Source organism: Xiphophorus couchianus, chromosome 11 (assembly GCF_001444195.1).
Source record: "Xiphophorus couchianus chromosome 11, X_couchianus-1.0, whole genome shotgun sequence".
Lineage (NCBI taxonomy): Eukaryota > Metazoa > Chordata > Actinopteri > Cyprinodontiformes > Poeciliidae > Xiphophorus > Xiphophorus couchianus.
The window spans coordinates 27544026-27686328 of record NC_040238.1 but is presented as its reverse complement, the minus strand read 5'-3'; the positions used below and the strand labels follow the sequence as shown (position 1 = coordinate 27686328).

The 142303-nt window shown below is 40.4% G+C and overlaps 9 protein-coding genes across 19 annotated transcripts in view; 7 read left to right on the top strand and 2 right to left on the bottom strand.

Moving 5' to 3' along the window:
• LOC114152890 (nuclear apoptosis-inducing factor 1) overlaps positions 1-346 on the top strand; it is a 5334-nt gene extending 4988 nt beyond the window's left edge. For all 4 annotated transcript variants that reach the window (XM_028031020.1, XM_028031017.1, XM_028031018.1 and 1 more), the window contains one exon: positions 1-346. This exon is cut by the window's left edge and continues 695 nt beyond it. The gene's annotated coding sequence lies outside the window, so the exon portion shown is untranslated.
• Positions 347-8318: 7972 nt separating this feature from the next.
• dlb (deltaB) lies at positions 8319-16079 on the top strand. The gene is made up of 7 exons (XM_028031016.1): positions 8319-11088; positions 11180-11419; positions 12081-12138; positions 12228-12485; positions 13620-13981; positions 14295-14511; positions 14650-16079. The coding sequence occupies exons 1-7, from the start codon at positions 11038-11040 to the stop codon at positions 15369-15371; spliced, it is 1908 nt and encodes a 635-aa protein (XP_027886817.1). The 5' UTR covers positions 8319-11037; the 3' UTR covers positions 15372-16079.
• Positions 16080-16988: 909 nt separating this feature from the next.
• Positions 16989-26676, top strand: ppp1r14aa (protein phosphatase 1, regulatory (inhibitor) subunit 14Aa). The gene is made up of 4 exons (XM_028032153.1): positions 16989-17290; positions 19106-19186; positions 19407-19439; positions 23334-26676. Exons 1-4 carry the CDS (start codon positions 17099-17101, stop codon positions 23508-23510), a joined length of 483 nt encoding a protein of 160 aa, XP_027887954.1. The 5' UTR covers positions 16989-17098; the 3' UTR covers positions 23511-26676.
• Positions 26677-29365: 2689 nt separating this feature from the next.
• exoc3l2a (exocyst complex component 3-like 2a) lies at positions 29366-41680 on the top strand. The gene is made up of 13 exons (XM_028032307.1): positions 29366-29544; positions 31530-32099; positions 32599-32813; positions 33212-33962; positions 34059-34173; positions 34263-34373; positions 34467-34567; positions 35339-35449; positions 35537-35672; positions 36774-36896; positions 37018-37173; positions 38100-38221; positions 40577-41680. Exons 2-13 carry the CDS (start codon positions 31555-31557, stop codon positions 40890-40892), a joined length of 2802 nt encoding a protein of 933 aa, XP_027888108.1. The 5' UTR covers positions 29366-29544; positions 31530-31554; the 3' UTR covers positions 40893-41680.
• Positions 41681-58032: 16352 nt separating this feature from the next.
• On the top strand, positions 58033-85629 carry mark4a (MAP/microtubule affinity-regulating kinase 4a). 4 transcript variants are annotated; one of them, XM_028031391.1, is made up of 18 exons: positions 58034-58934; positions 61547-61744; positions 63518-63571; positions 69948-69996; positions 70118-70183; positions 70702-70772; positions 71507-71563; positions 72046-72282; positions 73397-73516; positions 73601-73700; positions 73795-73904; positions 75594-75780; positions 76043-76269; positions 77004-77107; positions 78438-78722; positions 79907-79989; positions 80567-80611; positions 80884-81063. In XM_028031391.1, the coding sequence occupies exons 1-18, from the start codon at positions 58881-58883 to the stop codon at positions 80946-80948; spliced, it is 2112 nt and encodes a 703-aa protein (XP_027887192.1). In that variant the 5' UTR covers positions 58034-58880; the 3' UTR covers positions 80949-81063. The 4 variants fall into 4 exon arrangements, with proteins under 4 accessions (XP_027887191.1, XP_027887190.1, XP_027887192.1 ...); XM_028031392.1 differs by having other exon boundaries at positions 58881-58934; positions 76058-76269; XM_028031390.1 differs by lacking the exon at positions 79907-79989 and having other exon boundaries at positions 58033-58934; positions 76058-76269; positions 80884-85629.
• A 1834-nt stretch (positions 85630-87463) lies between these two features.
• Positions 87464-91137, bottom strand: ckma (creatine kinase, muscle a). Its single transcript, XM_028031226.1, has 8 exons — positions 91012-91137; positions 89730-89937; positions 89463-89617; positions 89248-89380; positions 88861-89032; positions 88334-88457; positions 88072-88261; positions 87464-87959 (listed from the first exon to the last, which is right to left on the bottom strand). The coding sequence occupies exons 2-8, from the start codon at positions 89920-89922 to the stop codon at positions 87781-87783; spliced, it is 1146 nt and encodes a 381-aa protein (XP_027887027.1). The 5' UTR covers positions 89923-89937; positions 91012-91137; the 3' UTR covers positions 87464-87780.
• An 8016-nt stretch (positions 91138-99153) lies between these two features.
• nccrp1 (P1, F-box associated domain containing) lies at positions 99154-101763 on the top strand. Its single transcript, XM_028031227.1, has 6 exons — positions 99154-99366; positions 100131-100211; positions 100305-100401; positions 100548-100643; positions 100816-100954; positions 101057-101763. Exons 1-6 carry the CDS (start codon positions 99225-99227, stop codon positions 101201-101203), a joined length of 702 nt encoding a protein of 233 aa, XP_027887028.1. The 5' UTR covers positions 99154-99224; the 3' UTR covers positions 101204-101763.
• Positions 101764-102916: 1153 nt separating this feature from the next.
• slc8a2a (solute carrier family 8 member 2a) lies at positions 102917-127661 on the top strand. Of its 4 annotated transcripts, none has more exons than XM_028031222.1 (13): positions 102918-103337; positions 117570-117982; positions 118142-118279; positions 118540-118767; positions 120158-120436; positions 120879-121313; positions 121997-122358; positions 123282-123385; positions 123909-123926; positions 124709-124821; positions 125526-125625; positions 126252-126521; positions 126903-127661. In XM_028031222.1, the coding sequence occupies exons 2-13, from the start codon at positions 117635-117637 to the stop codon at positions 127277-127279; spliced, it is 2772 nt and encodes a 923-aa protein (XP_027887023.1). In that variant the 5' UTR covers positions 102918-103337; positions 117570-117634; the 3' UTR covers positions 127280-127661. The 4 variants fall into 4 exon arrangements, with proteins under 4 accessions (XP_027887026.1, XP_027887023.1, XP_027887024.1 ...); XM_028031223.1 differs by lacking the exon at positions 102918-103337 and adding an exon at positions 105089-105248; XM_028031224.1 differs by lacking the exon at positions 102918-103337 and adding an exon at positions 114821-114893.
• A 10063-nt stretch (positions 127662-137724) lies between these two features.
• Positions 137725-142303, bottom strand: part of hnrnpl (heterogeneous nuclear ribonucleoprotein L) — a 12614-nt gene continuing 8035 nt past the window's right edge. Inside the window, exons 7-14 of one of the 2 annotated variants that reach the window (XM_028031756.1) lie at positions 141070-141105; positions 140719-140787; positions 140372-140622; positions 139347-139468; positions 139028-139229; positions 138864-138921; positions 138139-138234; positions 137725-138048 (exon numbers count right to left, since the gene is read on the bottom strand). In XM_028031756.1, the coding sequence (XP_027887557.1) occupies positions 137990-138048; positions 138139-138234; positions 138864-138921; positions 139028-139229; positions 139347-139468; positions 140372-140622; positions 140719-140787; positions 141070-141105 (893 nt within the window). In that variant the 3' untranslated portion in view covers positions 137725-137989. The remainder of the gene's footprint in view (positions 138049-138138; positions 138235-138863; positions 138922-139027; positions 139230-139346; positions 139469-140371; positions 140623-140718; positions 140788-141069; positions 141106-142303) is intronic. The other variant, XM_028031757.1, reaches the window with a different exon arrangement.

The window sequence follows — 142303 nt, the reverse complement described above, 5'->3', positions numbered from 1 at the left end:
TTTGAAACTTCTACTTTAACATGATAATGGTAAAAAAAAGAGAAAAGCTTGATTTCTTTTAAGAAAAATCTTCTCGTCATTTTGTGTGCTGTTTTGCTGTAACCTTCCTTTGCCTCGGTGTCTAGAGATTACCACATGTACTGTAATGGTTGAGTGGCCGTCTGCACCTGACCATCATATGGTCCTTATGTCTTGGAGCCGAATAAGCTGGTATTAGATGCATTGAAAAGAACTATATGTTAAGAGTTTGTGGCTGTCTGTTTTTTATATTACACAAACACTTGAATTGAAAGGTTCCGATGAGTTCTTTTGAATATGAAATAAACCCAACATGTAGAAAACTGAACCAGCGCTTGTTTTTTTTCTTCTTCTTGTTCGTTTCAGGTGTGTTGACACACAGGGACATCTAAAACATTCACAGAACTGGCGTTATTTTCTGGTCAAAGCTAACAAGAAAGCTCTCAACACGTTGAGAGAGTTTGCTGTAAACTCTCTTTTCGCAGACATTTTGCCTGCGGAGAGTTTCATCCCTAGAACCCAAACCACACAGCTGGGCTTCCGAGACATGCTGCTTCATGACAAGGAGCGGGGAAGCTGCAGCTCAAGTTTGGATTTATCGCCACCTAATCCTGTTTTATCTCTTTCTGTTGCTGCACTCAGGTAAAACCGTCCACAACACAGAACTTTCACAACCGTTTCTATCAAAATGCAACATGAAATACAGAGTAAGGATGAGCAAGAAGAAGTACTCAATAGATTTGGAGACGTGTAAATCACGCGCATACCTTCAGACAGATTTATAATGTCACATATATGCCAGTAGGGGGAGCTGCAGCTCAGCTTTGCTGAGATGAAACCCGAAGCACAGCTTCTGTTTAACACACACAACTTTATTTACACTAAAAGTCCTCATGTAGTTTGATAAGTCAGGCCATAAATCTGTTGCTTGTAGCAGATTTAACTTCTCTTTCACCAGATATGCTGAAGTTGGAAAGATTCACGGAGGAATAACGATCCTGTTTTAACTTGTGCTGTCAGACTCGGTCATGTTGAGCTTCTGGAATGTGTTATGATTAAGCACGACTGACGAGTCAGCTCAACACTGATGTTAAAGACCGCAAGACTACATACAAAGATGTGATATGTAATGATTTAAAGTAGAAGACTACTATGTATTCACACTGCAGACAATATGAGTTCTGTTCTACTTTTACTGCTCTAATTTTAAGCCTGCAACACAATTTTTTGAATAATAAAATAACTTTTTTAGGGAAACCTATTCTGACCGTGTGAGTAGCGCTGGCCATCATATTGTAACTATGGTAACACAATAATCAAACAATGACGCTAAGTAAGCTTGCCAATTCTTTTAAATCTTATATTTAACCTTCAAATCAGGTTTGATTGTGTTATCATTGTGAATAATCAAATATATCTATCAATTGTTTAAGTTAAAATTTCAGCATTCATAGGAGGCTCCTGATTGGTCAGGGGCAACTTTGTTCACATTTGCCTTGAGCAAGCTTCTCCAAGCTTCTCCTTTTGTTGCCGTTTCATTTAGTGTAAACCCAGAACGATTGGTCCTAAAGGGTAAAGTTAATAGATATTCCAAGAGGCACCAAGACCAAAGTAGAGTCGTATCCAATTAAAACACATCCGGTCTTAAAATATCAGAGGGGTTCATATGAATACCATGAGATTTGTTGTGAATTCCATGAGCAGTTCTTCTCAGTGCATATGAAGCACAACTGGGTGATGACGTGGCTCCAAACAGGTGCACGCACATTCTGTATTCTGCCGCTTCTTTAGTTTCGTCACCATCTGGCCACCAAAGAAAACGCAGCAAGTCTGCATCTTCGTCTGGAACTCTGACTTGATAGAACATAGATTCAATATCTGCCATCATGGCGACGGGCTCCTGTCTAAATCTGAGTAAAACTCCAATAAGAGTGTTCATGAGATCAGGTCCTTGCAGTAATTGATCGTTCAATGAAACTCCCTGGTAAGAAGCGGTACAGTCAAACACAACTCGCAGTTTTTTCTTTTTTGGATGGTACACTCCATGGTGTGGAATGAACCATACTCGACCATCACTGCGACTCAGCTGTTCTTCAGGGACTCTTACAGCATAACCTTTTTTCAATATGTTGTCCATGAAAGCTTTGTAGTCTTGACAAAAGTCTGAATTTCTACTCAGCTTCTTCTTCAAAGAGTTAAGCCTTTGTTCAGCAATACCACGATTGCGTGGCAATATCACATTGTCATTTTTCAAAGGCAACTTGATGCAATAATGACCATTGATGAATTGCGCTGATGTAGATACAGCATGCATGAACTGCTTATCCTGCTGAGACAGTTCTTGTTTGTCCTCATACTGTCGCTCTCCAGAAGTCTGGCACCTGGAGAGTAACACAGTCTTTTGACTTGATGTAAGTGCGGCAAGCTCTCACTAGTCTAGCCCCTTAAAGCTCTTTCATACGCGACACGTTTCTTCTAGAAAAAAGAGGTCTTGAATCCGACGGTCATCTTTAAGTCTTTACTTAACTTAAAAGGACATAAAAATAACAAACAGATTCAAAACAAATAGAAAGTGACGGTCAAAAGACTGTGTTACTCTCCAGGTGCCAGACTTCTGCAAAGAGCGAGTACTTTCGTCTTGGATACACTAATTAGTCACTAACCAATCAAAAGGCACCATGTCATAAGCTCAAACACAATACAATTAAGACGCTTATCTTTTTCAAATAACAGAGGAAATACACAAACACAAATAACATTTTGTATTAGGTTCCAAAAATGTATATATGGCTCCTACAATATACATTGCCTATATGGATGGTTGATTGCTGATTGGTTGCTTATGGTATGGTGAATTGACTTTTTAGAAAAGACCATACAAGATTTATTTTTTCTTCCAGCTGCTCCATTTCATTCAAAACTTTTGTTCATGTCAACATGATCATTTTAAACTGTAAATGAATTAAATAAACAAACAAACAAGTAAATCAGCTCTTACTCTCGTGTTAAGAGAGTTAGAGAGTAAGAGCTGGCAGCTGGCACTCACTGAGAGCATTTGTAATCAGAACTGTAACTATAATAATAATAATAATAATAATAATAATAATAATAATAATGGAGGAAGTGGGTTGCATTTTAAGAGAGAAATTCAAATGATGGACTTTTTGGTCAATCATTTGGTCAACCACGCCATGGTTTCCATGGCTTTACCATGTAAACCAGAATGCTGGTTTCCATGGTAACGCCATAAGCGACAACATCTCCAAGCTTTTTGCTGAAACGTTGAGCGATAACATGCAGCAGAAGCAAGCTGAGTGTGTCTTTGTTTACTGAGCAGCTCAACAAAGAAGCTTATCTTGAGCTGCACTCATATTCTTCTCTCAGAGGATGAGACGCATAATAATGTCTGAATAAATAACAGAAAACATGAAAAACAAATCCTGGGTTCACACTCTCTGCAAAGATGTAAAACTCAGCAAAATAAATCGTTGTATTACAGTTCAGTTTGTAGTTGATTATTTTATTTTAGTTTAGTTTTTTTGGACACTTTGAATCTTTCTGCTTGTAAAACTGATAGGAAATGCTCCACCTTTGGTTGGAGTGATCAAAACAGAGCAGAAACCAGAAAACAAAGTGAAAACACACACACACACACACCCACCCCCCCACACACACACACACACACACACACACACACACACACACACACACACACACACACACACACACACACACACACACACACACACACACACACATACCCAGACACATGTTTGCATGGCTATCTTTGTGGGGACTTTCCATTGACTTCCATTCATTTCTACAGCCTAAACCCAACCCTATCCATTACATACCTAACCCTAACCAAAACTCAATTCACACCTCAGTCCTAAATCTAACCCCTGACCCAAAAACAACGTTTCACCTGTGAGGACCAGGCTTTGGTCCCCACAAGGAGCAGCGGGTCCCCACAACGTAGTACATGCCAGGAAAATGGTCCCCACAAGGTATTACAAACAAACTCACACACACAGGAAAGAAAGAGTCACAGTTAAATCGAATTGCTTTGTCCATCTGCAGCCCCTTCTGCCTCTGTTAGTTAAACAGCTGTCAGGGTTGGGTCGGCGTGCCGCAGCAGGGGAGGGAGTGGGGGTCTCTAGCAGAAGTTCAACAATCTGCTGGGGTTTCCTCTGAGGCTCGGAGGCAGGAGGCTGCATTATAGTGTCTGGGCAGTGGGGGGTGTGAACAGGGGCCCTGAAACAGCAGCTGTATTCACATTGTGAGCAGGTCTTTTACCTTCAATTCTTTCCACAGCCCTTAAACCTGAGCCTAAAGCCTTTCTGAAAGGGCCTTCCTCTCTGGGACTGCCTGTAAAACTGTATTTCACTTCATTCAACCTCTCATACTCTGTTCAGATTAAAATGAACTGTGCTTTGAAAATAAAACCCGAACCGCTCACACTGAAATGCCTTTATATGCTGAAGTTCTGTGGCCTGTTTTATGTTATCATAACACACAATCTGTTGCTGACAGAAAAAATATTAAAGACTCTCTTTAGTCCCACCCAGATAAAGTTAGATGGCTCAGCGGAGATACTGTTTCTTCCCCATCTTGCTCACATTTTATTACGTTCCTTTAGGACTAAAGCGCATATGGTGAAAAGTGGAAGGCTTTAGACACACAATGAAAGGGGGAAAAATTGATCCATCGATCTTTTCCTCAACAAGTCCTCATGGCCGTTTCGTCCCCTTTCCTACTGACCTCCTGACCCCTGTGGCCTTTCATTTCTTCAGTTTTCACCCCCACCTGTTCCCATTCCCTCGTTCCTCCAGCTCCCTCTTTCATATCCCATCTGCCACTGGGGCTGCAGGAGGATAGAGCCCGGAAAGGTGGACCTAAAGCGAGGCAATCAACTTGGAAGGGATTAAATTATTGTTACGGTTCCTTTAGTGCCCCAGCAGCAGCAGAGTAAATATGTGTCTGCTGTCCAGGCAGTGAGTTCAGATTTACTTACCTCATTGTTTTAGGATCAAAACAATGGAAAAGAAACGTATTTGCTAAAATGTTAATCATTTTGGACCTCACAGAAAACTACCAAGAAACCAGCATATATGTTCTCTTAAAGAGACAGGAAGTAAGAAACAACATGGCTATTGTCCAGGGCTTTATTGTGGTTGCTAAAAGAACATGCTTCACAGTAGGATGATGTTCACTTGTGCTGCTCTGTGAGTCATGAGACAAACAAAACCATCTGGAGACTCAAAAATGTGCAGTTTGTGAGTGTAACCATACTTCACACAAAGCACAGGGTCTTGAAGCCTGGTCGATTATTTTATCCTTGTAATAAAGCTTCTTATATACTGTTGTAAAGACGATTATTTGTCCTTAAAGGGGCAGTAGTATGTATTTTCTGGACACATAGTGCCATTTTATAGCACAATCAAGTAATTGTGTGTTCTTCAGTTGTTATAAAAATGCAGTATATATCAAATAGGATTTAACACACACACAATTTCAAGGCATAATTTAGCACCTTGAAATTGGGCCTCTGTTTCTTTAAGAACCTCCTGCTCTTTCTAGAACTTCAGGAAGAAGAACAACATTGTTCTTCTACTGACCCTTTAAAGCTTTGGGCTGAGAAGTAGTTTGATTAATAAGTAGTTTGTATTATAATAATATAATAGTTTGTATAATAAGCTCAGCAGATGCGCAGGTCCACCAGGTGTTTGCTAATTGATGCTGGCTAGTCTGAAGGAGCAGAGAGGATGGTGGGCTTCTCTGTGAGGTGGAAGCACAGATGCTTGGAAACTGCAGCTCTTCTGGAAAATCGGTTACGACGATTTCCCCGGAATGCTGCATAAGTAGCCGCTACCAAGCGTAAGAGGCTTGTCGGTAAACTGGCTGAATTATGAATATTCATATACGTCGTCGCCGTGATTTTTAATGACCTGTTGCGTGAACAAACTTATTGACGTGTGATTTTAATTTCATTTTTTTATTTAATGGAAATGCTGCGATTGCAAAATGTATTTTTTTTTTTTGTTGAATATCGACAAAAATTTGCTCACATTTGTAGTGAAAACGCAACCGCAGTCTTGTTTGTGCTGTTTTTACTGTTAGCTTTTATAGGAAGAATAAAAAAAAATATTCAGGTGATTGTGTAATTAAGACAACCTGGAAGGAAAAGAAATACATGTTACTGGTCTAAAAGGGTTTAGAACAGATTTATTTATGTGCTAAAGGCAGAAAAGAGGTAAAAGTTCCAGTGCCCACGCTGGTATTGTTTGAGAATAATTTAGATGCTGGCCTTCTCACCCACACCACTTTGACCTAAACCAAACATTTCCTCTGTGTCAGTGGAAGCATCCAGAATCTTAATGAGATAAACCAATCAACCAAATTGCCTGCATAAATTATTTGAGTCTTTACATCCGCACCCACCACCCGCACCAGACACCCACTCCTCTCCTCCTTTTGTCCCACAGTCAGACGGCCGGCCCAGCCTGCAGAAGCGGTCACAACAGCCCGACTTCTGTCGGGGCCCGCGGGGGTCAGATCTGCAGGAGATACCCCTCTCATTCTGCCCCGGGGTCCTTGGGGAGAAGGATCTCCAAGCTGCTGTGCGGCTGTGGAGGAGGCAGATGCCGGCCATTCAAAGTGATGGGAGGTCCGGAGAGTGGGGGGATGACATGGCTCCTCTTAGGTTCCCATGCCCCGTGGCACACGCGTGTCACACTCCGGCAAGTAACGCAGACAACAGCAGCAGTGTCCATCTGCTCCCCTCGCACAAAGCCACGGCCGTGCAGAAGATACACTGTAGACCGGCTCACCATGAGCAGCACACGTTTAAAGTTAGTGTTTTTATGCGCTGCTCATGGTGAGTGTGATACATATCGGGATGAAGAATTATGACTTGTGGAAATATGCACCACCCAGGTGGTGCATATTTGGTGGTGCAGAGTAACACTTGTAGCTCTGCCTTGGTCCAGAGCTACAAGTGTTACAAGTGTCAGAATGACACTGCATATGGCACCAATTCACAACAAATCTCAAGTCATTTCAATCCAGTCACAAATACATTCCAGCTGATCTTATCAAACAATCCATGAATATCAGTTTATTATTTAATTGAGTTCAAAAAGTTTTCAGGAAACCCAGTATGTTGCACTGAGTCAAAAACTGAGTAAAAAAAAACCAACTAGCAATAGCGGACAACAACCTGCATTGTGCCGTTGACTTTACAGCAATCCTTCATACTGAGCAGGCGTGTGGCAACAGTGGAGAGGAAAAATTCCCTGTTAGCAGGAAGAAACCTCCAGCAGAATTATCTGGAGAAAACAGGGCAGATACACACTCAAAAAAAAAACACCCAGAAGGGTTGATATTGGAATGAAATATCACTATGCTAATGAAAAGTAAGAAAACAAAAAGCGGCAGAAAAACAGTGTTTAGTTGTGGATACCAGGCAGGCGTCGCAGTCAAACAGAAGACCAGACCAGATGTAGCTTCAATGGAGAGAAAACATAAAGTTAACAGGTGAAATGACAGCAAATAATGCAAATTGGAGAGCAGCAGTAGAATAAAGTGAGTAGAAAGTGGTCAGTTTGTCCTCAGCAGGGTGAGCCTATCGCAGCGTAGCTACATCGATGACCTTTCTCCTCTGAGCAACTTACTGTGAATAAAGACATGCGTGTTATATATGATCAATATTTACAGTAGAAGTCAGACGTTTGTATTTGCTCATCTTATTCATTTAGAGCTTTTTGTGGTGGATTTTGCTATTTTTTTCATGGTGGGATAATTATACTATCTTATTATGTTATCTTAGCTTTTGAAGTAGACAGGGTGTCTGCCTCACAGAGAAAACCACGGGTCCGGTTTCACAAGAGAGGAGTCTGTTAACTCAAAGACCTGCCTCCCATTCTTGTACCAGGCACCGCTGGAAACCTGCTGTCTGAGAGCAAAGTGTTCATTAAATTCTGATCTGAGTTTAACAATGAAGGAAAAGTTAAACCTGGACAGATCTTTTCACTCAGATCCCATCAGGGACCCTCTCTGCTGAAGTTGTACTGAAATCTTTAGACATCCTGACAATGGAGAACAACAAAGTTCAGAATAAATGCATTGATTAGATTTTCTGCATCACTCTTCAAGAAGATTCTTCCTTTCCCATTTGTGAATAAGCAAGTCAAGTCTGACAGGTGTCTGCGTAATAGAAAAAAAGAGAGTTAATCCCTTCACTCATTCATACCGACTTCATTCCACTGTCTGCTCTGATAGATACCTGTAAACAAATCACACACAAAAACCACTTGTATCATTTTTATCTTGTTAGTTATTATATGTGGTTTTATATTTTCATAAAGAGAAAAAAAAATCACATGTAATTGAATTCAATTGTAGCTGGAATATTTTCTGAAGATTTTACATAATGCCAAAGTTACATTTATTTTTAGTTCTTAGTTTTGACCTCTAATGACATCTTGACATGATGTAGAGTTTCCTTTGAATTGACCCAAAATCAGTGCACCATCTCTTAAACAGTTGGTCATGGAATGGTTTATACGGAGAGAGAAGCGTGCCAAATTACAGTAAATGTTTTCAATGCAGGTATTGACCTGAAAGTCGCAGCAAACTTGAAAGAAGTTGTCTTGGCTTGCAACAGAGTCAGGGTCTCCGTAGAAGCTGCCCTAATCCTGCCCTCTGAGTCTGATGGGTGAAGTTGATTAAATTAATCCACGATGCACTTCAGCACATGAACATAAAACCATTTAAATCATGAAATGTTATTTAATTTTTAAAATTAAATCTATACATTTAGTCGAGGTGCATAAAATTAATTCTACTAAATAAATTCATTCTATTTAATTAATTATTTCTGCATTTGTTTCCAGTTTTAATAAATTAATGACACAATTAAATAATGACTTCATAAGTTATTTATTGTGATTTGGCACTCTTTGCTCTCCATACAGTCAAAGACATAACGAGGTTTTGAAAAACTGAAACTAAGGAAATGTGACATTTTCGTGATGCTGACATTGAAGAAATAAACAAATGGAGGAAGAAAAATGTTTAAGGTGTATTAGAATGGGGTTTAAAGAACATGTATACGTCAAAGATAACAGCATTATTCCAGCGTTATTACTCCAACAAAATAAGTGATTGCAGTTTAATGTCGATAGTGAGACAATTCAGTGAAACTCTTCACATTCTAACAGTGGGTCGCCATTTAAGGACTGTTTTGCGTCTTACTGCTTAGATATCACACAGCCAACCTGGGTGCAGAGGACTTCCTGGCATTCCTGAATGACCTTTAGTCCCGCATCCATCCCAGAATTTTGCTCCATACGGAGCCCGAAAGTTTGGCGTGTTTGAGGTGTCACTTCTCTCACATCCCCAGCAATTATTGTAACTTTCTTCACAAGTGTGCGTGATGGAGGTTTTATTGTTCTGCAGAGAAGCGTGCCAGGCTGTGAGTGGGGGGTGGGAGGAGAGGTGGGGCCACTTCAGGCACGCGTCTCCTTTGACTCATTGTAATATTAATGGGTCCCCACCCCCCACCCACGCTCACCCAGGCGCCACACAAAGCAAAACATACATACACTGTAAAGAAGGTAGAAAACACAACTTATGTCAGAAATCTGATTGCACTCTAATAAACATGTTAAAAAAATTATTTATAATTGGGATCAGATTTCTTTGTGTCTTTTATTTATTTATTTACCACAGCTAACATTTCAAACTGCTCTTGTGAAACATTAACTTTTTGATTCTTATCAGCTGCCATCTTGGCGGCGCAGGTGGCGCGTCAGGTCAGTGTTTGCAGAACAGTTCAGGTGTGTTTACTCTACCGCATCCCTGCGACAGGTGCAGCCCACCGCAACTCCTCCTTAGCCAATGAGAGCGCAGCCTGCTGCTGCTGCTGCTGGTGGTCTGTAGGCTCCGGTACGTGCGCGCGCGCGCGTGTAAGTCAATAGCCAAGAGGATGGAGCCTCTCGAGCGCGAGCATGTGCCGTTTATTACCATACAGCTGTTCGCTCGCGCTCCAAACAAAGGCCCGCACCCTCCCTGTCGCGCCCCTTCACCAAGCCGAGGAGGCCCGAATAACTGCTAGAAGCTTTAATAAAGTCTGATCCTGGACCTGCCCAGCCTTTGTCACCGCACACGCGTCGGAGCAATTACAGAAGGGGGCAAAGAGAGAAGAGAATAAAGAAAAGGAAGGCCCCCTCTTTCTGTTGATTGGGGCCGACTGTATCCATGGTTTCCTTCTCTCATAATCCATAGCTTTCATATCTTAAGTTCAGAAAACTTCTTGATCTGTCAGTTTAGTGAAAGTTGTGGTTGTTTGATAAAACCAGGGAACTGAAAGCTGAGATCGTCCTGTAAGTCTGAGCAGGATTGTCAACATTCGATTGGTTGAAAGAGAAAATTAAGCTTGACTGCTTCATTCGAACATTTTTCCATTTTAAAGTCACTTTTTAAAAAAAAAAATTATTTTCTACTGACTCGCGACTGATTTGCTGTTGAAACGTCAGAACGGTGACAGATCACCTCCATCACTTTGATTTTGCGTGGCTAATTAACGTGATGAGAAAACAGTAGAGGGAGCGTATCTGCTCCGCGCCAGCTTCTTATGAATATTCCTCAGATTTCCACTCCAGATGTAATGTGGGTTGCCTAATTCCCCGAGCAGCCCCCAGTGTGTCAGGATGATCCCCTGAGGTCTGCGCGCGCTCCACCTCCTTGCCGCGACGCGCGGGACGCGCGGCTATAAAAGCCCTTTGCGTCTTTACGCACCAGAACCGAACCAAGAGAGCGCCAGCTTCCTCACGGGACCCAAGGGGAGATCACCAGAGGGGAACTGGAAGCACTGGAAGGATATCCCACTCCACGGGGATGAAACTTTAAGAGATCTGACGTTTTATAAACTGAACGCTTTCGAAGTCTACTGTTATTTTTGGGATATTATTGCGAACATCTATTTAGAACCCAAGGAACCGGACTTCACCGAATACAATGGCGCATTCACACCTGATATATCTCTTGGCTTTGACCTTGGTGCACGTGGTGAGTTGACTCATATTACCTTAACTTAAATAACCTCCTTACAATGTATTTTACCGTATACCTCACGATGATCACCGTCGCCCTGTCGCAGGTTTGGTCCTCCGGTGTCTTCGAGTTGAAGATCCACTCCTTCCACACGGCGCAGCGCATCTGCAGAAGACACAGAGACTGTCACATCTTCTTCAGGATTTGCCTAAAACACCCGGAGGATGTGATCTCAGCCGAGCCGCCCTGCACCTTTGGCACCGGCCACACGAACGTAATCCGGGCGGATCACACGTCGATCTCCAGCAGCGCTCCAATCCGAGTCCCCTTCCACTTTAAATGGCCGGTAAGTACAAAAATCACAAAAAAACATAATAATAATAATAATAATAATAATAATAATAATAATAATAATAATAATAATAATAAAATATTACTCGCCATTTCATTCATTCCAATTTTCTTTCACTCCAAATGAAATTATTGTTCATTCCAATTTTGTTCATTCCAATAAATAAAGATTTATTGCAACCTATATTGTTTATTGTTTATTGGCTATTGACAGTTTCATATCCGTTATTTTCTCCCTGTGTGAAATTGTTCATGAATCATTAAGCAATCACAAATACTCAAACATGAGATATAATTTAATTTAGCTTTATACCGATTTCTGAAGAATGTGTTTTACAACCCACGCCCTACTTGCACCACGTGATTGTAGTTGGCCACAGTTAAAGGTACTTGACCAAGCCAAAATAGCGCAACACTTTGTTGATTGTCATATTTCATGGACGCCTCAGCTTATTTTTATTTCAGTTGTCCGAGCAGATAGCCGGATTACTTTAATTAATCGATTGTCAGCTTGGTTTCGTAGTCAAAAGTTCTGCGATCAAATCTAAAGAAAAGGGGCGAAATGATATCATGGCTCATAGTTCAATAATAGCGTGCAAGCTCCAACACCATCATCTTTAAAATATGAATTATTAAACACTTTATTTGCTTTTCAGGGGACTTTTTCATTGATCATCGAAGCCTGGAACGCAGAATCTCCAACAGAGTACACAGGTAGACTTTTTTTCTTCCTCCCCCTTTTTTTTTTACTCCATGACTTTATTTATCACCAGAAAAAAACGAATCGCATCTCTTGTTCTCAGACAACCAAAATAACCTGGTGAGCCGCCTGGCGACCAGGAGGAGGCTGGCTATCGGCGAGGACTGGTCCCAGGACGTGCACTTCGGCGAGCAGAGCGAGCTGCGCTACTCCTACCACGTCTACTGCGACGAGTACTACTTCGGGGACGGCTGCGCGGACTACTGCAGGCCGAGGGACGACACGCTGGGCCACTACACCTGCGACGAGGAGGGCAACCGCATCTGCCTGGAGGGCTGGAAAGGAAACTACTGCTCTGAGCGTGAGTGGAGATTACTGATGAAGTTCCCAGGCAGAGGCGGCCAAAAATTAATCGGAGCCATAAGGGGCCCACATTTCAGTTCATATTATTATACAGTAATCAGTGATTGTCCTTTCCAATTAATATAATATTATAAATATTAATTATTCAAATTGATAATTAAAATAATAATTACAGTGAATTAATAATTCACTTTCTAGATGAATTGATTTGAATTCCTGAGGAAGTAAAACTTTTACTTTTGATGGTAAGCAACTTTTGAAGCACATTTAAAAGTTCTTAGCTCACCTAGTTGCTACTGTAAAACTATGTGCTTCACATGAGTGTAGTTGGCCACCGTTAATGGTGCTGTGTGATTAAGTGAAGTGCTCCTGTGGGCCCCTACTGGCCTGGGGATCCTGAGCAGCAGCTTTATTTGCTTATGTCTCATGCTGGCTCTGATCCCAGCATTGAGATGTTCACTTGTTTTTTAACTTCCATATGATTTAACCGTTTTGAATCTGACACAAAACGCAGTTAAAGTTCTAAAGTTATGCAAAATACCTAGAAGCTGTGCCCTGTTTTCAAACACAGACCAAACTGTCTGTCTCAAAATTGATTGAATATTGCAGGGGAAAAATTTTATATTTTTAGTTTTAATGCTTAAAGATAAACTCCAGAGTTTTCAGAGCCAATGGGTCTTTTGTGCTCGTACAGTCTGATGATGATGTTGGTGGTGATGATGATGATGATGGTGATTATGTCCCATCTGCCGTTTGTTCTCTTACAATAAGAGAAAGAGTTGTGGCCCCCTTTAGACACATTTTTCAAGGTGATTTGAGAGGCAGTGTGTTTGTGTGTGAGACAGTGACAGTTTGGCTGTGTGTGTGTGTGTGGGCGGGGGGGGGGGGGGGGGGTGCGGGCATGTGTGTGTGTGTGTGATGGAAAGGACATAAAAGAAAGCATCTTTCTTCGGCTGTGTGCCTGCCAGCTGCTTGGATTAATACTTAACCAACAGTGAAGTTTGAGACAAAGGTGGGTTCAGACTCGGCAGAGTGGGGCCGGGGGGAGGATCTGTATATGTGTGTGTGTGTGTGTGTTTGAGAAGGCGTGCCCATTGTAATCACACCTCCTCCCCTCCCTTTCTTTCTCCAGCCATCTGCTCGGCGGATTGCAGCGAGAAGCATGGCTACTGCGAGGCCCCAGGGGGCTGTACATGCCGCATGGGCTGGCAGGGCCCCTCCTGTAATGAATGCGTGCGTTACCCAGGCTGTCTCCATGGGACGTGCAGCCAGCCGTGGCAGTGTAACTGTCAGGAGGGCTGGGGGGGCCTTTTCTGCGACCAGGACCTCAACTACTGCACCAACCACAAGCCATGCGCCAACGGGGCCACCTGCACCAACACGGGTCAGGGCAGCTACACCTGTACGTGTCGGCCCGGCTTTGGAGGCACCAATTGTGAGCTGGAAACCAACGAGTGTGACAGCAACCCCTGCAAAAATGGAGGCAGCTGCAATGTAAGTGTCCACAACCATTGGCCCTACCTGTGTGCTTTGCAGGGATGCGGTGTCTCATTTGGCTTGCGGATCAAGGGGATTAAGATATCACATAGTGGTCCCCAACATTGTTGCTTGAGGTATAGATTACTTTTAGTTAATTCATAAAAGAAAATGGGCACCTCTTCAAAACGACAACGGTTATTCTTCTCCAGAGGCGCCACCTTAGGCTGTGGAGTCACAAAGGCTTATTGTCCAGGCGAACTCTGCTAATCTTCTACCGGACTGAACTCAAAGCAAGTGCAGAATATTAATATCTATAATCTGTCTCCAGGACCTGGAGAACGACTACTCCTGCACCTGTCCACAGGGGTTCTACGGAAAGAACTGTGAGATCATTGCCATGACCTGCGCAGACGGTCCCTGCTTTAATGGCGGAACCTGCGTGGAGACGATGACAGGAGGCTACACATGCCGCTGCCCTCCCAGCTACACCGGCTCCAACTGTGAGAAGAAGTTGGACCGCTGCAGCAACAGGCCTTGTCTGAACGGTGAGTTCCGCCGTTAGAGTCTTCTCTGGCGACATCTTGTGGCTGACGAGTGAACGAGCACGCTTCTTTTTATTAAGCATGATCATCTTGTTCATCCTTACTCCTGCATGCTGAGCTGAGTGTTTCACTCTTCTTCAGGTGGTGACTGTTTGGACCTCGGCCAGAGTATCTTGTGCCGCTGTCAGCCAGGTTTCACCGGTGCCAACTGCCAGGTCAACATCGACGACTGCACCTCAAATCCCTGCCAAAATGCTGGAACCTGCCAGGATGGTGTGAATGACTACACTTGCTCCTGTACCTTAGGGTACACTGGCAAGAACTGCAGCATCCGCTCTGATGCCTGCGGGGCTCGTCCGTGCCAAAACGGAGGCACTTGCTTCACCCACTTCACTGGGCCTGTATGCCAGTGTCCGAAGGGCTTCATGGGTCCAAGTTGCGAGTTCACACTTCAACCCAGTTTCAAGCCCGCTTTGCGCCAAGCCTCCCAGCCCTCCTCCACCACCACCGTCACCATCTCCTGCCTCCTGGCAGTCCTGGTGCTGGTTCTGGTCGCAGGCATCTTTTTCCTGAGGCGGAGAAGAAGGAGGATGGAGGGAAGGAAGCAGCTGAGCGACATTGCGGTCTACAATGACTTGGAGGCGGTCAACAACCTGGGAGGCAGCGAGAGAGATGCTTTCCTCAGCCCTAACAGCCTCTTCAAGATCAGCAACAGTACAGCTCGCCTCAGCCTCACGCTGTGTCCCGATGGCAGACCCGGGTACAGACACAACCCGGTGGAGAGCAGCCTGGCCAGAGCGGAGCGTCAGGACTTCATGTGGAGGGACGACGCCATGCTGGGCTCTGCACCCGGGCTGAGATGAAACCAGGACAAAAACACACACGTTGAAACAGGGGCAAAGAACATTTTAGCACTTGTTGCTTTTCTCTCTTTTTGAAGAGAGGAGCAGACACATAAACAGATAGAAATGTCAATATAAAAAGTTACGTTCTGACACATGAACTAATGATGATTTACAAGACTTTTGGAGACTTGTAAAGGATTGTGCTCTTTAGTGTTCAAGACCCAAAGAGACAAATAATGTAACCCGCCACTGATAGGACCTACAACACAAACCAAATGCAGGATGAAGCAATATATTTTCAACACATTCACTTTGTTTTCCTTTTTTAAAACACTTTTCTTTTGCTTTTCAATCTTCCTTTGATCATTTTTTCCTTATTGTGAGCACCATCATTTTTTCCCTCTTATTTTTTATATTATTTATTTATTTGAAAACTTGTGTTTATGGCTTCACTTTGATTGTCGCAGATGTAGAAATATATTTATATGATGCTGAGTGTAGACTGACGTTTGTTGCATCTGGATATGTGAAATATCCCAAAGATAAATGTGTGAGGCTAACTGGAGCCATTTCTTCAAAAGACTTACCGAATACAAATATTGGTCACGTTATGCTCATGTGCCATTTTAAGTTCATGCCAAAGTTTGTGTTCTGTTGCATATTTTCACTCATGTTATTTAAGTTCATGTTGTGTGTGATGTGGAATAAAAGATTTGATATAAAACAGTTCAATTTGTAGCTCCTTGGATTGCACCATGGGATTATAGTAAGCATAGTCTGCTTGGTAGGGGACAAAAGTAACATTTTGCACAGACAGAGTATTTAGAAAAGTGCATTTTAGGGCGTTAGTGTCCATTCTAATTAATAATTCATCCATCAGTCATTTCTCCATAGTCTTTTCATTGAAAAGGTTTATTTTCCAAACTAAATTTGTGACCAATTTTGAGGAAAAAAGTATTTGTTGTAGTTATTTGGGGGCCATATGCTCAGCTGGTGGAGCGCGAGCACCATTTACAGAGACGGAAGTCGGTTCCGGTTGCCCAGGTGACCATTCGCTGCATCATCGCCTTCTCCCCCCTCTCCCTATGTCTATGTACGATTTAATAAAGGCCATTAGAACCTGAAGCTCTTTTGAAAATACAATACTATTAATTTTTTTTATCTGAAAAAAAAAAAGAACAGGTGCTTGTCATTTCCTGTTTGCAGATCAAAATCTACCACAGGACGCATGTTTTGTTTCCAGAACGCTTAAATTATTACTCTCAGCGGGGCATTTCTTACCTCATCGACTTTTCTGAAATATATTTGCTCAAAGTCTGTCACAGTCACATTCAGGTTTTTAGTTCTTATTTATATTTTTGACATTTTTATCAGTATTTATCTTCGTAGTTTTTGTTAAAACAAAAAGAAAAGGCATAATAATAGTTTCGTTTCTCATGAATTCTACATGTAAACCATTTGTTATCTACCTGCTGCTAGGAAATGGATAGGGAGGGACGGAATGGCAGTGCGTACTAACTACTAGTAGAGTTAGTAGAGTTAGTAGCCCTAACTCTGCTACTAACTGGCAGAGTTAGGAGCCCCAAACCGAGACAAAATCAAATACCTAAACAATTATCCCACCCCCACATAAACATCCGGACAGCCCGCAGAGCCGCTGCTGTCGCCTCCCAGCGCCTCCCAGCGCTCCGCTCTCCAGCCAAGCAGAAAGGCGAGGAGCGAGTGAGAGCAAGCTCACAGCAGCGATGGCAACTGACGGCAGCGGGACACCGCCCGAAGAAAACGACGAGCCGGTTTCATCAGATCTGGAGCTCAGCGGACACATCCCGAAGAGGCACGCCCGGGTCACAGTGAAGTACAACAGGAAGGAGCTGCAGAGGCGGCTGGACTTGGAGAAGTGGATCGACGAGAGCCTGGACCAGCTGTACAGGGGCCAGGTGGGTCCCGCGGCTGCTTTGGCTCCACTGCATGCTGCTGCCTCTTTATCACTTCGCTATTTGATTAGAACTGGTGCAGAAATGCAATAAATCCAATATGCAGTCCCTTAAAATAAGTTTTAAGGAATTAAGTTGCTATAAAAGGGTTTAAGGCGCCTTGGGGAGTCCCCAAGGCTCTAGTGGTCTCTGAGGTGTTGAAAGGGCAGAGGGGATAAGGGGGGCTGCATCTCCTTACATGGCCAGACTCTGTGTATAAGGGCTGGGTCCCTCTCATAGATCTGTATCTGACATGGGGCTTTCTGTCCTTACATGGACATCATGGGACAACAAACTGAGGGTTTACTGAGGACAGGAAGGGAATCTGAGGAGAGGAGTGTCCCAGGAGGTAAACTGTGTGTACTAGATGCTGACAGGGGGATGGAGCACATCACTAGATGCAGAGAAAAGGGTGTTTTTGGATGCAACTCGATGGGTTTGTGTTGCAAAAGCAGATTTACTAGATTTTCAAGCAACAGAATTTAGATTAGTGATAAAGCAAAGAACAAAACAGGTTTTGCACCTGCATTCCTTAATCGTTGCAGCGTGAGCATTGATTTCCTGGTGTGCTAAAAGTGCAAAAGTAGTTTCTGTTTGCAAAAAGAGATTTGAGATTGTCGCTGATTGCAGAAATAAAAAATAATCTTGTCCACAAAGAACAGACTGGGTGTACCGTAGAACTGCAGTCCTGCTTGTGCCAAGATCCCAATCAAACGGAGAAGCTCAGTCCAGTGGTGTGGATGGATGGCTTCTCTGCTTGTACAATGGCTGCTTGTTTCAGCAGAACAGGCCTTTGTTACAGGATTATGCAAACTTCACTATTCCGCCTCCTGGGTCTACAGATGTTTGCAGTACAAGGACTTTAGCCGATTCTCAGAAAATGACAGCCGACTCAAGCAAGAGAGATGTGTTCAAAGGTAAAAGTTCCTGCTGCTCTGACAGAAAGATCTATACAACAAATGCATTGATTGGCCAAACTGTTTTGGATTTTGCGCTTCATCGGCGTCATCGCAAAGGATACACTGTAAAATCGAATCAGTTGTCTTTATTTAAAATATATGCAAACTTGTTGCCTCAAAATGTTTTTAGTTTTTCATCAAATCTATCTTCAGCTCCGTCTTACCGTCTTCACTCGTGAACACGTCACTTAGATACTTAAACTCACCTGATTGAGGCAGAGACTGTACGCCCCGAACCAAGAAGGGGACAAAAGTTAAAATAAATTTGTACAGTGCAATAGATGGGAGGGGAAACCCAGATGAAAGTCCTCATTCACATGAACATGAAAATATTGTCAAAGAATAGAAAATAGTTAATCATGAATTAATTTTCTTTAAGTAATTTAACTACCAGGTTTTGTTTAATGAATTAAATGCCTGAATGATGTCAGAACATATTACAATAATCACAACCTCACTTTGTTAACCTGGACATCACATTTGTCTTCCACCATGTGTGAAGGCCTTTGTTTCCTTCATGCACAAACATGACAACAGCACGGTCTTATTTTGCTACATTAGCAACATTTAGGCAAAATAGGTCTTATCTGAGAAAGGTCCAGAAACATAGAAGTGATTAAAAAGTTTCATTTGCAGTTTGAATGATTCAAAAGTTGGTTATGTTATATTTAATAGCATAAAAGCTTTTTGATGTGTGTTGCAGTTGGCAGGAAGAGCAACGAGTAGAATTTTATGTTTGCATTCTTTCCGTCTATGTTTCTTTCACTTTGACGTACATCTTTTCCTCCTTGTCCTGTTTGCAAACATTTGACGACGTCAGGAGGCCGACATGCCGGAGGAGGTGAACATTGACGACTTGATTGACCTTCGTACTGATGAGGAGCGAATCGTGAAGTTAAAGGTGACGTGACGTGTCACATATTTTAGTGATTTGCTGTGTTTGGTGGCTTTGTTTATTCAGAAACAGTTTGCATTATTTAACAGTTCCTCCAATAGTCACATTAGTAGATTTAACAACACATTACTGTAACATCATAGTGCCACAAATCTGAGGATAAATGTGTAATTTTTATTGTAAATCTTTGATGTTATTTGTTTTGTTTTGTTTTGTTTTTTAACAGGAACTCCTCCAAAGCTGCAGCAACAACACTGAGGTGAGATTCAATAAGAATCGTTACTAATTTTATACACTTTTCAGCACGTTTGGCACAGTGCATAGGTTTGAACTCACTAACTTGAATTGGAGCATTTAATTTCTGATCTTTCTCCTCAACAATTTCTTTCTGTATCTTGCCTCAGTTTTAACGCAGAAACAACTGACCTTTCCTGAGTCAAACATTGTTCTTGTACAGGCCTGGTTTAAACGTCAGTCACTGGAAAATGCCTCCAGATACACCGCGGCTTCTGCTGTTTGTACTGAGGGCAGGTTTATTATTGAGGCATGCCTAAAAACAAATAAAATGACTATAAATCTTTCTTTCCCATGTGATGATAAAATGTATTTATTTTTTTTTGTTCAGAAAATTTTTTAATTATATTATTCTTCTGAGAAGAAGTCCCTGTTTGGTCTCAAAATCAGTTTGGAAGTAGAGTGATATTCATCTGTGCATTCAGTTGAATTTACTTTTACTGCGCTTACAGTAAACGAGGAAAGAATTCTAAATATTTGTGGTGTTTATGTACCATCAAATAAAATGAACATGCAGGATACAGGACCATGTATTTATACGGTCATAAAACAGCTTGTTATATTTTCTTTTTCTACATTTTATGTAAATGTATAAATCTGCACACCGGCTGAGGGAGGATCCACAAGAAACTCAAAGTTTGAGTAATGTACAAGGCAGCCGAGTGTCGGATTTTATTAATAACTTGGCTGCTTGTCTCCTGTGTCCGTTGCCACAACACAACGCATGTTGTTTCTCAGCAGGCTGTAATCTTCCATTTTACCCTAACAGATTGAAGATCAAAGGAATAGTTTGACTGATTGTCTTATTTAACAGACAAATGCAGAAAAAAAGCAGCTATGTTGACAACGTCCCAAGTTGCCTTTTTGTTCATTAAATTCTGATAACCGTCGTATTCGGTCTCTGGACCTTCCTGTGTTCTTGAACGAATCAGTGTTGATTTACGTCAGTAAACGGAACCGATTTGTTTTCTTTTAACCTGCATACATAAATAGATGTAGCAAAGCTTAATCCTCACATGAGTTTTATAATCCCTGAGAATATTAGATGGAGTCACAATCGAGTGACTCCATCTTTGGAGTTTTACAAGGCAACAGCAAGGGAAGTGTCAGGATCTGTTCTGTATCTGTGTTTATTTTGAGTTTCTGTCTCTCTGAGTCTCTGTGTTGTCCTGTCGCCCCTTGATTGTTCCCAGGTGTTTCTTGTCTCCTTGATTACCCTCTGTGTATTTAACCCCACCTGTGTTCTTTGTTCCTCGTCGTGTTTGTCCAGTACCTGCGAGCTTCTGCATTCGCTCCTTTGTGCTGCCTGGACTTTGTATGTTTTTTGGATTTCTGGACTTCTTTCATTATTAAACCATCTTATTCATCGTACCCTGGGTCTGCTGCCTCTGCTTCACCACTCAAATCATGACAGGAAGTGGAGAAAAAAATGCTGTTGCCCATCGATATGGGGAGGTTTAAGAGGCTATCTATAGATCAACAGATAGAACAACAGTTGTTTCCTTTAGTGGTTCTTGGTGGAGCGCCACCAGAGGCGAGAGGGGGGAACACGTTTTTCTAAGGCTTTGATTTGTTTGACACAATGCAGCGTGAAAGCGAACCACACCAACAGAAAATGTCACAAATGTTGCAAATTTTGGTCCCTAATCGAACCGAGTGTACCAGGTTTGAGAACGCTGCTGGAGAATTGAGTGGGAGTGCAATTTGATGTTCCCACCTCCACTATCATGAGCGGTCGGTAATGACTGAAACAAGAAGGTCACAAACCAAGCAGCTGAAATGAGCAGCTGAACCGGACCCTCCCTTGGGGGAATGGTGATGAGTTTGTAGACTTTTGGGGACAGTCTCAGAGGAGAGGCTGGAGCAAACACAGCCGGCAGGCGGGGTTTGGACATCTGGTTAGGACGGGCCTGAATACCAGGACTTTCTATTTAAATTAAATGTTACAATTGTTTGGGGATTGACCCAGAGTTATGGTATTAGAAGTCTTGATCAAATCTGATTGGTTCAGAAGACAGAAAGTCTGACATTGGGTCACCCTAAGGTTCTAGAGAGTAAGATAAGCAGCAGACATCATTACCAAGCCATCTTCCTGCTTTTTCTGTCAGTGTGATTTATGACTGTTAAACAGTATAAACACAGGGACACAAAACACATTCATAGCTCCAGAATGACATAATGTTGAATGTTAACAGCGTCCTGCTGTGTATGGATATCAGATGTCCATGAAAGCATTTCATGGACATCTGATATGCTGATTTCAACATTCTCTCTATGAGCACTGTTGTTTCTTTTAAAAACATAATTTAAAAAAAAAAACAAAACATTATGAGTGTTATCTGAGTCTGCAGCATTCCTCATGTCATGTGTGATGCATATCCTGCAAGTTTCAAATGGACACAATTTGATTCAGGATTTGCCAAATTACAGGAAAGATACACAAAGATATCTTGTATTTACAAGATACTTGTAAATACACAAACATGTGTATTTACAAGGAACCCACATGTATCACGATGCCAAACATGTGGGGTTCCTTCAGTATTGTTCAGATTAAAGAAGAAATGTATGGCTTTATAGGAAATATATTCAATTATAAAGAGTAATACCAGATGGATTGTAATTTTAAACTAGTTGCTCCAAAATGAAAAAGAGAAAACCAGATCTCATTTTATTAAAGGAACGTACATTTTCATATGGTAGTTGTGAAGACAAGAACGTTAGGGAGAAATATGAATGTTATTAATATAATTCTATGACAGCTCTGGTGGTATGGTTAGGGTCACTTTTCTGCTGCAAATGTCTCAAATCTTATAGAAAACTTCCCCGCAGAATGATGCTGCCAACACCATGTTTTACCATGCAGATGATGTGTTTCTGCAACATAGGAGTTTCAGTGTGGGGCAAAGAAATTCTGTTTTGGTTTGTGCTGGTCCAGTTCCAGTTGTTCTTTTTTAGCTGATGGATTGAACAGATGTGAGATGTTTAGTTTTGGATGATATTTTAAAACTCAACCCTGTCCATTAATTTTTTTTCCTTCTACAAAAGTCTGAGGCAGATTATATTACACACCGATGAACATTTTATACAAGTTATGAAACATAGAAGGGCACTGGATTTTTTTAAGGTTAGTGGAGCAGAAGGTGATGAATAACATAAAATATTCTAGAATGGCAGCACATTGGACTGTTATGTTTGCTCTGATGTTTTCTTTTGGTAAAGTTTTGGTCATACACATATATTTTTTAGGTTGAAGCATTGCTTTTTTGGACAGTTCTTCCCTCTGGTTTTGGATGTTGTGATTTTTTTTTCTTTCACACTTTTGCTTCCGAACACCTGTTATGATGTGTAACCATGGCAGCAAGGTTTTGTTTTTACAACTGGGAGCAGCTGATTAGCATCCAGAAAGCTGAAATAATACCTGAACTACGACGGCAGAGCAGAAAGAGAAGGAGGAAGTTCAAACCAACTCTTCCATCGATGACACGGCCAGGATCATATCCCCAACTCAAACATCTTTCCGCACAGCTTTCTAAGCTGATACTTGGATGATATGAGTTACAACAACATTCAGAAGTATTTTCATAGTACAAATCCACATCACACTTCTCAGTTGTTTATGAAGACCACATACCCTTAACTTCTACTTTATGTTTGTTGTTTACATAAAATCTCAATAAAATACATCAATGGTGTTTAAATAATGTAAATACTGAAGACACTGTCTAAGGAGTGAAATTCGGTAACTGGTAAACGTCAATGTATACGTTGCAAAGCAAAACTTGAATGACGTGCCCGATTGCAAAATTTCAGCGGATCTGTGTGTGAGAACGGCTCTGGGTTCTGTGTTCTTCCTCAGACCTTCATCAAGGAGCTGGTGGCAAAGCTGGTGGGGGTCCACAAGCAGGAGGATCTGCAGAGCGAAGGCATCGAGCATCCCGTCATCTGCCACAGCCTCCACCGCCACGAGCCCTACCAGTTCAACAACCCGCAGCACCACTTCCATCAGACGCGAGGCCACAACCAGAGTCTCTGATAAGGACCGGATCAGCGCGTAGACAAACTGACACACAAGGTTGGCTGTGTTGGACTAAAAAATTCAGGGATCGATAGAGCAACAAATATACTGATGCATTTCAAATGTAAGGCTCTCCTGCTGAGAGTTAAAGGTAGTGACTCTTTTCACAAACGGCTCTCAGTTAAAGCATGAAGGAATGCAAAGAGAAACCTTCATTCTGCCAGAGTTAGGAGGCAAACAAAATCTAATCTACTACCAGTTAATGTTTTACCTGCTGCTAAGCCAGTCGATCTGGTGTCCTGAGTCCGGTAGAGATGCTCCAGCAGGTTCCTACTTTGGTTCACAACTTAGTCCATGATTTTAACTGTGATTTGCAGGGGATTTATGCCAGATGTGTTATCTGTTATCAAAAAGACGCTTATAGTTTCTGTTTCATCCTTTATTTTTGCAAAGGGTTTCTTCAAAAGATTTGTTTTAAATGGTAAAACTAGCTCCATTTTCATCACAGATGTGCTCAAAACTTTGTTATTCTGATCATTAAAAAAACCACACAATTTGGCAACCAAGGGATTTCCATTAAATAAGAAATGAAATTAAAAATCACACATGAATACGCATCGCCATTAAAAAAAACAGGCCGTCATCCTCCTCATCCTAACGCAGAAACGTTTCACCAAAAAACAATTTTTTCCGAAGCTGCCACTTTTCTATTAGGCAAATCTATTTTTGCAATTCCAATTTGCACAATTAATTGGTTAATGGAAACGCAGCTACTGATGATGTCACTCAGTGGCACAAAGAAGTCGGGTCTGAACTTGACCATTTTGAGCTAATTCCAGTCAGACTGTATTTTTTAATTCTGCTGCTAATGAGTTCATTTTGATCCATTGATCCATTTGAAGAACTTTACCATGTACGCATTTAGAAATCGGCTGGAGGTTTAAAAATGTGCAGATCCAGTTTTTAAGAACATGGCAGTGATATAATCTAGTTGTCTTCTTATTTTTAATGATCTGATTGTTTCATTCTCAGTGGCCTGATTGTAGAGCTGAAACAATTCATCAGAGTAATGGTGATAAATCGATTGTTGAAATAATCATCAATTTAGTTGTCTATTAATTGCTAACTGGACTACACAGACTCAAAAAAAAGGCCATTTGCTGAAAGAACAAAATACTCAGAACAGATATTAAGCCACAATTGTACAAAAAATATGTAAATTTTGCATTTAAGAGGCAAAAAAACCCCACTTTTGTCTGTATCCAAAACACTTCAAGTGGCATCCTTAGCTTCACTTGGTTCAAATCTAAAAAAAAAAAAATTAAAATAATTCTATTAAGCACATTTTATAGTCCAATTATGGACTAGTTAATATAAAAATACACTGTATTAATGCTAACCTGAGCAGGAAGGGCTGAGCTTTTCACATATACACATTAGAACAATTTTTAGATGCATCCCTTGCTACAAATGACCAACCGTTCACTAAAGGAATGCTGCGCTGTTGCATTTTAAGCAAGAAAATGTTTATTTTCTTATTCAGAAACGGAACTCAATTGTTTGCTCATATGAATCTGGTAATGTATTTCTAATAGTGTGTGAAAAATGCTTAAGTGGTTAAATGGAAAATCTGCAGAATGTTCCAATTTTTAAAACCTGATTAATCAATTAGTCATCAGAATAATTTATAAGAATTATTATAGAAAATAAACTTAAGTTGCATCCCTGCCTTATTGTTCTATGTGCTGTTTGTTACTGAATCATTACACAGTAAGTCACTTGTGGAAAAATATTGTTGAATGAGTGAAAATGGTAGGAAGTCTGGGATCATTCCTGACTGGTTTGGTCCTGCTGTAATTCTACAGACTTTAATGCCTCTTCCTCTCAGAAGTCGCCTTTTACTCACCAGTTTACTCTTACATTTCCACGCGGGTCAACTTTTACTCATCATATGCTTCAGTGTTTCTCAGCTACTGTCTCTGGTTCTGCACTGTTCCTTCCTTGGACCAGAAATACCCAACGAAAACTGTCGTTCTGGAGATTTTCTGACCCAGTTATCCAACCTTTACAGGTCAAACTCACCTAAATCCTAAGGACAAAATGTTCACCGTGCTGCCTAACATAATTCACCCATAATGATGAGATAATCAGTATTACAATGTTATACTTAATTGGTGTTTAAATATCACATTAAGCACATTCTAGATATCTGATTTGTGCATAATTATGATTTGAAACAGCCTTTAAAAGTTTGAATTTGATCAATGTGGATTTGAATATGAAAAATGAGCTATTTTACTTAAGAGTAGTTAAAAAGTGACCTTGAACTCCTAATAGGAACAGATTTCAGAGTAATGGGGTAAACAACTCCCCACCGCCATCCTTTATTTATTTTGATTAGATGGAAAGTTGTGATTTAAACTATTTTGCAGCTATCTAACTGATGTGAAAAACATTCCATATTCAGAGCTTTGGCAAAGTATTTCCTCCCCTACAGATTCTTCTGGGTTTTTTTTTCTTTGTTGTTGTTTTTTTCACTTTGACTTCTTTGATATTTCCGAACATCAAGAAAAATCTTAATATCAGACAAAGATAACCAGATTACAAAATGTAGCCACAAAATGCAGTTTACATTTTTATGGGACAAAACAAAATCTATCCAAAGAAATCTGGTATTAGAAGTAATCACCCTTAATCCTAACCATGTTTGTACAGCAGTGGTTTTTAACTCTCCCATTCTGGCCATTTTTGGCTGGTTAAGTTGTTATTGTTGGATCATGAACTGTAGGTCTAACAGCAGGTGAGTGCTGCACCACTTTCAATGTGGTTCTTTCATGTTCTCTTGGAAGAGTTGTTGATACGCTCTGGGAGTAATTTTGGATGTTCTATGGATTATTGCTCTAACTGTAGCCTTAGAGATGCCTTACTTATTGACATAAAAATTTGGGAAGCTTTCTGCAGATTCGGTCTTGGTTTGATATTAAAACTTGTTTTTGGTGATCTGAAATGTTTAAGTATGACAAAAACAAGAAATCCATTAGGAGGCATTTCACTGAACTGTATCTACATGATGTGATGCTGGGAATGAAGCCTTTGTGATCACTGAAACGTTGTAGCTTTTCAATGATGCATCTCTGCAGAGAACTGTTAAAAAGTCAACTTAATAAAATAATTTATGCCACTATTTGCTATTTGTTTTGCTTCATGTTTGCAAGGCCTCTGAAGAGCAGTCAAAGAAGGGAGCGCATGTTTCTGGAAGTGGTATTTCAGTTTAAGTAAAATGAGTTTTATTTGTATCACTACAGTAGATAGTGCATTTATATATTTTTATTTCACAATATCTCTCCAAGTGTTGACATAACAGCGTTCGCTGCCATGCAACAAATAAGATTAGAGACAACTCCACAATAATCCCTGTAGCTTTCACTCACCACAAAATGCATTTGCTTGATAAAATCATTTCTGTATTTGATTTAATTTAAACCAAATCACTGGTTTCCTTCTGTGTAATTTCTTTAAATAAAACATTATGAAGTTAGGAAACGAGCTGGAGAAACAGTCCATCCAGAGTATCACACTTCCTGCCTGAAAAAGACAAACACTCATTATTGGCTTGGATGGTTACATTGCTCAGGAACCACCAGTGTTGATCAGATGATAAACTGGGAGGATGTTGGAACACCAGTTTTTATATCAGCATGGACTAAGAGGGTGCAGACCAGGCCGAGCTCAACAAACGATACCTTCAATACCGACTGATAGTTAAAGTGTGTTGTAATCAAAAACATTAAAGAGATTAAGTAGCAGCTTTTACGCATGGAGTATTATCACAGCATGGGGTTGTTTTGCTGCTAGAGTTATGGGTGCGTTGCATAAATTAAATGGCAAAATGAAAAAGAACTGGAAAGGTATTTAACTATACCTTTTAGAAACAGCTAGAAGGTTAAGACCTGAGAACAACTGAATGATCTAACAGGACAATAAACCTAAACAAACGTAAAATTGGTTTTGGAATGTAGTAGGAAAAAAACATAACTTAATTTTCTGCATTTTAATTGGCCGAGGGACAGCTGAAGAAGGAGGGAAGTACAAGCTTACATTAATAAACTTTACTACAATAATGTCTAACAATTAGAGCAAATAAATAAACAGATAAATAATAACATGAGATTAGTTGCTTGCTAAAGATTTATCAAAGCCATCAGACTGGATAGAAGTTAATTGGGAACATTACTTAATCTGTCCAGCAGAGAGCAGTGAGAACTAGATTTTTTTTAATACTGTGAGTAATCACATTCAGAAGATATTTATTGTGAAGCTATATGTATGTAGCTTAAATATTTATATGCATATAGCTATATATCCAGTTCACAAAATGTACTCTTCTGTATAAACAAATTTTTTTATTTTGATTCAATGTTACAATAATTATACATATCAGTTAATAATTTTGTATCACAAATCTGTCACATTTAGTCGATCACGAAATGCCAAATAGAAATGAGTCGTTTAAAGAAAACAATCCCTCCGTTCTGTGTGAAAACTTGGGGACTGTGGATGAGTGAGAGAAGGAACCTCCAGGTAAACGCAGATGGACTGAGCAAACTTTCATTAGAAAAGGTAAATAAATGACACAGCTTAAAGTTAAAGGCCCTGTTAACTCAAAATGATGCAAACATGTTAAGAGTAAACACAACAAAGCAGAAAAAACGATTCAGCCTGATTTATGTCAGAAACTCCAGACAAAGATGGAGGCCAGTTCCCTGGGCCTATCTCTACCTAACATTCAGACCACATTTTGTGAGAATGAAGGTTGTGAGTCTAATCAGGCTGAAACTGTGATTCAGTTTATTGGTTATAAGAGACTAGAAAGAGCCTCTAAGTTCTTTACAGGCCGCCATCTTGAAACACGCAACAACCTATGACCTTATTGAACCTCTGACACATTTAAATAACAAGAGGGTAAAAGGGTAAAGTTATGCTATGTTGTAGGTTCGATTCCAGCCACATGTCGATGTGCCTCTGGGCAAAGCACCCAAATTGCCTACCGATCTTCGTATCGGTGTATAAATGTGTGAGCATTTGTGATTGCGAATGGGTGAATGTGACTCTAGTGTAAAGTGCTTTGAGTGGTCAAGATGACTGGAAAAGTGCTATATAAGTTAAGTCCATTTGCCATTTAATAATGTTAGTGTCAATAGTTTGTGTTAATGGCTTATTTCACCCTAGCTAAGCAGTAGCATCCTACATAAGTAGTTAGCACAAGCTACTGCTAACTACTATATTCATAATTCACAGTTTGACCAAACAGTTAATCATAAACTCAATAGACAGGCAACATTTTAGCTAGCATGGTATTTATAATAACGATGTTTCGGCTTTACATTGGCTGCCCTGGCGTTATAAGCTCTTGTCATAACTCAGTGTGAACATTGGGTGGCAGTGAAGAGCCATACTGCTGCTGCTCAAAGCTGTTCAGTAAAGCCAGGGCATCACAACAGCAGCAGCAGCAGCAGCAGCAGAGTTGACTGTCATGAAAGTTCAAATCTTCCACCTAAATCTTCCACTGGGGATTAATGAGCGGCTGATGAGGAAGGAATGGAATTTCTTCTCAAGGCTGTTGTTTTCTTTCTTTGTTTTCTGCCCTCTAGAAGACCGCTGTCACAAAAAACACAAAACCCCATTTTAGAGAGACGAGCAAGGGGTATGTCCTGTCCCCCTCCACTGGACAGCTCCTGCAATTAGTGTAATTAGAAGTGTCCCTCGGGTGCGGGTGTGTGTATCTGCGTGTGCGTGGGGGGCGCAGGATGGGCTCAGTGGTGTGGGTGAGGGTGAGGTGGGGGTCTTTCCTCAGGAAAACATATCACCTTCCACCACAATAGAGAGCATCAGGAAGCCACAGGCAGCCCCATTGCTCTCTTGAGTCACCCAGCACTTTCAGACACGCTCTTGCACTCATCAGTGTCTCTCACACACACTCAGCCTGGCAGCTCACAAGACCAGTACTCTCAAAGATGACACTGAACTGAAACTCAGCACAGGCAGTGTTCAGGTAAGTCCCAGATGCTTTTCTCCTGACTCCACCAACACAACTGACTTTTCAATTAAGGTGTTACTCTGATGATGATCCGAATCGTTTATAATGCTGTTATAAGTCTTTCACTTACCTCGTTTATATATTTTTAACACATCTCTAAATTGACATTCGCATTGTTTTTTTGTTTTACAAAGATAAGAATAATGAAAATAGGTAAACAAAACAACAACTATAATCACTGCCCTGGTTTGTGTTTTGTGTCTCTGTTAATGCTGTTTTTTTACTCTTCATGGACGATTTCTCTCCATAAAGAGTAATCCCAACAAATGATTTTTCTCTCAATAATGATCCTGATTCAGGTTTCTGTATTTCGAATCCTAAATCATACACCTATTTGATCTTTATTGTACTGCCTTAAAATGTTTTTCAACCTTACTTGAGAAACATTTTAAATGTTTCCAGATCTGGACCTGGAAACCAGTCTTCAGATGTGTATGTAAAATTATGCACACTGCATATGGGAGGTAGCTTGTTGGGCAGAATAAAATAAAAATTTAAAACCAATCTGATGATCGAAAATATATCAGTAGATTTACATTTGTTTTTGGTAAAAAGTTAATATTTTTGTATGTGTAATCCTTTAGCTACCATTTATTTTACAAAAAATTTATAAAACTAAAGTTATTTAGTCTGAATAATTCTTATGGGAGCTCCAGACTGAGTTAACAAAAAAATGTAAACAACAGCTCTGAGTTCATTCATAACACAGCTCTGTGCATTTAGTAACATGTCTGTGTCAGCCTGTTAGTATTAGAGCTATGAATGCTTTGTTTATTGCTAGTAAAGACAAAAACAAGAAACAATAGGATTCAGTATATGCGCATAGCAGTATGTTTGTTTAAGTGGAGCCTTGCAAACAATCAGATGACTCCTTTTGAAAAATAGCATTAATTACTAGAAAACATTAGATGCATTGAAACTGAACCCCATTTATAAGGAACAGTTGAAGGAATAATATTTGGTAGTAATAATTTGTATTTTATGTTTTGTATTTCTAAAGATTTGGGATGGTGTGCGCACGTGTGTGAGACCAAAGTCACAAACTTACAGAAAATATTGAATTATTTGTCCTCAACCTGTGACTGCAATTGCATTGGTGGTCATGTGGAAGCACTGAGTCTAGTAGTTTATGATTAGCAATATTCCAATGGGTTGCTAAAGCTTTTCCCCTTTGAGTTCGCATGTTTTCCCTGAGTCTTTGTGGATTTCCCGCCGCTGCTCTGGCTTCCTCATGCATTCCAAAGACATGCGTGTTTATAGGTAATCCTAAAATGGCAGAGGGTATGAGGAAGAGTGTGCATTGTTGTTTGTGTCCATGTTGGACCTGCGCAATTCACACCCAGTCTGACACTGGATAAGCAGCTAGTAAGCATAATGTAGGCACAGGAAATGTACTTTACTGAAAAACTCTTTACATTTTTTTGCCTTTAAAAATCAAGCTCTCTTTGAGGATCACAGGATAACACATTATTGAGTTTTTGCAGAGAATGATTATTTTACTTTTCACAAAAACATTCACATTTTATTAATCGTCCAAAAGAAAATGCAGTAACAGGCCCGTCACTTTGGGTAAGTCGCCTTCTAGAACATTCTTGTTGGTTGTTCTCCAAAAGCTGCAGGTGGTCCAACACAAATTTTTTCAAAACGTTTGTCAGATAAGATGGCAATAATTTATAGCTGTGTTTCCTATTTTCTACATTGAGGAGCATTACATAAGCACTCTATAATAGAAAGTTTTTGATTTCAATTATATAAACTGTTGTATTGCGAAAGAATGTCCAAAAGCATCAAAAATGTGTTTGGATTTTACATCATAGTCAAAATAATAATAGTTAACAGAAACAAATGAACTGATTGAACTTTTTTTTAACCTTTACCCTGGATGTAGTTGTCGTGCCACTGAACAATGTGACTTTATCTAAAATGTTCTTGTTTTGCAGTTGTTTTTAAGGATCACCTGCAATCATGCCTATTCTAAAAAAGCTCCCAGGAAGATCCAAGAGCTGTCACGAGTTCCCTAGAGTAAACGGTGAACTGATCCTGCCTCGGCTGGACTTGGACCTGAGGGACCTGAATGATCTCAATGAGCTGAAGGAGCTAAAGGACCTGAAGGACCTGAACAAGAACCTCAACCCCTTTGAGGATGTGGAGTTGGACGAGGACGAGAAGAATGGGGGCGACACGGGCCTCTTCATGGGGGAGGTCAGGGGGAACCTCCAGCTGAGGTCCTGCCGGGATGGAGAAGAGGAAGAGAACGAAGTGAACGCAGAGAAGCACGGGGCAGGGAACCCCAAAGCGAAGCCACTCCGGGGGACTCTGGAGCGGATCTGTGGAGTGTCACCCCTCAAAACTCTTGGAAAACTGGGGAAGGGTCTTCGCATATCAGGACGACATGTGTGGGGGAACAGCTTTCCCCACTATAACCTTGGAGACTCAAATACACTCCCAGCAGAGAAGGAGAAGAAGAAAGGGCTGCGAAGAGGCTCGGAGGGGATTATGACCCTACTTCGGTGAGGAAGGGGTGCTGAGGGGAGTCGGATGGGGAACAAACTGCAAAAAAATATATTGTTTGAGTCGTGATTGTGTGACTTTACAACAATATGGCTTACTTTATTGGTACACATACGTTTGTCGGTCTGTTCAAAAAATGTTGGATAAGCTTGAAATAGGGGCAAGTACTTTAGTTTAAAATAAAAGTAATGGAAGAAACGAAAAATTGAGAAACTGTTCCAATAATGTCTCAGCATCATCTAGATGAAGCTTAGTTCAAAGGTGTGATGTAATGTTGTTGTGGTGGCTCTATGGTACCTCTTTTGTTTTCTTCTGACATGTTGTCTACTTGCTTGGCTCATTGAATTAGTCTATCCTCTGCAGCACCACACTTTAGCAGATGTGTGTAAATAAGTGCCATTCCAACCATAACAGCAAATACTGTTTTGCAATGCACTAAGCAGTCCTTAAGGAGGTTTTAATTCATGTTCTGGTGTCGCTGCTGTGAATGCTCTCCAGCTTCACAGGTCGCCGAAAGGAGGAGCGCAGGGAAAGCCTGCCCTGTGGGGACCTGTGCACAGAGTGCGAGGCAGAGGGATCCAGGCGACCCTCGTTTCTTAGGATCAGCTTGGGCAAGCTCAAGAGGGAATCCATGTCGGACAAGGCTTCCCAAGAGGCCGACGAGGAGGAGGTAGAGGAGGAACCGGTGATCAAAACCAGAGAGCCCCTGTCAGGTAAGAATCAAGGAAACAGCATCAGTTCAGAACTTCCCGTTCAAGGTTTATGTGTGCTTCCTGTGAGTCTAAGACAACGCTCTGATTAGGTTGAGAGGTCCCCAGATTCCCGAGTCTCTCATCAGTTGACTGTCAGATCAGGAAATGATTGCACTTCCTCCCACCATACTTTCTTGTAAAAGCTAAACCACAAGCTTAACCTGTGGAACTTATTCCACAGGGAGCATTGCTTGAACAGAAGAATGTAGAGAATGAGCAGAGATAACCCAGTCTGTAGCTCAGACACTTGCACAGATACTCAATAATCATGACTACAGAAAAGCATGTTCCTCGTTTTATCTGAATCCTTTTGAGTCTTGTCACTTAAACTTAGCTTTCTATTTGTTGCATTCCAACAGTTCTGGAGATTCTACAATTAGTCAACCACAGAGACCTTCTCTTGGCTGACACACACATTCTGGAGTTGGAACGAGAGTGTGAGCTCCTGTCTTTGCTGCCAGCCACAACTGCATCCACCCCTACTTCTACCTTAGGTCCCAGCACCCCACCTATTAGCCACCTTTTGTCATCTTCATCATTTGACGAGGCCCTCAGCTCTAATGCAACGCTAGACTCTAGCAGGAGGAAGGCTAAGGATGTGGAGCTCTTGTACGAAGCATTGCAGAAGGAGATGTGGGACGTGGTGAGAGAGTCGCTCCGCCAACCCAGTGCTGGCCCTAACCTTGGCCTAGTGGTGCTAGTGATCCAACAGGAGGAGCATGCCGATGCTGCCTGGGCTCTGAGAGAGGAGTCCAAGACAGAGCGAGTGAGTCCCAACATCCAACCCAGCCAGCGCCCTCGGCGGCTGAAGACCAAGTGGAGGCAGGCGGTGGCAGAAGCTGCGGACTGGAGCCTGCCTCACCAGGTGGACACTCAGGCAGGCCAGCTAGCCTCGTATCTGGAGCGTCTGAGGAGCCGGATGGTGGACGACCTGGACGCGGCCAGGAGAAACGCTGTGTCCATTTACCCAGAGGAATTTGCAGCCTTCCAGGTGTATGTGGAAAGTTACCATCAGGCCATCGCCAAACGTCTCCGGACCATCACCAGTGGGCCGCTGCAGATCACAGATGTCTACTCACTGTTAGACTGGTTTTACAACATCTACAACAGGTTGGTGACAACAGTCTTTACAGGATGCATCAGTCTGATGAAGATATACCTAAGTTTCCGTGATACATCTTTTTGTTAATGTCTGTTTTCCCATAGGGATGTCTTAGGAACCATTGGCACCAGTACAGCCATACACTACTCTACACTGGAGCCTATTCTTCCTCAACAGACAGTGGACAGGCTGGAGGAAGACTGCATCAGTATAGTCAGGGTAAGAGGAAGATTTATTTATTTTTTTATAGATATTCTTATAAAAAGCTGGATGGAAGATTTATTTTCATGGAACTTTTTTCTTTTCAGGATAAAGTGACAACAGAGCTGATCCAGGTTCTGGATGATGAGGAGAGACGATGGGCCCAGACTCTACATATAGAGGAGTATCAGTCAAACCTGGCGCGCTCAGTGATCCAGGTACAGCGTAGCGTCTTGGTATCTTTACCCAAACCTTCTTGCAAATTTCTGATTGAGAATGTAAATTCTAACCCTTATTTGTGACATTTCCAGAGGCTGAAGGTGGATTTGGATAGATCCACATCTGTGAGCCAGTTTTTAGGTGCAAGAGTTGCCCGCTGTTGTCTTATTGGGCTTGCTGACTTCCTCTACAAGTGAGTTCATATCAAACATGAAATTAGATTAGATCATTTATACAGGATGACAAGTTTTATCATGAGAATAAATATAATTTGGGAACCAGGATTAACAGTAAGATCACTTTAAAGCTATAAACAAAGCACAAACAGAACAACACTTCTAATTTTAGTTCACACTCAACATTAATGGGTTTGTTTCCATGATTTTAAGGAAACTACATTTTTAGTCTGATGTTAGGAATAGAACTAAGGCATTTGCACCAATCAGGCATAACATAATGACCACTGTCAAGTGAATAACACATTTTTATCTAATCATCATGGTGCCTCATCATGGTGGTTGGAATATACCAGGCAGCAAGTGAACATTGTGTCTTTGAAGATGAGGTGTTAGAAGCAGGAAAAACGAGCAAACGGTTCTTGTGGGCTGTTCATTGTCTGCAGTGGTCACTTTCTATAAGAAGTGGTCTAAGGAAGTAACAGTGGTGACCCAGTAACAGGGTCACGAGGACAGTTCTCAACTGAGATTCGATTACAGGATCATTTGGTTAACCAAAACTCCCAAAACAACATGTAGCCACGACACAGATGTAAAACATCTGCACATTACTATTGGGTTTATTATTTCATGGCGAGTCCCATTGTGTTTAGAGCTCAGACAATTTCCACAATTTGTAAAATTGTTTACATATGTCTATTATAAGGTTCTTGGCTGATCGTTGCTGTTCATAGCTTCTCTAGTCGACATTCATTCAGAAATTTCTCACAAACCTTCCATGTTTCCAGCTTCCAGAGGAAGGTGGAGATGTTTCACGACACACAGGCAGAGTTTGGAGACAGAGGGGACGGATACGTGTCCAAGACCATAGCGCTGGTCAACTGCTGCCCTCCTCTGAGGTACAACTGTAACCATAGTGACATGATTTACTTGACTGCTGATGGGAAGGTTTGCGGTAAATAACTTTAATGTGCTACTTGCTGCAGGAACTTCGTGGAGCGTTGCAGGCAGTGCGACCCACAGGGCAGCGAAGAGTCAGCCCAGAGAGCCAGCTCTTCCCTGGACAGAGTCGTCAACCTGTCAGTGCGGGTTCTGACGGGAAGACTGTTTGAGAACATCAGGGTCAGCAGGACAATTTATTCTCATTACTAAACATTTTAATATTCCAGCAGGATGTTCAGTTTCAATAGCTAGCTTTGTGAATTTCATTATAAACCCTAAGAGATTACATTTTTTAAGATCACCAGTTCTAAGATAATACTTTTTTATTTTACAAAATACTTTGTAAAAAAAGTATTTTTACAATACTTAAAAAAAAAAAAGTATTGTAAGAAGAAAGTGCTTCCTTTTTCAGTTCTGGATATAGAAAATGAACTGATCTACAGTGGGTTTCATTTGAAAAAAAAAATCTCACATGTAGAAACAGACACATCAGATTCCACACTGTCATTAATAAAGATCAAACCAAAAGGTCTTTATACAGGCCTGAAGTTGCAAGTGAAAATCTAAGTACACCCTAAGTACCCTGCAGGCCATTTAGTAATTGTTTTATCAACAATTACTAAATGTAATCATGTTCTGTATGATTTCTGAGTCTCTCACATTGCTATATTTCAATCATAGCTCTGTTATTATTTTTTTGTCATTTTGTTTTATGCGGTTCTCCTAAGGTCCCTCACTATACCCTGGCAACACCTTAATTCTTTTCTTCTTCAGCTTTTCTGTTGTAGAGTTGTTGGTGTGTTTAGGATTAGGTCGTGTTGATGAGCCACTCTGGGCCAAGCTTTAGCTTCCAGACAGAAATCTGTCGGGAAGAATAAAATGCTCAGTGCCTTTTATTCTCTGAGTATATTTTAGTCTGATCTTGTTGTGAATGTAGCGAGAAGTCCACTTCTAGGAAGATTTGGAATTATATTAAATGTCTTCCACTGGTAAATAATGATTTCACAACAGTTAACACCAATCCAGGCAAGTGGGCCACAGAAGCTTGTAGTTTTTGATTTTTGCATGCTTGGTGGAAATCAGATCATTTTCACGTTGTCCTGCCACACGCAGCCCTAAAACTGGAAGAGGGCGTACTTTCTTTTTTTTTCTTGACTGTACATGTATGAGGTAGCTATAAAAAGCATTCAGAGAGCTGTGGGGGTGGGTGTGTGTGTGTGTGTGTTGCAGAAATGTATCACGCTGCACTTTGTTAATGTGTTTCTGATCTGTTGTTTACAGCCTTTCTTCGACAAACTGATGAAGAGGAAATGGCTGAACAACACCGAAGCCTTTGAAGCAATTGAAGCCAGCACTAAACAGCACTTCAAAAAGTTCAAAAGGATGGATCCTCCTCCGTATCAGGTACAAAACCTTCACCGACCTTGTTGTGAAGTGGGAACAAATATTTTAAAGGCTTTTTTTTTAAAGAATTGAATGAATGGTGTATGTAGCAGATCATTGCTTACTTTTTCTAAACCGGCAGACACTGGTGGGTGAGGTGCATAGACGGATCCTGGTGGAGTACGTCCGGGCCATTATGCGAGGACGGATCATTTGCACCTCCTCCAAGATGAGAAAGAGGATGGCTTTTCGACTACAAGACGAGGCCAAGCAGTTGAAAGGCCTCTTTAGAGATCTGGTAAGTTTGATGTGCACGCACAAAACGACACGTGTTAGATTTGGAAGAAACGCTTTAGCATGGGGAAGCATCCATGACCAGCGTAAAGTTTATGTCTTTGGAGACGAGAAATGTTAAGGTATTCCAGGGGGGAGGATTCTTAAAAACAAAACAACAAGCTGGCGAGGGAGAAGGGTGATGGTGAGTGGAGATTGACCTCTGAACTTCCCGGGTCAGGAAAAAGTCAGACAGTGTTTACACAAGAAAAGAACATGTCTCGGTGATGGCAGCCCTGAAAAATGGCTGCCTTCACAAAGATGGAGATGGATGAACCGGGCTTACGTTAGCACATGTCAAAGGAGGGAAGAGAGAGTACAACAACTGGGCTTGACGCAGTGGCATTTGCCCCCGTTTTGGGTGCGAGTTCAAACAAGTGTCCGTCACCTCGGCTGACAACAGGAAGTTGCTGTGTTTGGAAGGAACTTCCTGTTCCTGTCAGCTGGCCAGCTTTGATGTGCCTCTGGCTTGGCCTTGATGGCTTTTCTGGGGACGGAGCCTCTGTGGAAACTGGGAACATTTGGGCAGGGGGGGAAGAGGATGACTTTTTAATGGCTGTCTAAAAGGGATGCTGTTATTTTCTACCGAATGCCGAAGTAAGGAATTAATCCCTCTTTTCCTGAGCGTTTGAGGGGAAAACAAAAACTCGGAAGACGGAGGTGGAGATCTGTTATTCACCAGTGAATTAAGTGTTTGACCTCTGGCCTTAGGAGGCGTTAATCTGTTTTTCCTCTGAAGTTGCTCTCTCTGGACTGCTTTCCATGCTTCCTCTGAAAGGGAAATGTTTAAGCTGAAGAAGCGTGGCGAAAACACTATTCAAATTTAGTCCAAAAAAAAAACAAGCTGATCACTTTAATGAGTTTGTAAAGATGCACTTTTCTGTGCTCCAGGAGTCAAATGCATCTTGGTTGGACAGCATCATCTCCCACCTAGCTGACATCATCCTCCTTGAAGACACTCCCTCCATCCAGATGGAGGTGGCTGTCCTGGTGAAGGAGTTCCCCGATATAAGGTGAGATCACAACCCGGATTTGAACTCCCTTTATTATTTCGTGCTTAAAAAACACACTCTCACCATGGCTTTGCTGACACTAAAATTACAAAAGCAAAACAAAACATGTATGATTATTTTGTTGTTCTTCTTTGGATCAAAACAATGGGTCAAAACAAGGAAAAGGGCTGTGGAAACTTTTCTATATTAACACAAACTATTTTCGGAGCTCAGCAAGGGCCTGGTTTAAAAATGGATGAGACAGAGAGGCCCCTGGGGGTTCGCGAGGAGAAGTTCCAGCTTGTTTGCACAGATTATGACTCAGGTGACCGTTGGCAACCTTTATCAGCATGTGACGTATAAGTCTCCGAGGAATAGACAGGAAGCTGCTGCCGAGTACTTCCTGTTCCTGCCACCCAGCAGGAGACAGACTGGTGCCACAATTAGAATTTAAAAAAGAAGGAGGTGTGGAAGTGGATAAGACATGGCACTTCAGACATAAACTCCTCATTCAGCCGTCACTTCCTTCTGGTAGTTTATTATAAACTACCACATAACAGAAATCTAATACATCAAAGAGGCCAGGCGTTCCTTAAGTATTGTGTGCTTCATCCTACTTGGACCACTGTCCATTCAGCTGGCGTAACCCTGGTTGGATATTTTTGCAGTTCATTCAGACTGGTTGCTTCCCTGGCAGTGACCCAGCTGTTAAGCATAGTCTGCATGTTTTTTATTGGAGTAGTGTTCAAAGCCATTCCAAAAGCTTAATGTTTAGATTGGTTTGCTACATTACAACCAACTGTTGATTTCAGGTGAAGATGACCTTAGAGGTAGTCATCCGTCTTCATCCACTCTTTGAGTTTATTATCTAGCTATGGTGGATCTATTTCTCTAGTACTTAGTAGTTGCCACAGAATACCTGAACTTGCTGTGCTCACATTTTGACACTTACGAATATTGTTCTTGACCTTGTGGATAAAAAAACCCAATCATTGCCTTGTTTGATCGTCAGACTTTTCACCAACAACTATGTGATTTGTGTTTTTGTGGAAGCAAGACATTTCCATCAAACTTGAAGGTGTTGATTTTGGAGCATCAGCTTCTTACTATGTCCATGGCATTGTAAAACCTGGGTCTCCTGGGTAAGGTCACTCCAGTTAACTTGATCCATGGTGGTTCCTGGGTTGCTCTAGGACAGGGGTGTCAAACTCCAGTCCTCAAGCGCTGCTGTCCTGCAGTTTTTAGATATGCCACAGGTACAAAACACTGGAATGAAAAGGCTTAATTACCTCCTTCTTGTGTAGAGGCCTGCTAATGGCCTAATTATTCTATTCAGGTGTGGTACAGCAGAGGCACATCTAAAGGTTGCAGGGCAGTGGCCCTCCAGGACTGGAGTAGGACACCTGTGCCCTAGGACATCCTACTAAATTACATATCACCTGAGGGTGATAAGTAGGGCCAGATTTTTGAAATTAGGAGTTGCACCAACTAGTCACCTTGTCGACTCTTTACTCTGCAATGACTTTTTACGTAGCAAGTCGTCTAGTCACAATCATGTGACAAGACTGAAGAATTAGGTGAGTTTGTCAGGCAGTTTGAATTGTAAAAAAAAAGAAAGAAGAAATTTACCAAAGAGGCACTGCAAACTCTGGCAAAAGGACATTGCATGGCAATGTGGTTCGAGTGGGCGTATAGAAGCTGTAAACTGCGGCAGTCCTGATTTTGACTCCTATTTTGATTCCCTTGTTGCAAGTCTTTCCCCGCCTTCTTTCTGGACCTGTCCTGTCAGATTACTGTCAAATGAATAGGAATAGTGCCAAAAAATTCTGTAAAAAAACACTACCGGAATAATGTGCGGCATAATATCAGGCTCTTTTTCATCCAACTGATCAGCGTCTCCTTCTTGACAGTGTTGTCAACTTGAAGTTTGACAACACTGGCGTTCCAACAGCAAAAAGTTTGTAAGCTTGCTTCCGAGCAGGAAAAGCATAATGATAAGCTTCTGAAATGACTGAGCTCAATTTGGAGAAAACTGACAGGTGACAATGCTAAAAAGCACAGGAGACACAACCATTGTTGGTTTACTGGAATGGACCATCCTTTTTCCATCCCAATACATTACAATACATTATCAAAGTCCAAAATAAACAGGACATTAACGGTAATAATGAAAGTTCCTGACCGTAACTGAACGAGTCCAAATCAAATATGGCGTGGCGTTTCCTGGTGCTCCTTCCCAGAAACAGATGCTTTGAGTCAGGGTGTTTTGACTGTTACTCACACTTATGACAGACATTGACGACACCGAACAGTGATGGTTTCACACTAACGCCATCCTACCGACTAACTTCCTCAATGCCTCTTTCCGCCTCACAGGAAGAAGCACGTCTCCACCCTGCTGAATGTGAGGGGGATGACACGACAGGCGGAGCGGCAGGAGATCCTTAACGTTGTCAAAGACTTCGAATGCAGCAGCGCCCTCATCTCACGGGAGCGCGCTCTCTTTGCCGACATCCCCATCACGTCGGAGGTGCACTGCATCAGCCTGGGTCTCCTGCGCCTCGCCATGACCGTGTCCAACTGGTTCTCGGAGCACCGGCCGCGGCGCAGGCACAGGACGAGCGCCCGGCATGCCACACCTCAAGCAGCTGAGACAGCAGGAGACGCAAACAAGCTTCATAGAGAAGAGTAGGAGCTTGATGACATGTACATGAACCTTTGATACCAAACAGTGTTACCAGTCTCCTAAAAAAAACTTGACCTCAGGTACTGCTGGTATTGTACATGCTCGCTGACATATCTCCATCTTTACCTTAGAAAATCTGAAAGAGATTTTGAGGTTTGTGAAATCAGTTTTTTGTTCTTGGTGTTGATCTTTACATGTAGAGAAGAAGACAAAGAAAAACAATCTGTGTTGTACTTTGTTGCTTTTTATTCTTGTGTAACTCTACAAAATTCATTAGACTATATATACAGTATAAAGTACATATTGCAGTGTATTAACCTCGTCATATTCAGATATCTACAAATCAGCATCATCTGCTTTATAATGGGACCTAAATTCACTCTGCATAATGCAGCTGAACTGTTTTTCTGTGACTTAAAGTACTAAGATTCCTGGACAGATGGGCTGGCCCCCACAGAGCCCTGATCTCTGCATCACAGAGACACTCTGAGCTTTCTCAAGATGAAGCTTGCAAGTATAGTGGTGGGTGTGTGTAAGTGGACCAAGAAGACTGTGCTGTTTCAAAGGCAAGGTTGTTGTTGTTTTTTACCCCCCTTTATGGCACTTTTCTGGAAGGTAATAGAACTAAAAATGGTTTTTGCTTTAATTTGGAGAGAGTGTTCTCTTTAACTTGGAGGATTGATTTTGTTGTTGTAAAGCAAGATGGTGTGAAAATGTATTGAACTCTGACTGTGAATGAAATGGATTAATTGCCGGAAACATAATAAAAGCTCATTGACTGGGCAGAATAAACACGTCTGGGTTGTTTTTGGTTCAGATGCTCTGACCTGCGCCACATGATAAACGATGATAAACGGTACCATCGTAAAGTATTCACACTCCTCCACTTTTTCCACAATTTGCCAGACTTATTCAGATCTCGACTTAAGGATAGTTTTAAATAATTTACACAAAACAACTCATAATGACATGAATAAAACCAGTTTTCAGGCATTTTTTAAATGTTAGAAAATGCAAGCATTTACAAATAATGGGTACAGTGGGGCTAAAATCTGTAAATACTTGAAATCCCTTCTAAAAATGCCTATTTTTAAAATTAAAACACTGAAATACCTTAATAATGCCTTGGTAAACACAGTGAAAACTGTCTCGACACTTCCACAGAAGCTAACATCAATTCTCTGTTATCTCTGCTCTTGTGGATACAGCCAATCAGCACCAAGGTAAAAAAAAAATGGCGGTCCCGGATTGATTGCTTTGTAAATGCCAAGAGCATGTCACTTTCATTTGAATGTTTTAGACATGGTCAATGAAAGAATCTGTGATTAGGCAGATTTCTATGGATAATTATAGAGATATGACCCACAGAAATTTAGGACAATTTGCAAACATTGACTCACAAAACAGCAGGGGTCCACTGTACAAACATAAATATACCAATTGTTTAAGGTTTTATTGAGATAGCTTTGACCCTGTTTAAAGTCTCAAATCTTGGGTCTCTCTATAGGCTTTGTACACCTGCGTCTTGGTTCTTTCTTGAAGAGTCCCTCTCTCCCTTTCATGCAGCCATGTCAATCGGTTCCTACTGCATAGAAGCATCTCCTGAGCACGAGGCTGCCATTACAATGCTTGACAATATGGACAGTGTCAACCAAGTAAAGAGTCGTGGCTGATTTTCTCAAGATATGCCACTCAGATTTTAAGCCATCACATAAGAAAATTTTGTTTCTCTTGGTTTGGCCAGCAAAATTTCAAACCCAACACATTTTCCCATTAAGCTACTCTATCATAAAGGCTGGATTGTGGGAGTGAGTTAACTATGGCTGTTTTTTTGAAAGGTTCTCCTGTTTCCAGAAGATAACAGTGCAGCTGTCCCTCAATGACTGCTGGGTTCTTGTTCGCCAAGGCTCTTGAACTGGGATTGGTCAATTTGGTTGAACAAGATGATAAAGGCAGGGTCAACATTTATCCATCTCTTTCAGTCCATCTCGGAATGTTTGTTGGATGCTGGCAGATGTATTTATATTTGGTAACTTTCCATAGCATTGTTATTTGCCATAGTCCGGTGATGGAGGTGGAGCTCACACAGTCACACAGTGCATGCTAGGTTAATTAGTCACAAAATTGTCGCTAGGATTCATACGTAGCTACTTTTGTTTGTCTCCACACTGCACTTTGATGACTGGTGGTCAGTCCAGGATGTAAGTGCTCCCCCTGCCCCCAATTCTGAGTTTTTTATAAGTTTAAGAAATGTTTAAAAATTAGTTTTCAGTTTGTGATTATGGACTGTTTGGGCCCATATTTATTTTATTTTTATGGGGTTTTTTCAAGAAAATCAATGAAATGGATTTTGGAATAAGAATACAAAGCAGCAAAAACGTGTAAAGAAAAAAAAGAAACGCAAAAGAGTGTGAATACTGTCTAATGGAACTCTATGTATTCTGTTTTCCTGAACAATAAAGAGACATGTTATACTTCAATTACTGCTTCAATCTTTATTTGAGAGTTTGCAGTCTGGAACCCCTCATATGTGAAACAATACATATCAAGAGGCACTTTGACAGAAAGATAAATGCCGGACGGACTGACGCACAATCTGTGCAGTGCCTATATATACACACATACTTTATGTCTTTGTTGTTTATCTTAAGGGCCTGGCTTTTTTTTTCAGTAAACAGATCCTAAATTAAGGGGTTCTGCCACAACAAAAGGGGTCATAGACCCCGAGGCCAACAACGGGATAGTTTTTGATAAACAAAGATTTCCTGTTGTCCACTGAGGTGCCAGCGGATGCTTTTATTGGAGCCAAGTTTACATTTGGCACCAGGAGGAAACTTCCCCTCTGGTTCAGCCGGGGAGCTTTTTCATGTCTGCGCTGCTAGTGGCCTGTTCAGAACAAAGCTGGCCTGCCTCACTAGGGCTCATTCTGCACACTGACCTCTCCAAGTCAGCACTTCGAATCTGAATTCAAATGACAAACTGGAAGGTAAAGGGGCCAAACACAAGGATTCATCCTCTTTGAAATCCTTCAACAGTTTTCATATCATGACCACAAAGTTGATTCTTTTTTATTGGGTTTCTATATGATAATCCAACTTTTAGTGAAAGAACAAAAAGGTCCAAATCTGAAGAGTTTCATGCATACATTATGTATTGACCACCATTTCCCTTGATACACCTTAAAAAATCTAAGAGTCCACCTGTATGTAATTTAATCTAAGTTAAGTCTGTTATCTGAAGGCCTAAGTGGTCTGTTAGAGAATGTTAGTGAACAGACAACATAATAAAGACACTGCATTGCACATATCAATGAAAGATGATGTAGCCAACCCTACCTTCCATTGGTCAGCCTTTGGATTGATCCTACAGACTGAGAGGTACTGAAACACATTGTAGGGTGACATAGGGTGGTTGTAAAGAGTTGAAAACTTGTGTGGCAGGACCAGATAGGTTAGGGTTATACAATGTTTGGATAACAATACCCCAGTCCCACCTTGGTTTCGTCTGTCTAAGGTAGAATATTCATGGTCTAACACATCCACTGGTTCTGACATCAGTCCACAATGACATTTGTGCAACCCATACAGTATATCAGGCAACTGCATGATAAAATCACCACAGCCGAATCAATTCCCATCAACTGGTGCCAATGCTGTCTTCAGTGTTTACAAGGCATCCTCTGTGTCTAGTCCCCTAGACAGAGAGGAGACTAAACTACAAAAACTATTTATGTTTAAGCATTGAAAATATGGCTTAAGAAGCAGTAGGTGAAAAGACATCTTGGCAAAGTTGTTTATAGTTGTCTGGATATGGTTAAAAACTGATTAGGTTTGATCAAACGGATCAGAAAAATCTGTCTTTCAATGGTTTTGTATAACTGCCTGGGGGCTTAAAGAGTCAAACCTACTTTTGTAGGCCAAACTGAAACAAGTAATAGCCCACCTGCCACACCCTTCAGAATATCTTCATTAACCCTTACAGTAGATAGATGTCAACAGCTTAGAAGTGTAAGTGTAACCAGTATTTAACTGGTTGCTCTGAAAACCGTCTATAATGCTGTTGCGCCACTTGTGATGTGACCTCTTATGTCATTTGTTGGTTGCTGTAGAAGGAACAGTTCCTAGCAAACGGAACCATTTCGTATAGATCTCAGTTCTACATGAGTGATACATTACATGAGAAGTAATCCATTCTTGCTCACTATGCTTGTTTAACAGCACTGTTGTCATACAGCAGGAATGTGTCTGGTGACTACAAGCTGTGTAGGCTCTATTCATGTGAAATTAGAATGTTCTCTATGTTTATGTTGCTGTTTTGTTGCAGTTACCTCTCAATTTCAATCTGTGCCCAATGAAGCCTGGTTCTGCTGGTAAACTTTTTCCCTACTGTCACCTCATCCTTGGAATAAACTGAATAGAATTCGATGAATTTCTATTGATGTGTTTGTACTTCAAAGTACCTTGAAGATTATTGTTGATATGAATTTGCATGATGTAAATAAAACTGAACTGGTTCCATCAGGTTCCATAGCAGCCAGGTAGAGGAAGGTGCACCACCGTCTAGATAACAATGGGTTTCATTTGACATATCAAGTCTTGTCCCTTAGGCTTTTTCCTGTAATCACCAGCAGATCTTACATCTCGCTGACCTCTCACTGCTCTCTGCACTTGTTTTTATTTTGATGTGTTCCAAGAATTTGTGGACTAGAACAGGAAGCACATTAAGTAAAGTTGGCATAGGTTAAATGTTAAGTTTGGCAGGCTGGTTTTTCAGTCAGAACTATATCTAAAGGCATTATCAAACATCCTTTCTTATAGCAGGCAGTTGGCGGATGCTATATGGCAGTTTTCCAAATGTCCCAAGCGGGGATTTACCATCCCTGACTGAGAAGGACAGATTAGCCCAACTCTTGGAGGTTTCCCTCGATCAAACTGCTGAAGGTGAAACGGTGCACGATATCACAATGCAATCCCTGGGAAGCACTCCCCTGCTTCCTCTCATTAACACTGCTCTGCAATGGAAAATCCATCAGGCTGTATTCAGTGTTTGTTTTCGGAAGCAAGCCGTGCCCTGCTTTGTTCACACTGTCATGCACTTTTAATGCTTCCACTCTTTTCTGCTTGTTTTTCATACAGCTTTTAGTGCATTATTAAGTACTCAAAAGGTTGCGCAGTTCTAAGCAAGAGGGCTTGTTTAGTCTAGACTGGTGATCAAAACTACTTTGACTTACGTAGCTTCTACAGATCACTTGCTTATCCAGTTTGTAGAAAATGTACAGTACTAAAGTGCTGTACAGTGTGATGGACAACCATTAGCTGGTCATTACTGTTCTGTTAGCTTGTATGTGGAAGTCCCACAGGATCTTAGTTTGGTTGTTTTCCACCAACTTGGGAAGTGATTTTCACTTTGACCTAGGGGTCTCCACTTCGTACTTCCACTTAATTTCTGTGCACTACTGTATACCAGCTACTTGGTCATGGCTTTCTGTGTATTTCTTTCCTTCTAGTCTGGATCCTCTTTTCCTGCACCTGGGATCTTGCCAGGTGTGCTAGATCTGCTGTCCTGTCATGATCAGTGCTTCTGGGATGTTTTTCATGTATGCTCTTTCAATTCTTTGGTAGGATTTGGTCATATCCTACCAAAATTGATAAGTTATGGTACATCCCCTTTGATGTACAAAACGAAGGGGATGTACCCAGCCCCTTTGTTTGGTACATCAAACGAAGGGGTTTTTATTCCCAGGTTGATTCCTCCATCTCCTTTTCTTCCGGTTTCCATCATCTGAGACATTCTCTGTGTAGGTGAGTTTGCTCTAGAGTTGAAGGATTGTAAGTCACCGTTTGTTGGTATCACTGCTCTCAACCTGGAGTGTCGGCCAGCACACCACTTAGGCCAAGATTCAGCTCAGGACCAGATGTAAGGATGAGGTGCAACAGATGGAATAATGAAGACACGAGGCAGGATCCTTTAACTGTTCTGTATTCCAAACTGTGTTACAGATCTTGACCCAATTGAACATGGATGGGCATAAATGTGTGTTTCGGTGTGTCTGGGTGAGGGTATGTGTGGTTTCCTAGAATAAACAAAAATACAGAAAATAAGTTCAAAGTGTCCTATCATTACACATTACACCAAGTTATTATACCTTAGATGACCAAAGAAGGAAATATATAAAACCTAAATAATCTTAACCTCTAAATCACTATTAATAAGCAAGCTAAGACAAGTTAACTAATAACCATGCCTCTGCGCCCGCTAAGTAGTTCAACACAACGCTCTACAATACACACATATAGCAGCTAGCTCGGACTTAGCAACAGGTGAAATAATAGCAAATGAACAAACTTCATAATCACTCAATTAGCTGCAGTAAATACTCAAATATCACAACTTACTTATCATTGACGTCTAAGGAAAACACACATCTCTTGCAAATCTCTCCCACGTGTTAGCACAGCAGCTCAGCTACCAAACTTGCAAACCAGATATCAGCAACGTTGGTTACAGCAGTGTGCTGACGTCATCACTGCTCTAACTTCGGAATGCCTTAAGGGACAAAAGTACCGCTGAGCAGAAATCAAGTAATACAAACAGTAGTACTCAACCAACATCAAACTTAAACCATTTACGGGTCTTTTGAACACTCTGAGTGGTTCATTCTTGTGGAGATCTTCCTGATCTGTTCTTGGACTTGTCCTTGAATGTTTCGTCTTGGATAGTGGCCCTGATTCTCACTAGTCCTCTTCCTCTTTCTGTGCACATGGGTTTTGGATGGAATCCACCATATACACTCAACAAAAATATAAATGCAACACTTTTGTTTTTGCTCCCATTTTTCATGAGATGGACTAAAAGATCTAAAATTCATTCCAGATAAACAATATTACCATTTCTTTCAATTGTTGTCCACAAATCTGTCTAAAAATGTTTAATAGTGAGCACTTCTGCTTTGCTGAGATAATCCATCCGACCTCACAGGTGTACCACATCAAGATGCTGATCTGACGTCATGATTAGTGCACAGGTGTACCTTATACTGCCCACAATAAAAGGCCACTCTGAAGAACAGATAACGTAAAGCACTGAGGTGATGTACAAGAAAAAACTGAAAATAACCACAAGTAACAACTAAAATGATGAAAGCAAACTAAAGTCCAAAAGACATTAACACTACCAGCTTCTAACATCTACTGATGGAAAATGTTTTGCAAGATCAAAAAATTGGGAGAACCTGCAGACAGCAAACAGCAGAACACAAATTTAAAATACTACAAGTTCCACTGGCAGATTTTTTGTGTATTTTTTTGTGTATTAAGAAAATATTGAATTAAAACAAGTTTCTATATCTTGTTGAAATACCATTTTAAGTTAGTTTTACCTTATTTCAAGTGTATACGGATATCTACACTAGAAGCTCAGCAAAAATACTTGGTAAGATTTTATGTTTTTGCAGTGCTGTTGTATCCCTAGAATGAATAAGTGCAATTAAAAAAATAGATTAAGCTTGAATATCTGCCTCTTGCAAATGTCTAAATATTAAACATACAAATGGAACTGCAAAAAAACAATTAAACAAAACTTGCAAACGAAAATATCACAATCTGGCAGCAAATCAATCCTGATATCGGAAGCAGAGAATCACATTGCATGTGAAACTTCCTCGTGGAAAGGCCAAAGCGCCGTCTTGTTAGCTAACAACAATTGCGTAACAATCCGAAAACAACCAGCTCTGACATGACCCATCAGGGAAAGCTTCCACAAGGAGAACCTCCTGTCCTCTCCCTGCGCTCAGAATGTGCTGTCTATCAGGATGGCTGCCCACTTGAACCAAAACAATAGTGCACTTCGTCACTCCTGATGGGATATCCTGATTTATGTTATCCGAGCATATCCATCAAGTGGATCTTTATTTAGCAGCGTGGAGCAGCAGGGCCCTGCCTCCCGTGTGCCCGCTACGCTCCGGACACGTCAACATGTTTGTTTCGTTATCAGCAGTCACATTAAATGATCGTTTCTCAGGATCCTGGCCTCAGGCGGGCAGACTGGAGGAAGCTCAACTTTGTTAAAAGCCAACGCTTTATCTTAAGTAAACTTTCTCCAAATCAGAAGGCCTTTGTACTAAAACACATCAGTGAAACTCTGGCATGCATCAGATTTTTTGTTTTGTTTTACCATATATGTCCCTCCATGAGAGTTGATTTATTTGATTTGTATTTGGGTGGAGGGACCTAAATATTTTTCTCAAGTTTTATCTGGCCTAATGCCATGTATGCTATAAACATCCCAACCTGTGGAGTTATTTCTTTTCCTTTGTTTAAACTATTTTGACGTCTCTATAATAGTGAGAAAAAAACAGGAGGAGGCTTTTTTGGTTCTGACTGTCTGTATTTATGTGAGCACATCCCTTGGCCTCGCAGACCTGGCCTCGTGGCAGCAAGACAGCAGACCGTCAACGCCCATGAGCTGTGATACAGCAGGACGGCGGAGAACAGGAGACCTCTGACCTTCAGGTGTGATCAGCAAAACAGAAGCAATGCAATACCCTGATAAACAACCTGAACCCATGTTGGCGAAACCTTTACCTTGGCTCTGTCGATCATGCCTGTCGGTCCAGCTCATTCAAATCGATTCAATTCAGAAATACTTTATCTCAAAGGGAAACTGAATGACATAAATCTTATCGTCTATCTCAAAGAGTCGTTGTGGATGGTCATGCTGTGTGACATTTTGATGAAGACATGCTAATGAGATGCTAACACCTCAGTGTTCTGGGAGCACAGACGATATTCCTGGATGGCACTATATATTATTAGCAACCTGCTTTGCTTTTGCTGCTCCTGTTTAAAGGGGCAGTGTTGTGTATTATGTGTTTTGCAGGTACATATTGCCATTTTATAGCACAATCAAATAACTATGCTATCTTCAGTTGCTATACAAATGCTGCATAATATCAAATTTGACTTCACAATTCAACACCTTCAAATTGCATTGAGAAGTAGCCCTTATAATGAGCTCACCAGATGTGCGGTTCCACCAGGTGTTTGCAAATGGATGCTGGCTAGTCTGAAGGAGCTGAGTGGGGGAGGCTGCTCTGTGAGGCGGAAGTTCAAAAGCTTGGAAACTGCAGGTCAGAGGAGGAGCTGTGCCTTGAAGGCGGCGCTCGGTCCACCCAGACGCTTTGCACAGCTGAATGGTTGCCACGGGAGACTAAAGGATTTCTCAAATATGTATGGAAGAATCAAGGCAACGCTCCAGATATGTTTTTGATGAGGGAATATAAACCTCATAAAAGTTGATTATACATAATACTGCCCCTTTAAAATCTCATTTTGCCTGTAAGGTTAGCAAGCTAGGCAGAGGGATGTTGGAGTCAGGAATATGATCCTTGCTCTTTAGGATTCTACCTTCTTGCTCTGGTTTTTGGTCCTGCTCTGCGTCCAAGGCACTTCCTTTTCAACTCCTTTTGGATGTAGGACCATAGCTCAGGTATGACCTTGAAACTAGAGACGTTTGGTCTGATTTAATTTCATGCAGTGAGTGAAAAAAGGCATGTCTTTTTAAATTTGGTGTACGCAAACATCTGGTTTCACCTGTACATTCATATCTGCAACCAAAAAAAAGCAGTTCATTAAGGGTTCTTCTAACAGGACACATGTAGTAACACTCCACACACTATATGTGTGGGGTCTGTGTGTGGACTCACACTGAAAATATCCTCACAATCTGGTAGATTTAGAAAATGTTTGCTAGACAGAGTCTGTAACCATTACCAAGTCAAAATGTGGGATGCTGATTGTTATCTAAAAAATCCTGAATACTGAAATTCAATCAAAATGTGCTTCAACAAATGTTATGCACAATTATGCGACCAGAGTACTGCAGCTTTTTATTATTATTATTAATTATACAGAATACAAGTTACCTCAAAGGGTGAAAACATTTTAAAATTATTTTTTTTCTGTAAAGTTTTTTTTACATCTAGTGTTTTAAGAGGGTTGTGTGGACCATATTACTTTTTAATCCATTTTTTCCATGACAGCGGCCTCTCATGTTTACTCATCATGCAACCATTTTATATCAAGAGCACAATTTCAAGTGCACAGACATAAAAAACAAAAGACAACAACAACCAAAAAAACCACATCCCTGACATTCTCTGCTTTAGAGAGTGAAAGAGTGCTTTGTCTCTTGTTGGGGCAGCAGCTCCTTCTAAAACCTGCACAAACATGAGTTTAAAAATAGATAAGAGGCAGGAGAAAGAGGAGAGAGTGGGGATGACAGTCGGAGACCAGACTGTCAGATCTTTTATTACAGAAAAAGAAGTCTGCTCAAACGGACATCCTTAAAGGCTGTATATTTGTGAGGGAAGTCCATGACCTGTCTGAGAGGCCTCACCTTCATTCTCTGGGAGGAACGGCTGTTGTTGTAAGACCCCAAAAACAAACATGCTTGTTCAAGCTTCTTTTAAAAAATACGACGGCATATTAGGACCATTGTAGATAGAAAAAAAAAAGGAGGAGAGCAAATTTCCGCCATAAAACCCGAACGTTTTTGAGATTGATCTCAGAGATTTTCTGGCAAAAAAAAAAAAAAAGAAAGGACAATTCTGAGTTTGGAAAGTTGAAAATGTGCTAGAAGAAACTCAGTAATTTTGGTGTTATTCTCAGAAATTCTCTAGAAGAAACAAGGAAATTTCAAAAGTTGAAAATTTCAGAGGTTTTTGGTGGAAATTCACTCTTTTTCTCTGTCTACAATAGTACAAATAATAATAATAATAATCTGATGTCTGCAATCCTCGGCTGGTCAGATTAAGCAATGAAACGAGAATCTGTGCAACATTCTATTTTTTCTTTGCTGTCAAATTTAGGAAACATTTGAATTTCAAAATGTCTAAAAATGCTTCAGTGAAGTTCACACATTTCTGTCCATTAAAGTTTCTCTGCGTGAACAATATAAAATGAGAAACTCTAACCGAGAGCCGCTTTCTGAAGAAGCCTCCCCCGGCTTTGTTTTGTCGCAGTCCTCTCTGTACCTGCCAGCAAGTTGTCTGTTCCTGCCGCTAACAACAAATTTATTGGCTTGGGCCATTTGCAAGAACGGAAACTACTTTGCATTGCAAGAAATAAGTCTGGAACAAAACAATGGTTCTTCTTATGAAATATGGCAGCAGGGTCTCACCTTTGGCTCGCTGTGCCTGCTCCCCCCGTTTATATACGTAAGCACGACGCGTCCTGTACCCCATCAGGAAGAGGTGTTTCAGGAAAACCAATTCTGAGGTGAGATACAGAGTTAGCTCTCAGCACTGACTGGACCCCAAAAGGCACTTTGTGTGATTTCAAAACGGAGGTGAAGGAAAGGGTAAACACCAGTGTGACCCTGCACACCGGACTCCACAGGGAGCCTGGAATCTACTTCGTGGAATTTGATTGCAGGCTGGCTTGTTTCCACATTGCTGGCAGGTTATGCTGACCAGCTACATAATCTGTTCATTGTATTTATTTCCAGCATTACCAAATATCATCCAGCTGCCTTTGGTCCATATTAAACTCTAACCTGCAAAAGGTAAACAGAACAATAGGGTACACTTGCACTCTACAAATAGTTTGAGACAAAACAAGTCTGGTTATCTTGCAAGCCCAGTTTTGGGACGATGTAGCACAACACTGCTGGGATAAAGGTTCACCCGAGAGAACTGGGTTGGATTCTCACCCAAATTCTGGGTTGAAGTGACTACGGTGATTTATTGCCTATTTGTTGGGAGGTATTCTCTGATTCTCTCATTCGCTAACGTTTTTTGTGGGACGAGACTCCAATTTATTCAGTGTTGAAATTTGTACAAGGTCCAATATTGTACTGAGAGTTCCATAGTGCTTCTCAGAACCTATTAGTGGTAACATTTTGAACCTTTCGCTGGTCTAAATTGTAATATTGATCTCAAAAATCATTCCATTCTAAGTAAATACTTACACATCACCGTGAAACAGATTGAGCTGCTGTACTTGGACTATTGCAGTCGTATGCATGTATTCACATTTATGATCTGCTGGTCTGGGGCAGAGAATAAAAATCTTTAATGTGTGAGTGTTTCTTGGTTGAATCAAGATGGAATATCATCAACCATAATGTGACAGCTAGCAAAACTCTTAAAAGTTTTCAGTTTTCTTCTTCTGTGGTATTCGTGTCATGAATGCTTCATACTTTGGAAGCAGAACAACAACCACTCACTCCCTGTACGCCGTCTTTTTGTTCTCCTGGAAAACAACCCATAACATCCACACACCAAACCAGCTCCTACATAAGTAGATGGGTTTTTTAAAATAATTTTTGCAGAACTATTTGACCACATCTATCTTTCTCAGACTACCAGATTTTTTCTTAAAAAATATTTTAAATATGCTTACTTCTACAAACCATGTGATGGATCTTAGGATCCCCAATGTGAATTATTTTGTCTCTCATACCAATCCAAATTATTTTTGAACAGCACTTGTTGAGTTGATGTGCAATACCATGTATATGCAGTTGAATAACAATATTTCATATATATTGCAAGTTCTATGTTAGTTGTTGACTCAGTGCAAACTCTGGGTTTCCTTAGATGGAAACTTTTTAAACTACTTTGAACAATTAATGGAGCATTCTGTACTGTTTGATAACGAGGATCAGTTGGAAAGTAAGTATGATGGAATTAAAATTATTTTTTTGTAAAGTGTCTTGAGATGACTTTTGTTGTGAATTGGCATTATATAAATAAACTGAATTGAATTGATTGTGAAGTTTACTTATACACATTGATGTAAATAAATTGTAAATAAACTGGAAGTGAACTGGAAGTGAACTTGCGTTGTGACTACGTTTGTGTTAGATTCTGATAATAAGTGGTAAAACCTCCATCCATCCAGCAGTGGTTGGGCGAGAGGTGAGGTACAGCCTGGACAGGCCGCCATTCCACCACAGGACAACACAGACATACAATCATGCACGCTCACACCTAAGGAAAGGAGAGAGAGAGAAGCACAGTTAATCTAACAGTCATGTTTTTCGGCTGTAGAAAGAAGTTGTATTTAAAGATATATCTTAAGCATTCATGCATATTGTAAATAAACTCCAACATAAAGTTAATATCGATACACAATAAAAGTAACATTTAAAAAGTGAGGTTTAAGTTCAGTTTATACAAAAGCTCTAAACATCACAAAGTTGCTCCTGTTGCCTCTCTGACCTACTCCTGGGCCCCTAATCTGTCCACCCCCAGCATCGTCCTTCATCAGCAGAGAGATAACTGTTTGAAGCTAATATGGCTCCACGTCCGCTCCTGCCACTTCTGCAAATTTGCCCTTTCATGTTTCATAGTTGGTCCATGTAGCCTCTGACACATGAACCGACTGATTTCTGTATGTTTATCCAAGACGCTGAGGGAATGTTTTGCTTTGGTCTCCCTGCGGTCAGATATACTGACTTTGTGCATGATGATAAACTGTAGCTGAATGAAAGTTAAAAAAAACTTTAAAAGAGATCGGTTTGTCTTTTGAATAAGAGTGATTGTGTGAAGGGTAGTAAGCCCTGACAGCATTACGTTTTAGTAGAAGATGCAGCACTAAACTTCGGTGATGTTCCGTTGAAATTTTTACTTTAAATGAGTGAATGTGTGTTTCAACACCTAGGAGTTTCTCTTTACACAGATCCAAATTGTCTGACAAGGCGCAGCAGTAGCTAGGATCTGTCTCCCTCTAGTGGCTTTCTGGAAGAATTACATAAAGCAGCCAACCTTCACGTCGAAAGAGATTTATAATGCTCCTCTCTCTTGGATGTGCTCCTTGACATTTAAAGCAGCAAGATGGAAGGATTCATGTTTTATTTATCCTAGAACACATGATAAAGTATATTTAAAAGAAGACACTGAGTCTATTCTAAATATGAGAAATGCTTCACGCCATCGTCACGCCACCACTGACGGTGTCACATACGTAACTTAATCTGAAACTTCATCCATTATTGAACCTTTGAGACACCATCACTGCTCTGTTCTGTTTCACACCATTACCAATTAATTAGTAATGACTAGCAAAAATTTTACATGCTTAAAGGGTGGCAAAGAATCACAATGTGATCATTGTCGTTACATTATTGCACAAATGAAGCTTTGAGCACCAGCATACTCCACAGAAATTCAAGACAAGACTATCTTGATGTCAAAATAATTAAATCAGCGACGTACAATGTCTAAAATTCTTCACTGACATTAAAAAAGAAGAAACATTGTTCTTTTTGCCGATAAACCATCCATCTATTGTCTTTGCAGCAGGTCAGGAATGGAAACCCAGACTTCCCTCTACCCAGTGACACTCCAGTTCTTCTTGGGGTTTTTCAAGAAGTTTCACTAAAGAAGGGATAAGAAGTCTCTAGTCTGGCAAATTCTGCTTTTGTCTTGGGGTCTCCTCTGAGTGGGATCTTAATGGATAACCTCCAAAAAAAAAAAAAAAGAGACATTGAGGAGGCGTCCTGACCAGATGCAGCTTCAGCTGAAAACATTTGAAAAGCATTGGTCTAAGTCTGACCTCCGACCAAATGATGGAGCTATTTGACATGTCACGAAGGCTGTCGCCAGGCACCCTACTGAGGAAGTTAATGTCACTCACATTATTCCAGAATCTTGTTCTTTCAGTCATTATCCACATCTCAAGGCTATAGATAATGCCTAGAGTATAAATAGCTGTAAAATGAGGTCTTTGTCTTTTGGCTCAGGGCCTTCTTGACCAGAACACACAAGGGCGACACCACCACTAATACAGCTAAATATCTAATCTGGTTAAATCTGAGACTTCTAACTAATTTCACCACATTTTTGTGCAAAAAATACATACTTCTGGCTTTATTGATACCAAACACTCTGTAAAAACAGTTCCAGGACTCCATGTCCCCACAATGCTCCCACAACAGGAAGGGACACAGTCTTGACCCTTCTTATGGTCCTCAAAACACATGTGAACCAGACAATTAAACTCCCATATGTTAAGAACTCTGCAGTATCAACTCTCTGGTTTGTTGTTCCATGACCCATAAAACATCTACACTACCTGTTCAACAATTTTCCAATCACTTTAAGCCTCCTCTCCCTAAACCTAGAACAAATGTTCCCAGAGAGGCTGGGATGTTTTTCCCTTGATGGAACACATTTAGTTAGATGTGCTTTCTAATATGTGCATTGGCATAGATGGGCAGATATGATACATGCCATCTTTTTTTCATCCAGTAGTATTTCTATTAAAAGTTCACCTGTAGGAAAACAGTCTTAAAGACGCAACGTAACATCCACAAAGGGATTGTGTATTTGAAGCAGAGCCTAGCGCCACCAACAGCTTCAAAGATCTAAAAGCAGCTAGATGCCAATAAACGTGAGGATAGAGATAATTTTCTGTCTTTGCACTGATTTGGTGAAGAAATGTAAATACATAAGTGTTAATGGTTGTGTCTCTGGAAGAGTCCATGATGAATCTTGCTCACTGGGTACGACAAAGAGACTACTAATACCATAGTTCCTTTTTAATTCTTAATACAAATACTCTTCCAGTCTTCACAGAACAGATTTTAGATGCAGAGATTTGGACTGAACCAAAGGAAGCATTTGGTTTTAGGGAATCTTTCTGTGTTCCTACCACAACTACACTCGGACTGCTAGTCTTAGACAGGTCCTGGTTGAACCCTCAGACACTGGCCAGGTAAAAACAGTATAGTGGTGATCATACTTTATGTGGGACACATACACAAACTTCAACCAGAACATTTATTTACAATGCAGATAGAAACGTTTCCACACCTGTAATGTATAATCTGACCTCGACCTGTCATGTCAGCTGCTCTGTTTGTAGCAGTAAACTCAAGAGTCTGACATGGCTCAGTGGAAGAGCAGGCAATCCATATACTCTTCAATGCAGTTGTCCCTAGTTCGATTCCCAGCCTTGGGCCATTTGCTACATGTCTTCCCTTTCTCTCCCTGTCCAGTTCCTGTTAAATGAAGGCTACGACTGTCAAAAAAGAAAGAAAAACAACTTTACTGCACAAGAGGAGGAATTTACATATTGCTATTAACATTTTCTCTTAAATGCTTATTTGCAAACATTTTTCTAGGGAAATAGTACAAAAATTAAATGTTCTGGTTCATCTCCAGGTTTCTGTTTTATGTGTGTCGTTTTAAACGAGTTGCTCTAACAGTGGGAAGAGCCTTGGCGCGCGCACAGAAACCAGCCTTCCTCACGCAGGCCAATGCCACGCCACCTGTCATCAACAGCAGGTCTTAGAAAAACAGAGGATCCTGCAGGAACCACGGGGCCGGGCAGAGAAAACTCTCCACACGGGAAATTTTTTCAGAGACGTTGGATTCATTAAAATGAACAAATACACGCTGGGAAAACTCGCAGTGGGTGTTGTTGTCCTGGCCCTGTCAGCCTCTGATGTGGCGCATCTCAGCTGCATCAAGTAATGTATGAGTAGCAGGTCGGAACAGGAAGTCAACGGATCTTAGTTTCAAAATAAAACGCTTCATTTCTGTAATTGTATTTATTTATTTATTTAATTTATTTATTTATTCAGTAGAACCACTATGTCCCCACTATGTGAAAAAAAAATTTGAAAATTGATAGTTGGCATAAAATATAAAATGAGCTTGTGAATATGTTTGAATCATAATATAGCAGATTTATTTTTCAATGAAAAGAAAAGGAGAATGTTCGCCATCACCAGAGCAATAGATTAAGAATTTAGATTTCTTTAAAAATGCAAAAGTAAAACGTAAATCTCCCTAGCTCTGTTGAACGTTGATAAATAACCAGTGATGGCGTAGTTACTTTAAAAAAAATAACTTTAATAGGATTACTGATTACTCCTTGGAAAAGTAACTTAGTTAGATTACCGATTACTTGATTTGAAAAGTATCTAAGTTACATTAAAAGTAACTTTTTTAGTGAATCATTTAAATATCAAATCAGATCTTACAATCAGTTACTCAGAACCCAAGCAGACTTTTCGTGGAATACCTTTTATTTTAACTTGAGCAAAAATATATTGATGTAGTACTGCTCTCACTTGAATACTTTATTTATTTATTTATTTATTTATTTATTTATTTATTTTTTGGCCAATCTGCCCACCTCTGACACCATCACTGTCGGCACTGTGGACTAGTAAACAACAAATGTAATTGTATTCCTGTACCGTGGGTTGGTCTTTTACTGTCAAACCTCGGACCGGAAGTCGTGTGTGTCGCTTATTGCTGCCGCCTCGACGGATCTGTGCGCATCTGATCGAGCTGGAATAGCGAATTGGGAACATTTGGGCCCTCTCTCCGCCGCTGCACCGTAAGCCTCCGTGTTTCCGTCTCTGCAGCGGTCGCGCTGGCGTCGCGGCGACCGGGCGAAGCGTTCCGTCGGCGGCTGTTATGACAGCGACGGGATGACAGCGGTCCAGTCGGAGCCGTGTTTGTTTTGTGTGGCGAAATGAGGCAGGGAGTGGAGAGTCGCCACAGAGACGCTGGGCTCCGGCCAAACATCGCCGCATTTTAGCACCACTTCTTCCTCTCCTCCCTTGCATGCAAGGGCTTCTGCACTGAGCTGCGTCGCTGATCGACCCGCTCGTTTTTTTCTTTCTTTCTTTCTTTTTAAAGACGTCTATCTTTGCAAGGTGCATGGTGGAAAATGCAGCTTGTTTGAGGACACCCCCCTCCACCACCACCACCTCTCTCTCTCCCTCTCCTCCACATATCCATCGCTGCCATGACAGGCAGAGGTCTCCTCCGGAGCTCGGCTCGGTCGCTGGGAGAGCAGGCAGATTGACTCGGGTCGGTGGGGCCTCGCATCCGCGGATGTCATTCTGTCTGTGGATCCTGTAAACACCGTCCGCGCAAATACACGGCGAACGTCGCTCGGGAGCTGGGGGGGTGGGGAGAGGAAAATTAAGCGGAGGTGTGGGGGGGGGGAGAGAGAGAAAGAGAAGGAAAACATGTCGTCTCGATCTGCATTACAGTCTGGAAACGACAGGAGCACTGGAGAACATGTAAGTGCAGCCGCTGTTTGTGCTTGTGTGCATGCAGAGGGATAGGATAGGTGGTGCATCCCCGAGCTATGTGTGGCCTTTGGCATTCTGGGCTTTTTTTTTTTTTTTTTTCTTTTCCATGCGCATGGGGGGAGGGTGGGATGAAGAGGAGGAGGAGGAGGAGGGGAGCATGCACGGTGCTGTTTCTTCTCGTTCTGTACAGATCAAGGGGCCCAGGATGTGAGGCCACCGTGCTGCTCTTTGGGAAAGTGCTAACCTTGAGTGTGTGTGTGCGTGTGTATGTGGTGTGTGTGCGTGTGTGCAGGGAGACGAGTTGATGGCAACCTGAGTCGATATCGCTGAGCGAATATGCGCAGAAAGCATGAAAACCAGCCGTCACATCTCTGTATATATACCTCTGTGGAGAGATACTGATGTCACATTATAACTCCTCTCCTCTCCTCTGCGTGTGTGTGTGTTCTCTCAAAATCGAATGGGTGGGACGAGTGCAGGAGGCCCAGATATAAACGCGTAGAGGATATGTGGGCTTGTTGGTACGAAGCGGAGGGGATTACTGCGTAAAATGATGTGCAGTCCGTCGCTGCGCAGCCTACAAAGCGCCCAGCCCTACAGCCAGTGGGTGTCAGACAGGCCATACATTCTACAGGGGAACAGAGGAGAGAGGCCTGCGGGAAAGACACAACACATCTATCTATCTATCTATCTATCTATCTATCTATCTATCTATCTATCTATCTATTGAGCATTGATCTGTCTCTGATGAGTGCAGATCTTCTGTATAATTAGGTCTTTGTGTCAGATGAGTGAATTGAGCAGATAACACTGGTGCCATGATGGCTCAGGTGAAAAGCCTGACAGGAACTCTGCTGCTCTCCATGTGTGCCCCACACTCCACCCCCCAGCTTCCCAAGCTGTGCTGTAGGTAGGGAGGTGGGAGCAGGACTAGAAGCACCATGTCCTGAAGGTGGGGCATGGGGCTGTGGGCTTGTTATTGTTGTGTAACTGCAGCCTCTGGAATCGCATTGTTGGCCTGTTCGGCTACCGACCTCTAAGCTTCAATAAACCACTCTTTCCTCCTGTTGGCCACTTTGCACCTGTTCCAGGGGTTATGTTATCTTCTTGCCCCTTTAGGTTCATAAATATATATCATTAATAATTTGAAGGAAATTCGAAGGAAGGAAACTTGCGCAGGTTTGCTTTTGCACAACTGTTAACTGGAAAGTAAATCCTCCATGAATCAGGATTGGTTTTGAACGGAGATGCCTCAGAGAGGTGGCGAATCTGCAGCTATGTATTATTTACCCTGACATCAGAACCAATATGGCTGCCGTGCAAATGGACTTAAACTGTGGTTATAAACTTTTGGTTCTTCTGACTGTATATCATTAAATCAATGACACACATCAGTAAATATGGTAAAAGGATGAAATTGTGGAGAAATTTATTATTAGCTTTTCCTAACGGTAATAATTAGCCTAGCCACAGATGAGTTTCAAAATCCAGTATGGCTGCCACGGGAGTAGACTTAGTGCAAGCTATAGTTATAAACTGTTGGTTATTTTGCAGCACAGGCCAGTAAGCATAGTAAAATGGCGAAATTGGGAAGAAAATCATTGTTAGCTTGTGCTAATGGTAATAGTTAGCCTAGCCACAGAGCAGTACAACAAGTGAATCTTACATGTTTTTTGTGTTGCAACCAACAGATTAGCCTTTGCCAATGCAGAGCTAGTGATAAGTACTTCACACGTCCGGTATCCTTTGAACGCCCAGCCGTCCCACATGCATCTTCGTATTAAAAACAACGTGACTCATTCTTTTTATCATCAGCGTTGCACAACTATTATTTTAGTCAACAATCAAGAGACAAAAGAACCGTGGAGACCTCTGCAAACACCAGCAACAGCCGCACCTCGCTCCACAGAAACGGTGTGAACAAGTAGCAGGATCCCAGAAGAAAACCATTCTGAGCCCACAGAAAGACACAACAAGCTCATGTGCTGGACAGCAGCTGTTTACCCAGAAACAAGGGGCATGTAGTCACATGAAGCTCAGTTCAGCTTCACTTGTTTTTGAACATCTGGAGGAATGTACCCACCAACGCTTACCTCTCCCAGCTATCCCCTATAGCCCTATACAGGCATCTGCTTAGCAAAAACAACAATTTCACATGCTCTTATGTTTTTTCTTTTTCAGGGTGTTCAAACATCTGTAAATCAGTGCAGCTGTCTGGAAAACAGTTTCGTCTTCTTTTCTTGAACCTTGTAATTCTGCCAGCCTGCCCAGTGGGCCCTCAGCTGTTAGCTTGGCTGTGTGCACAAATGGTGTGTGTACGCACATATGCTTTGATAAGTGACTTTTCTCTAAACCAAAATATGCACAGCGTTTTATGATTTGGTAATCAGCCCGATATGCTGGTCAGAAACGTAGAAATCTATTTTCTTTACTCTTTTGTTAATTCAGTTCAGTGTACATTTAAGGGTACATTTCCCCCACAAAATGATTTTTGGGGAAAAATTTGAAAGTGCCTGACTCCAAATGATGCTGCTGCTGCAGCGTGTCATGCTGGTGCTGACCCTGTCTCCTCTCCCCGACGCTCCCCTCTTGTCTTGCAGCATGTGCCGCTCGGTGCCAGCCGCGCAGACAAGGCCACGAGCCAGTCCAGCCGCTCTCTGGGTGCCCGGTGCAGGAACTCCATCGCCTCCTGCTCAGACGAGCAGCCGCACATCGGCAACTACCGTCTGCTCAAGACCATCGGCAAGGGAAACTTTGCCAAAGTCAAGCTGGCGCGCCACATCCTGACAGGCAGGGAGGTGAGCCATGGGGCAGCAGAGACCCCCGGGGGCAGCAGGAAGAGTATCCTCTGAATATGTTGATGATGGAAATGTTTCCTGGGCGAGGGAAGGTGGTAACTTCACAGTGCTGCTGGGGCTTTTCCTGTTTTCCTATGGACAATCATTTCAGAGCACTCCTTTTTCTTTTTTTCTTTGACAGTATTGATTAATTACAACCATTCTGGTCAATATGGAATAAACGCTTTCAAAAATAACTGATACATTGTTTTTACGTTGCTATATGTCAGGTAGTTATCTTAAAGAGTATTAAATAAAATCAACATTTTTGAGCTTCACATCATGTTATAATGTTATTCCGTCATCGTAAACATACCCGGAGTGTTGCTTTGATTCTTTTATGCATGTTTGAGAAATCCTGTAATCTCCCAAAGCAACCATTCAGCTGTGCAAAACCCCTGGGTGGACTAAGTGCCGCCTTCAAAACGTAGCTCTTCCTTAGAGCTGAAGTTTCCAAGTTTCTTCCTCACACAGCAGCCCTCTCCCCCACTCAGCTCCTTCAGACTAGCCAGCAGCAATTATCAGACACCTGTTGGAACTGCACATCTGCTGAGCTCCTTATACAAGCTACATCTCAGTGAAATGCCAGTAAAATTGTTGTTAAAGGGTTAATAGAGGATTAATGTTGTGATGACTTTTTGAAGGCTCAGTTTCAGAAAGAGCAGGAATTTTTAAAGAGACATTTTCAAGGTGTTAAATTATGAAGTAAAATTTTCTTTAAGTCATATTTCATATATTTTCATAACAATGAAAGTTAACATAGTTACTATATTGTGCTATAAAACAGTGCTATGTGCCCAGAACTACATAATACTGCCCCTTTAATCCAAAATACATGTAAAAAAAATGAAAATCTAAGTAATAAAATAAATACAGTGAACCAAATGTTAAAATGCACAAATAATAAAAGCTTTAATGTAACAGACCAGAGAAAAATATTTTTAGTTTCACTTTAGATTTCTCTATATTCAACATTATCAATGTTTTGTAGACTGCTTATTTTTCTAGTCTCATATTTTCAGTTCTGTCTTTCAAAGGCATCTGCTTTTTCTCCATGAATGTTAAAGGAGCTGTCTTGGACTGTTTCAGTCGATCCCAGGTCAGCCTCTATGTTCAGAAATTAATGATCCACCAGACCAGGCTTTGCGTTCGCATGACTTAGCAAATCTTTTTTGGAGGGCCAGATTTTCCTGGCCCTCCAAATGGTGTTTTCAGGTCAAATTAGAGTACATCCCTTTGCATTGGGAAAGATTTGTCACGAAGTGGAAAACATTCAAGACAGTTGCCAATCTTCTTAGGAGTGAATGTTCCAGCAAATTTACCCAGAAGTCACTCCACTTGACGCTCCAGAGAAGCTGTAAACCCCAAGAGCTTTAATTCCCACTTTTTCATTTCTCAGTTAGCATGTTGTATGTTAAGCAGGAGCAAGAGGAGCATTAGAAAAAGAGTGTGAAAAAGTTGTTTAGAGGGTAGGAGGTGATTGAATTTTCACTGTAAAAATAATATGGAGACATGAGTTGGTGAACTGTCAGGCATGGTGGTGGGAGGATGATGATTTTTTTATTTATATTTTTACTGAGACATAAACATTCAGATTAAGTGAACATACACAGAAACAAAATGACATGTGCGAAAAAATATTTTGCCTTTATGTTTACTGTTCAGGATAATTCTGTTGTACAAGAATTTGCTCATATTTCCTCATCAAAATTTCTTCTTCCTCGTCTCTTACAGGTTGCAATAAAAATCATTGACAAAACCCAGTTGAACCCAACCAGTCTGCAAAAGGTCAGTTTCCTTCTCTGTATTTCTGAGTTGCTACTGCAGCGATGTGTGCCATGTTTTCAGGAGCAAGGAAAGAAAACACCGGCTGCCCTGTCTGATGTTGTGCCTCTACGGTGTTTTATGCTCGGCATTCTAGCTGCGTTTCCATTACAAATGTGCGCAAAACTTTGCCAATAACTGCATTTCCATTTACCTGAAAATTGTGCCAGTTGGAATTACAAACATAGATCTCTTAATGGAAACACGACAATAAAAAAAACCAACACACACACTTTTTTTTTGTAAAAAAGTTTTGCGCAAGGAGGAGGTGGTTTTTCGGCTGCATCGAAATTAGTGTGTTCAGCAAAACTGCAGTGGAAATGTTTTTTTTTGCCATCACACGAGTCACATGATCAACAACCGGATGTTGCTACTGGCACAAAAGATGAAGAAGACAAAAGGAAATGGAAGGAGGTCTCAGAGTTATTTTTTGGGGTTTGATTTATTTCATTATAACTCTTTCTTCCTCAGTTCCCTTTTTGATTAGATCAATCTCGTTTATGTTTTAATTATTTTCAGTCCTTTCTTAGTGATTCTACTTTATTATAGTTAATTATTTCTTACTTGTTACTCTAGTTTAATTATGTTTCTTATGTCTAGTTATTCTGTAATATTAGATTCATTTCTAAGTCCCCAGTGTTCTCTCCATCGCTCCCTGTGTCACTGTCTCGCTCTCTCTCCTCAGCCTGCCTTCTGCTCTCTTCCCTCACACCTGCAATCCGTTAGCTAATCAGTCCAGGTCCTTTGTTCCAGCATTTGTTCTCCCAGTACTCACCTCACCTCCTCTCACTCTTGACTGGTTCCTCTCGTTATTGTCCTGTTTCTTCTCCACCAGCACCCTTGTGTATATTTCCCTGGATTTCTGTTTTTGTTCAGCTCTGGCTCTCTGCATTCCCATGTTTTTTTCTGTTAGTTTGTTTTACAGCTTGGACTTTGGTCCACGACGACATGTTTTTTAGTGACTGATTTCATGAACAAACTTATTCACCTGTGATTTTAATTGCGTTCCACATTTAGTGGAAATATCGCAATTGCAAAATGGTCTCTTTTTGACATTAGCAGAAAAGCAACAAAAAAAATGTTTGTGCGTTACGCGCCTACTTCCTGTGTAACGGAGCTACTATTCCTCACAATTTCACAACTTTGGTGGTTTCATTAAATGAGAAACTCATTTAAAATCACATGTGAATAAGTTTGTTCACATGTTGTCATTAAGAAATACGCCGCGCCAAGATGCTCCTACTACTTTCTGTCATCTTTGTGTGGCAACATTCAGTTATTGATCAACCATGCGAAAAAAACGTTTCAGCTCTGTGAAATAAACCACCTCATCCTAGCTCCCAAACGTTTTTAATCAAAAAATTATTATTTTTTTCAAAATCCTTTTGTTTCCATGTAGCAAATTTATTTTCAAAATGTCAAATTGCGCAATTACCCTGGTCAACGGAAACGCAACTCGTGATTGGAGAGGGCTGTGAGAGGTTCAGGCTCCTCCTCCACTGTCTCCCTCTGCAGAAAGCAGCAGGAAGGGAGAGCAGCTGATGCTGATGCAGAGGGGGATCATGGGATGTGATGCTGCGTGGCAGGTGCTAGGGCTTGGACGGGAGCAAGAGGAGACCTCTGCTCCACATATCATCTCCCGTCTCTTTCTTGGCTAATCGTTGCCCTGAGAGAGAGAGAGAGTTCAGGGGGGGCTGACTCATCCCGTAGGCCGCGGTCACCCGGCTCACGCTCCCCTCTGTTTGTGTGCATGTCTTCCTACCACGTCTTCCTCAGACACGCGTTTGTGGGTAATGGAAAAGGACGTGTTGTAGAGGTGTTTGTGTCGGGATCTGTCACGGTTTTCGTGGAAAGGGGAGAAGTGTCGCGACAGGAATGGGGTGACTCAAGCTCTGCCGTTGCAGCCTGACTCATGGAGATGTCGAGCAGGAGAACCTCTGCTGGATGTCCAGACACATGGAGACGAGTGGACAGGGTTCCTCAAGTCTGGAAGAGGCTGGGATTTCATGTCAGTAAATGCCATTTCCTGAAATGAAATGCTCTCATTTTGTTTCATACTGGACAAGTATGAAACAAAATGAGAGCATGAAAACAAATCTGTGTAGTTCCAGACTTTATTGCCTATTTTGTTTACTAAAAGTTGCGTCCTTTCTTCTTAGTGTTGTTTCTTTTTTCTTGTGTAGTTTCTCATTTTTTGTGTCTTTCCTCATATTCTCATAATATCCCTTCGTTTCTTTACTTTGCCCCTCTGTCTTTTCTTTTTCCTCTTTTCTTTCATTCTGTCTGTCTATCTGTCTGTCTGTCTGTCTCGTGTCCTTCCTGCCTTAAAAGTATTTTCACTTGGGGCGTGCTGTGGTGGCGCAGGGCGTTAGCACGCCCCACGTTTGGAGGCCTTAGTCCTCGACGCGGACGTCGCGGGTTCAACTCCCGGTCCCGACGACCTTTACCGCATGTCCTCCCCACTCTCCTCACCCTCCTTCCTGTCTGCCTACTGTACAAAAAATACGAGCCACTAGCGCCGCAACAACTCTTCGGAGAAAAAAAAGGAAAAAAAAAAAAGTATTTTCACTTGAAGATGCGTAAGAACCCTAAGATATTTACTTCCTACTTCCCAGATGTCTCAGCATCACTCCATGCAGCTGCATGTAACACAGTTGGGTGAGAGTTGAAGGGGAAATGTAAGAGACTAAGAATGCAGACGTCCTGCAGAGCTGATTGTGTTTTTGTATGGCTGTCACCAACGTTTAGCCATAAAGGGCTCTGAAGATTTTTGTCTTTTTCACCTCCTTCCTGTGAAGAAGAATCTTGTGAACTAAAAGATTTCCACCTTTAAACATGTTCATGGCCGCTTACAGACCCTCTTAAAACTGGGACCGTTAAGTTACTTTATTTCCTATTTATTTAATCCTTATGTATCGAATACGTCCAGAGGAATCTGTGGAAATCATTCTAGAGAAAAAGTGAATGCTTAAGTTGGTTTCAAATGTCAGCTTTGAAGCAATTTTGTCTGTTTCAAAGAAGTAAAATCTAATTTATAGGAAGAGCGCAGACAATGGATTAAAAATATCCGCTTTATGTTCTAACGTAAAATGATGCATGTGAAGAATAAAGAATCTGGATTACAAAACAACAAAAAGCTCTTATATTTACTGCATGTGCTAAACCCTGGATAATACTCTAACTGCACAAGGTCACTGGTATCACAGAAGCTATGAGAAGGAGAAGATTAGTTTTGATTAAAAAAAAAAAAATATATATATATATATAAAAAAGTCAAAGGCAAAACAAATCTAATCTTTAGCTTTTAGGCTTTGTTTGACCAAATCCACGTAATATTTTTTACAATTCTCCAATTACTAAAGTAGAGCTTGATCTTCATGTACAGTGGCTCTGATAATTCCAGTTTGACAGACACAAACAAACAAAAACAAAAGAAAGAAATCTATTTTATGATACCGTAAAGAAAAACATGTACACAGCTTTAAATTTCTTTAAACCAAATTTCATAGTACAGTCTTCTTCAGCTGGAATCTGTCAGAATTTCATGTTGAATATTAACAGACTAATATTCACATGAACTGATTTCCTGTTGAGTTTATTGCCACACTGTCATTAGATTAGTTTTCAGCTGTGTTTCTACAGACCAGATTAATAATAATAATAATAATAATAATAATAATAGTGGACTTCTTTAACATGTCTTTAGGCTGGGGAATATTCTTTGGGCCTAAGACATGACAGAGCCCACATTAACATAATCTGGGTGCTAATATATGTAGAGAGGAGAAAGAAAGCGAGATGGCTGTATCATACGTAGAACAATGAAGAAAGAAGTAAAACTGCAAATGGAGAAAATGTAATCTTATTGTCCATCAGGCAGCTTTTAAATCTCGTGAGATTTCCGTGTTGTTCTCCTAAAACTCTGGATAAAACACACTGGAAATCAAATCAAACCATTTCTTTTTATCACTATTACTTCGTGTTTTTAAGTCAAAACACATCGGCGCAATGACTCCCTTTTTAATGCAGTTTGCCACCATCTGTTTGATTTGAACTCTAGCCAGGATTTGCAGGAGGAGCCTCATCGCCACAGAGCTTTTGCTTTGCACATCCGCTGCCATTACGGGGCCGCTATTTAATCAGCAGCAACGAGGGTCAAACGTCTCGCTGGAGGAGCTGTCAAAGCTGTGATTCCTTTTGACAGATCCGATCCCGTCCGCCCGCCGCTTCTGAGCAGGGAGAGACAACGGGATGGGTCAGGATGAGGGTTTCAAGTACTACGTATCCCAAGATTCCTCTCCAGCGCAGCTGGGGAAGAGCTTAAAACCTGGGTTGCTATGGCAACAGTGACATCAGGCTAGCGAAGGATGCTAGAAGAACTGAATGGAGGAGGGGGGAAACAGAGAAATGACGGGGAGTAGAATAGCTTAGCAGGCATCATTTTCCTCCCTTTTTCCTCCTTGTTATCGCGGATTAGAGCTGTCTGTTTTCAGCCGTGCTCTTTGGTCCAGCAAACATGCAGCTATTTACATAAAATCAGGGGGAGCTGCCTTGGTTTTAATCCCCCCGTGCCACACAGCAGACCTCCAACACGGAGTAGAAACCGGTCGGATTCTTGGCTGCACATTCACTTGCACATTTGTGCGTGGGCATCATGTTGTTGTTGCCGTGTTTAAACGACGAGGAGGACTTCACAAATCCTAAATGTGATGCGGTTATTTTAGGTGTCGAGTTGTCTGTGTGAGCTGGTCATCCTGAGACTTTGACTGCTCACATGTCTGTATAACGGAACCGTTGGTGGGATTCGTCTTGTTTCATCCACTTCCTGTCTGGTTAAAAAGAGATTAAAGACCGACTAGTTTGTTGAAACACAGACAAAATGACTGTGGAGCTCACGGTTTGAAGTGTTTATATCATTTGGTATTTGCATTAGCCCTCTTAGCATGGCTAAAACAGTAGTGTTTGTGTTATCTAAGAATGTACGTCCTTACCTTTCTAAAATGCCGCCAATATCTCTAAACCCAACATGTTCCATGATGCAAAAATATCAGTTTTACTATACTTTATTTAGTTTTATTGTCACCTGCTAAAAGCCGTGTTTTCTCTCATTTTTTGCAGCCCCATAACTACTTTTTAGCATCTCACTAGCTGTGTTTCCCTTGACCATATATTTGGGCAAATTGGTTGTTCTTCTGAATGAAATTAGTGTATTTCCTAAAACTACAAAGGAAACACATTTTTCACATCACATAAGTCATGTAAATAATGACCTAATGTTGCTACTTCTGGAAATGACGAACAAGACGACAGGAAGTTGTATGTGGATGAGACATTTTGACATGTTCTTTAAATATTGCATTAACTTATTCATTCTTATTTAATCACTGCATTTGCAATTTGTTTGTTTTGTTCTGTTGATAGTGGAATATCAACAAAGTTTTGCACATATTTGTAATGGAAAGGCAGCTGATGGTACTGAAAACAGCTCTTTTAGACTCTTCACTCAGTAACAGCTTCTACACCGGGTGTTGCACAGCCCAATAGTGCTTTGTGCAATGTTAATTCAAAGGCTTTTCCTAGATCAAATTGTAATTCCACATTTGCTGCCTTATAGTCCTTGACTGTTTAATAAAAGATCTCTGCAAAGGGAGAAATTACACATCGGAGTGCCAGCAAAATGCAAAATCTTTCTTTTATTTACACGAATTAACCCATAAATATAGTGGTAAAAACATTTGTCCCTTCCTTTCTGAAATGTGCGATTTTCTTTAACAATCTAGTAAGTAAATCACAAACAGTTTCGTAGACGTTCACACACCATCACACGGTAGTCACATTCTATTCATTTTCTGACATAAAAGAGGTTTTTAGGCTGATCATCTGTGGAATCGAACATGATGCCCATCTGCAGCTCTACCGTTTTGCTTGGGGCAATTTTATACAAAATTGTAAAAAATATATATTTTTGGCATGGCCAATGGAGGTGAGAGTCACAGTGTTCTCTCTTGTCCCTCTTGTCAAAGTCGACTTCGCTTTGAGAATTGCTCTCCTTGGATCTAACTTCCATGTGAAGTGCCTTGAGATGACTTTTGTTGTGAATTGAAATTATATATATATAAATTAGAATTATTTAGGTTATTGCTATATAATTATCTTAAACACCAAACGCCGCTGGAGACGGGTCAGATCCCAGATTTTTGAAGTGAAGACTCCTTTGTGTCTGGTGGATTATAAACTGTACCAATAGACGTATGGTGAGCTTTTGGAGCCATTCAGGCTGAGCTTCAAACCCTTACCTCATTCATCATCATAATCATTTATTCCTCGTTTTGTCTTTCAGCTTTTTCGGGAGGTACGAATAATGAAAGGCTTAAATCACCCTAACATAGGTAAGACAACTTCCTCCCATCCATCTCTCGTCCCTTATTGGTTTAATATTTGCAGCTGCTTTGTATGTGTGTGACAAGACAGCACTGTTAACATTGTGTTCAATTGTATTTTTATCTACAGTGAAGCTGTTTGAGGTGATAGAGACGGAGAAGACCCTTTACCTTGTTATGGAGTATGCCAGTGGAGGTGGGTAGTTTGGCCTGGATGGTATTTCTACGATTTTGACATACGATCTGGTCTTCACCCAATTCTAACGTCATTTAAATCTTATCAAACCACAGATTCTCCCAGATTCTTGTTTATTTAGAAAAAAAAGATGAAGCTAAATGATATGTTTCAAAGGTTTTGTGAAAAGCTAGATGCGGCCCAAAAAACATAATACATAAAAACTTATAGTTTCAAGATGGTGTTTGGTTTTTTTGTATTAGGTGGTCAGATGTTAGAACTCTATTGATCTTCTCATCAAAATCCTGGCAAGAAAATCCATTTAGTTTAAGGATCTTTTAGGTCTTTATGTTTTCTATGTGTTGCAGCGTGTCCTCCTTGAGGACAATAAAGCTGGTGGAAGCTGCCGTTTATTAAATATTAATAAAGAAATTAAAGTGAATAAATTCCATTCTGTTTATCTACCATATTTAATCACGCTATTAAATGACTTGAATCCCTCTGGCTGTGTTTGCTAACCCGGACGCTCTACCTCTCAGGTGAAGTGTTTGACTACCTCGTGTCACATGGGAGGATGAAGGAGGTCGAAGCCAGAGCCAAATTCCGACAGGTAGGAAAGGTCGTCCTTACCCGGGTTGTAATGGTTGTGGGTTTTTTAATTGTGTTTTATTTGATTGTGACTTTTTGTTTGTTTAATTTGGTTAATTTTGATCCGTTTTTAGAGTACGTTTGCTACTTTTTATGAGTTATTATGAGGTAAATATTGTTTAGTTTTGTTAGTTATTAGTTATAGTAGTAGTTTTTTGTTTTTCCATTCCTCATTTTTAGGTGCAGAATTTAAAAAGGTCAAACTATTGTATTGTGATTACGTATATATCGTTTGGATAATGAATAATCAATTGAAGAAACTATTTTCAAAAAAATGTTTGTTAAACAACCAACTGTGTCTGGTGTTTTATCCCAACTTTTGCTGTTGTCATTTTGCAGACCAGTAGATAAGAATGGAGTGCTGTGATTTAAAAAAAAATTTGATTCCATATCAGTTTGAAAGGCTGATAAATAGATGCATAAACACAAAAACAAACAATATTATGTCTATAATTTCAGTATGTCTTAGTTAGTTTTATAAATGCATCACATAGTTCCTTTTAGTTATAGCTTTACCCCATTAATTACTATTTTTACTTATTGCAGTTAACAAAAATGTTTTCTCAATTTCAGTTTCCATTATTTTGTTTGTTTTAATCAACTTCAACAACCTCGTTCCTTACAGTGCAGCTGCCTTTAACTCTTACTGCTCTGTATTTCAGCTCAGTCTGTTTTTTTGTTTTTCTCTCCCCACAGATTGTCTCTGCCGTCCACTACTGCCACACCAAGAACATCGTCCACAGAGATTTGAAGGTGAGGAAGAGCAAATGAATGGAATTAATAATAGACCTGGAGAAGCCTTCCGAGATTCGAACGATTTCGTTTCCTCTCAGAATTTGGAAGTCAAGCATGTGGGAGAGATCTTGATCTGTGTCTCTAAAAACAGTGCTTTAGCATCCTAATTGCAGTGCTGAGTAAAGAGGTCGGAGCCAGAGCCTAAACACACTTTGACATACATATAGCATGAGTCATGTCCGGGATGCAACCCTCCCCCCCTTAACCCACCAATCTGTCTAGTGTGTGTTTCCTCTCTCTCCTTTTTTTCTTCATTTCTACTCATTTATTCTTCTGTCCTCTGTTTCCCATTCCACTCTTCGCGCCCCTGACCCACTAGTTCTCTACACTGATCCATCTTTTCTCCCTGAGCGTGTTGCTGCTATGTGCATAACGTGTCCCTTTTCTGCTCTGCTTTCCACCTCCTGTCCAACCGTTCCGCTTGCTCTGAATTATCTCAGGCGGAGAACCTTCTGCTGGACGCCGACGCCAACATCAAGATTGCTGATTTCGGCTTCAGCAACGAGTTCACGCTGGGGAACAAGCTGGACACGTTCTGTGGCTCCCCGCCCTACGCCGCACCTGAGCTTTTCCAGGGAAAGAAGTACGACGGGCCTGAGGTGGACGTCTGGAGCCTGGGAGTCATCCTATACACGCTGGTCAGCGGTTCTCTGCCGTTCGACGGCCAGAATCTAAAGGTGCGTTTTCCCCAGGGGATCGGAAATATGAGCAGTATTTACTTTAGCCCAATTTGTCAAACGCTGTAAGAATGCACATGTTCTTCAACCAAAAAAGAAAAGTTGAGCTGTGATAGAAAATGTGTTGGAGGTGGAAATAAATAGGATGGATAAATGTTTTCAATAAATGCAGAAACATTTTATAGGAAATACATCCACAAAATACAAAATCTATGAGATTGACAGGAATCCCACCAGTCATGTTTTTATCTGGGGTTTTTTCTCATCTGCATTTTGAAGGGTCATATAAGAAATGGTTGACGGAAATGTCAAAATTCAAAATAATGTTGTTCACTAGCTTGAAGTGGCTTTTGACTTCTCCACAACAACAAAAAATAATTAATGCGCAAAAGGGGACATGGAAAAACATTTGCTGAATATGTTCTGATATGGAGAGCATTCCCAGTCCACACTGGGAGCTGTCGGGAGTGACTGACAAGAATCACTCTTGTCTTGGCTGGGATGTAAGGGGTGAAATGCTCCCACCCACTAGTGAACCTGTGCTTTTCAGAGGCACAAAACTCTGGAAAATGTCTAAGTCCAAACCTCCAGCACTCTTTCCATTTTTCTTAGACCCAGTGATCGTCTTTAGTTCATATTTAAAATACCCACTCTGGTCACACCTCAGTGGGTTAATACTGTTCTGAACAGAGACTCACTAAAATATAGAAATTTATAAAATTTCCATTCTGTTTGTGACAACACCCAAAAGGCATATTTTCAATAGGATCAGCTTTAATTGAGCCAGAATATATTCCATTCCTGAATACCAACTCAACCTGTGGAGGAAATTAATGTATCTTAATTACAAATGGTTCAGTCGGTAAACAAAATCAGAAAAGATTTATTTTGTTAGTCAATATTTCCATCGCTTGTTTGTGCTGTATCCCAGTTGCTATAGTAACAGGACACCCGAACGCAGAATCTTAGGGTTTTTCTGTGGGTGTTAAAAAAAGAGACTCGTTCTGCAGTTCTCGGTAGTCATTGCCATAAATCTCTTAAGTCAGAAATATTCCATAACAGACCAAAAGTTAAAGAGTGGCTGTGTTAAACATGTGACACCTGTGGCCATTAGGAGTTGAGAGAGCGCGTGCTGAGGGGAAAGTATCGTGTGCCCTTTTACATGTCAACCGACTGCGAGGGCATCCTTCGCCGTTTTCTGGTGCTGAACCCCGCCAAACGCTGCACGCTCGAGGTAAGAGGAGCGACACGCATGCAAGAGCAGCGGCGGTAGAACTGCTCTTCTAACTGAAGTGTGTCGATGCTTCTGTCCATGCAGCAAGTCATGAAGGACAAATGGATAAATACAGGGTACGAGGGGGACGACCTGAAGCCCCATATAGAGCCCGTGGAGGACTACAACGACCCGACTCGCATAGGTCAGCCGGCTCCGTTTATCTCAACCGCCTGATTGTTGTCATGGTGATCTCCTCTCTCATCTGTTGGTTTTGCTTGCTTGTGTGTGTGGCTCAGAGGTGATGGTTGGGATGGGCTTCACCCCTGAAGAAATCAAAGACGCTCTCCTGAATCAGAAATACAACGAGGTCACCGCCACCTACCTGCTGCTCGGTCGAAAAGGCGACGTGAGTCGGCTGTTTGCTTCCTGCCTCTTTTTACTGGTCACACTGCAGAACTTCCCCGGAAGGACTTGCTACAAATTGTAGGAATTAAAGCCAGGGATGTGCTGATTTAAGAATTTGGGCTGATATTAATATAAAATATTACTTTTGTTGTTTTGGCCGATACCTGATATGTTACAGTGTTATATACATAATATTTAAACGCCCTTAAAAAAAATGACCACAACGCTGACTTCTCCATTGCCACTTTGCTTCAGTTAAACTCTCTGTAATCCTGCATCGCTATCGCTACCACATGACCAGTCTCACCCAAACAAACAACAACAAGACGGAAAAAGACATCGGGTGTTAATATCGGTCCAGTTTTATTTATTAGATTTCCTTATAAGTAATAAGCTGAATGTGCGGACGTTTTGTAGATTCTGAACAGCTTCTTCACTCTGCTTCCTCTCACTTCGTTTTAAATCCATCAGTGTTGCTAAAACTAGCCAACAGTGAAACTTCTTCCTGCAAGAACAACGTCCACACCAAAGAGTGTTGTTGCCAGCACAGTCTGGCAGCATGCACCGTGCTGCATTCACTAATCTGAAAAAAGACTGACTTTATTTTTTTAGTTTTCAACCAGTCAGTCCCCAGCCGATTTTTTTAGAGCATTTATATTTTCATGAAATTGCTTCAGAAAGGGCACCTTGGGTCAGAAATTGGTCAATACTCATTCTGAAAACCGGTTTCGTAGGCCATCTTAAATTTCTAATCTGGCCAAATACCAAATATTTTCTAAAAAACTAGCACCATTTATTGATTTCTTTATTCTGCTGATATCTGTTTTAAAAATATGACTGTTCATAATAACTTGTTTTCTTTACTATTAACATTTTTGTTTGTTTTTACTGTACTTGTAATCAAAATACATTGGAAGAAAGAAAGAAAGTGCAGCTTAGCTTGCTGGGTTGTTAAACCAAGCATCGATTTTATTTTAACTACACTGTATAATTAAGTGGAGAATTCCTTCTGTGAACGCATTAATTATTCATCTGCAGCAGAAGCGGCACCCTGTTGTGTGTATGTGAAAGAGGGGAGTCACTGCACTAAATGAAGGTCTACAAAAAGATTCTATTATTGTACTAAACAAAATAAGAACAGGAGGGATGTTTTTAGACTATTTTTTATCATATTTTGCTGTATAATCGCCGTGAGTGCTTTCTGGAGCTCAACGTTTTCTGACCAGCTGCAAACAATTTTCAATTTAAGTGTATTCAGCAACATCCAGAGGTTTGAATTCCCAACTTGACTGTAATCTATTTCCATCCACCTGCCTTTCTGTTTCCTGTTATGGCTTCTGGTAAAAACCTGACCCTAATTCTGCGGTTTGCTTCGTCCAGAGGGTCTGGACTGTCGGGTACTGAGAAACGACTGCTTGTTTTAGGAACGTTGAAATTTTAAGTGATTGGATCTGATTTTAACCAATCGATAACAGTTGGCCGTGCTCTACCGTGAGGGAAGCTACTTTTCTTCTTTTTGTCTTGTTTTTATTTATAGTCTAAAAACTGTTTTAGTGATGAATTAATTATGTGTGGACCAATGTAAGAACAGTGGTGGTATTGGTGCAGCTAGTCCTAAATAGACTAACGAACTAACTGCTGTTCCTTCTGCCTGGATGTTCACCTCTCTGTCTTCTACCGGGCGTCACAGGAAAGCAGTGATGCTCGCAGTGCTAGTACACTGTCTCTGGCGAGGGTCCGACCCAGCCCCATCACCAACGGGACGAACAAGCACTCCTCAGCCACTGGCTCCTCTTCCTCCTCCACCTCCTCTTCCCACAGCAAGTCGCAGCGCAGTGCCTCCACCTACCACCGACAACGGCGACACAGCGACTTCTGTGAGTCTCTTCTCTGCTGTAGTTTCATCCTGAGGCTTAAACTTGCCATGATTTCATATTCTAACCAATCGCTTTAAACGACAGCAGCCAGTATCGTTTAAGAATTTCCAAGAAATTCTTAAGAAAGAATTTCTGTGTTACAAATTCAATCTTCAGCAAACCACAAGCACATTTGCAAACATTCACATTATTTGGGATCCGTTTCATCACCATGCCCACAGAATATTACTTATGTGAGTCTCTGTGTGTCTGTGCTCTGCTGTCCTCCACAACAAAGGCGGGCCTTCCATGCCCGTCATGCACCCCAAGCGGAGCCCGACCAGCACCGGGGACCGGGAGCTGCGGGAGGGCCGGATGCCTTCACGTAAAGCCAGCTGCAGCGTAATGGGGAGCCACAGCCTTCCTCCCTCCAGCCCGATGGTCAGCAGTGCCAACAACCCCAATAAGTCTGAAATCCCAGACCGCCGCAAAGACATGACTGCCACCACGGTCAGTGAGCCAGTCGTCAATACAAGGAGAGGGCAGACACTGCTTTGGTTGGTCAGATATGCTGTCCCCCACTTTCTCCACCAATCTGGAAATCGGTGTATCAATGTGTGGCTGTGTGTGGGTGTGTGTGTGTGTGAGTAGTTGTATTTGATACACTGTAAGGACCATTTTCCTAATTCATAGTTTTCCAATGTTTTATTTAAAAAAATAAAACACTGCAATTGCAAAATTGCGCTTTTTCGACATTAACAAAATATTGACAACGTTTTGCACATATTTTTAATGGAAAGGCAGCCAATGAGACCAGTCATTCATGTAAAGAATATTGGTTCAACAACAGACACATATCATGGTCTAAGCCAATCAGAGACAGTGAAGGGTGGGTGTTGCGAGTGCGAGGGGAAAATATAGAAAAGTTAAAGCCTGAACCTCACAGGTTATGTAAACTATGGATGTTACAGATGTAGGTGCCAGAGTCTTTGTGTCTTTATGAATTTCTTTATGTAGTATGTGTGCACAGAAGTGGCGGCAGAAGTTGTACGTGGTTAAATTGTGGAAGGAGCCACGGAGGGGTCATGGCTGCAGGTTATTGTCGTTGTCTCTCAGGCAAAACAATTCTCTCGCCAACAGCTGAAGATTGGATCGTGGCCATATTTTTGGGATTTTTCAGTAGTTGTACAGCTTTTATCATCTGAGGAATCCTAACGTCACTTGAACTGTTCATCTCTGTGTAGAATAACATCCCGGGAAGCACCATGACACGCCGGAATACATACGTGTGCACAGACCGCTCAGGTGCTGACAGGCACTCTCTTCTGCAGAACGGCAAAGAAAACAGGTAAGGAGGACTGAGCCCCATCTCCTCAAACAGTAAAAAAACCAAAAAAACTGGAAAGTTAGAAATATATGTTGACTGTAATGGATACGCTGTTTGTTTCCGTCAAATTTCTTGAGTAAATGAATGAATGAAATGTCAGCCATAACTGCAACAAAATCTTATCTTTTAGACAGATTTTATTGCAGACTCCTGAGTCCAATTTACATAAAAGAACAATCAATAATAATAAAGAGAAAGAATAAGAGTACATGAAAATACGTAAATACCCTTTTAAATAGCCTTTTAGGATGCACTCATGCCAATGTTTCCAAAATACAGATTTATATCTTACTGCACTGGGTTTAACCTTAGTCAGCATTATGATAATTCTGTAATTAGGCTTGTTTAGCCTGCAAATAAATTTATATATAACATTTCTTAAAATAGCCATCAAAGAGATGATACTAGGGGTCACAAACAGTTCGCTGGCGTTGCTCCATTTTGGCTTTTTAAAACAAAATTCTTATTGCATCACTATAAGCCAGTTTCGATCATGTGAGATTCTGATTTTGGCCTACATCCTCAGCTTTTGGTTGATGGGGATAGATTCTTTTGTAAGGGAGAGAATGTCATTGTAATGTTGTATGAGCGTTATTGTTGCGATAAACAGGCTATTGTGTAAACAATGATAACTTCAGGCCTTGTACACATATAGCGGAGTCCTTTTAAAAACTAATACCTCCGCCACATCTTTTAGAAAATAGCACTGTACACATGGGGTCGGTTTCAAATAACCCGCACAAATACACCCATTGAGCTTCTTTTAATACATGCCAAACCCATAAGGGGCAGTGTAGTGTTAACCAATCGGATTTCTTCAAAACAACAGCTGTTTAATTCCTGACAGGAGGAATTAAACATGGCACCAGGAGGTCCAAATGTGTTGTAAAATATGTAACTACTTTTAAATCGCGTATTAGAATATAATGTTAACTGCGCACAACACAATCTTGTTTAGGAATCATATCAAGAGAAGCATGTGAATATAGTGGCGCGTTATTTGTCCGAGTCTGTGATGCACGGGATCCTAAATCTCCATCTACGCGCAAACATAAATACAGAGTTTTTATAAATAATCATTTTTAGTGATACTAAACTTGTTTTTGTGCGGATGAATGGCCAAAATGCATAAAAATGTATTTGTTTTCCCAGCTATTTGGCTGCGTGTGGACCAAACCTCAATATCCAGTGTGGAATAGAGAAATATGAAAATAAGATGGACTCTGCCACACCAAAACATGGGTGATGTGACACAGTTTCTTCTTCTTCTTCTTCTTCTTCCTCCCTTCAGCTCTCTGGGCCACCGCATGCCCACAGCGTCCCCCTCCACGCTCAGCATGGCCGGAGCCGGCGCAGCTTCCTCCTCTTCCTCATCGGACAGATGCCGCCTGACACGAGGATCCACGATCCGCAGCACCTTCCACGGGGGTCAGCTGAGGGATCGCGGTCCACCGGTCTACTCTGCCCCGCCCACATCGCCCACCCTGTCCCACCACGATGCCAGCCCGCTGCCCCATGCACGCACCAGGGCGACCTCCAACCTCTTCACCAAGCTGACCTCCAAACTCACTCGCAGGTGAATATGTACTGCATAACACGTAGCTCAGAGGGGAAACTTCTGCTCTTCTGAATACCAATGGGAAGAGTTTATGACATTGCTGCTTTCATATGAGGTGAGATAGAGCCAAAACCATTGTCTTCTTTTACATCCTGACTCGCTGACTTTGAGCTTCTTCATGAAACAGTTTCTGCAGTTTGACAGAAAAGCAAATCGACCACTAGAGCTGTCTAACAATGGGTTTCTCTTCACACCTCCTCACCAGCTCGCCTTGATCCTGTTCCTCCAAGAGCTTTACATTTTTCACTTCAGCATGTAAACTGCTCCAATAGCAGCAGGCAACTAAAGAGCAGGGCATTCTGGGTAAATAGAACCAAAACAAATGCGCAAGTCTGGAGCTAGCAGGAGAAATGTCTCGTGGTCTTTTGTCAAGAACAAAAGAGAAATCCTACAACTGTTAAAGTTTGATGCCACTTTATTTTTGTTTACGTTTCGTGAAGAAGGAAGTTGTGCCACTGTCTTCTTCAGTGGTTTTTGCATTCAATAGTTCTTGGTACTGCGCCACCACCGGCGAGGGCGGGGGACAGCTCTTACAAACGGGTTTGGTTTGTTTGACAGTGCAGTGTGAAAGTGAACCACACCAGCTGACAAATGGAACAAATGTTGCAGTTTTGGTTCCCAGCCAAATGGAATCTGGTGGGAAAACACCCAAATAAAATTCCCATAAAAGACATGAACATTTGTGGCATTCAAGGGATTTTTCTACTTTATACAGCACTACACTTTGTTGTTGCAGATAGATTAAAATCTGGACCGGGGGAACAGAAATGTTGGATGTTATCTTATAGCATTGACTTCCTGAAACCTTTCCTTTCAGCTTGAGCACAGTCTGAGTATGGCTTCATGTTTATCCAAACATTTGATCCACTCTGGCCTTTTGGCAAGCCCTCCTGTGGCCGTGGATTATCCAGCGCTCCCCTCTCCCTCCTGGTCGTCATAATCACACATGTCTAATCTTATCAAACCTCAGCTTTACCCCTGCCAATCAGCTCCTGTGCTGCGCTCTTTTTCGCCACTTGCTCGCCTGTGACTCAGATACACTCTCTTCTATGCCCCTCCCCCAACTCCCTGCTCTTAACCCTCTTTTTTTTCTCCATCTTTATCTTCTTCTGCTTCCTCCCCCCACCCCGTTATGGCATCAGGGTCAACCTTGACCCATCCAAGCGCCAGGGCTCAAACAAATCAGTCTCGGGTTGTACTCTTCCACAAGGATCAAAAACAGTTAGTAAGTTCCCATGTCTCTCGCTTCTTTCTTGTCTGCCTGTGCTGCCCCCATCTGTTCAGCTTCTCTCACTGGAGTTTACTCAGTTCTTTCCGCCGGTGCCTGACTTCACGTGCTGCTTGTTGTGTGCATGGCTTGTGAATCTTTTCTTCTTTCTGTCTCTAGGTGCCTGCTCGGTTTTTTGATATTTTTTTAGCATGAATGCAGACAATGATTATTTTTACTTTCATGGTCCAACTGGTTCTAGAATGTCATCTCATGCATCAACTGTAGCGTTGTTGTGTTATGATTTCATTTTGTGGAACAAAATAATCGATATGTATAAGTTGCACAGAGGTAACATAAATTGCTGAGTTCGTATCTGCATGCTGTATGAAGTGTGACTTCCACAGTGAAGATACATGTTTCTGTAGGACAAGGATAGCTGGTCTTTACATCACTCGCTTGTTTTGAAGCTCATTTGGTTTCACTGTACAGTATCCACTGCTGAATGCCATCTCATCTGACAACTGAGGATTATTTAAAAGGCTTATTGTTCTCTGGTGGATTTAGTTCTTATCTCTGTCTGTCTGCCCTTCAGGGTCACAAATGAATCTGAGGGAATCAGGAGATTTGCGGTCACAAGGTGAGCTCAGTCTGCTTTAAAACACGATACTTGGAAAAAAATTATACACGTTTATGGTTGGTTTATTATGTCTTTGTTCTGAATTTGAATTTTGTATAAATATTATACTTTTTAAAAGTTTTTTTTTTCCTTGTACAGAAAATCCATCTGTGGTTTTAGCATTTCTTGTTGTAAAGCATGGTTACATCAAAGACAATATCGTCCAAACTTCCTCGCTTGTTTGTGCAAAATTTAGTCGCATTGATTCTAACGCTTGAACTGTCCTCCCCTAGTTGCCATCTACCTGGGTATCAAAAAGCGTCCGAGCCCCGGGCCGTCGGACGTGGCTGGAATCTGAGAGGCGGTGGGCGGCGGGACCCTGCGGAGGTGGTACTGGCTCTGCGGGAGGCAGCGCTCGGATGTGGCTGCCAGGTCCACCATTCCGGCCCCTTTCTGCTCTCCTGCACCCACGGCGTGGCAGGGGGCCGCGTGGCTTTCGAGGCCGAGGTGTGCCATCTATCCACGGGCACCTCCGAGACGTCTAATGGGGTACGCTACACGCGACTCTGGGGGGCACCGCTAGCTTTTCGGGACATCGCTACCCAAATCTCAAAGGACCTTGAGCTTTGAGCCAGAGGGAGTGTTTGCATCGAGAGTGTGTTTTTGTGCGTTTATGTGTGTGCGCCAGTGAATTCAAGTAGGTAATGGGGGGGACAGAGACGGGGACAAGGGGCTGGACCCTTTCAGGAATACCCCCTCTGCACACACACATAGACTCGCACACACCTGAGCAGTAAGGTAACGCTGACCGAAGCACCCCAACGTCCACCCAATCACCGCACCCAGCTCAGCCAGCTTCTTCACTGAGCTACTGCAACCACTGGATATGGATCAGATGGATTCTAGTTGAATATTTTTTATTGCTACTCTTAGCCATAATGACTCTTTATTTTGTTATGCTCTGGTCCTTGTTTTTACCCACTGTCACTCTCATCTCCACAGAAAGAAACATCCCTATGCTGTCAGACTTCACTGACCACCAAGTCCTTTTTTAAGCTCTTTTTATATGACAGTCACACGTACTGTTTCATTCTATTTTCCCCCTTTTGATCACTTACGGACAGTCACATACATGATAACATGTCCAACTCTGTGATCATATGGGCAAAGACGAAGGGTTGCATTGCATTGACTCATGGGCACAGTCTGGCAATGACTACGTCAGATTAAGGTCAATGGGAGTTGATGTGTCTGTCACGGCCAATCAGAGGCTAACGTGGAGTAACAATAGCCAATCAGGGAGGTACTCTAAGTCCAAAAAGCCAATGAGATTTCCAAGTTCATGAACTTGTGGAGCAAAGCTATTCAGTTGGCATTGTTTGGTCTGAGATTCTCACAGCGTTGTAACTTTTTGTAATCATCACTGTAATACTGCTGACTTAAAACAAAAATCCATAACATGGTCAAATTACTTTTATATATATATATATATATATATATATATAAAACATCAATACTTTCTTCACAACTGGAAAGTAAAAAAGGAAAGACATAATTTTTGGTCAAATTGGTTCCCATGCAGTTGCCACAAAAACCGTGAGCAAAATACTTCAGTTTTACAGAGCGAGAGTATTAACACAAAAATGTATTAGCCCAATATAATTGCTTTAAAAAAAAGAGAGAAATAAGATTATCATTTCTGCAAAAAAATATCAAAATGGTATATTACTATTATAGCTACAATAACATTTAGTTCCCTTCCCTGACATATGGAAAGTGTTAGTGTTAAGTCATTGTTGCAAAATCTGTGCTAAACTATTTCATGTACTTGAGAATCTAATAAAAACTAAAAATATTCCAGCCACAAGCGTCACAAAATCTAAAGTCAATGTCAAGTAAACCATCAGAACCAGAAGGCTGTATTAAAAGATTATTTAAACATATAAAATTGTGTCATACCTAAGCTAAAATATGAAATGGCCTTCTTCTGCTTAGTAGTACTTCATAAGTAAACAATAAACCCAAGTCTAGCAATCTGTTAGCAGCTCATTAATTAGCCTCAGTAGCAACGTGCCAGCAGGCTTTTTTTTTACTGACAGGCAAGGTAACTCTCAAAGCTTGTTGCTATGATCTGTTTGCAAACACAGCTACCTTATTAAAAGCGATGGTTGAGTGGAAATATCTTTCAGCACAAGCTTTGTGTTTGTTGACAAGAATTCCCTTCCTTTAGCCAGCTAGCTATCAGGACCCAGCAACAGCTTGGGAAGCGCCACTCAGTGCCGCACAAGAAAATTCCAGTCGTTCCGGGACTCTTTCTGGAATCCTCCTGGAATTATATGAAACTGAAGACGCAAAAGACTACGATGTAAAACGTTTGTAGTAATGACACTGTGACTTGAAAACGGTTTGAAGTTAAACATTATTGTGCTTAGAGATGAGGTTTTGCCCCACTTTTCAACTTTACTCAATTAAAATCATGATTTGTATCTGTTCGTAAACAGAATTTGTTTGCTTAAACCGATATCAGTGTTTTACTAAATTGTGGGAACAGATAAATCTAGGTTTAGGGTTATGAATACAGACACTATCCATTTGCTCAAAACCCTCAGGTAACAGAACAACATTTTACCTGTTTGAATAGGGAAAGAATGACAGATTCTGAATACAGTTGAAATTAGTTTCTTTTGTAGCGTGAAGGCTCTCCATTATAAATAGGTTGAAGAACTCTGTCATCCAGGGGGAGCTGAGAGTAGAGACTTAAGTGGTTAGGGTATTTGATCAGACTGTTTCTGTCTGAAGGTCTTCCAGTAACGACCCAGAAAGAACTGGAGGGACTATGTTTCCCTTCTGACCCGGGGATTCTCTAGAATGAGCTGATGAGTGTTTCTGGTGAGCGGGGTGTCTGGGATTCCTCTCTGGATCTGTTACTCCCACGATGTCAGATACGAGGGAGAGGATGTTTGGTGCGCATTGATGTTTGGAATCTTTCAACCAGAACCATGTCACCAACTTTCCCCTTCAAAGCAGTCATTCAATGCTCTGCAGAATAACAAGCAACACTGCAACTCTAGGGTACTATCAATGCAATGCAACTCTTGTGTTGACTCTATTCTGTGCCATGTGATCTCACCTTGCTCATCATCTCTTGTTGGTGGGAAACACCAAAACATGGATTAGCCAAGCAGCAGCACCTCTCATTCCACCTCACCCTTACATGCTGAGGTCATGTACTCTCCCAAATGTGCACCTCTTTACCCCTGTAGCCCCGTACAAGAACTGCTCAGTCCATTATTGGTGACTCTGGAGATCAGGGGAGAGTTCTGTACCTGGACAGGCACAATGGAGGCAATGTGGATACTGTTTTCTTCTTGTTAGTCCAGTTGCCTTTAAAGTGAACACCCCCCAGCGCCTTCATACAGTACTTATTTAATGTAAAAAAGGAAAAAAAACAAAAAACTGAGAAAGCTTTCTATGCTCCCTCCCTGTTTTTAGTGAACAATGTACTGTGATATTTGCGTAGACTACAGAGGTCATATTGTTTGGCTGCTGATTTACTGTTAAAACTTTCTCTCAGTTGTGGTTTTAATCATGGTAACCCAAACTAACCAACCCCATCCCACCTCCACCCCCACATGTTCACACCCATCAGGACTTCACCAACTTCCTCGACTTAAACTCATCGATCCTTCATACACACCAAGAACTTTTTTGTATGAATCACAGTGAGTGTTTTGGCTTCATCCCCCCTCCACCGCCCCCACAGGGAAACAATCAGCCGTATTTCACTCTGTCATGTCGTGTGGAATCTTCTCAGTCCTGTTTGGTGTGTGCTGCTTCTGGGAGTCCAACAGGGGACCTGCTGTCCCCCCACCCCTCAGGTTGAGAAGCACGCACCAACATGGACGCCAGGAGTCTGTCCTTGTCCTCTCCCTGGACGGTTTTCATTGTGGTGTATATTAGCATTAGGTAATATAGACCTCAATGCACTTTGCTTTGACTTGAATCAGCTCCCTCCAGTGTACCTGTTTAGGTCATGCCCAGTACTAGTCACTGGAGGGCGCCAATGTCTTAAATGTGAAACACTTCAATTTGTGGATATTTGCACAGGTACTTTATTTATTTTTTAGAATAATATCATTAAAAAAACAGGATTTATATCAGTCAGTTGATGGCTGTATATAAAATATATGAATATAGTATATATCTTAGAGCTCAAGGTTTATTTATAGTTAGAACAGGGGAAGTAATTCTAGATTAAAACTGTTTCTGTCAGTGATATGGGGGAGCAAAACCAACCTGCAATCCTGCATGACTTCAGAGTTTGGATTATGATGGGGAAAAATGAACTATGATGCACATCTTGGATTGGAGGCTTTATGAAACGCAGACACCATCAGTTTGTACAAGCTAATTGTTCAATGAAGCTCCATCCCCTCCCCCCTTAACCTTACCCTCTTTTGACAGAAACAAACAGAAGGGCTCCAGTGAGATACGGTAACTTTCTTCCACCTCGTTGTTTGACGATAGAGATTTAACTTGAATTCACACAAATCCTGCTAATGCCATGACGCGGTTAAAAAGCCCAGAGTTGCAAGCAAGCCATAGAAAAGCTATACTACTGGTGTGTGATCTTAAATGTGTGTGGAAAAAAAAAAGATTATTCCTTCGAGTCACACAACTCACTGTTATTGTTTAAGATGGGGTGACATTGTCTTGAAGTGTGAAGAATTACTGTGAAGACTTTTTAAAGGAGTATTTATTGATGGGAGTTTTGAGGAAGAGAGTCCGGTCTGGTTGTTGGGAACAGAACAGTATTACAAGCCCAGTTGGCTCAGTATTTTACACCAACTTCATTTCTAAAAGAATTTTCAGAACAGCTGATGTTATATGCAAAACAAACGTAGAAATAGTCACAGTCTGACTCTGTTCTGCTGTTAAATTTCTTCCCACAGAAGCAAAATTGTAAACTGAGACTGGGTGGTTGTGGTATTTGAAGAGAACATGGAGCTGAAGTTGAATAAAATTCACTGATGTTGGCATTATTGTCATTTTGTTTTTGTGTCTTGTGTCTGAAAGATTGTCTGATATGAGTATTTTCCCTGGTTTTGGATTGTTTGTTCCTTTCCTACCCCCATAGCCGACCACTGGCTCCCATTTGGTGCTTATGCACAGTCATTACACAACAGAATCAGGATTCCCACGCAGTCTGGAAACGCCTGGCCTGGAATTTGATTTTTAGTAGTTTCTAGGTCAGAATGAATGTGGAAAAAGAAAATACTTCCTTTCATCTGCCTTCCCTTAATTCCTTTATATTTCCATTGTGTCCTTTGTTCTTTTCTTGTTCCCTTTCTTCTTTCCTTCTGTGTGTTTCCTTTCTTCTGTCCTGTCATCCTTTTGTCTGCCTCTCATCTCTCTGTCATCATGTTTTACTTCCTTTCCTTTTTTGTCTCTTTTCCTTCTTTGTTTTTCCTTTATTCCTTCTTTGTGTCAATTCTTCCATTTGTCTGTAATCACTTCCTTCCTTTCACCATTATGTTGTTTCTTCCCTTCGTATCTATTCTTTCCTTGTCATGTATACCTTGCTTTATTCCTTACTGTTTTTTCTATCTTTGCTTCCTTGTGTTTGTTCTCTTAATTTCTGTCTGTCCTTATCTGTCAGGTAGACGTAAAAGCTATTGATTTAAGGTAACCTTAAGTGTTTTGCATTTTAAAATTAACGTAAAGTGCTGAGAAACTTTTACATTAAAAACATGTAAGAATCCTGGAAACATACCTATGAAATCAGAAGTTTTGTGGTTATAATGATCTAATTTTGAGGTTATAAAATGATCTTAGTCACCTCAAATGTACCAAAACATGCAACAGATTCCACTATTACACAAAACAAGCCAAACAGGATAATCAAGATGTAAAAAAGAAAAAAAAGTTCCTTTACTTCATTAAGCTTGTGTAGGAAAAGTTGGTTGCATTAATTGCATGCTAAGTAAAGCATGTAATCAATGAGTCATTACTGAGTTTTACCGATTGCCTTAAAAATCAAAGGTTTGCTAGTTGGATAAATATGTATGTTAAATATTGGCAAAGTAACAGCAATGACTGTCGCTAAAGCAATTTCCCAACATTATACAGAGGGCAAGATAAGCCAAACTGTAATGCTAAGAAATGACACAAAAAAGTGCTAAATCTCAAATTCCACGGGTCGGAGTTAGTATAGAAAATATTTACACTCATGACATTGTTGGAAAATTATGTTAAACAGAAAAATGGTAAGTGGCTTTACAAGCTGTCATTGTACTTCCTTACTGTAGTTGACAGTGTCTTTTGAACAAGAGAGACAAAAAGGTGTTTGGCTAAAACACACTGTACCTTTTTCAGCACAAGCTAAAAAGCTCAATGTCAAGCAGGGCCTTTGTGATATTTGTGTCAGACAATGAGTTTATATGTCTAATTGAGGATTGCATAGTCAAATTTTAGCCTGCCTGTCCCACAGCTGAAGCTCAACTAAATCCTAGTCATCTATGTAATAATTATTCCAGTATAGCAGCAAATCAACAGCAGTACGACCATAAAAAAGTCTGATTAAGAAGCAGTAGTGGGACCTTAAGAGAACTATCCAGATGAACTGAAGCAACGCTAGACCAAAATACATCAACAATGTAAAATCCTAAAAAGTGGTTAGGAGAATCAGCTTTTTAGAGTTGGAGGCAGAGCTGCTAAAGTCGGCACTACAAACTTGCATATTGTCGCCTTCCTAAAATAATAGCCTATGTCATTTTTTTTTGCCAAAAGTGATTTTGGAAATCACGTTTGGCAAAAAAAAAAGACAATATACTAACCAACCGACGGAAACCAATCAGCAAACAAAGTACTCTGAACATTTTATAGTGGGGCACTTTTTATTGAACAGTATGAACAGGTTTATTAATCATCACTTTTTATTACAAAAAGTAGGTGATGCCACATCTGCCAGGAGAGCCCAGCTCAGTGGAGGTGGATCCCAGGATGTAACCAACCGTCTGGGGAGAACGTGAAAAAAAAAAAGCTCAAAATGATCGAGAAAAGAAAAAAAGCTGGAAGGAAAGAGTTTAGCAGAGGCCAAAGTCTCTAGGAGAGCAGCTGTTCTCTGCACGCCCATCAGCTGGCTCGATTGCACATGAATGGTCACAAGAAAACAAGAAGATTGTCCCTCTTTACTTCTGGGCGGGGATCATGCCGTCAATGGCCTCTCCCTTCTCGAGCTTCTTCTCCATCTCAACCATGAGCTTGACACCGTCAACCACCAGCTGGACCTGATCCACCTCAGAGGAGCCCAGACGGTCAGCATTGGAGATGTCAAACACGCCACCCACAGATGCAGTGTCCACACCGCCTAAAGAAGGACAGAAAGGAATGAGAGGCTGAAAACCAGATCTCTGCACTCTCTTAGGATCTTACTCCAGTACTGATCTACAAATAGTCGAAGTAATGTGGCCTGTTAATACCTGTGCCACGCTTCTGCAGGCGCAGCCTTGTGAGGATCTCCTCAAATTTAGGATGTGTGCTCAGCTTGGGCAGCTTGACGTGGACGCCACCACGCAGGCCGGTACCCAGGTTGGAGGGGCAGGTCAGGATGTAGCCGAGATGCTCGTTCCACATGAAACCATGGTTGTGTTTCTTGAAGATCTCCTCAATCTTTTGAATCATGGAAAGATAGTTAGGGCAAAATTATTTATTTTTATATATATATATCCTCTCATCACCTACCTTCTGCAGGCCAACACAGAAACGCCTGAAGACCTCCCTCATGTTGCCACCCTTCTGCATGGAGATGACACGCAGGTGATCCTCCTCGTTTACCCAGACCAAGAAGGTCTTGTCGTCATTGTGCCTAAGAGGAGACGGGGGGGCACCAGAATAGGAAAACCAGAATAAAACCAGAATAAAATAGTAAATGGCTTATACTTGTAAAGCACTTTGTCTAGTTCAGAGGACCCCAAAGTGCCTTATATTACATTGAGTCAGTCACCCACTGATGGTGGTAAGCTACTACTGGGGAAGTCTGATGGAGGCAAGGCTACCACCCGGCCCTCTGACCACCACCAGCAGGCCAGGTGGCTGAAGTGCCCAAGTAGACAACAACTAAAACAGATGGAGCAGGGGTTCAAACCAGTAACCCACCAGTTACAGGATGAAGCCCCACCTCATCACTCCTATTGAAGAAAAGTAGAAATAGTCATGGACGTTTTCGGTGAGTGTTTTGTGTAGTCTCAAGGTTATTTGGGTACGCTCACCAGATGCCTCTGGCGTCAGGCCAGTCGCGGGCCATGCCAGCGCAGGTCAGCAGGGGAGAGACGGGCTTGTCAAACAGGAAGTGATCGCTGATCAGCTGCTCCTGCTCGGCGTCAGTCATGGACTTCAGGGGATAGTACTTTCCCTTGAACTCACCGTCCAGGCTGGTGAGAGCTGTAGGGACAGACGGTGTGTCAGGACAGCTTAAGCAAAGAGAGACAGTGCTAGTTTTTGGTCATGGCCACCTGACAGCTAATTATTATTAAAAGAACAGAACAAGGACATGAACATGTTTCTTCTGAGGTATCTATCTGGGTTCACCATTTGACACAACCCAAACAGTTGTGTCTAGGTTTTCTCCTAGTTCTCTCAAACTAATTATAGCTTACCCTCAACAGCCAGCTTCTCAATAGCTCTACGCTCGCCACGGCTGTTGTGGGGAGGCAGGGTGTATCCCTTGATGCTGCGACCAGTACGGACACGGCTGGACAGGACATAGTTGGGGTCCAGGTCATCACCACCCTAGTGAAAAAGTTGCAGTTTATAAGGTTATTTTCTATGTAGATCTGTTTTAAGAGCCACTTTGCTATAGAGCTTCAGGTACCTTCAGGTTCTCAAAGTTGAGGTCAGTCTTGTGCTTGTCAGTGGGCTTGTATCCACCATGACGGTCGGAGATGATGGGGTCAAGAAGCTCCTTAAAAACCTCATAGGACTCCTCGTCACCAGCGACGCAGCCAACAGTCATGATGAAGGGGTGACCTGAAGTATAGGAGCAAATACAGGGGGAGAGCGTGAATTATATTGCAGCAGCTTTGCATGGAACTAGTTCTGTCCAATCATATTTGACTACTAGCATCTTCATTTTTCTCACCAGGGTTGTCGACACCAGTCTGGATCACATCATCCAAAGTGTAACCGCTTGGTGTCTGCTTGTCCCTCAACTTGGCATATATGTCCTTGTTCAGAACCTTGGCCATGTGGTTGTTGTGCTTGGACAGGTCTGGGAACTCCTCCTCAACTTTGTAGTTGAGTTTGAAGTTGTTGTGGGTGTTTCCGAAAGGCATGATTGCTTTCTAACACTAGAAAGAGAGGAAAACATTCTTTAAAAAATAGAAACACAAACCTTCATCTTGGGTCTATCATAAGTGAACACATAATCTGGCTCGATGAAAATGGAATTATAATTTATGATTTAGGTATTCTCTGGAACAGCTGCGAAATTTAAATGGCGCCTGCTGTGGAATCCTGGTAACATGTGTCACTCAGACTCAGGCTCAGGTGTCACGCTGAAATGGAGGGTAGAGGGAGCAGCGCCTGATCTTTGGGTATTTTTAGCCTGAGTACATCTGACTGTATACCCTTTATGTACTCACGCTATACAGGCAGTACCTTAATAATCTATAGTCAAAAATACAACGTTTTGAAAACATATCTCACACCACTACACGAAAGCAAACACACAACACCGTTGCACCAGATCAGATGACTGTGAGTGTATTACTCACAGGTGTCATTGTCATGAGCCTAAAATAGAATTTTAACGAGTTAGAGATGCGTTTCCACTCCGAGACCCCGCCCACCAGAAAAATTCACTTAACTTTGAATTTTACTTCTGATTTCTCTAGTTGTTGTTCACTGCAATAAATTTTACTCAATGTAATAACTGTTTACGTTTAGTTGTTATTTTGTAAGATTAACGCTCATGAAGAAAAGCTGCCAAAACAGTTTGTTGGTTTATAGGTTGCTTATTAAACATGCACTTCCCCATTCATTGAGAGAGCACTCTCAATATGACAGAAATATCTGCAGAGTGAAAAGCTGCAGAACACTTTTACTAGGACCTAAATGACCCAAAGTATTATCTCAAGTCAGCTTTACTAAACATAGCTAAGTAGCAAAATTCAGAAAATTGGAGAATCTCGTACATTAATTTAGGAAGACATATTCTGCACATCCACAAAGACTAACTGTAACTTTTACCCTTGCTATTTTTGTAGCCATCTGTTTTCAAAGTCTTCCTTTGCTGTGGAAATTTTGGTCTGGTATTTTGAGCTAGTAAAATGTTTGGCACGTGCAGTAAATATATCTCTACCTTGTCTTGACCTTCTTTAACATCAAAATATTATTGGGTTATATATATATATATATATTACCTGCGCACAAGACAAGAACAGAGGTAACAGTCCTTGGGATCAGATCCTGTTCACCACAGCCAAAATAGGGGTCACCCAGCTCTGGAGGTCTCTGCTCCCTGTTTTTATACTGGGCAGACGTCTGCCATTCGTTTGGCCATTTTAGTGCCTGCTGAGCTTTCATTGGCTGGTTTCTGAACTGATACTCTGAACAGTTTATGAAAGAGGCGCCTTTGCAACACTGCCATCCAAGAAGGTTACCACAGCTGGCCCTCCTCCCACAAGGACCCATACATAGCCCCAGTAGGATGGGTGAGGGGGCTGCAAGGGTAATGGAGTAATGCAGTTAGAGGTGCAGATGATACGATAGTTGAGGAGCAGAGGGGCGGTCAGCAAGCAAAGATGCAAGAAAAAGCTTGTGGTTTGCCAGGCGTGCCAGGAAGAACACGGATCCTTGTGTTAGGTGTGAATATTAGACAGAGTTTGTCTTCTTCTCACTTGGGCATAGCAGATGTATAAAGTGATGCTGCCTGGCAACACTGTTTATTTATTAGACAAAGTCTTCTCTGGATTTCAGGGGTGATGAGTAGTGAAGGCTTGTCGACAGTATTTGCCACGTAACAGAACCTTTCTTTGTGACGTGTTTAAGGCGTCTTCTCACGCTTCAGGGTTTAAACAGTAAATGGGTTGAATTTATTATGTTTTCTAGTTATTATGACCACTCAAAGCACTAAAGTAAGGCCACATTAACCCAACTGGACTTATTTATCCAGATTGGTAGGCAACTTGGCATTAAGTGCTGCTCCCACTGAGGTATCAAAGTGATGACTAATAATCTTAAAAAACACTTTTACTTTGTTTCTAAAAACCTGAATTTCCCAGTTCCAAATTAACTGGAATGTCTTCTGAAAGACTGAATTCCAACCTTAAAATCCAAGATGGCTGCAATGAGTGTAAAACAGTGCAACTGGCAAAAATCAAAGTCTATTATCATGTCACAATACATTCAGCTCACTGGAGTGAGATGAGAAACAAAAATCATTTCATTTTGATGATGCAAGTAAATAAATCGATAAAATCAAAGAAAAGGTTTCGCAAACTACAAATTCTGTTTTTCAGAGTCTGCAATCAGTGTTAAGTAATACATTCCAGAACTAATTCTTATGTCAACGTTTTTTTCTGGTTGTCTTATTCAAACGTGGTCTTAATGCCAGAAAATAATAAACAATGTTTTGTTTAATGTTTTTACAGATGCAACATTGACTTCCATTCTATTGTGTATACCTGTTTGTCGTGGCAGGATCACTGGAGGGGCTAGTTTATCTCCATTGGTCAACAGTCTTTCAAAGCGTCTAATGTACACACACACACACACACACACAGCTTAGGGCAGTTTAGAGAAACAAATTAGCCAAGCAATTTTTTTTTGGACTACAAGAGGAAGCTGAAGTATCTGGACAGACGCCAGGAAGTTACAAACATGCAAGCTACATGCCAAAAGACCCCAGGCAGGGATATGAACCCAGGTCCTTCTTGCTGCAAGCCACCAGTGTTACCAGCTGCACCATCAAGCAGCCCTAAGTACAGCCCAATATTGCTTAGACAGTTAAGTAAGCCTGAACTTGCATAAAGTATTTATCTGGGGAAAGCTGTCTTTCTGTGACTGCTTCTCTCAACTTTTTAACTAAAAGATCTTTTTTTTTAACAGGAGTTCCTGCAATTCTTTGATCAGATGAATGCTTGCCCATTTTAAGTCAACTTAATTCAATTAAAACCTCCTTGACATGAGGATTTTTCATCCTTTGTCATGTACTGAAGTAAATTTAGGTGCTCACACCAAATTCATCTGCCATAGTAAAAAGATGGCAGATGAATTTGCCATTAATGGTTACATTAACCCTAACCATTGTTGTTCATTAGTGAACATTAATGGTTCATTAATGCTATGATGAAAATGTAACATATTCTGCAGTAAAGTTGATTCGTTATTGTAATTTTTTAAGAGTTACAACCTTTGTAACAAGAAAACAAAGATAGAGACAATTTAGTGCATCCAGTCCGAATGCTGTTGATGAGTTCAACTCAGGATCAATCAAATTATTTTATTAAATTTACAAGCTTTTATCTGCAAATACACCAAATTTGTTCAAACAGTACTGACCCATGAACTTTCACTCTATGATGCTCTTAAATTTAAAGCCATAGAGAGTTTATTTGCTGCTCTTCTCATCACGTCTGTAGCCAATCATCAAGGTGTACTCTTACCTGACTGTTGCCAACATTGACAAAGCATCACCGTTGCAAGAAATGTTTTTTATTTCTTGTTGATACAAGAAGATAATGATTTCACCAATATCTGCTTCTGTTTTGAAGCAATCAGTCTGCCATTTATTTACAATAATTTCATTTGGACTCCTTTACGTCTTTACAGATTGCATTGCTCTATGGAAATGTAGTTAGCCAAGCATTTTTTGTCAAATAGAATCTTTACGTGCTGAACCATTAGTTTAGAGTTAAAACTGTAATGATCCCAGGGTCTTTCCTGCAGCTGTGTTTGTGGGATATCCCGGCCCTCTCACAGGCAGCTGCTTGGTTCACACCTGCTTCTTCTGCTTCCTTGTGATATTGCTGCTCCCGTCTGCACATAACCGGCACATTGCGATCACATAAGCTTACACTTCATCGCAGCCAAAGATCTTGAGACAAAACAACTCTCACTGTTTCTCTGACGGTATTTTGTCAGCTTCTCTCCTTGTTTCTGCTTTTGGCGCAGGCGGTATCAGGAGGCGCAGCGGACAGGGCCATTTGCCCACACACTCCCCAAGTAACCTCTTCTCATGTTACCCAGCTGTCCACTGCCTGTCCTGCACAAAGTCAAAGGTTACCAAGTTAGAGCAGGTTTCTGCAACTACTTCATGCACTAAGCTGACAATATACAATTAGCTGGGTTTCGTTCGAAAGCTTGACATGTTAAGATAAAATAAAAAATAATCTGGCATGTATAAGATTAAATATCTGCATCCCATGTCTTGACTTGACCACTCTACCTTTTCACAGTCCATCAGACAATGAGGGCATCTCTTGACTTCGGGCCTGTCCTCGTGACCTCATAGGTTTTTTGTAAGGTTTTGCTCTGAACTTTAAATCCCAATCAATTTTTGATTTCCTGTCCTGAAAGTCTTGGGTCAAAATTGACCTGATTATATTTTCGTCCATCTCAGCCAAAACCTCAGTTCCATCAGACGAAAAGTAACCACAAATCACAATGCTGTGACCTTTGTGTTTCATGAAGCTTATTTTTGGCAGCGTTCAAACCTTTGTTAAACATTTTGGAATGACATTGATTCAAGGGGTCTTTAACTTCTTGACTCTGTGTTTGGAAGGAGTTTGTTTTGAGATTGTCTTTCACCTCTCTGTAGGCTTTAGTCGAAAAAAAGCAAACAAAGAAGTATCACATGGACACTTAGACTTTATTTCAGGTGCTTTACCTAGGTATCACTTTGCAGGTTTTTGTACTTATGCTTTTATCTATTTGTCTACTATATTTTTCTTGAACGCACATAGTAAATGTCACATTATATGTGGAAAAGCTTAGAAAATCTTAGCATAGTCTAATTTTTACAATATGAAAACCAAAAGCTTCTTTGAAGTGGTTTTGGGTCAAAATCTAAGGTGAAAATTCAAAATGTTTGGAATAAATGCTATTTAGCTGCAAAATTCTGAAATCACCATCATTTGAGTGAGCATGTCAGTCTCTCAAATGTTAGTTGAGAAACTTTGGCACACTCTTTTTTAAAACCCTCTTTTATATCATTTCGATTAGGAACTATTCAGTTAGTCAATGGTCTGCTGAAATCCTACCTCATTTCAAGTAGAGAGTTGGAACGGTTTAATTCCTTGTTGAGATGTTTTGTTGTGGTCAGGATTTAATTATCTACTTATATTTAGAAAGAGTTGAGTAAAAGATTGCAAAAGGGTCAGTACTACAGCTGCAAAATGAACCAAAATGATGAGCCCTCCACCACCATGTATATGAGTTGTTAATAGTTTTTGTTCTGACTTCCTACACCTTATTACAAAGCATCTTAGCTTTGGTTTTGTCTGTGCAAAATACATTGTTCAAGAAGTCTTTTGCAACCTTCCAAGCCTAAGCACAAGGGAAAAAGAAAAGGACTTTTCCTCAGGCTTGGGAGTTTGTTTAAGTTAGAAAAACTCCCAAGATTGGAAAAAAAGTTGTTCCAAGATGTGTACCGCAACTGTTAGCATCGTTCAAATTGAGTTTAAAGGTTTGGTTTCTAGGGAGGGGAACTGTCCGACACAAGCAAATTTGACACCAACATTTACTTAAAGGAATTGAATAATTCCAGTCTTGGATAGTTATGCAACAAGAGGGTGATACGATCCTTGCAACTTGTACGCTGGAACACCCAACAGGTTACAGAAATACTCACCTAATTACTCATGTTGTACAATATAGCAGCAGGTTTTAAATGATTTTGATTAACTTACTTAGGTAAGTTATAGAATTCAAAGCAACGGAAACAGAAAACACTTGAATCTTTGGTTTTTGTTTTATTGGCTGCTACATTTTCTCAGAGGAAGTGAGCAACACTTCATAACCCTGCAGAACCCCTTTCTTGAAGCACCATGACCCTTTGAAAGGAATCCTGGCCAATTGCCTGACCAGTGTCAGAATAGCTTGGTGTCAAGCTGCAGCTGCACCCAGGGCTACACTTAACTGCTAGGTGAGAACAAATTAGCTCAAGTGGTTCAGGAATAGAAGGATTTATGTAATTTCAATGCCTTTGTTAAAAGTATCAATGCATTTCTACTGTTTAAAGGGCATTATAGCTGAATTTCATCAAAACATGACAAGCATGGATACATTATGTGCTGGGCAACTACAAAAATGACGTACGAAGGGGCTATAAATAATGCCTTTATGACGGACTATATTTAAATCTCTCAGTGCAGCACCTGTCTGGGAAGAACTGGCATACAGACTTACATCAAACAGAGCAACGGGGTAATTCTTGCAGACAGACTTTCTCTTGCATGTGTTCATCAAGGACTAGAAGACATCAAGTCATCTGACTGTTTTAGGCTTTGTCATCACCACCGAATGTTTGAAACTAGATTGTAACTGTGTATCCCATTAGTTTGGTTTTGCAGGGTTGTCACGGTGCAAAGTTTTCACCCATTAAAACTTAAGTCATGCATACGCATCATGGTCAGGGGCAACGCTATAATTATACAAGGCTTGCTAGCTCCATGTGCGCCCTGTCGGACAGCAACCCCCACCCAAGCAGGAGACTGATTCAATTTCATCGACTCAGTATTCTATTCATCTCAGCCTGGGCCTTAGCTCCAACTTAGCAGGTCACAAACTCCGCAAACGTTTTTCTGCAAACGCACTCTCAAATCCAAAGTTCATACACAAATAGTGGATGGGGCATGTCCTCTACCTCATTCATTCATTCATTCATTCAGACATTCCTACAGCATTAACAAGTTAACCATGCAAGGTTTAATGCTAATTAGATGGGCTTTACCCTCTCTAACTAATGCATGACAAAATGCTTTATTTTAGCATAGAAAATGTGCATCACTTCATCTGAATGAACAGTTTGACAATTCGTAGGATCTCAGTATGTTATGGTACCATGGATCACAGCAAGTTATAATGTGCTTCAGCTGCTCTAATTTTACAATCAGCTACAACTGAGGTGAAACACAAAGAAATCCGTTTTAAAGTCAGGCTTCCACAGTCAAGAAGTTTCTTGACAACACAGTCTCTCAAACCCAATATGGCTGCCAAGTGTCCATCTACCCATTGCTTATACCCACTTGTCCATGCAGGGTCATGGGGAACTGGTGCCTACCTCCACCAGGTAGGCACCTGGTCATTGGCCAAAATTTAGGGTACAACCTGGACAGGTGGCCAGTCTATCATAGGGCAACACAGAGACACACAGGACAAACAACCATGCACACACACTAAGGATGATTTAATGGACCAATTAATGTAACAGTTATCCTAGCAGTTGTTTTAGGAGTGTGGAAGGAATGTGGAGTACTTGGAGAGAACCCATGCATACACAGAGAGAACATGCAAACTTCATGCAGAAAGACCCCAGGCTGCAATTCTAAACCAGCTGCTAGGTCTTCTGATTGTTTCTTAAAGTAATCTTACTCAATAGTGCTCCGTGCTTATTTTAAGGCCTTTTGCATTAACTCGCTGGTCTTTAGCTTCTGCGAACCCATATTAGTTTAGTCTATTGTTTTGCTTCCCATGACAGCATAGTGTACAATGTGTCTTTAACATTTTGAGGAAGCTTGGTGAAGAAGTAGAGTAGAAAAGAAGAAGTGGCATAAAAAGACGCAAGCTCGGGTACTTGAAGTGGGTGTCATTGAGAAACATGAAAACCCAGAGTATCCGTCTAAGTCAAGGCCTGAGGAAATATGTTCAGTTAGCTGATATTGTTTTATGCCTTTAACAATGACATTCACCATTCCCTGTGGATCTCACAATAAATTAAGAATAAAAACAATTAGTGTAGTTGCAACAGTCTGCTTGTTCAAATACAATTTACAAAAAGGTTTGGCATTGCCACATACTCAACACTGATGCTCAGCCCTCAAATGTATGTTTCTTACAAAACATTCTTACAAACGTTTCACCATTTGAGGGGAAAGAAAATGATCTCCCAACCGTTTTAGGTTAATTACCAGGAAATATTGCAACAAAGAAATAATCAGCCAAACACAAACTTCCTTACTTTTTGGGTTAGTTAACTGTCTGGTTCTATTTCCCAGCCTATTAGGAAAGACGTTGTTTCATTGTGTCACAGATTATGGAAACTTCCTGAGTGGCAGATGGTGGGCAGTTACCTTCTGCAATGCTATACAAATGTCTCCATCTAGTGGTCTGCAGCACACTGCAACAAGCAGGTCTCTATTCCAGCCTTGTCAGAAACAAAGAGGAGTAACGTTCTTACTATTTGACTCAATCAAATGTTCATATTTCTCCTACTGATTTTCCTAACCTTTTTTAAAAAAAACTTTTAAAGCCATGTGTTCTGTTCTGTTCCTCCAGATCAAAATGAGTTCAAAATGGATTGTAAGTCACAAAATATCTCTACAAACCTTCTTGCACTTTATGACCCTGTACACACATGGGTCTAACTCTGTCACCACTATCTTAATTCTGAGAAGAACTTCATTTTTGCTGATAACTGTATTACTTACAACTCAACAGTCCACATTGAGAAAATCAACATGGACCAAAGGTTTTTCTCAAGACTCTTACAACCCTGGAGTGATACTGTGGGGGCAAAGGTTCTGGATGCAGTAAAGGTGAGTAAAGAGAGAGCCAGTAGCACTGATTAGACTGAAATATAATAGACATTTTAAGAATATACTCCAACTGGATTCTTTTCAGGTGTATGACCAATTGCTCCATCCTGAGCCTCTTTGTAATGGTTCAGTGAGTTCAAGTGATTCATTTATAGCTTGTTCTTTTAAGCTGATGTTTTTTTTCTTTTATTTTTGGACAATTGTGTCCAGTAAGGTAGATCTACAGCTTCTGAGATATTCAGACCTTCTCATCTGGCACCAACAATAGGCTTAAAGTCAATGCCATCCCTTTTCCGATGCTCAGTTTGAACTTCAGCAATTCCTCCCGTACATTGGAATCCGGCAATGTGATTGGCTGAATCGCTACTGGCGTTGACAAGTAATAAAACAGGTAAATATCCAGTGAGAGTAGCTCGACTTATGTTTGTGTTTATAGATGTGTTGCAAGAATATACTGTGGTTCTATTTTGCTCCTTTTGAATATTAATTTGACTTCAGTGATTCTATTTCTTTGTGAATTTCACTGATAAAAAACACGTTTTTCTAAATTATTTTTAAAACTATATTAGTTCTTAGAAATGTGTACATTTTCACAAATGAACAGCTCTTTTGAGCGGCTCTTTAAAGTGAACGCATCCTTAAGATTCGGTTCCCCTTTAAGACTCGGCAGTTCCATCTCTAGTTAGTTCGGATTTGTATTTTGGGTTCTCCTCTGTCTACGCTGCTGTGACTTTAAGGGGCGGCAGAGCGGAGGGAGTCCTCTGTTTACATTGCTACAGCAGGGTGGGGCTGCCGATGCACCAACACTACGCTTCCTGCTTCTCTCAGAGCAGCGCGAGACCACGCGAAGCTTGTCACGCGCGATCCTGTCACGCGCGATGTCTGCCGCAGAGTGGAAGCAGAAATGCGAGGCGGAGTGGGGTCTCCAGGGCGCCCCGATGCCCGACGCTGTGGACTGGAAGTCCGTGTATGAAGCCAAGCCGCTGGGACGGAACCTGCTGAAGAACCCGGCTCCTATCGGTACCATGTCACTGTCACACTCAAGTTTCTGTCCTGTCATGATTCACAGCAGGCTACTGGGCTGGTTCCGAAGCTGTTTTACAGATTCAGGCCGAATCAGAAGGCGTAAAGCTACCAGAGGGAAAAGTTCTTCAAAGTAACAGATGCGAAGTTGGCTCGCTGTTTCCTGTTGGGTCAGATGTGACGCATCCTTCCCTCCCGGGAAGGGAGCAGTCCAGAGTAAAATCTCTCTCAGTTTCAAAGCCCGTTTCACTCTCTGAGATTTCAGCTCTATAAACTTTTCCTGCAGTTTATGATCTCAGGTCACACTGATAACCACTTTCTCAGAAAATTAGAAGGGGAAAAAACAAGTTAGTATCCAGGTGGGGATAGAAAACAGTCTTGAGTTACATTATTCTATTAGATTTCTGAAAGTTTCATTCCAGACTTTTTTAAAAGCACAGATGAAATGTAAACACCATGATTTGAGGCCCGGGGTTGTAACAGTGCATTCATACAATCCTGTAGAAACAATGTGGTAACATAAGGATAAGGCGTGACTGCGGTGAATAAAATATTTTGTTCGAAGGGCTGGAAACTTAGCAACTTCCTCATTTCAAAGCTGAGGTGTGTCGTAAAGCTTGCCTCATCGATGATCCTGACTAATGCCTAACATTTGTACACACCCAATAATCCTATCCAGAAGAATAGGACTATTGGTTTTGTGTTGTGATGCTTTCATTGGGGTTCCAGAGGTCATAGCGGTGCATTGCCTCTTCCTACAGGGTTTAGTAAGGACACCCCTCCGCCTGAGCGTGAGTACCCAGATGCGCCTCCACATGGACCTCCCCGCTTTCAGCCCGAAGGTGAGAGACGGAGCTAATCAGCCTCTTTTTGTAAAAATAACAAACAAACAAAAAAACAGTAAATTTCGGCAAACTAATCTTTTTAAATCTCAGGTGACTTTGCTGGCTGGACCACGAACACAGAGGTCCTGCCTTACGACACCAGCGGCATCCCAGAGGGCGTTGTGGTCTGTGCGTTGCCGCAGTACAGGTGGGTTTTGCTGAACACTAACAAGGATTATCTTTAAATATACTATACACACTACTATTAAAACTAAGCAGTGGGATTAGCTACAAAAAATACAAAAACAGCAGTACACAGAATTCACTGCTGTGCCGTTTTTCACTTGCCCTCAGCTGGTTCACCTTGGAGCAGGTTGTGGACCTGAAGGCAGAGGGACTGTGGGATGAGCTGCTGGATAAGTTTCAGCCTGAAATAGTCATTCAAGATTGGTAGGTCACTGAGCACTCACCTCCACCCCAACTCTAAAAATAATATTTATAGAATATACTTTATTGATCCCTTTTAATTAAACCAACAACCAGTCTCCTAATTAGGTGTACAGAGTGGTTTACTAATAATTAGCGTCGTGCATCTTGCGAGTCATGTGTGTCATGTCATCAGGTATGAGGAAAGTCAGGTGCACGACTACATCTACCAGCTGCATGTAAAGCTGCTGGCTGCAGACAAAACAACAGTCATCTCAGAGCACACAGCTAAGCCCACAGAGAACCTGAGTGTTTACTCCCACAACTGGAAGGAGGTACAATTTATTTATTTATTTTTTTACTTTTTTCTAGTCCATTTCAATTTCTACATTGATTCACCTGTGACTGAATTTTTCACTGCCTGTTTTGGCCTGCAGGTGTCTCACGTGTTCTCCAGCTACGGACCCGGTGTGAGGTTCGTCCACTTCCAGCACAGACTGAAGAACAGCTTCTTAAATGACTTCTTCCCCACACGCTTCACTGGCAGCTCTGTCATTGTGAAGCCACTCAAAAGCAGTTCATAGGCTTAAGCTTCTAACGGAAAAGTAGCTGCTCAATTAGGTCAGCTTTGGAAAGAACATAATAAAATGTTGCACTACACCAATCAATCTTACTATTGACTTATTACTTTGTGCAATTGTTAGTTTGTAATAATTTTTGACACATTTTACATTTGTTCTTGGGTGGATTTACCTGTGGGGAACTAACTCATTATTGTGGCTTCATAAAAACATTGTATTGTTGAAAACTGGTTTGAGTTGACATGAAATAGATGTGTAGGGTGGGCACGCTAACCATGAATTAAACAAAAGCATTTGTTTCAAAATGCAAAACCACACGAGGCTGATGATAATCAAATGTTTTTCATACTGGCAATTTAGTTTAGTCACATAAAGGAGTTTTACAAACATTTCAAAAGAAGTTATATGGGATACAGTTTGGTTCAGTTTGATTCAGTCCAGGTCATTTAAATTTATGTCAACAACGCAATTCAATTTTAATGTCCATTCATCGGAAATGATTAATATGATACAGTGCAAATATAGTCAGTTTACCATAAAAGAAAAAATTGAGTTGGAGTCCAGAATTAGTCAGATCCCTTTCAGATTTAGATTTAAAATGCATTTTATTCAACCAAGAAATGTGTTTCTAATAGGAAATCAGACCAGCATCTCTCAAAAGACATTAAAACAAAATTTTAAAAAGACAAGAAATGTTTTTGTGGGGGGAAAATCGGTTTATTAATTACATTTTAGAAATAAAATAAAATGACATTTCAAAAATAATTTTTACCCTGCTTAATTATTATTGGAGAATATTTTCATATAAAGCAGTCAAACACTTCTTATAACTGCTGACTAGCTTTTTTTCATGTCTCCACTGGTATTTTGTTCTGAAAAATGTTTTATTTACATTTTAGCAAAAATGGCATATTAAAATTAACAATCTATGGCAAAAAAAAATATGTCTTTGCAGGAATTAAAATCTTATAATTTCTGACCAAATTTGTAAGTTTTTCTTTTCGTAACCAGTTCAAAGTCTTAGAAGATCCGAGGCCTCCTTGCTATCACCTTCATCGCAGGATCTGTCTGGTGTTGAAGTTTGTTAAGCTCCTTACCGCTTTAGTTATTTTCAAATATTTAAACTGTTTTTGTGTGATGTGTTTTGAATTTTGCCAGTAAACTTAACTTGTAGCGTTTTTTGAATAATTTTAGGTACAACGGTATTATTGTGAAATGATCTTAGATTCTCTTAGTGAATCTGGCACACGTTTACAAACATCCACCTGCTTTTCTGTACATAAACTGGCAGTATTTATTTGCTAAAACCTATCATTTGGTAACACACACCAAATAGTGACATTAATGTCTGAGTTTTGCACTATTCATTTTTAAATATAATTCAAAGTTGTTCTATTTTATATCTGGCCCAATCATAACTATTCAGTAATTAGTAAATAACTAACAAACTGACTAAATTATAACTATTCCTGGTAAGATGATTTAAAAGTTATTGTTCTGACTTTGAATCACATGAGTGACTTAAAACTAATTTCAGCTTTAAATATATCGCATATGAAACCGTATTTTTACTTTTACTAAGTGGAGTAAAGGTATCTAAAGCTAAATATTGCAAAACGATGGGAACATATCTTAAACATTGACAAAGTACTGTGGGAGGCAGTCTGTTCAACACAAAAACGAGCAAACGGTGCAGATGATAACTGTTCTCGGCTAGTGCTGCCTTCACTTGCACCAACAGAGACTTTTAGACTGTCTGTACCACCATTTACATGTAATGTTGCTGCTGAAAGAAAAGCGGTTCAGATGGTTAATACGTTGGTTCGTATTAATAATGACAGAAAGCAGTCACACTGATGTTATTTTCAGGTAGACACACCGATATTCGCCACTTGTTAAACCTCAAAGCGTCCGACGTTGGAGCTCACGAGCGGACCCTGAAGGCAGCACGACATCTGCCGCCTGCGCTCACAGCATCTCCAGCCACTGTTGGTTAACGACAATGAGAGGGAGCCCGAAAACTGGCTGTGTGAGTTCAGGCGTGTCTCAGCAGGGGACGAGCTCAGCCGGGTGATATTTTTTTAGAACTTCCATTAGTTATGGCAGCTTTTGGTGGAGCCACGCCGCGAAGCTGAAGGTAAGAACCGTGGGGGAAGGAGGCTGGAGTGGCGGCTGCTGAACAGAGACTATTTGGTCACCCAGTCTGGAAAAAAAAAGTTTTTCAGGGCCTTATTGAGAAAATAAGTTGTTTTCTGTTTTCCACAATGGAAAATTACAAATAAATAGTTATTTTTTAAATTTTGCTGGAACAAAACAGAAAAATAAACCAGTTGGTTAAAATTTTGTATTCACACTCAACTAGTTTGTATGTTAAGCATCAAATTCTTGACCCATTTTTAATTTTTTTGTGGAGGGCTATTTCACCGTTATCATGAACATTTACTAGATTTGATCAGTTCTAGTTCATAATCTAAACATCTAAGAAAGGAAAGGTCAAACCTGGGCTAAGTTCCACTTGTTCTGCCTCAGATTGTTTCCAGGAGAGCTATGACCTAAATAACGTTTAAACAAAATTATCTAAGTGGTACTTTTGGCCTGTCTTAAACTTTGTAGTACTGTCATTTTTCATACTTTTCAAAAGTGAATTATTCTTTCAGTCCGACACATTCTTAAAAACATTTTATTTTTGAGAAAGAAAAAAAAGCTATTTGTGAAACAGTTAACTCAACTTGATGTTTTCAAGCAGGATCAGGTCTAAGATGTTTCTACACTTTAAAATTATTAATATTAAAAACATAGTAAAGATTTCTGAAATCAAACCGTTTTAAGAAATCTAAAGGAAGTGCAAAAAATGCAGTCCACTTTTAGATTTTGATCTCAGGCTCATCAAATGTTTCTACTATTCTTTGAAAGCAACAACAAAAAAGAGCTCTCATTCAAAGGCTAAATTGGATTCGACCTTTGGGGATGTAACTTATTTAAAAAATGCTTAACTACTCACAATAACCTTTATCAGCCACAGGAATGCCCATCTACGTGAGAGTTACTGATGGAAAAGGTGCTGTTGGCTACAGATACCAACCCTTGCTGTTGCATTACACCTGATTAGGCAGACTGTTTTCCTTGGATCACTTTTAAAATAAGGATTTCTTTAAAATTTGCACTTGAGTTGTAGTTTTATTCCTCTTTTTAATTGTACTCAGATTTTTTTTCTGCATAGAGCATAATAGTTTTATGTTGTTATTTATTGCTGAAAGAATATTTTGAATACCTATTTTATTATACTATTATTATTATTATTATTTTTTTTTTTTTTTTTAATCCGCCAGTTGAAGATATCACTGTATTGAGTCTTTGCTTACGCTTCATGGATTAATTGATGACAAAGTTATGAGGTGTAGCTATTAAAACAGTTTGCACTGTACGAAACACAAAAGATCGTTTTTTTTGTTTGTTTGTTTGTTTGTTTTTTATCTCTGATTACATTTAAATGTGAAATTTTGTTTTCATCAATGGTAAGAGAATGTTATTCTAGAAGCGTTTGCAGTGTAAGTACAAGCATGCTTCTGCATCGTATAAACACCGTTGTTCATGGAACAATGGGCCACATTACACCTCACGTTTCTCTCACGTTTCCTGTACAGTGAATCTGTAAAACTGTACAGATGATCCGACTCTCCATCCTTTCATCTGCTTAATTTCAGGAAGTTAGGACCTACAGATGGCTCTCCTATATCCCCAGTCAATTGGATTGCCTTGCCTTTCTTGCCAAGACAATAGCCAAGAACATGAGAACATACACTCTGGATGTTCCTTCCTGTAACTGTGATCTATCTGAGATTTTGAATTTTTGGTGATTTAGGATAGTTAACATTGCATAGCTTAAGTCCTGCCTCTCTGGTGGGTTGGCGAGAACAGTAAGGGTCTATTTTGTTGTCACAGAATTCCAGGTTTATTTTCTGTTTATTTTCTCCGCGCATTTTGTTAACATTTAGTTGGTGCTACTTTGGACAAGAGGAGGCAGTGATGGACCAAAGGGTGTGATTAGGTAATTTTATATGGTTGTTACTCTTTCTATTTTCCCCTGGGGCATGTCATACAGTCAATAAAAATAAAAACCTGTATTTAAGCTGGGTAATATTTAGTGACTTTTATAACTTAACATTTTTTTCCTTGTATTTGAAACTCAAACCTCAATATATTTCATTAGCAATTTATGTCATAGGCCATCACAAAGTCAAAAGAAAACAGCATGTGGATTACAAAATCTTTACACAGAAATGAAACAGTGTTTTTTTTAACCCCTTCTACAATGGTGTCCCTAATTGAAATCAAGACCAAATTGTCTTGAGAAGTCACCTATTTAGAACAAAAAGCTACCTGGTGTGTGATTTAATCTCTGAAAGCTCAAACAACAGCATAAACACCAAGGAACATAGCAGATACATTAGGTCAGGGAGGAAGTTGTGGAGAAGTTTACATGGAAACATGGTAATGGTGTCATGGTGTTATGGGACCAATTTCTTCAGCTGGAGTAGAGATGTTGGTCAGAACTGATGGGAGGATGAGTGAAGTTAAAAAAAGACAAATCATGGGAAAAAAGCCTCTTTGAGGCTGACTTGAGACAGGGCAGAGGTTTGCCTCTCAGAAGGAATGTAACCTTGAAAATACAGCCAGAGATCCATTCAGTGAATTATATCAAACCATATTTATTCATTAGTGGCTTAGTCAAAGTCCAAAAATCTAACTGAGAATTTGGGGCAAAACTTGAAAATTGTTTAGACTTTCAATCCAGTCTGACCAAAATCTCCATCCAGATTTGAGGTATTAATCCAAAAATGAATGGATAAAGATTTTAATCTCTAGATACACAAAAGAGATTTGTTTGAGACTTTAAGGTTCTTCACAGTATTGACTCAGGGGACTGCATGCAAATTCATGGCACTTTTCAGACTCAGACCCAATTAAAAAATGTGTCATTTTCCTTCAACTTTACAGATCTGCTATGTGTTGGTCTATGGCATAACATCTCCATAAAATACACCACATTTTGCGGTTGTGACGTGAGAAAATCTGTGGTGTGTGTGGCTACGTTTCCAAGGCAACTGCATACTGATGATCACATGGGAGAAAGGCACAGTGAAACAACTGATTGCTTATGTCTGAACCGTGAACGGTGTTTGTTCATATGATATCGTCAGATCACTTTGCATATTCTCACTGATGTTGATGTTTCGAGCAGTACACTGAATATTGCATAACAGGTGTCCCTGTCTGGGTTCATGGTGAAGTTGAGAACGCTGCTCCTTCTAAGGTGACAGGGCCACTGGTGGCTGACCAGAGTGACTCAGGTAATGGAAACCTGCGGAGCTGCTGTCTCCTGGCTGTCAGCCGCTCGTCTCCCGACCCCTCTCTGGGAGCCTCACCTCTGACCCCATGCAGCCTCCTTCAGCACTGAGGTTTAAGTGGAGGAGTCTCGAGAAAATTAAGTTTTCTACAACTGCTGATACAAGAGTTGGGGATCACTTAGTGAGTCCTAAGGGACCAGTTTTCATCAGAATTAAATGAGTAACGCAATAGAAGCCTGCTGACTTCTTACTTCCTGCCACTGAAGATTCCAACAACTGTCTCTTTAATTGATCTGATATACCATTTAAGTTTCTGCTACTTCCTGTATCATCTTTCTGTTATAAAATGTAAACAAAACCAACTTCTGCCTAATGTGAAAACACTTTTGAATCTGCAAAGTTTCATGTTCTGAAGTTCTTGGCGATGTTCTCAGGTTCACCAAAAGCTTTGAGGCAGAAATGAAATGCCTCGATCTCAGCTGTAGACGGCTGAATGTGTCACCCTCACATCTGAACGATTTCCACCCAGGTTTTATGCAACGTCAGTCTAAGTAGGTTGGACATCGTAATGCATATGTATCAGTTTCGACTTTAATTTAATCTGTGTCATTGTCAAAGTCACCCACCGATGGCATCATGACGACCTCTTTTTCCTCTTCATGCCCACAGCATTAGTAGGCCTGTCACGATAACTAATTCTGCTGGGCAATAAATTGTACCAGGAGATATAGCAATAAACAATAATATTGTTGTTTTGAGACCGTTTTCAAGTTGTCTAGCGGCAATGGCATAATAATCCAAGTACACCCTCTCTTGCCAAAACACTGGTTGTTCAGGTACTGAATAAGACACATGTCGATCTGGAGTAGGCATGAGTTAGTTATTGGTAACAAGGTTAGGGCTGGGCAACATGGATGAAAAACGTATCAGGAAATAAGCATTGTATTTTCAGCCAAAGCACTCAGTCTTAGAGTGAACAGGATATTCCACAAGAGTTGTGGAACAACCTGTAGTGGCTGTGAAGGTTATCAAGCCACCAGCTTGATCATGCTTATGATCAAGCAGGACTCCCACATGATATAGATAAATATTAATTAGTTTTTTGTTTTAAAGATCAAAAATACTGCCAAACTCCTGATGTGACCTTCCCTCTTTTATCCAAAATTTCCTCTTGAACTGTTGTTCTCATTTTCTTCTTTGACTCCACCCTCATCTTTATTACTTTTAAGCAGCTACAGGACACATTATCAAAACATGAAACTTCTCCTTCTTCTCAGATGTATTGTGGACAGTTGAGATTTCATAGTCAAGCGTATCTAATATCCTACATGTCTTTTAACAAATGTCTTCATTTCTCACAATCCTAAAGGACAAGTTTGATGAGCTAGTTTGGCATCTAGGCCTGTTTCATCTACTTCATAAGTGTCAGTGCTGCGCAGAGAGCTGCAGTCACACTGTGCGTCTTTGAGACTGTTTGAGGCTGTTTCTTGTGCGAGTCAGTCACTGAGTACATGTACATTGTTGTAGGCAGGATAAATTTGAAACATGGCCATTGAAAACAGATCAGCATACCTGAGGTACTGAACATTGCGACAGTGTTCATACTGCACTGTAAGCTAAGCCTTGTGCTCAGCCAGGCCTGCACTGCTGCTGTGCAGATTGATGGTGATTTTGAGTCAGTGGAAACAGAGGCAGCGCGCTGACATGTCGGAAAGCAATTAACTGTTCTGTGGTACTGATTGAGCTGCTGTTGTTAATTTATTGTTAGGCACTCCAAGAGATGGATAACCATAGTCTGATTGCAGCATTGGGTTTAGTGCAGAGTCATAGCCAAACTCATAACAGCCAGTCCTGACAGGGGAAAACTATTACTTCACAAAACATTGGCTTAGGAATAAAATAAAGAGTACGCCAGATCCATGTAGAAATACCAGGAGTGGAGAGATGAGGACTTGTGAACACACTGATTTCTGCTTAGTATTTATTTAATATTTATGGGTTCAAAGAAGTTGAAATTACATAGATAATAGTTTCTCTGCTCACACAGATTGTGTTTCTCTTCAATAAATGTTAGCAGACTGGGTCTATTCTTTGAAATATTACCATTTTGTATGATTTTGCTTGGTTGGTTTTTTAGATCCTTAGCACATTGTATGCATCAGTCCTGCATGCTGTGAGCAGCAAGGAGCCCTCCCTGTAACATGTTTAACCTGCTTAAACATTTGCAGAGGTTGCTCTGGAAAATTTCATGCAATGGAAACTACTCGGTACGATGACATTTTAACAGATTTTAATCTACGTGCTTTGTATAACCTCTTTTTTATTATAAAAAATAAATCAAGAAAAAACATAACTTTAGGCTAAAAAGAGTAAAAATAAAACCTATTTAACAATGTTTTTCCACACCAATATCTCCATTTAACATCATTCCATTTATATCTGGATGGAAGAAGATTCATTTGGTAGTTAGATCACCATGGCAACGGCTGTTAACGTAATATGCTCCCCCAAAGCAGGTTAATTGTTCAGAGTTTTTTATATATATTATATTATATATTCATATATTCTCTATATTTTTAAAGACATTTTTTTTCAGATACAAAAATTAAATAATAAGAAACGTATATATTAAGCATATTTCTTAGACGTCAGCCAGATTTTTCACATGAACTCACATCATGTCAGAGTTAGAGTTAGCAAAGCAACATCATAACCACCCATTATCTCTGAGTGAAGCTTTAGGTTTTGTTTAATTTTCAAGCATAATAAAACACAACTTTGTTGAACTTGCTTCATACTGTGCCTCTCAGGGCTTCAAGTAAAATTCAGCTTTACACATCTCACTATAACCTTATTCATGAACAAAAAGTAAGTTAAACTGCTGCCTAAACTACTGTTTAACTTTGTAACTTTTTGTTCATAAATAAAGTTTGGGAAGCAAATTCTTGAAGTGGTAGAAAATGGCATGTTTTTCAAAAGATATTTTATAAATAATAGCCTGACAAGTATGATGTTTCTTTTGGCTTTAGCTCTCCAGAGTTAAAACTTCGTAGAATTTTTATTTTTATTTTGTCATTACAGTTGCAAGTCTTTTGAGATATTTGTTGTCCAGCTTTTCACGTCTACACACACTTTTGGTTACCCTGCTTTTATAATATTTCAAGCTAAGTCAGATTTCATGGAGTGCATTTTTGAACATTGAAGGGGCAATAATGTGTGAAAATACCATGTGAGTACTACAGCCATAGCAGTGTTATGATTGTCTCCACACTCCATGAAGTCTTCTAAATATTCCAAGATCTAGTTGCTTGCTGGTCATACAGATTGTGGGGAGGGTAGTTCATAAAGCCTTTGTGGAAAAAGTAAAATTGAGATTTCAGAATATGCAGAAAACTCAGTTGTGACAACAAAAGGTCCAACAGATAGATGTAATGCCTTGTTACTGATTTGGCTTGGTCACACTCTGTCTGTGTGTCTCCCTGTGTGGCCAGATGGATTATCTTACACTCTGATTCATCTGGTTCTTTGACAGACCAACAGTAGCGAGCCAAAGCCCTGTGTTATTTATTAAAGGGACAGATCCTTTTCCTTTCTTTGCTTCAGTGGCAAACAGACAGAAAATGGAACACTGAGACAGTCTAATAGCCTAGATTTGGCTGTAAACTGATCAGAGGTTGTTGTTGTAATTGAGGTGTTTTAGCAATTTGGCCTGATTGGACCAATTTCCTCCCAAAGTGAATTAAGGCTGAAGTATTTTAACTAGATATACAGTACAGACCAAAAGTTTGGACACACCTTCTCATTGAATTCAATGAGAAAGTGTGTCCAAACTTTTGGTCTGTATTGAGTACAGATCAAAAATTTGGACACACAGTTGTGTCCAAACTTTTGGTCTGTACTGTATTTGGATGACTCTTCACAAGAATGTCAAACAGAAAAACTAATTTTCAGCCATTTTAAACACTTTAGGTACATCATTTACTCTCAGACTACTGACGATCTAGTGCAGTTCAAAGTTTTTAAATATACTCTGCCCACCAAGCCTAGAATGAACTTATAGCTTTCCTGCCATTGTTTGCTTTGGTTGTTTTTAGCCATATCATATTTCTTCCTGATAAATCATTGGTATTTGAGTTCAAAGTGCACACAGAGCCTTACACCTTTAGTCTTAAATTATAACTGCCTCTTCGTTTTTGAAGACAATAGGAACAAAGACATAAATCCCCATCCTTTTAGTAGAAACAATGGATTACAACCTGTAGATATCTTTGTTCTTCTAAGAGCCTTCATCTTGGCAAAAAAAACCAAACTTGCTGCATTGTCACAGTTTTGCGGTAGCAGCAACAAATACTTCCTGCTGCCATTAAAACTGGATAGATTTAATTCTAGAACCTAAGTCTAAATAGAATTAAATTTGCATCGTTTATGGTTATCACAAATGATGCAGTGGTATTACTGTGTCACTGGTAGGGTGCATTCAGCTCTGTGTTGCAGTTGTTTGAATGAACAGAAAATGCACCACAGTGGAAACCTTGTAGCTTCTTACAGCTTCCACACTGAAGAGTGTTGTCAGGATAACCTTTTATCTCTTACTCTGTGGTGCGTTCACTGGTCAGAAGAACAGATTTTCCATTTTCAGACCATCTGTTTCCCAATTGGGGCAAGTTAAGCCAAAAATCATCTGCTTTTGATTACCTGCTAATTTCTTGGATACCTCTCAATAGAACCCAACAGAACTTAGAATTAAAAAACTCTTGATTCACAGAGACCCATCCCCATAATACCTGAATAATTGCCCTGATTTCTCAGAGCTTTAGCGGCAGCACAACTGGAATATCCACAGTATTTAAACTGATGATTTGAATATTGGGACTGTTTTAGTTGTTGAGAAGCATGCGATTGTGTGTTACCTTACAATCAGGGTGCTGACACAGGCTTTGATTGACATGCTTTGAAATGGATACACAGAATGGCATGGGATTACATGTGAGAACAGATTACACCCTGAAAAGGTGAACTAAGTTAAACAACATACAGTAGAATTCAATTCGTTCATCGAATACAGTTGGTTCTGGTTTACCAGCATGTGGCATGTTTTCAATACGTTGCTGGAAGTTTATTTAGATATCTAAACAAAGTATATTATTTATCAGTATGTATGAAAATATAAGCAAATTGCAATAAGTTCTAGAATATATTTCCCTCCATTTTTCTGGAAGATGTGTCATTTTATTCATGCCAATATTTTACAAGTCTGACTGGCTGATCCATTGATGTTAGAAGTAGAGCAGATTGACACAACATGTTGATCTATGTTACAATTCACTGCCTGCATTTACGGTCAAACGCACAAGCACAAAAGGATGTTAATCCGATGTCCAGAAGATGTTGAGTTTGCCCACCATTCTTCCTGTGAGTCAGACTACATAGAGCTGTTGTTATTGATTACCTGAATGATTTATCTCATCTTTACAGCTGAGTGATCTGAACATATGAAGGAATCTCCCCCGTCCTGCAGCACCTCTCTGTCTGCATACAGGAAGGAAATATTAAACTGTGAAAGGTGCTAACTCCTTTCTGCTGGCACTCCTATCAGTGTAAGATAAACCAGATAATCACTTATCACTGGTGCTGACAGACAGTGGCTGTGACAGAGGCAGTAAGGGGAGATGAGCTCTCTGTTCTCTGTGCATGAAGAGGAAAAGTGGACCAAACAGCTATCACCGTCCAGCGACCCCTGCCTCCCAGGCATGAAACACTTGTAAGCAGAGAGTGAGTCTTACTCCTGATTTGTTTACTTATTGGTATTTACATTGACCAGTTTTTATTGGGTTTTATATATATCTATAGTCTGAAATAGCAGTATTCAAGTTTGTGAAAAACATCCATCTCCAGGACGACAACAAAAAATAATATTTGATTTGTGTTTGATGTGTTTTGGTGAGGCAGCAGCAGTCTCAAATAATTTATAAAAAGAGCCAACTGATGAGCATTTCTGTAATAACTAACTGTTAAAGCCACCATCTAAAAATGTACCGAGGTACTTGTACGTCACACAAAAGGAATAGATATCCTGCTGTATTTAGATGGATGCATCTATCAATAATGCATCCAACCCTTCCAGTACCGGATCTTATCAGCACGCACTTGTTCTCCATCAGAGCTCTACTGATTGCTGCCAGTCATTTCTGAGGAGCAATCTGGTGTCATCTATCAAAACAAATCTGTTTTTTACCCCGGTATACTTTAGGTCTAATAAAATACCAAGATCATCTGTGGAGTTTGAGGATAGCATTCTGATGGTAAATAGATTTTCCTTGTTGTTCAGGTTTCATTTGATTACAAAAGTGTTTAAAGGACAGTTTTATATAAAATCAGCTTTTATAAGTTTTACATCATGTTATAATGTTATTCCCTCATCAAAAACATACTTGGAGTGTTGCCTTGATTCTTTCATGCATTTAGAGAAATCACTGAATCTCCGTGGCAACCATTCAGCTGTGCAAAATGCCTGGGTGAGCCAATGGCCGCCTCGGAGCAGCAGTTTCCAAGGTTCCGATTTTCCACGTTACCGAGCGCCTCTCCTCTGCGACTCCCCCACTCAGCTCCTTCAGACTAGTCAGCAGAAATTAGCAAACACCTGGTGAAACTATGCATCTGCTGAGCTTATTATGTGAGCCACTTCTGAGTGCAACACTAGTGTAAACATTGTTAAAGGGCTAATGTGATGACGTCCTGAAGGCGGAGTTTCAGAAAGAGCTGGAGTTTTTAAAGAGAGGCCCAAAAATCAAAGTGTTAAATTATCAAGTCAAATTTTTTATAATTTAATATATATAGCATTTTTATAACAACTGAAGTTAACACAATTACTTGATTATGCTTTATATGTGTACTATGGAAAATATATAATACTTCCCCTTTAAAATTTGTTTCTGGTTTTTCACTAAACTGAAAAAAATAAAAAAACAAGTTGATTGTTTCAATATCAAACACTTCAATAATACTTCAAATGAGTTTTGTATTTAATTATTTTCATTTTATCTGCTTTTTTAAACTATTTTTACTGTATACATGTCTTAGGTTATGAGTTGTATTGTTTTCAAAGCGTAACATTTATTGGATTTTATTGGGGAGCGACCCAACCCACTACACTACAGCAGGTGTAAAATGGCCCTCTGCCTGAGGCCGTGGTAACCATAGCAGACCTTGGAAAGTGAAATGCGATGCACCAGGCCCTCTGGGCTGTGTTTCTGAATCACAACTCTATAATGAGCTAGCTGAACTCGAGCTGCATCAAAGATGCAAAACCTAAGTATCTGTTTCAATGCACACTTTAGTCCGGTGGAATAAAGACTGCAGCTCTGCAGCAAAACTCTGGAATCTTTCAAGTGTTGTGTTTAGGTAACATTTCCAGGATCTACCAGCTTTGCTCCGTAATGTTCAGACTGATTGTGTTTAGTGTATTGTTTGAACCATTCAGCATCTTCTATACATTTAAGAATGCGTTTGCCATTCCCTTCACACATTTGTTTACCTAGTAAAAATCAATGTACTCATTAGCAATTTTTTTCTTAAGGTGAATTATGTCAATATTAAGACTGCACAACATTAGGAAATAACACTATAGTGCTAATTTTATTAAGTAGTGCAATGATGATCTCAGGTGCAATAAGGTGACTCTCTCTTTCTCAGCTGTCATTGTTATGCATCAATAAATAAGCCATAGCTTTGGACACAGCATGTTTTGCTGTGATTTTCCTGAATACTGAATAGGGTTTGGCATTTATCATATTATTTATCATTTATTGTGATACATTTCTTCTGTATTTATAATGTAACAGAAGTTTAAAATTTGCGTCATGAACTTTTGTTGTTTGTCAGCCATGATTGTTCAGGTGAACAGCTGGAAGTGAATAGATGAGCCTGGTGTGTGTGTGTTAAACTCTATGATTTAGGTCAGTGGTCCCCAACCTTTTTATTACCGTGGACCGGTCAAGACTTGGTGATTTTGCTGCGGCCAGGGAGTGGGGGGGGGGCGTCAGATAATGCTTCTGCATGTTGGTGTTCCCGTTAAAGCCTTTTTTTTTTTCTTTGCTCCGATTTTCCCTTTACGACAATCTTACAACGTCCTGCAGTGTGTGGTGTGTTACGTGGTGGTGTGTTGAATATGCATATTCAACATTGTTTTGGCCCTTTTATCGCAGCCTGTGGGGTTTCCCCTGATTGGGAGCGAGAACGCAGCCTTTAAAATGTGACACGTAGCCAATCAGAAAGCGCGGTGACGTAAGAACGGGGGGAATTCCAAACAGTTGACATGGCAACTGAGAATCCGGTGGACATCAGAGGTGATATATGAAAATGTTTATTACTATATGTAAAGGTCATTTTTATATATGTTTACTATATGTGGTTATGTTTATTCAGTTAAAAATGTTAACTACGAAAAAACAGAACTCACTAAAAAAATTATAATGCTGGAAATAGAGCGGCTGTTCCCGCCGTCTTTTATCAAACGCCTTTTCTTTTTGTTACGTTTTTTATCGTTTAAATGAGACCACAAACTATCACTGCTGCTTCTACATCGTCATCCGTGTTTGATTATTCTAAATTCACGTTTGGTATGTTGGGGGGTTTTACGGGATGTTCTTCTGGAATCGGGATGTTCGTGACTGGAATCGGTTCGTGTGGGGTGTTGCTCCTGCCGCGTGGCTGGACTCACGAACCGACCGAACCTGTTGGACGTTTATCGGCTCTGTGGTCACAGAAGTTTGGAAAATCGGCCGACAATCCTTAAATCGTGCCGTGTGAACCAGACCTAAAACTTACAAGCTCTACTCCTCTCATCTCGTCTCGACCGCTGCCCTAACTCTCTGACTCTGGTCGCTATGGTAACGTTTACATATCCCTTCAAAATAAGATACAGATGCGCCACAAAAACGAACATTTTCCTTTCGTGAAAATTTTAACTCACGATAACGACTAATGGGAGCACTGAGCTTATTTCTCTGCAACGAGACGGACCCATCTGGGAGTGATGAGAGACAATGACACCTGAAGTGTTGCTTATGCACAGGGTGGTTGGTCTCTAGTGGCGAAGCAGTTTGAAGCTTCGTTCCCTCATTAACGAGCTGGTCATCACATCATGCAGAGCTTGGAATGTGGGAATAACCTACCGGGATAAAATCCATTCTCCTGTCTCTTCTCTGGGCCTTTTCTCCTTCGCAAAGAAACTTTCCAAAGACATCTGATCTGTTTCTTACTCATTTTGCTGCTTGTGGGCTCAATGTTGGCGCGCAAGACGTAACCGAGAGAATCCGGTTAAAGGATTTTCAAAATAAAAGATCCTGCAGACTCAAATAATACATAAAACAGAAATATTTAATTATTTCTTACGCGCCCGGTACCAATTGGTACCGATCCGCGGTCCGGGGGTTGGGGACCACTGATCTATGCAACAGATGTGCCCTCATAAGTCATAAATCACTAATGTTCATCTTTACTATCAAAAGCTTCAATTTTGTATTTTCTGTTGAAAACAAGCTAAAGGGCCCCTCTTATATGTGGATCTGAGTCCTCACCATGTTTTCTCTGAAGCTACTTATGTTCATAAGTACCCTGAGAAACGCTTGTGTAGATAAATGTATCTTTTTGGTATAATGGTTTCTTCTTCATGAATCCAGTGAATCTTTAAATAGTTATCCTGGGGTGACCCTTTCAAACATTTAGTTTTGGTAAAAATATTTACTGTACATGTGTATTGTATCTAATGGCTGATGTGTGAACAAACTGTAGTTAAATTAAATGGAAGCCAAAGAAATAGGATTGTGTTTAAATGTATCACACTGGTTTCAGTCCTGCTTTCATGTTCTGAGATTTTCCTCTGACTCTGATGCAAGCTGCTCTGTGAAGGTTTAAGCAGTTCAAGTCTTTGCTGTTTGGCTTTGGTAAACAGGTGCTGCATTTTTCTACAACACATTTAACATACCTTTTAGTCACCATCACTGTGCCTAATAAATACACAGACAATCTCTGGCTTTTCAATGGTAGCATACAAAAACTAGAAACAAACTTGATCTTCAACAATTCAATGGCAGACGACAGAGGGGCTATTTTTTTCACTGTCAGACTTAGTCACAACAGGAAAATGTGATTGTTATTGTGGTAGAGGGGGAAGGCATTAAAAGGAAATACTCGTCTTGAAACAGCGTTGTGGAGATTGTTGGCCAAGCCAGTGGTTCAGCTGTCACTGTTGCTGGTCCCCAGGTGTTTTTCTTTCAACCAGAGAAATTGTCCACAGCCCATTGATGAACTGGAAATGTCAAAGACACAGATATAAAGTAGGAATGCACCAATAAATTGGCCCAGATTTCTTTAATATTTGGGGAAATGGTGATCAGCCGATACTTATGTGAAGCCGATATCATCCACCAATTTATCTTTGTCAGCAACGGTATAAAAATCAACCACTGTTCTCTATTGCGGTTTGACTGATAGACCTGCCTGCCAGGTCATGTTTGCAAATTTGCAGTTAACAATAGTCACCTCACCTTTGCCATCTCAGCAACTTTTTTGCTATAACTAGCAAGAAAGTCGACAAAAAAAATTGGTATCAGCCAAAACTAGAATCGGCAAGTCAGTTTTCTTAAAGATCCGTAATCGGCTAGAAAACTGCAATTGTTGCACCCGTAATATAAACTTATTAAAGTCTAAAAATATGTGTTTGAAATGCTGCATAATGTATGCTGATTGTTGTAAGTGACATGTCTGTACCCTTATTGTCCAATCCTTGTCCACTTGTCCAATCCTTACTTTTTACCTGGATCAGATGGTTAAGCTGAATAAGTACAACATAGATGACATTTTCTTACACTTTATAGAGAGTTGTCAACATTTGGACGTTGGCCGATCCAAAAGGGAAAAAAGTACCTGAATCTCACATTTCATTAAACCTTAAAGTTTATTTAGTCTTCAGTTGTGCTGATAAACTGTTGAGCTCTTTTGTCATGTCTCTGTTTCTCTAGGACCAACCCAGCTGCCACCCCCCAGTGAACTCTGACCCCCAGGTGCCGTCTGACTCAGGGATACGATGGGGCTCCTTTTCTTTCACCCCGGCCCACTCTTCTTCGTCTTCTTTTTCCTCCTCCTCCTGTGCCACCCCTGCATTTCCATCAGGCCTCAAGTCCTGGAGCGAGCATCTGCGCCTGAACAATCTCAGTCCTCTGACAACTCCACAGAGTCTGAAAAGAAGAAATGTGCAGGTGTCGTGGTGTGTAAACCCGGCATTCTGCTGCCAGTCTGGGAGCCTCTTGACCCTCCAGTTGGGGAACAAGCAGGGAGGGCGATTGTGTACTTCCTCTCTCTCATGTACATATTCCTTGGAGTATCCATCATTGCAGACCGCTTCATGGCATCCATAGAAGTCATTACATCTCAGGTATCATCATTCTCTTTAATATTTAGAACCTGTTAAAGTCAGCCTAAGATTTAGACTCATTATGCACAGCGTCCAATTTGTGCTCTGTGATTGTGTCTATGAATCACCATATTTCTCTGTGTTTCATGTAAATATGATATCCTGAAATGACCAAATCAGGAGAAGGAGGTGACCATTACCAAACCTGATGGGGAAACCACGGTGAAAACCGTGCGGATCTGGAATGAAACCGTGTCCAACCTGACACTCATGGCCCTGGGCTCCTCCGCACCAGAGATCCTGCTCTCTGTTATTGAGGTACTCTCTTCCATCTGCTATAAACACAAGCAAACACCGCTGCTTGTGAAAGTGCAATCTACATTAAAAAGAGTAAAAAATGCTATTTCTCTACTTATTTAAACAAATATGTGTATGAATTGGATTAAAAAAATGTTTACTCTTATGGGTAAACCAGTCTACCCACTTTCTGAAATTCATTGTAAAACATTAAAACATATTTGCACCAACTGCAAAGGTTCAGAAAAGTTCAATGTTCTGTTCTTGTTTCCCTTGTACAGGTGTGTGGACACAACTTCAATGCTGGGGAGCTCGGCCCAGGCACAATAGTCGGCAGTGCGGCCTTTAACATGCTTGTGATAATTGGTCTGTGTGTGTCAGTAATTCCAGATGGACAGTCTCGCAAGATCAAACACCTGCGAGTGTTTTTTATCACAGCTTTCTGGAGCATCTTTGCATACATTTGGCTCTACCTCATTCTGGCCGTCATCTCCCCAGGGATTGTTGAAGTAGGTCTCCATTCTAGCCGTTATCCTCAACTGCAACCCAGATTCGGCAGTCATGACCAAATAGCTCTACTTCTCAAACTCAGCCTCAAAATATCCAATGCAGACATTTCACTCACTGAATGTAAAACTGACTGATTTGACAAAGTAATTTCTTTGTACATCTCATTACATTGGCTTCGATCATCTTACTACATGGGAGCACTCTTAAAGCAAGTGAAATTTTATTCATAGATAGTCAGTTGATGCTGTCACTTAAAATAAAAACCCAAGACAGTGACATCGTGTCAAAATGGTGATATTCTGTCCCGATGCAGCAGAACATCAGGACAGAACACAGTTGCATCAAAATCAACACACCGAATTATAAAACATTACAGGATTTGATGTAAATTATTCATTTCCTAATGCTTAAATTTTGTAATATATACAATATTTACAAAATATATATGAGCAATGAGTCCTTTTCAAGGAGCGTCCCGAGTGTGGACAACGACGTTGGAGAAGACCTCCAACTTAAAAAAATTTAGTTCAATGTAAATGAATTAAGTTTACTTAATTTTGTTTGTTTAACATAACATCTTAATAAACTTTAGCTGGATACACCTAATTTGATTACTTCTGACAAATACATTTTTTTTTTTTTTTTATCGCCCCGCAAGGGGTCTTTTTGTGGGCTCTAGTGTCCCTTTTTTCAAAGTAGGCTGACAGGAAAGGGGGAAGGAGAGGGGGGAAGACATGCGGCAGACGTCGTCGGGTCCGGGAGTCGAACCCGCGACAGCCTCGTCGAGGCTACGTTTGCCTGAATGTGGGTCGCGCTAACCCTTCCGCCACCACGGCACGCCCCTTAACTAATTATTTTTAAGTTGGATATCCTGTTTTCTTTTTTGAGTGACGAGCAATAATCAGTAACAGTAACTTCCTGTTTTCAGTTCAGTATAATACACCAGGAACTAACATATTTTGTTGGTTGTCAAATTGCATTTTTTGTACATCTTATGTAAACAAGTAAAAGATAAAATAAACCAGATTGAAGCTGGATATTATTTGAAAGAATATTGAAAATAAATAACAGTAGAAGAGATCCACTGTCTTTTGGTATGAGAATGTGTAAAATTTAAAATCTCTGCTTAAAAAACTAAAAAAGGGGACTTTGTAAGGTCATAACTAGCAACTGTAAATGTGAGCAATGACCACTAACTTATACACAAAATGTCATTATGTGAACAAATTAAATAATTGTAGTTATCACAGGAGTGGAGTTAGATTTTTCTTTGTAAATAGTCCACCCTGTAGATCTATTACGTAAAACATTATGTGACTTCACATAAGGAATAAGTACAATACATTTACAGTATAGATAACCTAATGGTCATCTTGTCTGTGTGTCCAGGTTTGGGAAGCTGTAGTAACACTGCTGTATTTTCCCATCTGTGTGATGTTGGCTTGGATCGCTGACCGCCGCCTGCTCTTTTACAAATACATGCATAAGAGATACCGTGCCGACAAGAGGCATGGGATTGTAGTGGAAATGGAGGGGGACGATTCCCCCCCACGCATTGATGTTATTATGGACAGAAAGCTGTCAGACGGCAGTCCAGACCCTGGAAACTCCTCTAGTGTGACTGTGTCTGTGCAGACAGGCAGTGAGCTGGACCAGAACAAAGATGAGGTAAGACATGTACTGTAGATCACGGAAAGAGGCAAGATTGAAACTGGGATGGTGTAACGTCTCAGTAAATGCTAGTCTGCTCTGTTTGTTGTAGCTAGAGCCATGAGAAAATTTTAATAAACAGCATATTAACATATAAAATATGAGAGACATATGTCAGCCATCAAAGTTAGCTTGATGATCTGAAAAATAAACCGTGACATGAAAGCATAAGCACACCAAAAAACATTTTAAAAAATCAACAAGGAGGCAAATACTTTAGCACAGCACTGTAAATCTTCTCATTTTGCTCTTATACAACCATGTGGGTGGTAATATTATCCAGAAGGTTATAGTAGAACTTCAAGTACAGTTATTAAACTCTTTCTATTTGACTCCAGGAAACTCCCAGATCTCTTCTGTTACATTTTTTCACTTACAACCTGTTTCCTCCCTTGGATAGGCAGTCCGCATCTTGAAAGATCTGAAGGAGAAGCATCCAGATAAATACCTGGACGAGCTGATCGAGATGGCCAACTACTCTGCCCTGGTCCACCGGAAGAAGAGTCGTGCCTTTTATCGTGTCCAAGCAACACGGAGGATGATTGGTGCTGGAAACATTTTAAAGAAGCACGCCGCAGAGCAGAAACGGCGCGCGTCGGGACAGGATTTGGACAAGGCGACATGCTCACATATCTGTTTTGAAAGCGTCCAGTACCAATGCACAGAGAACTGTGGCTCTGTGACCCTGTGGGTGGTTCTCGATGGAGGCACAGGCCAAAACACGTTCTATGTGGACTACTGTACAGAAAACGGATCTGCCAACGCTGGATCAGACTATGAGTTCAACGAGGGAACTCTGACATTCAAACCAGGGGAAACCCGAAAAGAGATCAAGGTAAAAAAATATCTTAAAGTCTATTAAGTTATTTTTGTATTTCCTGCTTCTCCACTGAAACTTTTTAAACCATTATTCAAAGTCTTAGAGTAATCAGAATCTGCTTTATTTGCCAAGTTTGTGCACACAATGAAGACATTAGATTTTGATTTCACTTTGCTCTCAGTGAGGACATTTTGGATAGAATTATATAGAAAGGGCAATAAAAATAAAATATTAATTGTGTAAATATGCAAACATGCATTTTTTTTACAAACAGAAAGAGAAGCTTGACTCAAATCCAAATCTTATTGATGTTGCCACTCTGATTGTTGGGTGTTCATCAGAAAGACACCCTGCGCAACAATCAGAGGCGATTGCTCCACAGATTATCTGTCTAATACCATACTGTGAAAACATAATGACAGTTTCAACAAATATGTAAAAAACGTTTTATAAAAGTTACATACTAGAGTTTCAAATAAGTAAATATTTCAATGAAATTCCAATTTAAAGGTTTGGGCTTACAGTATATCTGTGTTTGAAAGCTGATACATATATCTTATTTTTAGTGGCAACAGGTTCTTTATTTACTTTGTGTCCCCAATAAATTAAAAGCAGAGCCAGTCGGCCTGTGTTTGTGTTTAATTCGTCACTTGGCGTCCAGAGGGAAAAGTAACAGAACAATACTGCTTTTTCTGCAGGTGGGGATTTTGGATGATGACATGTTTGAAGAGGATGAACATTTCTTTGTGCGTCTTCAAAATCTGAGGTTAGAGGAGGGAGGGAGTGAAGGGACCGGTTCTCCGCCCAAGGCTACACTGGTGGAACCTCTTCTGGCCACAGTCACCATACTGGACGATGACCATGCTGGGATCTTTACCTTTGGGCAGCAAGTGCTGCGAGTGAGTGAGAGCACTGGCATGCTGACGGTGACAGTGTTGAGGAACTCGGGCTCCAGGGGCACAGTGGCTGTGCCGTACCATACTGAGGATGGTAGTGCCAAGGCTGGAGTGGACTATGAGGAGGCCAGAGGGGAGGTGGAATTCACCAATGAACAGACAAGGTGAGGCGCAGTATGTAGACAGGGCTGAGCAGCACCACACAATATTGTGATTGACAGCACTAAGACCCTCCTCCTGGTTCTGATTGGTTGATGGTAGTTAGCACTGGGAGCTCAGATAAACTGGCCAGTTATCTGCTGTAGTTCTGTCGCATTTATTTATTTAAACAAGAGTCACATATTCTTGTCCTTTTTAACTGACACTTAGAAAAGTATTCCTACCTCTTTACAGGCATCCTTCTGAAAAATATATTTTTTTCAACTTCAACGCATTCCTTCAGACCAGGAATGTTAAAATGTGAGGTTGAGATTTAAATAAAGTCATATTTTCACATTTATTTGGTTATTCAACATATCTTTCAGAAAATATTTAGTGTTGCTGGGCTGTTTACACTGTTTATGTCTTATCATTCATATTAAATAGTTTTCCTTTTGTCCTAAATAACACACAGACTGAACACGTTTGGATGTTCTGTGTCCATTTAAAGTCTGAACTGGTTTGAGCTCTGAGGAAAGGGACATTAGAACCGTTCTGAAAGGAGACTGTGGGTTATCAACCCGCACTGTAGGAGGTCCTATTAGACAGAATTACCCGATGACTTGACACCTACGGATAATCCTGACTCTGATTAGTTGGGGGAAACTTCAGTCGCCGCATGTAAACTGGCAGATCTTTTTCACATTAAATTTTTAGGTTTCATAAGCTGTGTTAGTACATTGATAAACTGTACACATAGTAAAGGGCGTCTTTGTAACAGTCCATCAACAGGTTGATTCTTTTAAGAGAAAGTATGATAGTGTGGGCTCGTATGTGGAACATAAAAATAAACTGTTTTTATATATAATATTATACTGCTGTCGTGTTCACACAAGTATTTAATTTGCCTTTTAATGAAAGAAATATCTGTGTTCTTGAACATTTCTAGTCAGACATTACAGATATGCATTTTAAATGTGGAGGAGTACGAAAAGCAGGAAAACTTCTTTGTTGTGCTTGAAGACCCCAAGTGGCTGAAGAGAGGAATTTCTGGTAAGTCTACAAGCAGTTTCACTTTCATACCTGTGATTTTCTAACTGTGGCCTTGAAGTGGTTTTAAAATCTGTGAAGCAGACAGATAAGTTTTTCTTTTTACCCAAAAGGGCAAAGCTTAAGTAGACTGACACAGCACCAAGATCACTGCTCAGCTGTGCGTGTGCGGAGCTGCCTGAGCACGTCAGAGCCAGTAACTTAATATCACTGTTTCGGTGTAACACATTCTGCAGCTTTTCTGAAAGTAGTGACTGTTTCTGTAAGCTCACTGTTGGATGCTGGAGGAACTGTGAGGGAAAAATATAGTCATTTTGTAATATAGTAGCTGTAAAATTGGAACTGTTTGTTAGGATTGAGCATCCCAAATAAATATATTTGGGATGCCAGTCGGCCTGTGTTTTATATATATATATATATATATATATATATATATATATATATATATATATATATATTCCAGTTCTTTTTCTTTTCAATTTCAATGTCTATTATATATTGAGTAATTGTCTGTTTCTCTTCGTAGCTCTACTACTGAACCAAGGTAAGAGTTTGGGGTACAAGTTGAGATGTAGGTGTTAAAGGCAACCTTTGCAGCTTTTAAAAAGTATTATAATATTGTAAAACTGTGATGGTCACAGATAGAGTGGTTTAATCTTTGCTCTTTAACTATCAACAACAATGTTGCATTTCAGTTCCGTTTAATTATGTAGTGCCAATTCACAACAATAGAACTCTAAAACTTTACAAAAAATTATTTCAGTTCAGTCACACATGCATTCCAGTTAGTTCTAATTATCAAACAGTACAGTAATCTCAATTCATTATTTAAAGTAGCGTGGAAAGTTTCTACCTAAGGAAACCCGGCAGATTGCATCTGGCCATTGACTCGAACACGGTTCTACTTCAAAATTAAACAAACTGAAAATTGTTGCTGTTGTTGTTTTTTATAGACCTATCGTCTCAGCAAGAACATTGTTAAGGGACCTCAAAAAAGGCAGTTCTTGTTGGTGGCCAAGATTTAAAGTGCTTGTGTCCACTAAACAGTCCCTTCATCTCAGGCTGTTCAATTACCTCTGAAAATCAAGAGCAAAGTTTATAATAAAAATTCTGTCAAACAAGATACCTGCCCCAACCCTTCCAACATTAACCTAGAAATCCAGTCTACTTTAATGCTACAAAGGCGCCTATCAGTGTTACGCGTGTGTGTGCAGGTACGTGGGATTGTTTTTGTTTGCTGTGTTCCTCATGCTTCCGCATGAAGAGGTTTAATTTGTGTTTGTTTTATTAATGATATAGTGGATTAACATTTGTACCTTCTAAAAGGCAACCCAACTCCTGAGGAGGAAGAGGCCAGGAGGATTTCTGAGATGGGCAAACCTATTCTAGGAGAGCACAGCAGACTAGAAGTCATCATAAAAGAAGCCTGTGATTTTAAGGTGTGCGCCTCATAGAAAAAGATTATTCTCCTTTAGATTTAACTACATAGATATATAACATTTTTACATATCTTGGGTCAATATTCTGACTTAAAACAACATGTACTTAACAAAATACCTAGTGAAGCTTAATGTCTCAGAGGACAGCCTGTCTTGCTTCATTAACAATGGGATTCTCTCTATATCCATCAGACTCCCAATGGAGTCATAGACCAGGTACAGTTCCTACAGTTTGTGCTACCACAATAAATTCCTGCTTTTATCTAAAGTGCCTTGCAAAAGTATTCATTTTATGAGCTTAATTTAATCTCTGTATACATACAGTTTGAAAACTGTGAATCAGTTTTATTTTGCTTCACAACACCACGCTACTTTCTGTCACAAGAAATCCAAATGAAGTGCATTGAACTACATGTTAATACTGTGGCAACATGTGGAAAGGTTCACTTACTACTTCTGCAAGGCTTCTGTACTGTACTCTGTTTCAGCTGTTCTGTTTCATTTCAATTGCACAGTACGGTGCTTCTGTGTGCTGTGTGAGCTGTAGAACATAAATGGAGCAGATTTATTCATGTTTGCTCAGCTTTTTATGTTAACTATATAACTACTAGGCCCAAAAGGATGAAATGGAAACCCATCTGTTGCTTTCACCTCAATGTGAGTTATGATGAATATTTCCTAACCTGTTTCGTTTCTTGCGCCAGAACACTGTGGATCATCTCCTCCAAGACACAAATCTAGCAGAAGTGATTGGGACTCACTCATGGAAAGAGCAGTTCATTGAAGCAGTCACAGTGAGTGCAGGTAAGCGGAAGTTTGAACTTAAAGTGTTTTGGGTTTTTGTGTATGTATCAGTTATATTTAACCGATAAATCCACGCATATTTGAATACTGTTTTCCTCACTAAATGTACTGTTTGTGTCCAGGACATCTGCTAACTGGTGTTGAAACTCTTTTTAACTTTAGTATCCTGACAGAAAATGTGCACTATCACCTAATGAATGTTGTTCATTAAAAAATCACAAATTAAAAGACTAGGTTTTTATAATGTGACAAAATTGTGGAGAATTGAAACAAAAGGTGCTTCGAAATGGTATTAGTTTCAGGATGTGTTTACTTATACAACTTGTTTTTTACAAATTCTTATTTTCCTTCTAATGGATTGAATTTTTAGTTGACTTTCACATCGTAAATATGTGGGAAACATTTTTGAAATGATGTATCCATGTTTCATACATTTAGGAGTAGTGGAGACTTGGACTTTACCAATGAATACAACGTATTTTTATCATTCTTTACATATTTATATATAACTTATTTATAACTACAATGGGTAATCAGACCACAACTATGTTCTGTTTTAGTAAAGGTTAATTTTATTGTCTGTTTGCTCCCAGCTTCTTAGTCATCATTGTGTCTTCTTTAAACAGGTGATGATGATGAGGAGGGACAGGAGCAAAGAATGCCCAACTGCTTCGACTATTTTATGCACATACTTTGCGTTTTCTGGAAAATTTTATTTGCTTTTGTCCCGCCCACCGAGTACTGGAACGGCTGGGCGTGCTTCATTGTGTCCATCTCTGTCATCGGCCTCCTAACCGCCATCATCGGAGACCTGGCGTCGCATTTTGGCTGCACTGTTGGCCTCAGAGACACTGTGACTGCTGTGGTCTTTGTGGCGTTGGGGACTTCACTTCCTGGTACATACACTCTCATTCTGGCAAACTTTACTTGACCTGACAGTTCAGCATTTCTGAAGTGAAAGGTTACAAGCCACGGTTACAGAAGGGAGGGGCAAAAATAATAATAATAATAATAATAATAAATACCCTAATCAAATCAACAAAAATAAGAACAAAAGTCTACAAAAAGAACAATCTACTTCAACATGCTGCCATCATTCAGTTCTAGGGAACATATTGCTCACTTCACTCTGGATTTATGCGGGTATAATAATTGTAATATTTTGAGAGAATCGCATTGAACAATCTTTTATGCCTGTTCTTAATTGTGTTCCACATGAAAAGCCAAAAAACAACCGAATTAATTGATCTTAAATAATATGTTTTTCATCCTTTCAGACACTTTTGCCAGTAAAGTGGCTGCCACTCAGGACCAGTATGCAGACGCATCCGTGGGAAACGTGACGGGAAGCAACGCAGTCAATGTGTTTTTGGGCATTGGCCTGGCCTGGTCCGTGGCTGCGGTGTACTGGGAAGTGAAAGGGAAGGTCTTCCGCGTCGACCCTGGTTCCCTGGCCTTCTCGGTCACACTCTTCACTATTTTTGCGTTCTTTACCATGGGAGTGCTGATGCTACGCAGGAGGCCGTCCATAGGAGGCGAACTCGGGGGTCCAAGGATTCCCAAGGTCCTCACCTCGCTGCTCTTCTTCGGACTCTGGTTCCTGTACATCCTCTTCTCCAGCCTGGAGGCCTATTGCCATATACAAGGATTCTGAGAGAGTCATAAGGTCACACTTACAGACACAGAACTGTGACAGTAACTACCAATAGGAATCCATCCGCCTCACCGTTTGACTCCTGCTGCCATGGTTTAAAACATATACACAACGTGTGACTATTCTAGTCAGTAGGACTCTTTGTCACAATACAAATTCATTTCTTTTAAATATATTAGATTATAGTTAATTATATTATGCCTAAAGGGTATAGGCAGACAAATATTTCTGATTATTAAAATAATGCTAATAGTTCACATCCAGACTTAAAGTTGGTCATTGTCTTCACTCACACGTATAAAGCCAAGGATACTGGTAAAATGTTGCTTGCACAAAGCTATGGAGGACCAAAACTGACATAAGAAATAAAAGCATAAATATATATTTAGTTTTTCCTTGTCCTTACACATGGGTTTCCGTCAAGAAATGTATATATTTTCTTTTTCATTTCCACTAAACGTGTTTTTGTCAAGCGAAGTAGATATTTTGTTTTGTCGTTTCATTATACAAGCCCTCCTTCTTTTGTCATTGCCTCCTCTCATTTTTCTGTTTGTCCGTATTCTACTAGATTGTCTACTTTTTTTAACCAGTGATTATGTAAAAGAAACATTCGTAGCTAATGATAATCAAAAAGAAACGGCTTGTTTAAAAGCCCAAGGCTTTTGCCAAAAGAATACATCTTATTTGATCCATGATGGGAATCTAATCGCAGCTGATGGCTGCAGAACTCCATCGGAATGTTTCAAAACATTCTGTGGGAAAATAGCAGAGAACAGACAAAGCACAGGAAAAGCAGGTTTGGACTAACCATTAAACTCACATTCATTTCAGGCAGATGGCAGCATTATGGACTGTGGAAGAGTTTGTCACTCTGAACGTTCAGAGTGACAAACTCTTCCACAGTCCATAATGCTGCCATCTGCCTGAAATGAAGACAACACGCATTTCACTGGATTAAATCAGGGGCTAAATGAAAGTAAATAACTAAAGGTAAAGTTAAAAGATGTGAAGTTCATTACTTTCTCGGGCTGCAAGACCGTATGGAGCTGCTCACAATCATTAACAAGCTACTTGGTTCATACATGCAACTGTATTTCATGTCACAGTCAGGGTGGGAACACATGTAACTGTAAAAATGGTAAAAAGAAAATACACCCTCTAAAGTCTGTGGCTTTCCACTTCAAAAACGGACAATGGACAATTGGACAATTCAGTGTTGTTTTTTATTCACTTTATTCGCTACACATTGCATTAATTATACATTAAATTTTAAAAAATGATAGAGGGTGTACTTTTTAAAATTATGATTGTAAACTCAGACATTTCCATTCACTCATCATGCATGTCATATTAACATTGAGCTTTAAAGTATTTATGTGAGCAATTTTTTTTCCAAGTAATATCAACAATAAAAAAGACCTGGGTGCCCAAGTTTTAATTGATTGTGGATTTTTCTTAGACCACACAGGTCATGAATATGAATACAAGCTCAAATATATACATACACAATAAATAATATATGGATGAATGTCCCAGTCTTGGTGCCCCTCAGCCTACAATTCCTGAATTATTTCCTTCGTCTGACGCTAACAGTTTGACTGGCCCTTGGCTCAACCATACAAGAAAAAACATGTCCAGAATGTTTAAAAGCTGGGTGAAACCAAGAAAAACCAATACATGTAAATTAATTTACCATTTCTGGTAATAAGGATTGTAAAATGAAAGGTGCTTCATTAAGTTGAAGCTCAGAATAATAATGACGCCTATGATTTCTACATGTAAAAGTCTGACTGTCACTACATATCCACTGATCTATTGTTTATACCCACTTATTTAAACTAAAATGGAAATAAAGTTCATTTATTCTGAAATTTTTTCATGGTTCTTCTCAAATAATCTTGATGATGATGTATTTACTTGCCCTCAAAACCAGTTATTTATCCATGATGTGTTTTATATTTAGCAACTTTTTTGCCCTTGAACTCTCCATGTATTGGTAGCAACTGATGCCATGAAATCTCAAAAATATGACCGCAGATATACAGATGTCAGTTGACCAAGTAAATTAGCTGGTGTCTGGCGCCATCTTGTGTAAATTATAAGCAACTGCAGCATAATGATATAATGTGATCATATATATATAGAGAGAGAGATATCTATGTAGATAGATATATGCATGTCTACATATCTACATCTATATACTGTATCTACCTCTCTATATATAGAGAGGTAGGTAGGTAGGTAGATAGATAGATAGATAGATAGATAGATAGATAGATAGATAGATAGATAGATAGATAGATAGATAGATAGATAGATAGATAGATAGATAGATAGATAGATAGATAGATAGATAGATAGATAGATAGATAGATAGATAGATACTGCTAAAAAAAATAAAGGGAACACTTTAAGTGTTAAACACCTGTTTAAGTGTTCCCTTTATTTTTTTTGAGCAGTGTATATATATATATATATATATATATATATATATATATATATATATATATATATATATATAGGGAGAGAGAGAGATTGTATCAATATCGATATGTAGATATATATATAGATATCTATATATGGATTTATATACATTTATAGAGAGAGAGATACAGATCTATCTATCTAGATCGATAGCTATATATATGTGTATATATATATATATTTAGATCTTATATATATTTATATCTTGCCCAGAAAGATTAATAGTTTTCCAATTTTTCCCAATTTGTATAGGTTTAGACTTCTAAACCTTAGACTTCTTGCGTTGTTTTATTTTTGGTTTAGAATTAGAAATAAAAATCTTACAATGGATGAGCATGAGTACTGATGCTGTTGAACGTGGGGGAAGCCGGAGCGCCCGGAGTGAACCCACACCTACACGGGGAGACGTTTCCCCCCGTGCAGTCCTGACTTTTTAATATTGAAATGTCCAATTAACAACAACAGTAGCTCTTTTTCGTATTACCGCCAATCACCCAACCCACATAGGACCCCACCCCCCTTTTAAATCTGATATCCTGGAGACATAAAGTGATGTCTACGCTGGATGGACTTTACATCTGTCCTTGAACTTGCGCAGAGATGTTGGAGATAAAGCTTTTATGAAACGTTTCCACAGTGGAATCTTTTTTATGGGGTTCTCTTCTTGTTCAGAGATATTGGTCTGATCAGCTGACTCTTCTGCTGCTTGAGTTTCTGATTCCTGAGCTGTTGTTTGGATTAAATCTTTATTTAATGTAACGTTTATCTGTGGTGGAGATGTTCTCTGTTTTTCCATTAGACCACTTTCCCCTTCTGTGGAAACTACAGGAACCTTACCTCTTACATCCTCTGAAACTTTGCAAGGTTTTGTCTCTTTTGGCTCAAAAGCTGTCTGTGGGATCTCTGGTATTATTTCTAAATCAACTTTTGGTGTCTTTGTGTTTTGGATAAAATTTTGATCCGTCTCTATTAGGTTAACAACAGTTTCCAGATCAGGTTTCATTGCCATGTTTCTCTTTTTCTTACATTTAGATTTAGTCAATGGTTTTTTCTCCTCTGGCTGATCCTCATTTTGTTGTGTTGTTTCTTCAGTGATCTGCTGCAGTTTACCAACCACTGTTTCATTTTTATGAATCTCAATAATAATGGTGGCTGTCTGGTCCCCGACTATTTCTGGCATTGAAACTTTTTCTTGTTGAGTGTTTTCTACCAAAAGTTTTTCATTAATGAGGTTTTCCAATTCAGAGGCAGCTTTCATTGCTGCCCTTCTCCTGATCTTATATTTAGATTTCCTTGATGGCTGTTTCTCATCTTGCTGGTCCCCAGTTTGATGTGTTTCAGAGGCTGTTTCTTCTTCAGTGATCTTCTTTACTTTAGCGATCACTGTTTCTTCTGTATTAATCTCATTTTTAACGGAGGCTGTCTGATCCCCGACTGTTTCTAGTATAGAAACTACTGGATGTTCACTGTTTATTTCAGAAACGTTTTCATTATTGAGTGTCTCCAATTCACAGGCAGCTTTCATTGCTGCCTTCTTGTTCTTTCTTTTAGATTTCCTCAATTGTTTTTTCTGATCTTCATGGTCCTTGTTTAGTTGTGTTATGGAGACCGTTTCTTCTTCAATCTCCTCCTGTAGTTTACTGATGACTGTTTCATTTTCGTGAATCTCATTTATAATGGTAGCTGTCTGATCCCCAACTATTTCTGGTACTGAAAGTTCTTGTTCAATGTTTTCTCCAGAAACGTTTTCATTGTTGAGGTTTTCCAATTCACAGGCAGCTTTCATTGCTGCCTTCTTCTTGTTCTTTCTTTTAGATTTCCTCAATGGCTTTTTCTCATCTTCATGGTCCCCATTTAGTTGTGTTATGGAGACCGTTTCTTCTTCAATCTCCTCCTGTAGTTTACCGATGACCGTTTCCTTTGCGTGATTCTCATTTATCATGGTAGCTGTCTGATCCCCAACTATTTCCGCTATTGAAACTTCTTCTTGTTCAATGTTTTCTTCAGAAACATGATCATTGTTGAGGTTTTCCAATTCAGGAACAGCTCTCTTTGTTGCCTTTCTCTTGTTTTTACGTTTAGATGTTTTCAATTGCTTTTTCTGATCTTGATGGTCTCCATTTAGTTGTGTTGTGGAGACCTTTTCTTCTTCGATCTCCTGCTGTGGTTTAGCGATGACTGTTTCATTTGCCTGATCCCCATTTACTTCTGGTACTGAAATGTCTTGTTCACTCTTTTCTCCAGAAACCTTTTCATTACTGAGTGTCTCCAGTTCAGAGGCAGCTTTCATTGCAGACTCTCTGCTGTTCTTCCCTGTAGATCTCTTCAATAACTTGATCTGCGGATCTTGATGCCCATTCAGTTTTGTTTCAGAGGGCTGTTGTCTTTGCAGTAAAAAGAACTCAGTTTGTGTTGAAATCGATTGATAAACTGGTTTCAACTGACATCTGGTTTCCAGCTCATCCATCTCAGTTTGCGTTGAAGTCGTTTGACGGACTGGTTTTAATGGAAAGCTGGTTTCCTGTATATCCATCTCAGTTTGTATTGAAGCAGATTGATAACTGACTGTTTTCTGCTTTGGGCTATCTTGTGAATCTGTCTGAATTTGCACAGACACCATTGAATTCTTTCTTTGTCTTTTCTCTGCGAGTCCTTTCCTCATCAGATCTTTCTGCAGTTTAAGTTTAGCATTTAGTTTTTGATTTATATTGAACATTTCATCAAGCTGTTGCATTAAATATTTCTGTACTTCAATATATTCCAATTCAGACTCCTTAGACTTGGCAAGACACGTACACTTTGCTTGACTTTTTGTCTTTTCAGAAGAGTGGGGCAAGTTTTGAATTTCAGTTAAACTCTCTTCTTCAACATTTTCTGCTGTGTGATTATCAGGAACCTTAGTTAAGTTCTCTGTCTGGTAGTTGTCCTTGGGCTTACCCGTAGATGTACATTTCTCCCCTTTTTCATCCTTTTTGGTGGATAGCTGTGTTGTGGAAATCACATTGTTGTTGGAAAAACTTTCCTTTGCCAAGGAAGCTGCCTCATCACGTTCTTGTTCCGGCACTGAAACATTTTGAGTTTCAATATTCTCAGCAATAAAACTTATATCTATGCGAGGTTCTGAGTTGGGGAGCATTTTCCAAATCGTCTTCTTTCCGCTGACGGGCAAAGCTGCCTGATAATTTTGTTTCTCCGGCAGAGGACCATTATTGATGTCACTGTTTTCTGTAAAAAATGTCAGATCTATGCAAGCATCTGACTCTGGGAAAGATTTCCATAACAGCGGCGTCTTCTTGATGCGCTTCGTCTTTGTTGTTTGTTTTTCCCCTTTTTGATCCACGTTCTCCTGTGAACTGGAGATGGATTTCTTTTCAGTGACCAGTTCTGTTGTAGAAATTGCAGGTTCCTCTTTGCAAATCTCCTTCTCTAAGGAATCTTCCTGATCACCTTCTTCTTCAAGCAGAAAAGTGTCCTGCTTTTTAACATTTTCAGCACCAGACTTAAAGGGCTGTTCCTTCTCTGGTGTCTCCTTCTGTACAGAAATCGATTCCTGTTTGGTATCCAGTGAAACATCTTCCATTCCACTAATTTCATCTGAAATCCTAAGATCAGCAGGGGCATGTTTCTCTAACCACATTTGAAATGGTATCATTTTATTCTTTTTGCACCTCGTCTTTGGTGGCTGTTCATTAGACTTAGAGGGCTGTTCCTTCTCTGCTATGTTGATTGTCTCCTGCACTCCAGCAATGGACTCTTCTTCACTTATCAGTGAATCGTTCTGCTTTTCAATCTTTCCTGCAGAAATCTCTTGGTCAATGGGGACGTGTTCGTCCGACCAGGTTTTAAATGGTACCTGGTTCTTCTCATTGGACTCAATCTCAGGTGGCTGGCTGTCCCCTTTTTGATCCACGTTCTCCTGTGAACTGGAGATGGATTTCTTTTCAGTGACCAGTTCTGTTGTAGAAATTGCAGGTTTCTCTTTGCAAATCTCCTTCTCTAAGGAATCTTCCTGATCACCTTCTTCTTCAAGCAGAAAAGTGTCCTGCTTTTTAACATTTTCAGCACCAGACTTAAAGGGCTGTTCCTTCTCTGGTGTCTCCTTCTGTACAGAAATCGATTCCTGTTTGGTATCCAGTGAAACATCTTCCATTCCAGTACTTTCATCTGAAATCCTAAGATCAGCAGGGGCATGTTTCTCTAACCACATTTGAAATGGTATCATTTTATTCTTTTTGCACCTCGTCTTTGGTGGCTGTTCATTAGACTTAGAGGGCTGTTCCTTCTCTGCTATGTTGATTGTCTCCTGCACTCCAGCAATGGACTCTTCTTCACTTATCAGTGAATCGTTCTGCTTTTCAATCTTTCTTGCAGAAATCTCTTGGTCAATGGGGACGTGTTCCTCCGACCAGGTTTTAAATGGTACCTGGTTCTTCTCATTGGACTCAATCTCAGGTGGCTGGCTGTCCCCTTTTTGATCCACGTTCTCCTGTGAACTGGAGATGGATTTCTTTTCAGTGACCAGTTCTGTTGTAGAAATTGCAGGTTTCTCTTTGCAAATCTCCTTCTCTAAGGAATCTTCCTGATCACCTTCTTCTTCAAGCAGAAAAGTGTCCTGCTTTTTAACATTTTCAGCACCAGACTTAAAGGGCTGTTCCTTCTCTGGTGTCTCCTTCTGTACAGAAATCGATTCCTGTTTGGTATCCAGTGAAACATCTTCCATTCCAGTATTTTCATCTGAAATCCTAAGATCAGCAGGGGCATGTTTCTCTAACCAGATTTGAAATGGTATCATTTTAACCTTTTTGCGCCTCGTCTTTGGTGGCTGTTCCTTAGACTTAGAGGGCTGTTCCTTCTCTGCTATGTTGATTGTCTCCTGCACTCCAGCAATGGACTCTTCTTCACTGATCAGTGAATCGTTCTGATTTTCAATCTTTCCTGCAGCAATCTCTTGGTCAATGGGGACGTGTTCCTCCGACCAGGTTTTAAATGGTACCTGGTTCTTCTCATTGGACTCAATCTCAGGTGGCTGGCTGTCCCCTTTTTGATCCACTGTCTCCAGTCCTTTGGCGATCGATTCATTTTCGATCGCCAGTGAGGCGTCCTGCTGTTCGATATTTTCAGCAGACATTTTTTGCTCCTCAGTTGCGTGCAGCTCCCACCAGACTGCAAATGACAACTTCTTCTTTTTGCGTTTGGGTGTCTTGGGTGGCTCTATTTCCTTCTCGACAATGTTGTCGGATGTAACCTCTTCGACTGTAGGCTGGTTGGACTGCATTGTAAACTTTGCTTGTTTTAGGTTGTAAGCTAAAATCACTTATCTAGAAACTTAGTAAAGATTTCACGTCAAGTTTGATGTAAATCTGCAAAAGAAAAGTGCACCAAACAAAGTTGAAAATCTTACTGTGTACTGCTAGATAAATTCTTAAGAGAAATATATCAACAACGGCTGCTAAACGGCTGTGATGAAAGTAGATCGATGTGACGAGCTTATATAGCTGTTGATGTCAGAATTCTGCCTTTGGAGTCATATTGTGATGTCACATTGTGATGTCACAGTTTCGTTTGATATTCAGAGCGGGCTTGTCTGGTGGATTTTTGTATTAACAGGGCGCATGCGCGCGCAACCTGACTCCAGAAAGAGTAAGTGGGCTTTCAAACTGTCACTGGTTGCCATAGTTACCCACCATTACTTGTTGTTTTTACGTTGGTTAGCATGTTATCAGCGCAGCTAGCCTAGGCTACCATAACTGTTTAAAACTGAGTAATAAAATACGTTATGCTACCAAATTGACATTAAGAGACGGGATAGTGTATATGGCTAAGAGTTGTAAGGTTGGTTAGAATTTTCCTGCTTTTTCCTTGGTCTAATAGTGACACTTAGTGGTCAATGTATGCTTTTATTTTGAAGAACGGTATATTTCTTCTTCGTGTGTTTTGTGACATGCTGCACTTCCTGTGTTTGTACGATGAGACAGCTTGAGATCGTGAAAGAAGCAGAAGGAAATTTTTTAAAAGAACGCTCTTGGAAAGAAGAATGAAAATATGCGCAATGATGACAGGATCATGGAAGAATAATAAAATGATAAGATAAATTATATTGGTATTTTCACCCTGTGTTTTGTACTATAAAGTATTTATTTTTCATTTAGTTTAACCAATTTTTATTATTTGTTGTCTTCAAAATCGCTGAATTTTCGCAGTTTCCCATACAAATGCTCGGAAGTGAAGCAGGTGAGGCAGCAGCGAGCTGAGCCTCACCTCTTTAAACTGCACTGGCTGCCACTCTATGGGAGCATGCTCCTCCTGTCTGTACGTCGCCAATAAAATGGTTAAAAAACATTTAATATATGTACTGATTTTCCATCCTTTAGCTTATTGATATAATGTGCAGTGTTTGTTGTTTCGTGTGCTGAGGAGCGAACAGAAACGGCAGAGAACAGAGTCGTTTTCTTGCCTCATGGCAGGGGGCGCTCATGATCCCAGACATTGTGACTCCGCGTCTGCAGAGTAAGAGACAGCGCGCTGCTGATACCGTATACTATACGGCATCAGCATAGTACTGGGAAGTTACACTCAACGAGTCTATGTGTAGCTTGGCCGATACAGAAAGAGAAAACGGTGGTTTGAGTTGTACTTCAACGGATTTCCCCTTTGCTGTGCAGCATAGTTCTAAATTAATATCTGTATTTCCAAGTTTCATTGAGTTAACGTAATTATTCTGCCTTGGCAGCGCGGCTATGGATGGCATGTGGGGGTCTTATGATTTGATTAAGTCAGTGCCTCACCAACCATGAACCGCACCGCACGTCACTGTAAGAAGCAGTGCAACATTATTGGTTTATTTGTTGAGAAAGGAAAGCTGTGTATGCCGACAGGCTAAGGACACTACATATTCTTTTTTGTAAACATTAATGTTTTATATTACGTTGGGGAAACATGGTATGTTGTTTTGTTGTCTTAAAAGGCTCTCAAGGACAATTTCATTTATATTTCATAATGATTAAGCCAGGGAAATTATTTTATTGGGTTAGACATATCCAACAACAACTCTATATCTGTCCAACAATTCCTTCTGTAGACTTTCCGTTTCATTGATTTTATTTTATTTTTTTAAATAAGCGCCAGAAAGACTAGATTGGCACAGCTTTAAGGAACCTGATCTCGACACGGCCGCGCACAGCAACTCTGTGGTGCTGTAAAAAATTAAACAACTCATTAATTAAAGCACAGAATAATAATCACGCCTATGATTTCTACATTTAAAAGTCTGACTGTCACTACATATCCATTGATCTATTGTTCATACCCACTTATAAAACCTAAAATGGAAATAAAAAGTTAATTTATTCTGAAATTTCTGCAGTTCTTTTCAAATAATCTTTGTTCGCAGCAATGATTTATTTAATTGCGCTCAAAACCAGTTATTTATCCATGATGTGTTTTATATTTAGCAACTTATTTGCCCTTGAACTCTCCATTTATTGGTAGCAACTGATGCAACGAAATCTCAAAAATATGACTGCAGATATACAGATGTCAGCTGACCAAGCAGGAAATGCGCTGGTGTCTGGCGCCATCTTGTGTAAATTATAAGCAACTGCAGCATAATGATACAATGGGAATTTTTATTTTTCCATGAACAGTTAGCGATTCCTTTCTTTAAGTACCATTATATTCTAACAGCGAACTGGTCAAATGATCACTGATTATTACTTTGCAATATATATATACACTTTACTTACAACTTTCATGTTTATGATTTTTTTTCTCGCCTGATCTATAGATATACAGTAGCTAGTGCATACATACATACACATAAATACATACATAAATATAAATAAAGAAGGATGAACGCATTCTACTGTTACCTATTCTATACTATCAACGCTGCGGTTAACTACTGTTGGTTGTTCAAAAGAAATTAAAGTTTTAATTTAAAGAACACTCCAGAAATCATTACATTATGGTAACATCACTTTATTTATAAACCAGATACCTTGGGGTGGGGGTCAAGTTTAGTACTGTGAATATACAAAATTAACAACTCATTGAAAAAAAGAAACAAACACTTGAAGTAAAAATGAATACAAACAGGAAAAGGTATAATTTAAGATAGATTTTGTAAAGCACATAAATCCTAGTTTTAGTCAACAGTGCTCCAACAGAACATGACAAAATAAGTGTGCCATCTATTGCAAAAAAACAATAGAAATGAAGGAGAGTGGATTAGTTGGAAGGGTGTGTGGTTGAGAAACACAGCTTGAGTGTGTAAGGATAAGGCCCACCTAGGAGACAGAAGGAAAACAACATTAAAGCTCTCTGCAGAGTAGAACTGAACTGGGAATTTTGGTGCATGAAGAGAAAAGAGAACTTACTGGGATTTTTCATCTGGTAATGGTTCACCATGGCTAGCGCTTCCATGGCATCGTTGATGGATTCCCACTCCAGCAGCCCAGACGAACTGCGCTCACCTATAAATGAGATGTGGGTGGTTTGAAATCAGAAAAGAATTTCAAAAGCCAAGTTGGGTTTGAATTTCATTACAAATAAACTATTTTATAGATAAAAATCTTTACTCTCTGAGCTTCGCTGTGTTTTATTTTTGTCTCTGTAGAAACTAAAGGTTAAAATAAGGAGCTTTAGCTGATTTCCATTAACCATATATAATTGCCCAATTTAATATTTTGAAAATAAATTGGCTTAATAAAAATGGAAACACTGTAATTTTGAAAAAATTCCCAATTTTTGCTAAAACATTTTGCCGCTAAGTTGAGGAGGGTTTTTTGGTCGTATCGAAATTCGTTTATTTCACAAAACTGCAATGGAAACACTTTTTACTAAAAGGATACTTATGTCTCAAAAATTTACCACTAATTAGTCTCTTGTCTATCAATATAACTTGTATAAGAGGAAATGGGAGAAATGTTGACATTTAGAAGCAAAACAATAACAAAAAAAACCTTTGTCAAGGATCATGGCAAAAACCAATACAGCAATATAAAAGGAACACACACAGCAGGGTCAGTCAGCACACACCACTAGCTGGAAGAGACTAAATACTGAAATGTAACCCAGCCCTACAGAAGGCAACAATACTCACTCTTTCCAGTAAAAAGTTTGATACTCGTAGGACTTTTAATTCCCAGTTCCTCGCATATCTGGGAAGAGAAAGCAGACTCGGTCAGTGCAGTCGTCGACCTGCAGTCGTGACGTTAGCCTCGTTTTATTCAGCAGAGAAAACTCCTGTTTTGAGATTTTTCTCACTTGGAAGAAGGTCTCCTCTGTGATCTCCGGCTGGGCATTGAAGAAGTGCAGCACGTTGCTGGGGTGCTGGATTCGGTTTTTAGCCGCTTGCTCTGGGGAGGCGAAGCGGTTGTTCCGAGATCCATGGAAGTCTTTAAAGCTGCTGGTGTTATCCTCTAACTGGTAGCTCTGTCCTGGTACGATGGCCTGCTGCTTGGACACGCTGCAAGGACAGAGAGGGGGGGGGGCATCGGCTCTTTCAACTCTTTGCTCAACTTCCAGAGGTTTTAAAATTAATCTACACTCCAGTGTGGAAATGTGTCTGGGCAGCAGCTTTTACCAAACATTGAGCTTCTGTCCAAACAGGAAGGTGTTGTTGAGGTGACTGATGGCTCGGTCCACAGAGTAACAGTCTCCCATCTCTACCATCGCTGCTCCAGGTTTACTTTTCATGAACTTCACCTGAAGATGGGGAGAATAAAACCAAAAAAAGTAACAAAAATAAAAAGACACTAGTCAGTTGCTGATTCTAGGTTCAAGGTGAACTTTTGTCATAATGCAACTATCATTGTAATAAAAAAATAATCTCCTAGCCTGCCCTTTACACTTAAAACATATTTTGCAGCAAAAATATTTATGGCTTTCTCTTTCAAATACATTCTGTTAGATAAAGTCATATGATTTACTTTGAATTTATGTGATGCTGTAAAGTGTCTTACATTTTCATTAAGGGGCAGTGTTATGTATTTTAGAGGAACATGGTGCCATTTTATAACAAAATCAAGTAACTGTTAGCTTCAGTTGTTACAAAAATGTTTATATATCAAATATAACTGAAAGGAAATGGGACTTTGTAATTTATCACCTTGAAATTGGGTCTCTGTCTCTTTAAATACTCCTGCTGACACTCCACCTTCAGGATGTCATCACAACATCGCCCCTCTATTAACCCTTTATCAATGTTTATACCAGCATTGCACTGAGAAGTAGCTTGTATAATAAACTCAGCAGATGTGCAGTTCTACCAGGTGTTTGCCAATTGCTGCTGGCTAGTCTGAAGGAGCTGAGTGGGGGAGTCACAGAGGGTGGGAAGCTTGGAAACTGCAGCTCCGAGGAGGAGCTGTGGCTCGAAGGTGGCACTCAGTCCACCTAGGCGTTTTGCACAGCTGAATGGTTGCCACGAAGAGATTAAAGAATTTCTCGAATATGAATGAAAGAATCAGGGCAACCCTCCAGTTTTTGATAAGAGAATAACATGATGAAAAGCTCAAAAAAAGTAGATTTTACACAATGCTGCCCATTTGAAGCAATTATTTTTAAAAGTCCCATAAAAGCCCAGGAGGGTCTAAGCAGCATTATACTCACCCTCTCGATGTTGCCATAGAGACAAAAGATGTTAAAAACTCTGTCAGCATTGATCTTGGATGGCTCCAGGCCGTACACCATAAGAACCGGGGAGTCGGCATGGGGGCCGTACTCGGGCGGAGGCGGCCCGTATCCTGCACCATAGCGCTGGCTCCCACGGCCCCGGCCCCCCATCCCAATCCCCATGCGATGGGGAGGAGGGGGGCCGTACGTGTCGTCGTTATAGCTATGATATCCTCCTTGTGGACCTCCTGTAGTACAGACGGAAAAGAAAACGCCAACAGTGAGGTTTTACAGTGGGAACTATTGTTCTACACTTCATATCAATTTCTCAGAGAGACAAATACCATAATCAGGTGGGTGGTCTCCCAGGAGAGCGGGCTGCCTCTGGCGCTTGTTGGGGTTGGCGTTAGGATCTGAAAATGGTCAAAATGTTCCCATCAAACAACTTGTGCTGCATGCAGCGCAGATGCTTCACTTGGCCTATCGCATGCTATGAGACAACTTAGTGAAGTGCATGCAACAGAGGAAGCTGGCCCCTTAAAAAAACAAAATAAAATATAATAAAAGGTTCGGCAGGCTTCGTCTGTTCATTTAGGCTGAACATAATGGAGATTTTTTTATTTAGAAGTGGCCGTAGCTTTCAAAGCATTCAATAAATGGAGTCCTTAATCATCCCGATATAAACACAAACACACCTTGTGATATGTTCCAATTGCCTTCACCATCTGCATCTGTACAAGTACACATACACATGTCAAATCCAAATACACAGCGTACTCAATTGGTAACACTAAACACACCAGAAAATGATATCAAAGCAGCACAGACAGGTGAATGTAACAGATCAGAAAGAGATCGTACGGCTCAGTGCCACAAACGGCTCCTGCCATTTTATTAGAAACTAAAACAGCTTTTACAACCCGGATGAGACAGAAGTAAAACACACGAGAATAGAAAATAAAAAGCATCACATTCAAAAATCAAACCCTGACATTTAGTCTGGTTTAAAAAAAAAAAAAAAAGAAAGAAAAAAAATCTCTAAAAACTTATGACTTCATTTGGACTTGAGCTCTGACTTGAAAATTTAGCAGAATGGAGGAATGCCTCCTGCATTATGTTTACGTTTAATCATCGTTATGTTCATAAAAATTTCTGACAAAAATTTGTAGTCATTTGTATTAAGAGGAGCATCTGTGTGCAAATTAGACATACATTTAAATTTAGCTGTATTATTTTCAAGCCACTTTACAGAATAACTTTTCATCCCAAAAACTAACAGAAAAAAAAAACTATATATCATTACAAATTGATTTAAACAAAAAGAATTGGAAAGCCAGGTTCTGATTTGGTTGCAAAACCAGACGAGATTACAGATTGCTGCTTACACCAAAGGCTCAGGTTGCCTAGTGTAGTACTGTAACGATACAGTACTACACTAGACTTGAAATTGGGCCTCTGCCTCTTTAATAACTCTTCCTCCAACACTCCACCTTCAGAATTTACATATTAACCCTTCATCAAGATTTTTACCAGAGCTGCACTGAGAAGGAGCTCGTATAATGGGTGTTTGCTAATTGCTGCTGAGAGTTTACAAATCTGGAGTAAAATTCACACAAAACTATGTCAATATGGACCACAATCTCAGAGAGAATTGGGAAAAAAAGACAGTTCTGAAGACCAAAGTGGGTTTGACTCTGCAATAACAAGATACCAACAAAGAAGTGGGGCCTACTGAAAACTATATCCATGCATGGTATATGCACTCTATACTTGGTCAGTCCTTGTTTTGCCTCAATAAAGTTTGGAGGTGATCGGCCTGTGGTTGTGATGAGGTGCTGAGGAAGCTCAGTTTGCTTTCTTCATTTTCGGTTCTAGTCTTTTATCTTCCACTTGTCAATACTCCACAGAGTCCCTGTGGAGTTCAGGTCC

Coding starts and splice junctions, on each gene's coding strand:
- ckma (XM_028031226.1), bottom strand. CDS start 89,922: ATGCCTTTCGGAAACACCCACAACAACTTCAAACTCAACTACAAAGTT. Junction 89,618..89,729: donor GACTGGTGTCGACAACCCTG/GTGAGAAAAATG, acceptor CCTATACTTCAG/GTCACCCCTTCATCATGACT. Junction 87,960..88,071: donor CCTGCAGAAGCGTGGCACAG/GTATTAACAGGC, acceptor GTCCTTCTTTAG/GCGGTGTGGACACTGCATCT.
- nccrp1 (XM_028031227.1), top strand. CDS start 99,225: ATGTCTGCCGCAGAGTGGAAGCAGAAATGCGAGGCGGAGTGGGGTCTC. Junction 100,212..100,304: donor TCCCCGCTTTCAGCCCGAAG/GTGAGAGACGGA, acceptor TTTAAATCTCAG/GTGACTTTGCTGGCTGGACC. Junction 100,402..100,547: donor TGTGCGTTGCCGCAGTACAG/GTGGGTTTTGCT, acceptor ACTTGCCCTCAG/CTGGTTCACCTTGGAGCAGG.
- slc8a2a (XM_028031222.1), top strand. CDS start 117,635: ATGGGGCTCCTTTTCTTTCACCCCGGCCCACTCTTCTTCGTCTTCTTT. Junction 121,314..121,996: donor AAACCCGAAAAGAGATCAAG/GTAAAAAAATAT, acceptor CTTTTTCTGCAG/GTGGGGATTTTGGATGATGA. Junction 124,822..125,525: donor AAGAAGCCTGTGATTTTAAG/GTGTGCGCCTCA, acceptor TTCTTGCGCCAG/AACACTGTGGATCATCTCCT.
- mark4a (XM_028031389.1), top strand. CDS start 58,881: ATGTCGTCTCGATCTGCATTACAGTCTGGAAACGACAGGAGCACTGGA. Junction 61,745..63,517: donor ACATCCTGACAGGCAGGGAG/GTGAGCCATGGG, acceptor CGTCTCTTACAG/GTTGCAATAAAAATCATTGA. Junction 70,184..70,701: donor TATGGAGTATGCCAGTGGAG/GTGGGTAGTTTG, acceptor TCTACCTCTCAG/GTGAAGTGTTTGACTACCTC.
- dlb (XM_028031016.1), top strand. CDS start 11,038: ATGGCGCATTCACACCTGATATATCTCTTGGCTTTGACCTTGGTGCAC. Junction 11,089..11,179: donor CTTTGACCTTGGTGCACGTG/GTGAGTTGACTC, acceptor GCCCTGTCGCAG/GTTTGGTCCTCCGGTGTCTT. Junction 12,486..13,619: donor AGGAAACTACTGCTCTGAGC/GTGAGTGGAGAT, acceptor TTCTTTCTCCAG/CCATCTGCTCGGCGGATTGC.
- ppp1r14aa (XM_028032153.1), top strand. CDS start 17,099: ATGGCAACTGACGGCAGCGGGACACCGCCCGAAGAAAACGACGAGCCG. Junction 19,187..19,406: donor AGCGAATCGTGAAGTTAAAG/GTGACGTGACGT, acceptor GTTTTTTAACAG/GAACTCCTCCAAAGCTGCAG. Junction 19,440..23,333: donor GCTGCAGCAACAACACTGAG/GTGAGATTCAAT, acceptor GTTCTTCCTCAG/ACCTTCATCAAGGAGCTGGT.
- exoc3l2a (XM_028032307.1), top strand. CDS start 31,555: ATGCCTATTCTAAAAAAGCTCCCAGGAAGATCCAAGAGCTGTCACGAG. Junction 32,814..33,211: donor AACCAGAGAGCCCCTGTCAG/GTAAGAATCAAG, acceptor GCATTCCAACAG/TTCTGGAGATTCTACAATTA. Junction 34,374..34,466: donor TGGCGCGCTCAGTGATCCAG/GTACAGCGTAGC, acceptor TGACATTTCCAG/AGGCTGAAGGTGGATTTGGA.